We start from the raw sequence: 144,179 nt of genomic DNA, 5'->3' as shown, positions 1-144,179 counted from the left end.
GGAAAGGGTCCAGAGGAGGTTCACTAGAATGATTCCTGGAATGCAGAGCTTGTCATATGAGGAGCAGTTGAGGACTCTGGGTCTGTATTCATTGGAGTTTAGAAGGATGTGGGGGGATCTTATTGAACTTACAGGATACTGTGAGGCCTGGATAGAGTGGACATGGAGAGGATGTTTCCACTTGTAGGAAAAACTACAACCCGACGGGACAGCATCAGATTGAAGGGACGATTCTCTAAAACAGAGGTGAGGAGGAATTTCTTCAACCAGAGGGTGGTGTATCTGTGGAACTCTTTGTCGCAGAAGGCTGTGGGGGCCAAATCATTGAGTGTCTGTAAGACAGAGACAGATAGGTTCTTGATTACTAAGGGGATCAGGGGTTATGGGGGAGAGGCAGGGGAATTGGGGTGAGAAACATATCAGCCATGATTGAATGGCAGAGCAGACATAATGGGCTGAATGGCTTAATTCAACTCCTATGACTTATGGTCTTATGGTCTAAAATGCAAGTTCTGTAATTCTGTGACGATCTTTTTGGAACTTCTTTAAAGTACTGTTAACTGCGTGAAACCATTCTTGTGTTTAAGTGTAATTTGTTTTATTTTCTTTATTTTAATAAATGTTTACTTTGATATAAAATTATCAATTGGTCTGTGACATCATTTCCTAATTTCAGAAAAACTCCTCATAGTATACAAATTGCAAAAGTCATTTTGGCAACTGGTTCAGGTTTCCCTTTGGGATTTGGGCAACTCTGCATTTACCATCAGCTGTGCCTTAAGAGTAAGTACTGAGTGATCCCTTAAAAATTGAAGTCCTCGAAAATGACTTGTTTTCTCTGCTGCTGAATGCACCACATGAACTCTCTTGTCTTTTTTCATAGATTTTTTTCATAGAATTTACAGTGCAGAAGGAGGCCATTCGGCCCATCGAGTCTGCACCGGCTCTTGGAAAGAGCACCCTACCCAAGGCCAACACCTCCACCCTATCCCCATAACCCAGTAACCCCACCCAACTCTAAGGGCAATTTTGGACACTAAGGGCAATTTATCAACCCCAATCCACCTAACCTGCACATATTTGGACTGTGGGAGGAAACCGGAGCACCCGGAGGAAACCCACGCACACGTGGGGAGGATGTGCAGACTCCGCACAGACAGTGACCCAAGCCGGAATCGAACCTGGGACCCTGGAGCTGTGAAGCAATTGTGCTATCCACAATACTACCGTGCTGCCCTTTATCGATCCCACTACCTCTTACATGCAAAGTAAGCGCTCTCCCATTTGAGCTAATTCCCCAGACTTTTTCGAAGAGTCAGCTGTGCTTTTAGTGGCTGAGCAGCATTCAGACCTTAGTTCCACTGGATCTACCATTTATCCCCATTGCCCATGCACATCCACAAAGTTCCACAGAGAATGCCTTGCCTGAGTCCAGGTCGGAGACCATAGAGAATCACCCTGCTAAAAAACTGGAGGATGAAAGTCAATGGGCATCCATACTTCAGTTCCGACTGAAAGTCTTCTTCCCTTCAGAGCTGGAGGTCAGCATAGAAACTATGGTAGAATTTCTGATGCTACAGAATCTTCAACAACAATCTAGTCCCTGAGTTGATTGTCCACAGGAAATTCCTCTCATTACGGAAGATGAGGTAGCCTTGTTTCCATATTCTCCGGGATTCTTCGCATTGCCCATAGTGGAGCAACCTCAGACAGAGAGAATGTGGTTCTCTTACCACTGCCTACTGAATATAAATGGTTCTCCAAGGGAATTGCTAGGAAATCTCCTCTTCCTCCTTTGCTGATATTCTTACAACATGTTCGTCAAATTCTCCTTTGTTATTTAAGTTCCCTTCAATACCTTTTCATTCTTTGATGCAGCAGTGGAGGATACAGCTGTGACAGTCTTCCCTGGAGTTGAAGCTTGTTATAACCCATACGAAACCTACTGGGTTGGAGCAATCAGTCTCCCTGTGAGTCGCACCGAATACGAGCTCCCTCGCTAAGGGGCCGGGGTGCCTGAGGGCATTCATGATTGAGATGTGTATAAAGTCGGCCGGGTGTGGATCCGACAGAACAGACCCAGCTGGGATCTGATGCACATTGTAAATATAATTGCTTTGCAATAAACCTAGTTTCCTTTTTACCAACTAGATTTGGACTCGTTTGTGCCGACAAATCTGCCACCGAGAATAAAACTGGATTACTGTTGACCCTGCTGCACCATCAGACAAATAACCACCTCCTTTCCACTGCTGGACTAAGGTTGGAGTGATTTTTTTTAATTGGAAAAATGTCTTTGTTTGGAAGGTTGGATGTGTTTGACACGAGCATTGAGGATTGGACACTATGCAAACTCTATCACAGGTGATGATCGACAGAAAGTGATATTGCTGACTGCCTGTGGAGCACATACTTATCGAGTAATAAAAAGCTTTATATATCCCACAGCTCTGGACAGTAAGACTTTTGAAGAATTGGTAACCCTAGTGGAGCAACACTTCAACCCTAAACCATTCGTTACAGTGCAGGGATACCGTTTAACGTGGCAGAAAGGACCCCAGGAGAGTCCCTAATAGAGTAACTGAAGAGGCTACAAAAATGAGTCGAATATTGTGAATATGGAACTACTCTGTCCGAAATGCTGCACAACAGCTTAGTCTGCGGCATAAATAGTATGGCTAATCAAAGGAAGTTGTTAGCTGAACCGTTCCTAAACCAGCAGCAGGCCGTTCAAATTTTGCTTTCCCGCAAAAGCACTGAGAGAGGAGTGCACGAGATCTAGGGGATGGAGGTAAATACCCGAAGACTCATCCACTCCCATAGAGCATACCTCCCCCGCAATATGGAAACTCCTCTCTTTGATTGTCTTCAGTTTTTTCTTTTCGTTCAAAAGTCTTTGTTGCCCTTGCAGTTCAGTCGCCTGAAACCTAAACTCAGCTTCCCAGCAATGCTGACAGCAATGCTAATGTTGTCCTATTCTGCAGATGATGATGTCCTACAAGATTCAGAAGAAAGCTCTTAGGTCACCAAGACCTTTTCCCTAAGGGATGACAATAATATGGAAGGTCGAATCCCTCAGGAAGGGAAGAGGAGGAGTTGGAGTTGGGGAGAATCTGTAGCTGTAGAAATGTAGGTAGTTAAAGCCATATGCTGTTAAAAAGTAGGATAATTTACTTGGGAATGGTGGAAGCATAAACAGCTAACAGATAAGATATGCTAATGTATGACAAAGATGATAATGTATCAGAACATCACTCAGTCAGTGGCCAAGGTACAAGAGAAAGAAAGAAAGGTTAGCATCATGTCCAGGAGCATTGTGCCGACTCTGTGCAGATGTTGTACGAATAAACAATGTTAAGCAGATAGCAGAGTATGTCTACAGCCTGTCCAAGAACAATGTCCCACACCAAGGGTCCAAGATAGAAGAACACATCTCAGAACATCGGAGATCTCTGCACAAGAGGGGGGAGAGAAGATAGAGAAGAGCCTCTTCACATTGTTTCTGCATCATTTGAGAATAGGTGGTTTTGAGAATTGGGTAGCATTGAGCTCTGCCACCTGCCACCTAACCTTTTGTGGAGTTTGTAGATTGAGGAGACAGGAAAGAATAAAATGGGGAAGCATATATGCGATAAAAGAAAAGCGAATGACCTATATTCCCCTCTCAATTGCTGCCCATATGTAGGTGTAGAGAAGGAAAATTGAAGGGAAGTGTAATCACCAGCACGGGACATACGGTGTGGTGATGGTTGTTTCTGTGCTGCTCGGGGAGTACGAGCTCCCCCGCTAGGGGTGAGGTAGCTTATCCGTACCTCTATTTGAGGGGCACGATAGCACAGTGGTTAGCACTGTTGCTTCACAGGGGAAGGGTCCCAGGTTCGATTCCCAGCTTCGGTAACTGTCTGTGCGGAGTCTGCACGTCCTCCCCGTGTCTGCGTGGGTTTCTTCCGGGCGCACGGGTTTCCTCCCACAAGTCCCGAAAGACGTGTTTGTTAGGTGAATTGGACATCCTGAATTCTCCCTCGGTATACCCGAACTGGCGCCGGAGTGTGGTGACTAGGGGATTTTCATAGTAACTTCATTGCAGTATTGATGTAAGCCTACTTGTGACAATAATAAAGATTATTATTATAAAAGATCGGCCAGTGTGGAAGAAACCATCAAGAGACCGAGTATCCAGTGAGGTTGACCAGGCCGCATGTATCAACTGTTGTAAAACAGATGTCTTTATTTTTAAACTCGCTGTGGCCTCCCCGTGCCTTGTTAAAGGAAGATCTAATGTCATTTCCCCATATGTAGAAAAACTGCATCGGAATTATTAGGTGATGCTTTAGATGTACAGGGTGACTTCCGGGTGCGGCGATGACCAGCTGAGTCGCACGTTTCGGCAGCTCCCGGTGAAACGGACTTTTGGGCTCTTGATAGGAGCCCAACGGCAATTTTGACGGCAAAAAAAACACTGTGCGGTAAACCAGAAGGGAATCCCCCCTGGATACGGATGAAAAAAGGAGGAGAAAGTGGCCGGATTGCAGTGGATCCTTTAGAACAGCGGCAAGGAAGGCAAGCAAAAACCAAGATGGCGTCGGAAGGTGGCAGTTTAACATGGGGCCCTGAACAACAAGAGTTCTTGAAATGCTGTGTGGAAGAGCTCAAAAAGGAAATGAAGAAAGAGCTGTTGGCCCCGATACTACAGGCGATCGAAGGGCTAAAGGAGGAACAAAAGACCCAGGAGCGGGAGCTTCGGGTCGTGAAGGCAAAGGCAGCCGAGAATGAGGACGACATACAGGGCCTGGTGGTGAAGACGGAGACGCATGAGGCACATCAGAAACGATGTGTGGAAAGGTTGGAGGCACTGGAGAACAACGCAAGGAGGAACAACCTGAGGATTCTTGGTCTTCCTGAAGGTGCGGAGGGAGCGGACGTCGGGGCATATGTGAGCACGATGCTGCACTCGTTAATGGGAGCGGAGGCCCCGGCGGGTCCGTTGGAGGTGGAGGGAGCATACCGAGTGATGGCGCGAGGACCGAGAGCAGGAGAAATTCCCAGAGCCATAGTGGTGAGATTCTTCCGTTTTAAGGATAGAGAAATGGTCCTTAGATGGGCAATTTGAGACGGCGGATGAAGCGTGGACTTTTATTGTGGAAGAAAAACTGGAATCAGCGGGTTATTAAAAAGAACGTTTGAACAAAGTGGTGGGGCGAATGTGGGGGGCGAAGAGGGGGGTTAAAAAGGGGGGAAAGAGGAGTTTTATGTACTAATCCTGCGATGTGGTAACTTTTCTCTCTTCCACAGGTGGTGATGGGGGGAGGAGGGGAGGTGGAGGAGATGGGGTGTTGGCCATTGGGGGCGGGGCCAAGGGAGAAGCCTGGGCTTGGTTCCCGCGCTATGATAATCATGGCGGGAATAGAGAAGCAGGAAGGAGGGGGCGTTGCACGGTGCGAGCCGAGGTCACGGGGGGAAGCCGAGGTCGGCCAGAGTTTGCTAACTTCTGGGAGCAACATGGGGGGAGTAATTACGCTAGCGGGGGATCTAGCGGGGGGGGGGGGGGTGGGAGACGGGAATTACTGGGTTGCTGCTGCTGGGGAGAGGGGGGAGCTGGTATGGGAGGGGATGGGCGGGGGGGCACCGCCTGGGGGAGATACAGCTGCTGTGGGAACCGGGTGAGGAGCTGGAAAAAGGGGATGGCTAATCGACAAGGTGGGGGGGGGGGGTAGGAAGCCCCCCAACCCGGCTGATCACGTGGAACGTGAGAGGGCTGAACGGGCCGATAAAGAGGGCACGGGTACTCGCACACCTTAAGAAACTTAAGGCAGATGTGGTTATGTTACAGGAAACGCACCTGAAACTGATAGACCAGGTTAGGCTACGCAAAGGATGGGTGGGGCAGGTGTTCCATTCAGGGCTAGATGCGAAAAACAGGGGGGTGGCTATATTAGTGGGGAAGCGGGTAATGTTCGAGGCAAAGACTATAGTGGCGGATAACGGGGGCAGATACGTGATGGTGAGTGGCAAACTACAGGGGGAGACGGTGGTTTTGGTAAACGTATATGCCCCGAACTGGGATGATGCCAATTTTATGAGGCGGATGCTAGGACGCATTCCGGACCTAGAGATGGGAAAGCTGATAATGGGGGGTGATTTTAATACGGTGTTGGAACCAGGGCTGGATAGGTCGAAGTCCAGGACTGGAAGGAGGCCGGCAGCAGCCAAGGTACTTAAAGATTTTATGGAGCAGATGGGAGGTGTAGACCCGTGGAGATTTAGCAGACCTAGGAGTAAGGACAGTACGAAGTCTTACAACACCAGGTTAAAGTCCAACAGGTTTGTTTCGATGTCACTAGCTTTCGGAGCGCTGCTCCTTCCTCAGGTGAGGAAGGAGCAGTGCTCCGAAAGCTAGTGACATCGAAACAAAGCTGTTGGGCTTTAACCTGGTGTTGCAAGACTTCGTACTGTGCTCACCCCAGTCCAACGCCGGCATCTCCACATCATTAGGAGTAAGGAGTTCTCGTTTTTCTCCTATGTCCATAAAGTCTACTCGCGAATAGACTTTTTTGTGCTGGGAAGGGCGTTGATCCCGAAGGTGAGGGGAACGGAGTATACGGCTATAGCCATTTCGGATCACGCTCCCCACTGGGTAGACTTGGAGATAGGGGAGGAAACAGGAGGGCGCCCACCCTGGAGAATGGACATGGGACTAATGGCAGATGAGGGGGTGTGTCTAAGGGTGAGGGGGTGCATTGAAAAGTACTTGGAACTCAATGATAATGGGGAGGTCCAGGTGGGAGTGATCTGGGAGGCGTTGAAGGCGGTGGTTAGAGGGGAGCTGATATCAATAAGGGCAACATAAAGGGAAGCAGGAGAGTAAGGAACGGGAGCGGTTGTTGCATGAACTTTTGAGGGTGGACAGACAATATGCGGAAGCACCGGAGGAGGGACTGTACAGGGAAAGGCAAAGGCTACATGTAGAATTTGACTTGCTGACTACGGGCACTGCAGAGGCACAATGGAGGAAGTCACAGGGTGTACAGTACGAATATGGAGAGAAGGCGAGCAGGTTGCTGGCACACCAATTGAGGAAAAGGGGAGCAGCGAGGGAAATAGGGGGAGTGAGGGATGAGGAAGGAGAGATGGAGCGGGGAGCGGAGAGAGTGAATGGAGTGTTCAAGACATTTTATAAAAAATTGTATGAAGCTCAACCCCCGGATGGGAGGGAGAGAATGATGGGCTTCTTGGATCGGCTGGAATTTCCCAAGGTGGAAGAGCAGGAAAGGGTGGGACTGGGAGCACAGATCGAGGTAGAAGAAGTGGTGAAAGGAATTAGGAGCATGCAGGCGGGAAAGGCCCCGGGACCGGATGGATTCCCAGTCGAATTCTATAGAAAACATGTGGACTTGCTCGCCCCGGTATTGACGAGGACCTTTAATGAGGCAAAGGAAAGGGGACAACTGCCCCCGACTATGTCTGAAGCAACGATATCGCTTCTCTTAAAGAAGGAAAAGGACCCGCTACAATGCGGGTCCTATAGACCTATTTCCCTCCTAAATGTAGATGCCAAGATCCTGGCCAAGGTAATGGCAATGAGAATAGAGGAATGTGTCCCGGGGGTGGTCCACGAGGACCAAACTGGGTTTGTGAAGGGGAGACAGCTGAACACGAATATACGGAGGCTGTTAGGGGTAATGATGATGGCCCCACCAGAGGGGGAAACGGAGATAGTAGTGGCGATGGATGCCGAGAAAGCATTTGATAGAGTGGAGTGGGATTATTTGTGGGAGGTGTTGAGGAGATTTGGTTTTGGAGAGGGGTATGTTAGATGGGTGCAGCTGTTGTATAGGGCCCCGATGGCGCATGCCCACTGAGGCAGCCTGGCGAGTGGTTGCTGCTTGGTCTGACCTGGCACCAGTCTCTTAACTTTCCAGCTGTAGTGCAGAGTAACTTCCCTTGAAGCTGCAGAGTGCAGGCAGCACCATTAGTCTGTTCTAACAACTTGTGTATGTCTCTGGGCTTGTACACTCTCTGCAAGCAGCTTCCTCACATTGTTAGCTCCAGGTTCAGACCATAGAAACAGCATTGTTCAGCTTTATTTATTATTTTCATCATTTTTATTGTTGGATAAAAATGTGTGTGAAAAATAAAGTTCCAGTTAATGGGCAAAAAAAAAAAGATGTACAGGGTTGCAGGCTGAGAGCTTGGATGCAAATTTGATTCCATTTTCCTGAGATGTTTGCTTCTTCATTTCTCTCTCCTGCCAGCATCATTTTCAATAGTTGAAACTTTACAGTGTATATTTCCCTTTTTCAATTTTGTGGAAGGTTTATTCCAGGGGCTGTGTTTATTTTTGTTCACAAATCCAGTCACCACCAGGAAAGATGAAGTGGGGGATAGGGAGGGGATGTAGGGAAGGTAGGGTAGAAGTAAGGAAGGAGAAGAGGGGGAGAGGAGAGTTGGGCACGGGATGATGTTTGGAAGAATGTTTGTGGGATGAGAGGAAAAAGAGAGGTTGAGGGGCAGGGGAAGAGGGAGAAGTGGGGAAGGGGGTAGAAGTGGGGAGCGGTCAAGTGTCGGCGAAATGGGATGGAGGGGGAACTGGAAGGGCACGGGGAGCGGGAAGCAAGAAGCAGGAAGGTCAGAGATGCGGTGGTGAGGGTAAGTTGGAGAGGATTCAGTTGTGTGGGAAAAGTGAACTTGAGGGGAGCTAAAGTGGGGAAGTGGAGGAGGGGGAACATGGGGGAGTCCAGGGAATAAGAGTTGGGGTAGGGAGTTTGGGGTGGGATGGTCATAAAAATGCAAAGCATGCTCCCTCCCTTGTTCTTAATCTAGGACAAAAGTTTGGCACAACATCGTGGGCCGAAGGGTCTGTTCTATGCTGTATTTTTCTACGTTCTACAAGCAGCTTGCCACAAAGGCAAACCTAGGCCAAAATGTTTTGCGACCTTATGGCCATGATCATTCTAGCAGATCTGTGCGGTCCTTTTTTTTACTTCCTTTGCATTTTGGTACAAAATTCCTGTCCTTTGCTTTCTGCTGAATCTGGAATTTGCTTGTTTCTTTTCTCTTGATTGCTCTCTCTCGGTATGTATTCACTGTACAACATATATTACATAAATTAACATGGTTTGCAGAGGTGACTCCTGTTACGTTCTGGTGCTTGACAGGATGGAATTAGTGCACTAGAGAATGTCTAGTTCGTGACTAGTTAAATGTTTATTGTTATACAATGACATGGGTCAGATAACAGAATCTACTATATTACTATTATTAAATTATCTAAGAGCTACTACAAAATAATGCGACCATCCACTACGCCGACTATCTCCAGATTCCCCAAGGTAACAGTGTCACGTGGTTGTCCTTTATTTCCCCCTGCTGGTTGGAGGTCATATCTATTAATATTTACATGATTGCTTATGCATATCATCACAACTACTTATTAGCAGAACTTGTTTGATCATAATGTAGTGGCAACTGGAAACTTAAATAAAATGGTTATTTATGCTGGATACAGGGACGAGTCCCTGGGGAACGATCCTGGCCACAACCACTCAATTAGAATGATTGCCATTGATAACGACCCTGTGTTTACTGTTATCTAGCCAATTAACAGGACAATTTACAACTTTATCACGGCTCTCTTGGGCTTTTACTTAGCCATAAGTTTTCTTGGAGGATTACATCAAATGCTATTTGAAAATTAAATCTGGGAGACCAAGCTTTTCTGTGTGCTATCTGGGATTGTTTACTATCTTACTCTTACCCACAAATTCTGTTTGATTTTCTAAAAGAATTCCAGCATTAATCAGAGAGTTTTATGACCCATACCGCCCATTGCACTTACATTTCTGCTGCTTCTTGCTCTTCACTGGATTTCATCCGATTTCACTGCCCCTTTTAAGACAATTACCCATTTCCCTTTATAGCTTCAGTCTCAATAAACGTTTGTTAGAAATTGTTTCAGGTCCTGATAACTCTCTCTTGCTCCTCTCTCAGTTTTCTAGAAGTTATACATCTTGGATTAGATTGTACAGCTGTATCTGCGCCCCCCCCCCCCCCCCCCCCCGCCCCCCCGCCACACACACACACACAACTCCTACACCTTTAATAAAGGCAAGGGGAGTCCGACGAGTTCAAAGAAAGACGTTTATTTGCAACAGCATTATTCACGCAAGGCCCGGTTACACTTTACTGGGTCCTCTCTCCTTTTTATCCATCATCCAGGACAGGGCTGCCTGCTTGATTGGCACCTCATCCACCAGCTTCAATATCCACTCTCCTCACCACCCACACACAGTAGCAGCAGTGTGTACCATTCACAACATGGACTGAAGCAACCCACCAAGGCTCCTTTGGCAGAACCTTCCAAACCTGTGCCCTCTGCCACCTAGAAGAACAAGGGCAACAGATGCATGGGAACACCATCACCTGCAAGTTCCAGTCCAAACCATGCATCAGCCTGACCTGGGACTTCACTGTCGCTGGGCCAAAATGCTGGAACTCTTATGCTGACCGCACAGTAGGCGTACCGACACCACACAGACTGCAGTCGCTTAAGAAGGCAGCTCATCACCACCTTCTCAAGGGCAATTACGGATAAGAAGTAAATGCTGGCCTATCCAATGATGCCCACATCCTGTGAAATTGACTGGGATATTATGCTGCCCGTGCCATAATATGGTTGGCATAGGTGGGGGAGGGAGTGGGCATCACGTTTTTAAGATTTTTTTCCAATTTTGCATTGTCAATTCACCTACCCTGCAAATCTTTGGGTTGTGGGGGTGAGGCCCACACAGACTCAGGGAGAATGTGCAAACTGCACATGGACAGTGACCTATGGCCGTGATCGAACCCAGGTTCTCACCGCTGTGATGCAGCAATGCTAATCACTGCGCCACCATGACGATGTTTTCAGGTCAGATGTTTTCAGGGGGTGTTCTATGAGTATCCGAGTCCACCCGCAGAGCTCCCTCACCCCCCTCCTAAATTGTCAGCCCCACCTGGTTCCTTGTCACATGTTCTGGAACCTGACACCCTCGCCCCCTCCGCCCGCAGCCTGGACTTTCTGATGCCTCCTTTCCCTAAAAGCCTGTGAATGACCTGTCTGCGGCAGCCATTGCCTTTCTTCTTTCTCCTCCTCGCAGTCCTGGCAGTGCCCATTACTGTGCTCTGGGCTGCTGGGATTTTAAGGCTACAACCCAATCAGATCAGATTGGCCAACTGCTCTCGAGGCAGGACTGAGGGTGGAAATCCCACTCTACCTGGCTTAGCTCACAGGCAGCATGGTATGGCGTGGGGCGGGCTTCTTTCTGCAGCATTAGCTACTGGCTAATGACTTTCATTCCGGGGTGAGTGAGGGTGGGGTCAGGTGGGGGGGGGTTTGGGGGGTGGTGGTGAGCATTCTCCCCCCCCCCCCCACTTCCCGTGAGATCCAGTGCCTTTTTTTCTAATTCATTCCTCCATTGTAAAACGGTTACTACTATATACCCTCTCAGAACATTCCAGAATTTTGAAAGCCTCTTTAGATCACCCTCACTCTTCTCTGCTCCAGTGAAAACAGCTTAATTTTGAAATGAAAGCAAAATACTGCAGATGCCGGAAATCTGAAACAAGACCAGGAAATGGTGGATAAGCTCAGCAGGCGTGGCCACGAGTGTTTCCCTCTCCACAGGTGCTGCCAGACCCGCTGGGTTTACCCAGCACTTTCTGTTTTTCTTTCATTTCTAAATTCTTTGTTCAGAACAACTACTTCTTAACCCTGCCAAAATTCGAATCAGGTTTTTCAGAGATTACTCACCTTGCATACAGAAATAAATAGAATTTGAAGAACAAAATGGGTTGTAAAATACACTGATTACAAACTGAAATGTGTTCTCAAAATCCAGTCCAACAAAACGAATTGTGTGAAGTGCTAAATGTCCAATTGTTGTGGGTGCGTGGGGAAAATCGTGAATTTCACAAAGCATAAAATCAAAGCCACTGGTCAAAGCGAGCTCAGTAGTCGGAGATAAAAATGCAGCTCCTTAGCTGACAAACACTAGTTGTCCTGTTGGAGACAGAGAAGTTAAGTAAGCGAATAATCATCTGGTTTGTCTGGATCCCGAGGTTAGTAGCGTCCAGCCTGACAGGAGGACAGTATCGAGGATATCTGAAATGATGACACCAATAGAAGTGCTGAGTTCAGGCGTTTGTATCACTCCGATTAAGTGAATTGGATGGAAAACGTTTTTTTAAATTTAAGAGAGATGAGAAGGTGCTTTGCATTCTTTCAACAAGCTTTCTCTATTTCCACTTGATGCATATTCTCTCAGACCTCTCTGGATTTAAAGTTTCTCTTTGTCTTCAGCAGCCTATAAGTGACACCATACAGCCAAAATGGAGGTGATTAGTTAATCACCCAACAATCATGCCTGGAGATTGCCTTGTACTGTTATTGATATTACACACATCATTTGCACGGTATAACTATCCTCCACTCACTGCATTGTGGTTTTATCAGGAGATTTTTTGCTGCAAGATAGACCACTTGCTGTAATTTGCAGAATGCCTCCAACTCATTGACCGACACAGTGCAATTCAATGGCTGACAAAGGTATCAATACTCATTTCGATACTCTTTACTCAGCAAAAATAGAAGGTTTTTACATGAGGTAAAACATGAAAGAAGTCAAATTGAATGGCTATGTCATCCACTTAACAGGCAGAAACCTCACCCAGTCATGTAGGTTTATTAGCAAGGAAGATCATATTAAACCAACTAATCTAGATAGGACTGCCTGAGGAGGATTTAGCCAGGAGGCCCAGGATCCAGGAAGAATGACTAACACCTCTACAGAAAGAGGCTCATCAGCCCAACATTCCAGAAGGCAACAGACAGAGCAGGGCAATTCGTTCAAACACAAACCTATATATACTTTAAAATTATTACTAATGACTGGCATGTAAACTCCAATCTAGACATTGGCTGGCTATCTAGTGCTGTTGATTTATCAGTTATCTATGGAGTTAATCTTAACTTAATCTCATCAATTATGTCAAAGTCAGTCGCTGATCTCAATTATCATTTAATAATCATCAATCCAGCTAATAATGTATTACAGTCATCCACTGCCTTTAAAACTTTTATTACTGACTTTGTTACCATCTATTAATTATTCAAAGTGATAGATAACTTTATCATAGAATCAGAAAATCCTTATAGTGCAAAAGGAGGCCATTTGGCACATTTACATCTGTTTATAACAATTGATGCTGCACTGAATATTTACCTTCATGTGTGACCTTGTAGTCAATAAATAGTCAGCATAAGGGTTGTTGTCTGACCTCTTTGATGTTTTAGCAGTAAAGATTAATTAATTCACTTAATAACCTGTGTTTATCCTAACTAGTGATTAGGAACGTAAACTGAACAGGGTGGCATAAGATAGTTTGGTGGACCAGTTTAGGCATCTTTAACTCTTATCCCTAAGATGGGATGTAAATGCCAGATGGTTTCTTAGTAAGCACTGTAGTTAAAAATGGGGCTTAATGATTTGTCTGGACCCTTCGTCGTCATTGGGACAGAAATGTTGGTTTATGTAAAATCCGATACGATTTCACCAAGACTCCAACATTAGTCCTCTCTAAACTGCAGCTTCTACCATTTTGAGATGGGAAACAAATGGTGGCATTGCCAGCGATACTCACATCCCATGACCGAATCAAAGTGAAATGCCGCACACTTACAAACCTGTATGGTGATTTTGTTGGATTCCAGTGCATTAAGCAGCAACTCAGAGACGGGTTATTCAAGTAGATTGGGTCTGTCCTCAAGCCTCTCTATCCTTACTAACTACCCCTCCGATTTCCCCCCCCCCCCCCCTTGCATCTGTCTACATCTCCCCGCCCCCCTCCCCGTCCTGTGCCCCTGTGGGCACCTCCCTCCCCCCCCCCACCTTGTCCTTTTTCCCCTTGCCTAGCTTCCCCCCCCCCCCTCCTTCTGCCAGGCATTTCCTTCCTGTCGGGAGCTGTGCCGCGGCCCACCCCCTCACCTGTACTCCCCTGTGCTGGCTTGGCCGCTGGTGCGGTGCCCCCCCACCCTCGGAGCAATCCTTAGCCACTTCCGTCCATTGTGTTCTTCTTCCCACCACTCCTCGCCCATCACTGCACCTTATCACTCTTGCCCCCTCTTTCCAGGGAGTCAAAGTTAGGTTGAAAGCAAGGTAGTTTTCTCCCGCACAATTGTCCTTTTCTGTTCTTTATACAGAATTTGTATTTGCTGTTGCCACTGTTGTTGCTGCCTTCCCAAGCGCGTGTCTGTGCACGAACCTGTCCACCATGGCCAGTGCGGTGAAGTAGTATTCCTTCCACTGGAAGGTTACCCACAGTTTCGCCGGGTACAGCTTTCCAAATCGCCCCCCACTCTTGTAAATGGCCGCCTTGGCTGTGTTAAATTCAGCGTGGCGCTTGGCCAGGTCTGCCTCAATGACCTGGTGCACTTGGATCGAGTGGCCTTCTCACTGGCAGGACCGTGTGTACCTTGCCCAGTTCGGAATCTTCTCCCGATCCTAGTACCGGTGATGTATTGCTATGGCAAACCTTGGTTGTTCTCCCGCTTTAGGCTTTGGCCTGAGTGACCTGTGGGCTCTGTGTGTCTCTGGGGGTTTCGGAAAACTCTCCCTCCTGACCAGCTTACCCAGCATCTGGGCCACACATTCCGTGGGGTTCCTATCCTTGATATCCTCCGGCAGGCCTACAATGTGGAGGTGTTGGCGACGTAACTGGTTCTCATGGTCCTCGACCTTCCCCTTCAGTGTCCCTTGCGTCACCACCAACCTTGCCATTTCAGTCTCCAAGGAGACGATTTGGTCACGCTGGTCGGTCGCCGCTTTCTCCAGGTCTCTGATTGTCACCTCTTGTGCCTCCAGCTGCTGCTCCGTCTTTTCTAGCGTCACCTTGAAGGAGGCCAGGATGTCCACGCCTGCTGTCTTCACCCTTGCCATCATTTTGAGTTTGATGACATACCTGTGTTTTAATAGCTCCTGAGTAATGAGGTCCAAGCACTCACTTATCGGTGGGTAATCCGGTGTGAGCCCCGGCGACCCAGCCTGCTCGGGTATGGTTGGCTCCGACTCCTCCAGCCTGCTCCCTGCCGTCCCGTTCTTCCTCTCCAGGCTTTGACTAATTCTACCATCTTTTCAGGTCCTAGAGTTACACCCGGGCAATTCTCGGTAGTTGTGATGGTCTTGGTGGGCGGGGTGGCCAACAGATTTAGTGGCCTATTTTTTGAGATCCTGGAGGGGAACCACCTTTCTAGCAGCCACTCGGCACATCCCCATCATTAGAAGTCACCATGGAAACAGACATAGCCACATGATTTGTCTGTCTCATGTGCCACTAGTTATGGGAGAGAACCAAGGAAGGAATATGTATGATTAACAAATAATTTTTAAAAATGTTGCTCTTTGTAAGATCTAAAAGAACATTCTCCTTTTATGTGGAAACACTGGACTGGATTCTTCGTCTGGGTTGCTGGCAGAGCTGAATCGCCTTTGATTTGGGCTTCGCTGGGAGCAGGAATCCAGAGCCGGTTCCCTATCCTTTGCCATGCAAATTTATTCATGGCGGGGATTGCGAGGGATTCCCTCATAAATTCTGCTATTGGGCCGCAATTTTGAGCGGGCGACCCTATACCGAGGTCAGTTGTGAAACATCTAACTACGATTGATAGCTCTTGGACCACATCAAAAGCAGTTAAGTACTCTCACTTCCTCTTTTTCTCTGTCCCCAACAGAGCCCCCATTAGAGCCCCCTACAGAGCCCCCCATGAGACCCCCCCACCAGTTACCCCCATAAGACAATGCCAACCAAGAGATCACCCCTGACAGAACCCACCCCACCAGAGCCCCCATTACAGAGGACTCCCCACCATTAGAACCCCCCCCATTAAGGTAAGGGCGTTCTGCAGAGAAAAAGAGGAAGTGAGAGCACTTAACTGCTTTTGATGTGGTCCAAGAGCTATCAATCATAGCTAGATGTTTTGCAGCTGGGTGCTTGAGATCCATTCAAGCGTAAAGGGAAATTAAATGAAGCTGTCAATAACAGCCTGGTAAAACAAATTTCCCATTGATGTGAATGAAAGCCTTGTAGATGAAAGATCTGAGGGGGTTTAAACCTAGCTGACATGGTTTTGCTTTCCAGGAATTTACAGCTGCTGCTTTCTTTCCTGAGCCAGCAGGTGGATGGCACAGGTGAGTTTTAAAGCAGGGATTTTTTTTCACTGTCTCTGTCTGCGCTGCTGTCTAGTTTCCAGGAGGGGGGGTCTCTATAATTTTGGGAGGGGGGGCGTATCATCTCTAGTGGGCATTGCTGTAATTGGGAAGGCTATGGTTCGGAATCTCTGTAATGGGAGGGTCTCTTGTGGGGGCCTCTGTAATGGAGCAGTTATGTTGGGAATCTATGAAATGGGAGGGTCTCTGATGGGGGCCTCTGTAATGGGGAGGTCATGGTGGGGTTCTCTGTAATCGGGGGATTTCTGGTGGGGGTCTCTCTTAAGGGGCGTCTCTGCTGGGGTACCTCTTATTGGGGTCTCTGGTGGGGGGGTCTCTGTAATGGGGGGTTTCTGACAAGGGTCTCTCTTCTGTGAGGTCTGTGGTGGGACCCTCTGGTGGGGGGGTTTGGTGGGGAGCCTTGGTGGGGAGCCTGGTGGGAGTGGGATGAGCAGGATTTGCATTATGAGGGGGCCCTACAATGAATTTTTTGGGGCAATTCCCTTAAAGAATTACCCCCTTGGCCCACCATGAGCTTCACTGTGCCAGTGCCACGCTGGCAAATACCTGCACCAATTCTGTCCCATGTGACTCCTGGCCCAGAGGACCGGAGAATCATGCAGGCTTGGGGAATCTGGTGCTCAGCCTGTTAAGAGAATGTAAATAGGTCATTTTAACCCATTCTGCTGACGCGGGACGTGAACTTCGATACTGCCGCCAATGAGGGACCAGAGCATTAGATTGCCAATCCCATTTTTTTGCCAATGCTGTAGTCTCTGCCACTTGTGGAACCCTTCTACTGCAGGTGGGCGGCGGAGAATGCAGCCCACTGTAAAATGAACAAATGGCGGGGCGGCATGTGGCGCAGTGGTTAGCACTGCTGCCTACAGCGCTGAGGACCAGGGTTCAAATCTCGGCACTGGGTCACTGTCCATGTGGAGTTTGCACATTCTCCCCGTGTCTGCACCCACACAACCCAAAGATGTGCAGGATAGATGGATTGGCCACGCTAAATTGCCCCTTAATTGGAAAACAAATAATTGGGTACTCTACATTTATTTATTTTTAAATGAGCAAGTGCCATTAATCTACACACGTTCACCTCTCAATGTGGGTTACCAATTATAATTTCAAATTGAATTGATCACAGTAATACAGGGCTTGTGTAATGTATATGGTGGAGTTTGGAGTGTGTTCTATTTTATTGAAGCCTCCATTCTCAATTGTTGCTTACCACATTCAGGTGATACCACAATAATACTTTCTTAAAGGCAGGAGCAAGGTGATCTTTTGTCCTCAACATGTGATTGTGGTTGTTACTGTGTTCAACACGTAAAGCTGATCCTATGTCTCCTTTCGCGGTTTGGCATGCCACATTCACAGCCAGGTGTTCTTGTGGTAGAGACCACATTGCCAGCTGGTATCAAATGTTGTACTGTGGCTCTGTGCTGGTGCAACACTAATAGTGTTGCACCAGCACTAACACTATCATTCATATTGTATTATCTACTTTTAAGAAGGAAGCTTGCATCTTCCTTGTGAAGGACCATTGCTCATTCTTTGGATCAGTTTGCATTTAATTTCTTAGCTGAACTTTTCACTGCAATTTTCACTCAATTTTAACAGGTCCTAAACAGATGGAGGATGATTATCAGATTTTCTTTTCTCCCTCCTTTGATGTTGCTGCAGTGGAAAGATTTGGCCCAGTTGAAAGGCAATTAGTCAGCTACTATGCAGTGTTCATTGCGCAAAAGATTTATGTTGTTATTAAAATTTATGTTATGGTTTAATGCGCCTACTCGCTAATTATCTGAATCTTCAAATATGGTACACTTCAATTTTAGTGTGGAGTTATTGATGGTGGTTCACTGGTACGCATCAACTGTAGCTGCTGTGCTTAGAATCCTTGATGGTCCAGACTGATCTGTAGAGACATAAAATGAAGTCCTTGGGAATTATGTATTGAACTAACTGTTAGTCTCTGCAACAGAACAATTTAACTCTAATGGCTGTTGTGTTGAGGTCTATTGAATGAATAATTTTGCTTACACGTCCCTTCTGGATGTTTGCCGAGCAACTGCGCACACTGTCAGCAACGTAGCAATCATTTTTGTGAAGAAGACTTCGAAAAAGTGCACCACACAGCAGGAAACCAGAAAGAGTCTGTCTGATTGACTGGGCAGACGATCGGCACGGTATCACAGTGGTTAACACTGTTGCTTCACAGCGCCAGGAATCCGGGTTCGATTCATGGCTTGGGTCACTGTCTTTGTGGAGTCTGCACGTTCTCCCCGTGTCTGGGTGGGTTTCCTCCGGGTGCTCTGGTTTCCTCCCACAAGTCCCGAAAGACGTGCTTGTCAGGTGAATTGGACATTCTGAATTCTCCCTCAGTGTAACTGAACAGGCGCCGGAGTGTGGCGACTAGGGGCTTTTCACAGTAACTTCATTGCAGTGTTAATGTAAGCCTACTTGTGACACTAATAAAGATTATTATTATTAATAGTGAGAGGGGAAAAGAAACCTGGAAAGGAGAAATGAGTAAGGGAAAGTCTGATGGCGGGAGGTGATATTTCAGGTACTGAATAAAGCAAAAGAGGGGAAAGGCAAGAAAGAGAGAGACGGGAAGAAAGGCATGGGGCAGGAAAGGGAATTGCCGCCAGAATAGTAATGGCTGGTCTTTTCACACTCCTAGTGAGGAAGCATTAAGTCTATGGGTATTTGGGTATTGTTGAACAAAGGTGGATGTATTCTGCTGGTTACTAGCTGTAGCAACATGAAGGTTGCATTCAAAGTTTGATCATTGCTGAGAAAATAACCAGAGGAAGGTTTCATCAGCACATTTATGCTATTGTTACGTTTAGCAAGCACTGCTACATTTGGAAATCATGGCGTCTAACCCCTGCCCCAACACATGATATAATTTGGTGATCTGTATAGAGAAATCAATCACAGATGTAATTACAGCATTATAATCACTGAATTCCTCACCATTAACATCCTGGGTGGTTATCATTGATGAAAAACTTAACTGGAACAGACAAGAGTAGGTCAGAGACTGAGAAATATGTGACAGGTAAATCACTTCCTGACACCCGAGGTCTATCTACTATCTAGGTACACGTCAGGAGAGTAATGGAATACTCTGCAGTTGCCCGGACGAGTGTAGCTCTGACAAGACTCAAGAGACTCCATGTCATCCACGATTTGATTGGCATCCCATCCACCAACTTAAACATTCACTTCATCCACCATAAGGGCACAGTGGCAGCAGTGTGTACCATCTACAAGATGAACTGCAGCCACTCGGCAAGACGACTTCCAAACCCATGACCTCTATCACCTGGAAGGGAAAGAAGAGAAAGCACATGGAAGTTCTATCACCACCAAGTTCCCTTCTGAGTCACCCACCATTCTCACTCGGAAGCATATATCGCCATTCGTTCTCTGTCATTGGGTCAGAATCATGGACCTCCCTCACACTATTATTATGAACAGCGTTGTGAGTGTACCTACACCACATGGACGGCAGCAATTCAAGGAGGCAGCTCACCACCATCTTCTCAAGGGCCATTAGGGATGGGCAATAAATGCTGGCCTAGCCAGCAATACTGATGCCTCATCAGTGAATGTCGTTAGGGCGGCATGGTGGTGCAGTGGTTGGCACTGCTGCCTCACGGCACTGAGGATCCGGATTCGATTTCGGCCCCACGTCACTATCATAGAATTATAGAATTTACAGTGCAGAAGGAGGCCATTCGGCCCATCGAGTCTGCACCGGCTCTTGGAAAGAGCACCGTACCCAAGGTCAACACCTCCACCCTATCCCCATAACCCAGTAACCCCACCCAACACTAAGGGCAATTTTGGACACTAAGGGCAATTTATCATGGCCAATCCACCTAATCTGCACATCTTTGGACTGTGGGAGGAAACCGGAGCACCTGGAGGAAACCCACGCACACATGGGGAGGATGTGCAGACTCCGCACAGACAGTGACCCAAGCCGGAATCGAACCTGGGACCCTGGAGCTGTGAAGCACATTCACCAGTGTCAGTGTGGGTCTCATTCCCACAACCCAAAGATGTGCAGGGTAGGTGAATTGGCCACGCTAAATTGCTCCTTCATTGAGTTTTTAAAAAGTTAATGAATGTCGACAATAAAAAGTTTCTGCCAACTGTCAGGTTGCATGGTGGAGATTATGCGTTGAGTGAATAGAGTGCAACACACTGACAAGAAGAGAGATAATCAAAATATCAGAAGTATTTAGGATAAACAGTGTTGTGTTATGCTTCTTCATGTGGCATAAGCTGCTTCCTTGATGGAAACTCTGACAAAGGAAGGTTCAGACTTGGAGATAGGTTGAACAAATTTAATTGAACAGTTAACAATTCTCCTACTTGAGTTCGACTCTCCTGCTGATCTTGCTGCAGTAACTCAATCGAACTAACCAGTCTGCTCTAATCCATGCGGTGGGTGTGATGCTTCCTGATCTGCCCTTGTCTCTCTGTGTGTCACCTATTGAAGGAGAAAAAGCATGTGTGCCCTGTCCTTTTATATGGGTAGCCCCCTTGTGGTATTGTCACCTCTGGTTTGCTTGTTTGTAGTGGAGCAAACTTGAATCGGTGAGATTTGCTGTCATGCCATGATATGTCTGTACTCTTGCCAGTGTTAGGAGCTGTGCTGTTACATTGTCCTGCATTTGCAGAGTTGTACCATGTCGTACCAGTCGTTGTTCCAGTGTTGCTGCTTTCGTCATGCTTGTTGTTGACGTTGGTGCCTTTGGTATGCTTCTTGATGTTGTCTTTGTTGTTATTTTTGTAGGTTTTGTTGTTGTGTTTGTTGCGCTCAATGACCACACCGAGTGGAGAATTCGAGTCCTTCACAAAATTACTTGTGTCAGTGTTTGTTGTGGCATCTGCTGTTTCATTGAGCCTGCTGCTCTGATTCCTCGGCACTCCCCGTCTGGATTCATGTCCGGTTCACTAGAATCATCTTCGGCTTGTCGATACTCCCCGTCCGGAGTAATTTCTGGTTCACCTGAATAAGCTTTGATTTCTTGACACTCCCCGTCCGGAGTCATTTCAGGTTCACTTGAATCCTCTGAGGTGTCTTGACGCTCCCCGTCCGGAGTCAAAACGTTCAGGAATGCATGTTCTTGCGGAGAGGCTCGAGTGGATGAGGTTTGAATTAACGTGGTGTCACTGGAGTCACTGGTAACCTCACTTTGATTGTCAAGTGCCTCTGTACATACTAGCGGAGGTCTGTCAGTCTCGCTGTCATGTTGCACATCCTGTATGGGAATTGCGATGCCTTCATCACTTGTCGCACATGCAGTGGGTATACCTGCAGTGTCTTCTTGTCGGTTAATTGAGCTGTGTAGACTGTCAGAGTCTTCTTCTGGTGGCTTAAATAATCTGGGTGGACTGTCATAGTCTTTTTGTTGTTCACGTGAGCGTGGTAGACTGTCATAGTCGCCATGCTGTGCACTTGAGCATGGTAGACTTGCATCGTCTGCTGCTGGTTGCTCAGTTAAGGTTGCTAGACCTTCATGGTCTTGTTCATGCAAGGACTGCGTTGCTTCCCTCATGGATTCTGTCCACGAGCTCGCTGCGGAGGCTTGTGTCACTCTCTCTGTGGAGTCTTGCAGCGTTCCCTGTGCGGAATCAAGCATTGGTCTCGCTGTGGAGACTGTCATCTCTTTCTGTGTGGAGGCTGGGACCCTTCGTGGTGCGTGGACCACTCTCTGTATGGAGTCGGGGACTCTTCGCGGTGCGTGGACCACTCTCTGTGTGGAGTCGGGGACTCTTCGTGGTGCGTGAGCCACTCTGTGTGAAGTCGGGCCGCTCTCTGTGGGCTTGGACCTCTCTCTGTCTCTTGGTGTCAGGCCGCAGCAGAATCCTGTACTTCTGGGTTAGGATGTCGTCAGTGCTGGGCTGAGGATCCTCAAATCCAAATAACTTGTCCATATCTGTGTTGGATTCTTCACTATACAACACATCTCGTTGCGGTTCGGATTTGGTACTGAGGTCGCCACATCCAATGATGAAATCATCTTCCGAGTCGTAGTCTTCAAGGATCAAATCATTTCTTTGGGCGGTGCTAACTGCTTGTTGCAGGGTTCTGCGGAGGTTACTTTCAGCTACTGGTTGAAGTTCAGGCATTGTGCTGTCGTTCCAGGTGAAAGAATTGTGTTTTCCAGTTAAAAAAATTTTTTTCACGCCATGCCACTGGTGACGTGGAGCGTAGGAATGGATTGCGCATGCGCAGATCATTTTTCCTTTAGTTTGCGCTCTTTGCGCAACTGCGCATGCGCGGCTTCTCGTGCACATGCAAAACACTTTTGCCGGTTCTCGTCTTCTGGGGAACTGCGCATGTACAGCTCCTTTCTCAAGATGGCTGCCAATCAAAACTGCCGTTTTCTACATTTGCAGGCCTACCTTCGCCTCATGGTGAGTATTGGCACCTCTTTTACCATTCTCTTTTGTGTGTTCCTTGCAGTATTCTTGAAACTTGTCCAGGATGGTCTGGAAGTCTCTCTTGTCTTGCCCTTTGGAGTACTTGAAGGTCTTGAAGATTTCTGCTGCACTTTCACCCGCAATGGTGAGCAGAAGCTTTATTTTCTCTGCATCCGCCACACCACCTAGGTCGGACGCTACCAGATAGATCTCAAATCTCTGCCTGAACGCACGCCAGTTTGCACTGAGATTGCCGTGGTACCTGAGCTGCTGTGGAACCGGAATCTCAAACATCTTGCCTGGGTGCTGTTGCTGGTAGTCACGGATCTTGAGTTGAACTATATAGATTCACCAGGCCACTACTGGTACCATGTTGTGTTATGCTTCTTCATGTAGAATAAGCTGCTTCCTTGATGTGTACTCTGACAAAGGAAGGTTCAGACTTGGAGATAGGTTTAACACATTTATTGAATAGTTAACAATTCTCCTACTTGAGTTCGACTCTCCTGCTGATCTTGCTATAGTAACTCAATCTAACTAACCAGTCTGCTCTAATCCATGCAGTGGGTGTGATGCTTCCTGATCTGCCCCTGTCTCTCTGAGTGTCGCCTATGGAAAGAGAAAGAACATGTGTGCCCTGTCCTTTTATATGGGTAGCCCCCTTGTGGTAGTGTCACCTCTGGGTGTGTCTTGACTGCCCATTGGTCATGTCCGATCTTACTGACCTATTGGTTGAATGTCTGTCTGCCATGATGTATCTGGTGCTCCCTCTAGTGTTTATTTAGTCTTAGTATATTTGCATTAACCCCTTGTGTATTTACAGTGATGCATATCACCACAAAGAATAAAAACAATAGCCGGAATTCTCTGGTCGCTGTGATTTTTTGCTGGCAGCGCACACCTGGTTTGCGGCCTTCCCAGCGGTGCAGGGTGGTTACAATGGGAAATCCCATTGGCAAAGGATGGGAAGATAGAATCTCGCCACCAGCGAATGACGTGCAGGGGCGAGATTCTCCGACCCCCCGCCGGGTCGGAGAATCACCAGGGGCTGCCGTGAATCCCGCCCCCGCCAGTTGCCGAAGTCTCCGGCACCGGATATTCGGCGGGGACGGGAATCGCGTCGCGCCGGTTGGTGGGCCCCCCGGCGCGATTCTCCAGCCCGCATGGGCCGAAGTCCCGCCGCTAAAATGCCTGTCCCGCCGGCATACATTAAACCACCTACCTTACCAGCGGGACAAGGCGGCACGGGCGGGCTCCGGGGTCCTGGGGGGGGTGCGGAGCGATCTGGCCCCGGGGGGTGCCCCCACGGTGGCCTGGCCCGCGATCAGGGCCCACCGATCCGCGGGCGGGCCTGTGCCGTGGGGGCACTCTTTCCCTTCCGCCTCCGCCACGGTCTCCACCATGGCGGAGGCAGAAGAGACTCCCTCCACTGCGCATGCGCGGAAATGCCGTCAGCGGCCGCTGACGCTCCTGCGCATGCGCCGCCCGAAGATGTCATTTCCGCGCCAGCTGGCGGGGCACCAAAGGCCTTTTCCGCCAGCTGGCGGGGCGGAAATTCATCCGGCGCCGACCTAGCCCCTTAAGGTTGGGGCTCGGCCCCCAAAGATGCAGAGCATTCCGCACCTTTGGAGCGGCGCGATGCCCGTCTGATTTGCGCCGTTTTGGGCGCCAGTCGGCAGTCATCGCGCCGTTTCCGGAGAATTTCGCCCCAGATGAGAAATCCGCAGCGGGGGGACCGGAGAATCTCGCCCAATATAACCGTGTAACAAACTGGTTGGAGGACACCAATCTTTGCACAACTTATTTTGAGGTCTAATTCTGGAAATATTAAGTGCCATTTTTGAAGTAATTTAACATTCGAAGCTTGACTTTGCTATTGGAAGCTGAATTTTGTATCCTTGAACCGATTCACAAGCTATTTCATTATTCACACCCACACATACTCGTTTGTACTAGCTTCCTGACTAAATTGATTTATTTGGCTTTGGCCCTGTTTCAGCTACTCAATAATAACTGAAATACTAAAGAGGTGATTGGACCAGTTAATGCTGGGGAGCGATGTGCTGTGGGAATGCAGGCAAGTGATCGCAACACACCTTGCACAGCCTTACTTCAGAAAGCGATAAATATTTGACCTCAATCAGTTTTTCAGCTTAAATGGCTTCAAATATTTCTATTAAGCCAGCATTACTCGGCATGTCTTTATGTCCCACTCTCTAGTAGCAGCTGAATAATTTAAGCCAGTAGTCCTTTGGCAGCTGAAATGCTATATTCAAACCCATAGGGCCAGAAGGCCACTCAAACAATGGAAGCAATTATTTTTCATTGCAATCTATTTGGCAAATAAGCTGTCAGTTGTTGTCTATCGCATAGTTGGCTGCAACACACTGGGTGTGCTTTTAGTTCACTGATGAATTAAAAACGAACCATGGAGGTCCCGGGTTGCTTAATAATTCCATCCCTCAATATCAGTTTTTGTTTTGAAGATATTATAGTTCAACAGGATGACACCTTTCATTTGCACGGCGGTCTGAGAGACTGCAATAGAGGTAGGAAGATTTCCCTTGGCACCAGCTTTGTCCCTGCCAGTTTGTAAATATTGCTATGGGATCTTTATCATCCACAGATAGACAGGCAGGCAGTCAGGGTCTTGATTTAATAGCTTGCGAAAGAAATGAAGTCTTCAATGTATGGTCCCAAAACAATACCGCATTGACGAGTTTCTGCCCTTCCCCCTTTCTGGACGAGAACAGATGCACAGCTTAGGTTTTCCAATCATGACGCTGCTAGTAACCACTTCATTTTCATTTTTAGTAGTGTGTTGGGAAAACGTAAGTCACAGTGTTCGTGAGCTAGGATGTTATGTATTGAATTGGCTCATGACATGGAAGTAATCGCCTGCTTTAGGTTGCCTTCCCTTTTTTTTATTCGTTTGCCTGCCCTGATCATGCATTATTCCCTGGAATCATGACATTGTACCGCACAGAAGGAGTTTGCTCAGCCCATCCTTTAGTTAAAAGAAATTGGGACAAATGGTGAGATGTCAGGACGAGAATCCTCTCGAGGTTGTTTTTCTCTGTGTCCCCAGCATTGACAGGATGGCCTACTGGTTTTAGTGGAGGTTTTAGATGCTAAGGAATTAATGCAGAAATCATAAGGGGCTGTAGAACAAATATATATCAGACCCTTTCCAACTTTCCTGAAGCAAATAGTGACTGTTTCAAATGGCCGATGCCTGATGCTTGTTTGGAAGTGGATGAGACAAGATGGCACTGGAGATCCTAATGTCAATTGACCCCAATTCAATATTCAATATTTTGCCCTCGCCTATTACCAGCAGGAATGTTGGCCCCTGAAAGTGAAATTGGTCTGAAAATTGGAACAACCGAACCTCCAGCTGCGAGTTGCCAGATGGACTCAAAACATTAAATCTGCTTCTCTCTCCACAGATGCTGCCAGACAAAGAACAAAGACCATTACAGCACAGGAACAGGTCCTTCCGCCCACCAAGCCTGCGCCAATCCAGGTCCCTTATTTAGATTTGCTACTGATTGCCCAAATGGTCTGTATCCCTCCGTCCCCTGCCCGTTCATGTGTCTATCAAGATACATCTTAAACGTTGCTACCGTGCTTGCCTCCACCCCCCCCCCCCCCCCAATGACCACGCGATCCAGGCACCCACCACCCTCTGTGTGAAACTTGTCATGTGAATGTCCCTTTAAGAAAAGTATGCTTTATCAAATGGCTGTAGTGATGTCATTGTGTAGGTGGAACTGAAAGCTCTTTTTGGCTCTGTGTTTAATTTCACTTTCGGTTGGAGAGCTGTGTTCAAAGCAAGCAGATGTGTGTATTGATCTCTCTCCCTACAATCTAAATGTCTCCAGATCACTTGATGATTTCAAAGTAATACCTGTTTCTGTAAGGAATGCAAACCTACTGTCTTTGTTAAAAAGGGTTTTTTGACTTATGGATGTTGTTTGGAAAGTTACTCAGGGTTACCTATAGAGTACTGTATCTTTTTGGGGAGGTTATCAGTGTTGATAGTTGGTAAGATGTTTACTGTGGGTTTATAAAATGTTAACTGGATTCATAGAATTAACATTGTTTTTGTTTAAAAATACTTTTAGTTCTCTGTTGCATCACACCTGTAACGTGGGCCCTTGTGCTCCCCATAACCAAAATGTATTAAATGTTGTGGATCAGGTGAACTCCATGATATACTTTGGTGTTCTCTAAACCCTGGCCCATAATAAAATCTTTCCCCGCACAACTCCCCTAAACTTCCCCCTCTCACCTTGAACCTGTTGCCCCTTGTAATTGAGACTTCCACCCCGGGAAAAAGCTTCTGACTATTCACCCAGTCAATACCTCTTGTAATTTTGTAGACCTCAATCAGATCTACCCTCAGCCTCCGCATGTCCAGCGAAAATAATCTGTGTTTATTCAAGCTCTCTGAACTGTGAGTCATCCGACATTTTCTGTTTTTTATTTGCTCTTTTCTTTTTTTTTTATCACTGCTGCCCTATTACAAATCTGTGTTAGTCACCACTAACTGTATTAGATGTAAATTAGATGTAGTACGGTAAGACTCCTGTACTAGAAGTACATGGGTAAATCCCTGCCTGCTGGCTCCGCCCAGTAGGCGGCGTATAAATGTGTGCGCTCGCCGGTGCTGCTCCCATTCTGGGAGAAGCTACAGGAGGCCACACATCTTTGCTCAATAAAGCCTCGATTATTCACTACTCTCGTCTTTGTAGTAATTGATAATGCATCAATTTATCAAGCAAAGATTGTAAAACGATGGAACTTCGAATCAAGCCTGATCGCCTACAGCTGAGCCCTCAAGCAGCCAACGCTACGTCTGCTTTTGACCGCTGGCTAGCCTGCTTCGAAAGCTACCTCCGAACATCCGCTGAAGAACCCTCGGATGCAGAGAAGCTCCAGGTCCTTTATTCACGGGTGAGCCCTGACATTTTCCCTCTCATCCGGGATGCGCCCACTTACTCTGAAGCAATGGAGCTCCTGAAAGGACATTACGTTCGGCCTGTCAACAAACTATACGCCAGGCACCTCCTGTCCAAGAGACAACAACTCCCCGGTGAGTCCCTAGGCGATTTCTGGCATGCCTTGCACATTCTGGCGAGGAACAGTGACTGCCAGCCAGTTTCGGCAGTCGAGCATACAGAACTTTTAATTAGAGACGCTTTTGTTACGGACATGAGGGGCGTCATTCTCCGACCCCCCGCCGGGTCGGAGAATGGCCGTTGGCCGCCGTGAATCCCGCCCCCGCCGAAGTCTCCGCTCCCGGAGATTGGGCGGGGGCGGGAATCTGGCCGCGCCGGTTGGCGGGACCCCCCGCTGGATTCTCCGGCCCGGATGGGCCGAAGTCCCGCCCAGGAATTGCCTGTCCCGCCGACGTAAATCAAACCTGGTATTTACCGGCGGGACCAGGCAGCGTGGGCGGGCTCCGGGGTCCTGGGGGGGGGCGCGGGGCGATCTGACCCTGGGGGGTGCCCCCACGGTGGCCTGGCCCGCGATCGGGGCCCACCGATTCGCGGGCGGGCCTGTGCCGTGGGGGCACTCTTTCCCTTCTGCCTCCGCTACAGCCTCCACCATGGCGGAGGCGGAAGAGACTCTCCCCACTGCGCATGCGCGGGAAACTGACAGCGGCCGCTGACGCTCCCGCGCATGCGCTGGGAAACTGACAGCGGCCGCTGACGCTCCCGCGCATGCGCCGCATTTCCGCACCAGCTGGCGGGGCAACAAACGCCATTTCCGCCAGCTGGCGGGGCGGAAATCCCTCCGGCGTCGGCCTAGCCCCTCAATGTTGGGGCTAGGCCGCCAAAGATGCGGAGACTTCCGCACCTTTGGGCCGGCGCGATGCCCGTCTGATTGGCGCCGGCTTTGGCGCCAGTCGGCGGGCATCCCGCCGTTGGGGGAGAATTTCGCCCGAGATCTGCGTACGTCCGTCAGCGCCTATTGGAAGGGGCTACGCTTGATCTAGCGGGAACCAGGCAGCTCGCGAACTCGTTAACAGTAGCCTCCCGTAACATCCAGTCGTACGCCCTGGCTGCACGGCACCCTCATGGGCATCGTGGGCCCCACCAGCTACCAACCCCAGCTCACCGCAAGCCTGCGCCGCGTGGCAGCCAGCCAACCCCGGGGGACCCAAATGCTACTTCTGCAGGTATAACAAACACCCCCGGCTGTGCTGCCCGGCGCGGAGCGCAACCTGCAATGGCTGTGGAAAGAAGGGACATTTTGCTGCTGTGTGCCAGGCCCGCTCGGTCGCCGCTGTTTCTAGGCCCAGCTTTCCTACACCCCTCACGTGCGGCCCGTGGGAGCCGCCATCTTCTTCTCCGCAGGCCACATGCGGACCGTGGGCGCTGCCATTCTCTTCTCCGCAGGCCACATGCGGCCCGTGGGCGCCGCCATCTTCTTCTCCGCAGGCCACGTGCGGCCCGTGGGCGGCGCCATTTTTAATGCCACCCGCCATGTGCGCCCCGTGGGCACCGCCATCTTCGGGGCCATTTTGGACGGCGCTCAGGACGCCTGCCCGTCGGGAAGCTCGTCTGGCCGCTCATCGCCTGCCACCACCGCCGACCAGCCCGGGGCCTCCCAGCATCAGCCGCAACTCGCCTCGATCACCCTCGACCAGTCCCCACCCCACAACCTCGCCACCGCAACGACAACGGTGAAAACCGATGGGCACCACCAGCTAGCGACTCCAGCCCACCGCAAGCCTGTGCCGCGCTGTAGCCAGCCAACCCCAGGGGGCCCAAATGCTACTTCTGTGGGCAGAACAAACACCCCCGGCAGCGCTGCCCGGCACGGAGCGCAACCTGCAACGGCTGCGGAAAGAAGGGACATTTTGCTGCTGTGTGCCAGGCCCGGTCGGTCGCCGCTGTTTCTAGGCCCAGCGTTCCTACGCCCCCCACGTGCGGCCCGTGGGAGCCGCCATCTTCTTCTCCGCAGGCCACGTGCGGCCCGTGGGCGCCGCCATCTTCTTCTCCGCAGACTACGTGCGGCCTGTCGGCGCTGCCATCTTTAATGCCACCTGCCATCAGCACCCCGTGGGCGCGGCCATCTTCCCCGCCATTTTGGACGGCGACTCAGGACCGCTGCCCGTCGGGAAGCTCGGCTGGCCGCTCATCGCCTGCCACCACCGCTCACCAGCCCGGGGCCTCCCAGCATCAGCTGCAGCTCGCCTCGATCACCCTCGACCAGTCCCCACCCCACAACCTCGCCACCGCAACGACAACGGTGAAAATCGATGGGCACAAGACTCCCTGCCTTTTTGACTCCGGGAGCACGGAAAGCTTCATCCACCCCACTACAGTAAGTCGCTGCTCTCTCGCGGTACCACCCGTTACTCAGAAAATCTCCCTGGCCTCCGGATCCCATTCCGTGGAAATCCGGGGGTACTGCATCGCGACCTGCACCGTCCAGGGCGTAGTGTTTAGCAACTTCCGGCTCTACGTCCTCCCCCACCGCTGCGCTGCCCTGTTACTCGGCCTGGACTTCCAGTGCCACCTCCAAAGCTTTAAAATTCGGCGGACCCCTATCCCCCCTCACCGTATGCGGCCTCACGAACCTTAAGGTTGACCCAACTTCCTTGTTTGCAAACCTCACCCCGGATTGCAAACCCGTCGCCACTAGGAGCAGACTGTACAGTGACCAGGACGGGACCTTCATCAGGTCGGAGGTCCAGCGGCTTCTGCGGGAAGGCATCATTGAGGCCAGCAACAGCACCTGGAGAGCCCAAGTGGTAGTAGTAAAGACTGGGGAGAAACATAGGATGGTCACTGACTACAGTCAGACCATCAATCGATACACGCAGCTCGACGCGTACCCCCTCCCACGCATATCTGATATGGTCAATCAGATTGCACAGTACCGGGTCTTTTCCACAGTGGACATGAAGTCCGCCTACCACCAGCTCCCCATCCATAAGGAAGACCACCAATCCACTGCCTTCGAAGCAGGTGGCCGCCTGTATCACTTCCTTAGGGTTCTCTTCAGCGTCACGAATGGGGTCTCGGTCTTCCAACGTGAGATGGACTGAATGATTGACCGGTACGGACTGCGGGCCAACTTCCCATACCTAGACAACGTCACCATCTGCGGCCACGATCAGCAGGACCATGACGCTAACCTTCTCAAATTTCTGCACACTGCCAAACTCCTTAATCTCACGTACAATAAGGAGAAGTGCGTGTTCCGCACCAACCGCTTTGCCATCCTTGGCTATGTTGTGGAAAATGGAGTTCAAGGGCCCGACCCCGACTGCATGCACCCCCTCACAGAACTCCCCCTCCCCCACTGCCCAAGGCCCTGAAACGATGCCTGGGGTTCTTCTCCTAATATGCCCAGTGGGTCACTAACTATGCGGACAAGGCCTGCCCACTCATTCAGTCCACAGTCTTTCCCCTTACGGCTGAGGCCTGCCAGGCCTTTAACCGCATCAAGGCAGACATCGCCAAGGCCACGATGCACGCGGTCGACGAGTCCCTCCCCTTTCAGGTCAAGAGCGATGCATCGGACGTAGTTCTTGCCGCCACCCTCAACCAGGCAGGTAGGCCCGTGGCATTCTTTTCCCGCACCCTCCATGCCGCCGAAATTCAGCACTCCTCTGTCGAAAAGGAGGCCCAGGCCATTGTGGCAGCTGTGCGACATTGGAGGCATTACCTGGCCGGCAGGAGATTCACTCTCCTCACTGACCAACAGTTGGTTGCCTTCATGTTCAATAATACACAGCGGGGCAAGATCAAAAACGATAAGATCTTGAGGTGGAGGATCGAGCTCTCCACCTATATGAGATTTTGTATCGCCCCGGGCAGCTCAACGAGCCCCCCGATGCCCTATCCCGAGGTGCATGTGTCAGCGCACAAGTGGACCGACTCCGGGCTCTACACGATGGCCTCTGTCACCCGGGGGGTCACCCGGTTCTTCTACTTCATCAAGGCCCGCAACCTGCTCTACTTCATTGAGGAGGTCAGGACTGTCAGAGAGACTGCCTGGTCTGCGCAGAGTGCAAACCGCACCTCTACCGGCCAGATCGAGCGTACCTGGTGAAGGCCTCCCGCCCCTTTGAGCACCTCAGCATGGACTTCAAAGGGCCCCTCCCCTCCACCGACGAAACACATACTTTCTGAACATGGTCGACGAGTACTCCCCGTTTCCCTTCGCCATCCCATGCCCCGATATGACTTCTGCCACAGTCATTAAAGCACTCCACAGCATCTTTGCCCTGTTCGGTTTCCCCGCTTACATCCACAGCGATCAGGGATCCTCCTTTATGAGCGATGAGCTGCGTCAGTTCCTGCTCAGCAAGGGCATTGCCTCGAGCAGGACGACCAGCTACAACCTCCGGGGAAACGGGCAGGTGGAGAGGAAGAACAGGATGGTCGGGAAGGCCGTCCTGCTGGCCCTACGGTCTAAGAATCTCCTGGTCTCCCACTGACGGGATGTCCTCCCCGACACGCTCCACTCCATCCGATTGCTCCTCTGCCCTGCAACTAACGGAACTCCCCCTGGACCTCTCTTTGCCTTCCCTAGGAAGTCCACCTCCGGGTTCTCACTCCCAACTTGGCTGGCAGCTCTTGGACCCGTCCTCCTTCGCAAACACGTGTGGACCCATAAGTCGGACCCGTTGGTCGAAAGAGTCCAACTACGTATTCTCTTTACGCAAAGAGTAGTGAGGCCGTGGAATGCCCTACCTGCTACAGTAGTGAACTCGCCAACATTGAGGGCATTTAAAAGTTTATTGGATAAACATATGGATGATAATGGCATAGTGTAGGTTAGATGGCTTTTGTTTCGGTGCAACATCGTGGGCCGAAGGGCCTGTACTGCGCTGTATTGTTCTATGTTCTATGTTCTACTGCGCACAAACCCGCAGTACGCCTACGTGGTGCACCCCGACGGGCGCCAGGACACAGTCTCCCTCCGGGACCTGGCACCCGCTGGATCCCCACCCACGGCCCACCACCTGACACCCCCCCCCCCCCTCCGGTTGCCCCTGCGCCACTCCCCCTCCCCCCAGCGCACCTCACCGCAGCCCCCGCCCCAGGAAGATCCGTCCTCCCACTGGTTCCACTCGGGGGCTATGAAGACAAGGACAACACACTCCCGGAGTCACAGGTGACCAAGTTGGCACTCGCATCAGCACCAGGACCGAGGCGATCACAGCGGAGGATCAAGGCCCCCGACAGACTGAACTTGTAAATTTTTCCACCCCCCCCCCCCCCCCCGCCAGACTCTTTTTTTAACAGGGGGTGAATGTGGTAATCACCACGATCTGCATTAGGTGTATATTAGATGTCGTACTGTCAGACTCCTGTACTAGAGGTACTTGGGTAAATCCCTGCCTGCTGGCTCCACCCAGTAGGCGGCGTATAAATGTGTGTGCTCACCGGTGCTGCTCCCATTCTGGTAGCAGCTACAGGAGGCCACACATCTTTGCTCAATAAAGCCTCGATTATTCACTACTTTCGTCTTTGTAGTAATTGATAGTGCATCAAAATGTAAGCGGGGTGAAATTTCCAAACCTTATATCTGAGAGGTGAGGTTACTTCACGGGTAACTCTGTGGTGGCTAGGCATCGCTTTGATAAAACCTTCAGAATATATGTTGTCTTTTTCACATGGTCATGTATTGCTGACAGTAAATTAAACTATCCAGTAGAATGTAGCATAATAATGCAAATTAAAGTCCTTAATAACACAAATGACCCACTTGACATTTGTTAATGGATGTGACAAAACCATGGCTCATGGTAAATGTAGAGAATAGTGTGCAACATTATATTAACATTCGAGCCATGTTTCAACTTCGTAGCTCACTGGGAACATTGAGTTATTAAAAGGTGAAATTACAGATTCAAGAACCAAAGAAATTAGAGCACAAAGGGGAGACTCTTTGGCCCACTATGTCTACGGTGCAGACTCCTTAATAGGATTTATCTCCTCGAATCCAATTTTACTCTTTTTCTCATACTTTCTTCTTGTTAAAATACTTACAAAATCCCTTTTAAATGACATAATTGTTTCTAACTCAACTGTGGCATGTGGGAAAGTTTCCTAATTTTTGAAAAATCTTTTCTGTGGCAAGTACCTCAAATCGCTCCCTTCTTCTGTTGGTGTCAGGCTCTGACTGAAAACCGTCCGTGTATCGCTTGGCATTGCGAGTTTTCACACCAGATCTTGAGCCACTCTTGACAAAGAAATTTGGGGCTGGTGAGGGAGGTGGGGGTGTGGGTTGGGTGGTGGAGTGTGGTAGCCTGGCAGCAACGAGGTGGAGCCTCTTCATATCAACAAACAGAGTATATTGATAACAAGGAACAACGGCACAGAGGCGCCTGGCCTCGCTGCCCTGGAGTAGCATGGAGCTGCTGGTCCAGTCTTTACAACTTTACTTCATGGCTCCTTGATACATTCTGCCTGAGAAAGGACTCAACCCTCTGGGGTGATCACACGCTCGCGGCCCCCATTGGTTCCCGGAGCCAGGTGACCCTCCTCTGCTTTCCTGTCTTAAAGAGATAGGCCCCTCAATCTACCACAGTGTGGTTTATGTCATCAGTCTGGCAGGGCAGGGCCTGCTCCACAGAGACCGCGGTGGCTGCCATCGTTAAAGAGTGCTCTGATCAGAACTGAGGTGAAACTCCCACCAGAAATCCCCCCCACCATCACAAAGTTATCAGGAGCTCTCATCCCCCACGGCAAAATTATCGTGGTTCTCCGCCCTCACCCTCATGGGGAGAATGTACAAATGCCACACGGACAGCAACCTGGGGACGGGACCGAATGAGAATCTAATTTTCCAACTCTCATTGTATTTTGCACCCGTTTTGCCATTCTTGCTGATAGCGAATGAGGCATGACAATCACCCCCATAACCATTTCTTCCAGATTTGCCAACTAGTACTGGTTTTTATAAAACATTTTGTTACATATTCACCAGTTTGTTGTATATTTCACATATTTTATTCACCTCCGAACAATGCAGAGATGACATTTGTTCTAAATCTACAACATATTTGTTTACAATGCTTTCAATGTCTCTTCAATGACAAGATGTCTCCACATATTTTCACAAGTCAGGCTCCTCAGGTCTTTCTTAAAGCCTCTGTTTGATTCCACTCTCAGAGTTTGGAACCAGGCTTAATCAATCAATCAAGCAGTGAACGATGATCAGTCAACAGACTAATATAGTCAAACACAGATCAATCAAACACAGATTAATTCATCCAATTGAATCAGGAACTACACCTTTCACAGGAAAGGCATCAATGAGGGTTTCACTAGTGAACATGTTGAAGCAGGGCAGGAGTAAGCTTTTGTTATGGAGGGTTTTTATCTTAAATCCATAATCCTTGGATGTTCCTAGCCACATTTCATTAGATTCCCTTGACAATCAGCTTGATAGGAATTTGGAATGGCCTCAGAGACCAAAGTGCCACATCATGAGTCTGATCCTGCGAAGAACAGTCATCACACTGTTCCATCTCAGCTTTGTTGATTTGGGGAGCTGTGGGGTTATCTGCTCATATTTTTCCTTAAAAATAAGCTTCATATTGAAGGCTTGCTGCACAAAAAATTGTTTCATCGTATCTCTGTTTTTATAAATTATTGATGGGTGTGGGTATGGATGTGAGGCCAGCATTTATTGTCTAGCCCTAATTGGCCTCACGTGGGTGGTGGTGATCTGTTTTTTGAACCACTGTAGTCTGCGTGGTGTAGGCACTCCCACAGTGCAATTAGGGAGTGAGTCCCACAGTTTTGATCCAGTGGCAATGAGACAACAGTGATATATTGCCACGTTGATATGATGTCTGCCTTGGAGGGGTAATACAAATGGTAATGAACCCACGTGTCTGCTGTCCTCATTCTTCTAGGTGATCGAGATCGCAAGCTTTGAAGATGTTGCTTGAAGAAGCTGTGGCGAGTTGCTGCTGTGCATCTTGGCAATGGTCTGACCTTATTTCTTTGGATCTGAGAAACCTGCTACATTAAAACATGGTATTACTTTCATGTTGAAAAGTCTTGAATGGAAAAGCACCCTGTCATTCCAATGCTGCATTTTATGTCCCTTTTATCATGTGATTCCTCTTCTGTTGAATATATGCATGTATCTTATGCAGGCTAATTCACTAAAATTGTTCGATGGGCACAATTTTCATTTGGAACAAATTTGTCTCTGTCCCTTCAAATTAACTGTGTAATATAGTCTAATTATTGCACGTAGTTTATGAAAGTCATAAATTGCTTGGAGATTTTAAAATTCCTCAAATTGCACCCTAAGTCATTCTGCTGAATCTTAACAGTTGCATAAATTACATTATTTTTGAATGTAGCAGAATAATATGTATGACAGATTTGTGACCAAACATTTATCTAAAAGCCTAAATGGTATTAGGCTCTACTTAAAATATTCTTTAAAGTGCACAAATAAATTATGATGAAAGATTGGCTTAGTTTAGTCAGGTCCACAATTTAATAATTATTTTAATTAATGCTTTAGTCGCTGTGTATTAGGTCCATGTTTTTAAAGCATTTTTCTCCTCTCAGTAAATAATGCAGCAACACGGCCCGTTGTTAACTCCTGTATCTTATCCATGTGGCCATTTTTCATCGCTGAGCCTGGGCAAAATATTAGTCGACTAGACGTGACCACTGCTGACAAAAGACATCAGCTTTATTCTGTCTTCAACCAGTGTGAAACACACACACGCTTTCACATGGCGTCACTGGAGCAGACACGTTTGTCCTCATTTCTCTTTCCAGGAGTAGCAATCGATCAGAAGGCCAGATTTAATTCATTGAAGCATGTCCAAGCTTCGGTAAAGAAAGAAGGAACTTATACTTATATTGGGACTTTCATGCTCCCAGGACATTGCAAAGGGTTTTTACAGCCAATGGAGTACTTTTGAAGTCTCGTCACTGTTGTACTGGAGGAAACACTGCGGCACACAACAAGGTATCTCACATAGCAATGAAATAATAATCAGATGATCGGTTTTGTTTCCTGTGATATTTGGCTGAGGCACCTGGAGGAGGGCTACTGACTTCAAATAGTACCTTATCTACATCCAGCATGAGTTGGCAGACAGGCCCTCGTTGCATCTGAAGGGAAGCAGCTCTAAAAATGTTGCACTCCTTTACTGCTGCACTGAACTGTCAGCCTAGATGATATGGTCAAACCTCCACAGTGTGGCGTGATTGGCTCAGGAGACGGAAGCACTATCACCATACTGTTTCCACAATATCTTGGCAATTCAAGATCAATTCTGGCACGTTAATTATTGGAGTACTCTGATATTCTCTCAGTGTTCACCACACTATTATTCTTGAATGGGAAAATTAAGAAAAATAATAGTTCAAAAGCCTCAGATATTGGCACTTTGAGCAGTATTCCTGTTCCATTCTTCTTCTTCTTTGGCCTAAACCTACCAACCATCAACAAGGGTTGGTGAAACTATAATGTGCATGCTTTGTTTGACGATAAGACTATTTTGAGACAATGCTCACTTGGAGGCTCTGAGGTAAATGTCTGACCTCGATCACTGCTGCTCACAGACTGCCTAGAAATCATTGGATTGACACATCACTTCCTGTTGAGGTAATAATGATTGACATCAGTGGAGGATATGTTGTTAAAAGGTATATGCACATCATATCACTTCATCCGCTTTTTTCTAACTTAAGGTTTACCTTTAATGAATCAAGCTATTTAGATGACAGCAAAGGAAAATAACATCATGTCTGAATATATTTTAACACAGAAAAATAAATTTACAAGTCTCTGAAACATATCAGTGGTTTGCTTATCGGCGCAGCTTTGCTGGAGGCTGCCATATGCTTTCAGAATGCTGGTTAGAAGTATTTTGTTTATTTTGTGTCTCAGACCATGTTCTATTTACAATATAATTGTTCGATGTGTCAGGATATGGTATTGTTCTGACATGGTACCTGTTGTGTTGCACTGTCATGCCATTAGGTGTCCATACCTGATGCAACCTTGAGTCTAGGCATATGCTGACGATTTCTGCTGGATTCCAGGGATCATCCATTGGGTATTGTATTTGGACTATTGGCCCAGTGTTCAGGCAGGATAATTCATTACCCACGTGCCAGTCGTTGGCATCTTTAATTTCCCCCTGTTTTTAGAATAATGCATCACGTACTCCTGAGAGTATCGACCAGTAATGCCTGCAGAGGTTTGTCTGCACTTGTCAGTTGAATAGTAATTCCATGTTGGTTCTGCAGTATGAGATTTGCATGTATTCGGAAAGGTATGCATTTTTAGTTCAACAGTGTTGTGTAGCCTATTGGCTGATGCAGAGTTAGGTGACCTTCCAGTGTAAGCACTGCATTTCCATTGGTGCTGCTTGTGATCTGTAGTTTACATTATGGTGTTGATCATACCATAGATGGTGATCAAGGACTCTGGTCCTTGCACTCTGGTAGGCCTGTGATCACTATTGTGTGTCCAAAATACAAAATATCTGGGGTGACTAGGGTGAGGATAATGGATCCCAGGGATCGGATCTTTGTGTCATTGTGTGCAGTGCTTTTGGAATTGGTTGGCCGAATCATCATGTGCCACTTCTGTGGTTATATACTTCTTAGTGCAAAGTGGAACGTTGTTTGCATATGCACCTGCATCCACTCTTGCATGTAAATTATCTTGACCTCACATATGTGTACATATAATCTGGACAATGGCAAAGGCTTTTGTTGATACTACTGTGCCATTATATTCTTTGATGTTCACTGCTAATATCAGCTAGCTTTGTCTAGCCATGTGACGGTCATCCTCATCACCTGGTTATGTAGCTTGCTGAGCTACTTCATGGGCCTTGTCTTTATGCTGTTGTTAAGCACACGTGATTGATTGAAATGCTGTACCTATCTGGCCTCTGCTTCTGGCTCCTTGTGACATCAAACCACTTGCTTCAACCTTTGCTTTCACATTTGAGCTTTCTCTGGTGCCATACGTGTTGTACACTGCATTAAAAGTTGGGCATTTTCAGGGTCTATCTATGTGGTTGCAGTGCCCACATTGCTTACCATGCGTGCCGACATTGGCTATTAGTGGATGAATTACAGATAGCCTGTACACTCTGGCTTTGTACTTGAGTCTTCTTTGCAGTGTTGGCTTCCATGGTGTAACATTTGGCTTGGTTTATAATGTGTTTTTGGAATGCTTCCATTGTAGTAAACACAAGCTTGATTGTTCTGTCAGCTAACTCCGCTGCCATGAAGTTGCAATTGCATCCTTTGTCTCTGCATCTGCTTCTGAATTAGTCATCGGTCTCTGTTGGTTGTTGCCTGAATTCCAAATATATATATTTTTTTTATAATTTAGATTACCCAATTCATTTTTTCCAATTAAGGGGCAATTTAGCATGGCCAATCCACCTACCCTGCTCATCTTTTGGGTTGTGGGGGCGAAACCCACGCAGACACAGGGAGAATGTGCAAACTCCACACGGACAGTGACCCAGAGCCGGGATTGAACCTGGGACCTCGGCGCCGTGAGGCTGCAGGGCGAACCCACTGCACCACCGTGCTGCCCCGAATTCCAAATATTGAGCTTCATTTGTAATTGATCTTAGAGCGTTCACCATATTTTTCTGGATTTCTAAGATAGTTGTCAGACAGACCTGACATGTTCGGTCTATGGAAGCCTACATGGCCTATAGCAAATTTAATTTTAATGGCTTGTTTATCTGGTTTGGAAATATTGAGATACAGAACAAAGAACAATACAGCACAGGAACAGGCCCTTCGGCCCTCCAAGTCTGCGCTGATCACGTGTCCTATCTAGACCAACCACTTGTATCATTCTATACCCCATCTGTTCATGTGCATAGCCAGATAAGTCTTAAAGGTCGCTAACGTATCTGCCTCAACCACCTCACTTGGCAGTGCATTCCAGGCCACCACCACTCTCTGTGTAAATTCTTCCCCCACACATCTCCACTGAACCTTTCCCCCCTCACCTTGAACTTGTGCCCCCTTGTAATTGTCATTTCCACCCTGGGAAAACGCCTCCAACTGTTCATCCTATCTATACCCCTAATCATTTTATAAACTTCTAACAGGTCGCCCCTCAGCCTCCGTCTCTCTAGGGAGAACAATCCCAGTTTATTCAATCTCTCCTCATAGCTAATACCCCCCATACCAGGCAACGTCCTGGTAATCTTTTCTGTACTCTCTCCAAAGCCTCCACGTCCTTCTGGTAGTGCGGTGACCAGAATTGGACACAGTATTCCAAATGTGGCCTAACCATTGTTCTATATAATTGTAACATAATCTTTGAGCTTTTATACTCGATACCCCGTCCAATGAAGGCAAGTCTGCCATATGCTTTCTTTCACCACCATTTCCACCTGTGCTGCCACTTTTCAGGATCTGTGGACCTGCAAGCCCAGATCTCTCTGTGTCTCTATGCTCCTGATGGTTCTGCCTGAATTGGATCTACCAAACTGACAAGCCAAGAAAAGACAATGATATGTTGGGTGCTCTGGATCCATGGAACACATACAGGCCACCAACACTTAAAATAGTGCAACACTATTTTATTAAGTTAGAAACTGTCGAACATACTTTCACTGTGGGTTAACACGATGTGAGATTAAACGAAAGACCTATGCCTGTCTGAACTGGTTTATGCACTCAGCACATAGTGAGCACCTGTGCTGTAAGCTGTAAGCTCTGTCCTTGTAGGAGGCTGCATCCCGAATCAGCGGGAACTCTGATCCCCCGTCTTTATAGTGAGTGTGCTCTAACTGGTGATTGGCTGCGGTATTATGTGTGTTGATTGGTCTTGCTGTGTGTCCATCAGTGTGTGTGTCTGCACCATGATATACTGGTGTATACCATGACATCCCCTCTTTTATAAAATAATGTATGTGTGTGGCAATAAATAATGTATGGTGAGAATGTTCCTAACTACGTGTGGGGTGCGAAGACATATTTACAGGACTATGTACATGAGAACTAAGCTTTTACATGGGAAGGTGCCTGGTGCAGAGAAGCAGTATGCAACAAGAATAACAAGATCAACACTATATACAAACCAGGGAAACGATCAAACAAAGCAACAAAACAATTCAGAGAGTCTATAAGTCCGCAAAGCTCATAAATTAAGTCTCTGAGGAGGGCGACGAATTCTGGTTGACCGCCTCAAGGGTGGGTCGAGAGCCGCTGGTTCAGGAGCGGGCTGGACTGCGTCAGAGTCAGGGCGAGGCAGAGTGACAGGGAGTTCTGCATAGTCCGTGGCAGGGTCAGCTGGAGGGCGAGGCGACAATGGAGGATCACGTGGCGAGCGTGGAACGAGACGAAGGGTGTGTCGATTGCGGCGCAGAATAGAGCCATCCGGTAGATGAACCAGGAACGAGCGGGGGGGGGTCACCTGCTGAAGGACAACAGCGGTCGCAGACCAGCCCCCATCCGGAAGATGGACACGAACGTTGTCATCTGGTGCCAGAGCAGGGAGATCAGCTGCACAGGAGTCATGAGCCGCCTTGTGCTGTGCATGAAACAGCTGCATCCGGCGAAGGACCGGAATGTGGTCGAGGTTCGGGACATGGATGGACGGCACCGTCGTCCTCAGGGTACGACCCATGAGTAACTGGGTTGGCGACAGGCCAGTGGACAGCGGGGCGGAGCGATAGGCCAGCAAGGCAAGGTGGAAATCGGACTCAGCATCGGCAGCCTTGCATAGGAGCCGTTTGACTATATGTACTCCCTTCTCTGCTTTGCCGTTGGATTGGGGGTACAGGGCACTGGAGTCACATGGGCAAAATTGCACCGCCTGGCAAAGTTGGACCATCCCTGGCTGGGGAAGCAGGGGCCATTGCCCGACATAACCGTGAGCGGGATGCCGTGTTGAGCAAATGTTTCTTTACATGCACGAATGACGGTAGACGAGGTGATGTCGTGCAACCTTATCACTTCCGGGTAATTCGAAAAGTAGTCCACGATCAGGACATAGTCTCTACCCAGCGCGTGGAACAGGTCGATTCCCACCTTGGTCCATGGTGACGTGACCAACTCATGGGGCTGCAGGGTCTCACGTGGTTGGGCCGGCTGGAAGCGTTGACAAGTGGGGCAGTTGAGCACTGTGTTGGCTATGTCCTCATTAATGCCGGGCCAGTACTCTGCCTCGCAGGCCCGTCGGCGGCACTTTTCCACGGCAAGATGGCCCTCGTGTAGTTGTTCCAGGACAAGTTGGCGCATGCTATGCGGGATGACAATGCGGTCCAGTTTTAGAAGAACCCCGTCTACTACCGCCAGATCATCTCTGATATTATAGAACTGAGGGCATTGGCCCTTGAACCACCCGTCCGTTAGGTGGCGCAGGACACGCTGTAGCTAGGGGTCAGCTGCCGTCTCGCGGCGAATTTGGACGAGGCGTTCATCCGTGGCAGGTAGATTGGAGGCCGCGAATGCCACATGGGCGTCAACCTGGCAGACAAATCCCGCTGGGTCACATGGAGTGTTGACTGCCCTGGAGAGAGCGTCAGCAATGATGAGGTCTTTGCCTGGGGTGTATACCAGCTGGAAGTCATATCGTCGGAGCCTGAGAAGAATACGCTGGAGGCGAGGCGTCATATCGTTCAAGTCTTTCTGCATTATATTTACCAGCGGGTGATGGTCGGTCTCGACGGTGAATTGAGGAAGTCCGTAGACATAATCGTGAAACTTAACCACGTCGGTCAGAAGGCCCAGGCACTTCTTTTCTATCTGCGCGTAGCGCTGCTCCGTAGGGGCCATCGCACGTGACGCATATGCAACGGGGGCCCATGATGAAGCCCCATCACATTGAAGGAGCACTGCCCCAATGCCGGATTGACTGGCATCGGTCGAAATTTTGGTCTCCTTTGCTGGATCAAAGAAAGCTAAGACCGGGGCTGTGGTCAGTTTTGTTTTGAGTTCTCTCCATTCGCGCTCGTGGGCAGGGAGCCATTGGAAGTTTGTCGTCTTCCTGACCAGGTTCCTGACCGCCGTGGTATGAGAGGCGAGGTTAGGGATAAATTTCCCTAAAAAATTGACCGTGCCCAGAAATCGGATGACCGCCTTCTTGTCCTCTGGTATTTTCATAGCTGTGATGGGAGCTACCTTGTCCGCATCCGGCTGCACACCCAATTGGGAGATGTGGTCCCCGAGGAACTTGTGTTCCGTCTGATCAAAAGAGCATTTGGCCCTGGTGAGGAGGAGGCCATGCTCATGTATACATCTGAATATGAGTTGGAGATGACTAACATGCTCCTGCGGGGTGGTGGACCAAATGATTATGTCATCGACATAGATGCGAACACCTTCGATGCCTTGGTTAGCAGTTTCAAATTCCTAGGGGTGCACATCTCCAAAAATCTGTCCTGGTCCACCCAGGTCGACACTACCACCAAGAAAGCACAACAGCGCCTATACTTCCTCAGGAAACTAAGGAAATTCGGCATGTCCACATTGACTCTTACCAACTTTTACAGATGCACCATAGAAAGCATCCTATCGGGCTGCATCACAGCCTGGTATGGCAACTGCTCGGCCCAGGACCGCAAGAAACTTCAGAGAGTCGTGAACACCGCCCAGTCCATCACACGAACCTGCCTCCCATCCATTGACTCCATCTACACCTCCCGCTGCCTGGGGAAAGCGGGCAGTATAATCAAAGATCCCTCTCACCCGGCTTACTCACTCTTCCAACTTCTTCCATCGGGCAGGAGATACAGAAGTCTGAGAACACGCACGAACAGACTCAAAAACAGCTTCTTCCCCACTGTCACCAGACTCCTAAATGACCCTCTTATGGACTGAAACACTACACCCTGTATGCTTCATCCGATGCCAGTGCTTACGTTGTTACATTGTATATGTTGTGTTGCCCTATTCTGTATTTTCTTTTATTCCCTTTACTTCTCATGTACTTAATGATCTGTTGAGCTGCTCGCAGAAAAATACTTTTCACTGTACCTTGGTACATGTGACAATGAACCAATCCAATCCAATCCATCATTTGTTCCATAATCCTATGGAACACTTCTGATTCAGATGTGATCCCGAACGGCATCCTGTTGTAACAATATCTGCCAAAGTGGGTATTAAATGTGCAAAGTTTCCTGCTGGATTTATCGAGCTGGATTTGCCAGAATCCTTTTGAGGTGTCGGGTTTGGTGACGAGCTTGGCGAGAGCCATCTCAGGTGAGCTCTTTGCGCTTGGGAATTGGATAATGCTCCCTCATGGTATTGCGATTTAGATCCTTGGAATCAATGCAAATTCTCAATTCGCCGGAAGGCATTTTTACACATACCATGGAACTGACCCAGTCGGTCGGTTCCGTGACTTTAGAAATAACTCCTTGGTTCTGGAGGTCCTGCAGCTGCTGCTAGAGGCGGTCCTTAAGGGGTGCTGGGACCCTGCGAGGTGTGCACCACAGGCGTGGCATTCGGTTTTAATAAAATCTTGTAGGTGTACGGGAGCGTGCCCATGCGCTCGAAGACTTCGTGGTACTGGTTGATAATGGCGTTGAGCTGCGCCCTGAAGTCGGTGTCCTGAAAGGCAGATGCGTCAGCAGGAGAGAGAGAGTGAACTCTCTGAACTAGGTTCAACAGCTTGCATGCCTGCGCGCCAAGCAGGGAGGCTTTCAAGGAGCCCACGATTTCAAAGGGAAGGATGGCTTTGCGTGACTTGTGCGTCACTTCGAGCTTACACGAGCCGCTGGCAGCAATGGCATTGCCATTATAATCTAATAGCTGGCAGGCTGATGGGAGGATGGCTGGTTTGACACAAAGGCTTTGGAAGTCAGATTTGGAAGTCAGATCAGAAATGAGATTGGCGGAGGCACCAGTGTCCAGGCAGAATCGTATTTGGGACCGGTTGACCGTAGGGGTGGCACATCGTTTGGATACGGACCCAGGAAGTGTAGAAGATTGTAGTTTAGTCGGGCAGCATGGTCGGCACGGGCTTGGAGGGCCGAAGGGCCTGTTCCTGTGCTGTACATTTCTTTGTTCTTTGTTTGATGCTGTCTACCGATAGAGGCTGGATTCTTTGCTATGGGGACACCCTGTTTTTTGTGACGATACCGATTCGAAAAGGTGTCTTCGGGTCCTCGGTGTCAATATCGGGTAGTAGGTCCGCATCAGACTCGGCAACCGTGGGTTGAATGGCCCGGACATTCCTGCGAGTCTGGCTGGAGCGATATGAATTGGCAGGCCGAGCTGATCCGCATAAAGCAGCATAGTGTCCAAGTTTGCCACATCTCAGGCATTGTCGGGATTTGGCAGGGCATTGCCGCTTTAAGTGGGCGGGGCCACAGTTGCCGCGCGTTGTAGCGTCAGTGCATTCACTACACCACCGCGCATGTGCGGTGGGGCCGTACATGGTGCGCGCCTGAGCAGTATGTTCGTCGACGCCGCCGTCCCCTCGTCCGGTGCGCACTAGCGCGCAAGTCCTCGGAAAGCGTGCGAAATGGCCGCCCTCATCCAGGCTGAGGCACTGGAGTTGCTCGATAGCTTGGACCCGTTCTGCCTCGTGGGGACCTTGCCGCGCAGTTTCAGCCGCTTGGATGTGGGAATACCGACTAGTGGCGTGTTCATGTAGCACACAGGACTCGCTGGCGTTCGTTAGGGTGAGCTGCTTTACCTTGAGCAGGGGGCACACACATAGAGGGTCCGACTGAACACTGAAAACAATCTGGTCGCGTATCATGGAGTCAGAGGTGGGCCCGTAATTACAGTACTGCGCAAGGATGCGAAGGTGGGTGAGAAAGGACTGGAAAGGTTCATCCTTACCCTGCAAACGCTGTTGGAATACATAGCGCTCAAAACTTTTATTCACCTCTATGTTGCAGTGAGTGCCAAACTTGAGGAGGACCGTCTTGAATTTTGATTTATCTTCATCATCAGCAAAGGTGAGAGAATTGAAAATGTGGATGGCATGTTCCCCGGCCGTGGATAGGAAGAGACCGATCTTCCTGGTGTCTAAGGCATCTTCCCGGTCTGTGGCTTCCAGGTAGAGCTGGAAGCGTTGTTTGAATATCTTCCAGTTGGCCCCCAGGTTACCGGTGATGCGGAGCGGCGGCGGCGGGCGGACGCTGTCCATGTTGCAGGATGATGGAATGCTGGCGGAAGGCAGATCACTTGCAGGTAGGTCTAAGAAGTTCTAATATCCCTCAACTCCTGGTATCATGATGTGTTGGGTGCTCTGGATCCGTGGAACACATACAGGCCACCAACACTTAAAATAGTGCAACACTATTTTATTAAGTTAGAAACTGTTGAACATACTTTCACTGTGGGTTAACACAATGTTAGATTAAACTAAAGACCTATGCCTGTCCGAACCAGTCTATGCACTCAGCACATGGTGAGGACCTGTGCTGTAAGCTGTAAGCTCTGTCCATGTAGGAGGCTGCATCCCGAATGAGCGGGAACTCTGATGCCCCCTGTCTTTATAGTGAGTGTGCTTTAACTGGTGATTGGCTGCGGTGTTGTGTGTGTTGATTGATCGTGCTGTGTGTCCATCGGTGTGTGTGTATCTGCACCATGATATACTGGTGTATATCATGACAGACAGCTCGATGCATTGTTGGAACAGGGTAAACTCAATAGGAGATCCGTTGTCTTCCAGTTATGTGTTGGAATTATTGTGGATATTGTCATAATATACACCAGTATATCATGGTGCAGACACACACACTGATGTACACACAGTGGGACCAATCAACACACACAACACCGCAGCCAATCACCAGTTAGAGCACACGCACTATAAAGACAGGGGGCATCAGAGTTCCCGCTCATTCGAGTTGCAGCTAGCTAGGAGGACAGAGCTCACAGCCTGCAGCACAGACATTCACCATGTGCTGAGTGCATCGACTGGTTAGGACAAGGCAAAGGTCTTTAGTTAAAGCTAGTATTGTGTTAACCCACAGTCTGAGTATGTTAAATAGTTAATGATTCAATAAAATAGTGTAACTTCATTTGAAGCCTACTTGTGACAATAAGCGATTTTTACATTTTTAAATTTTATTTTACACTGTCCACTGGCCTGTCGCCAGCCCAGCTGCTCATGGGTCGTACCCTGAGGACGACGGTGCCGTCCATTCATGTCCCAGACCTCGACCACGTTCCGGTCCTTCGACGGATGCAGTTGTCTCGTGCACAGCACAAGGCGGCTCATGACTCCCGTGCAGCTGATCTTCCTGCTCTGGCTCCAGATGACAACGTCCGCATCCATCGTCCGGATGGTGGCTGGTCTGCAACCGCTGTGGTCCTTCGGCAGGTGGCCCCCTGCTCTTTCCTGGTTCGTCGCCCGGATGGCTCCATTCTGCGCCTCAATCGTCGTCTCGTTCCGCGCTCGCTACGTGATCCTCCACTGTTGCCTCGCCCTCCTGCTGACCCTGACCTGGACTATGCAGAGATTCCGGTCACTCTGCATCCTGCTCACTCTGACGCAGTCCAGCCCACTCCTCAGCCGGCGGCTCCTGACCCACCCTTGAGGCGGTCAACCAGAATTCGTCGCCCACCTCAGAGACTTGATTTGTGAACTTTGTGGACATGGACTTTCTGATTTGTTCTGTTCATCCGTTCAATCGTTTACGTGGTTTGTATATAGTGTTCATCTCGTTATTCTTATGACACACTGTTTTTCTGCACCAGGCACCTTCCCATGTAAATAGCTTAGTTCTCATGTACTTAGTCCTGTAAATATTTCGCAAACACGTAGTCAGGGACATTCAACATACATTATTTATTGCCATGCAGGTACATTTGTTTTATAAAAGGGGGGATGTCATAATATACACCAGTATATCATGGTGCAGACACACACTGATGGACACACAGTGGGACTAATCAACACACACAACACCGCAGCCAATCACCAGTTAGAGCACACGCACTATAAAGACAGGGGGCATCAGAGTTCCCGCTCATTCGAGTTGCAGCTAGCTTGGAGGACAGAGCTCACAGCCTGCAACGCAGACATTCACCATGTGCTGAGTGCATCGACTGGTTAGGACAAGGCAAAAGTCTTTAGTTAAAGCTAGTATCGTGTTAACCCACAGTCTGAGTATGTTAAACAGTTAATGATTCAATAAAATAGTGTTGCACTATTTCAAGTGTTGGTGACCTGCATGTGATCCACGGATCCAGAACACCCAACACATCAGACATTTTGTAGCTTTTGTCAGGATTTTCGGGTGGGATTCTGTAATAACAGGCGATGTCCCCACGCTGGCGTGAAAACCGGCACCAACGACTCCGGCATCAACGACCCCCGAAAGTGAGATATTCTCACCTTTCTAGAGGGCTAGGTTGCCGCCGGAGTCGTCACCACAGCTCCACCTAGCGCGGAACGGCTGGCGCAAATTCACACATGCGCCAGAACGGACGCTGTATTTCCATGCATGCACAGAACGGCCGGCGTATTTTTGCACATGCGCGAAACGGCCAGCGTGATTCGGCGCACGCACGGGGGTTTCCTTCTCCGCGCCGGCCCCCGGGCAATATGGCAAAGCCCTACAGGGGCCCGGCGCGGAGGAAAGTACGCCCCCACGGAACCAACCCACCTGACGATCAGTAGGTACCGATTGCAGGCCAGGCCACCGTGGGGTCGAATCCCCTCGCCCCCCCCCCTCCTCCAGGTCGGCCCCCACACACTCACCGTCCAGGTCCCGCCGTGTGGGAGGTGAGTAATCCACGGTGGCGGGACCTGGCCAAACTCGTAGGCCACTCGGCCCATCGGGCCCGGAGAATCGCCGGGGGGGGCCGCTGTCAATGGCCCCCGACCAGCATGGCGGCAATCCCGCCCGCGCCCAAAAAACGGCCAGAGAATGGGGAAGCCATTATCACCCCCCCCCCCCCCCCCCCCCCCCCCCCCCCCCCCCCCCCCCCCCCCCCCCCGGGATTCGCTGAGTCGGCGCCAGGTCGGAGAATCCCGGCCTTCAATCCGATCTGGAGTGTTTGACAGTTATGTTTGTTTTTCAGTAGTAATTAATTTGCATCTGTTCTCCTTAAAGTAAAACCTCCTGCAGTCTGCTGTTTAATTTCAGTTCCTGTTTAAACTTTGTAGCACTTAAACATCTGCTATTTAAGCTCTTCCAAACTTGAAAAATCTTACTGAAGCTCAATGCCCGCTGTTAGAGTGAGGTGTGATCCCAGAATAGAGTGACACGGTGCAGAGTGTGTACAGTGCTGCAGAATCCTGGTCAGGTTTGACAGCGTGGAGGTATGCATTAGGGGCATTATGGTACCCTGTGATGCCGAGAGGCTATTGGTGGATAGACGCCGGGTCTCGATTGGATCAGCCGCGTACTGGCTCCACCCAGTAAGGCGGAGTATAGGAGCCCGGGTTCTCCCAGCAGCTGCATTCTGTAACTGTGCTGCTGGGGAACAAGTCTGCGTAATAAAGCCATCGATTGACTCCTTCTCATCTCATCTCGTCTCGTGAGTGATTGATTGTGCTGCAATTTATTACGCAGACTTTAAAAGAACATGGAGCTCCGAATCATTCCGGCGTGTCTGTGAATCAGCCCCCACGCGGCAAACTCAGTGGCCACTTTTAAACACTGGTTAGCGTGTTTTGATGGATACCTCCGAATGGCCACTGGCATACCTCCAGAAGACCAGAAAATGCAGGTCGTGCATTCCAGGGTGAGCCCGGAAATCTACACTCTCACAGAGGACGCGGAAGATTTCCAGTCGGCGCTCACCATGCTGATAGGAATCTACGTTCGGCCCGTCAACCAGGTCTACGCACGCCACCAGCTCACGATGAGACGGCAAATCCCCGGGGAATCGCTGGACGAATTCTACAGTGCGCTGCTAATACTGGGGAGAAATTGCAACTGCCCACCGGATTCGGCTAATGAACATACGGAGCTACTGATTCGGGATGCTTTCGTGGCAGGTATGCTTTCGTCCCAAATTCACCAGCGATTGCTGGAAAGAGACCCACTAGGCCTCAAGGAGGCACTGGCCCTCGCTGCCTCGCTCGATGTAGCATCACAGAACGCCCTAGCCTACGCACCCGACCGCGCGGCAGCCCCTTGGGCACCGTGGACCCCCGCCGCGACCGAACCCCCGGCACCCCCCGCCCCCCCAGCAGGCCTGTGCTGCCAGAGCGACAGATCACCCGGGGGGGGGCCCCACTGCTACCTTTGTGGACAAGCGAAACACCCCCGACTGCGCCTGCCCGGCCCGCTCAGCCCTCTGTAAAGGGTGCCGGCAAAAAGGGGCACTTTGTAGCAGTGTGCCAGACCAGGGGGTCGCCGCAATCTCCGGGGGAGAACCAGGACCCCAAACTCAACCCCCCACAACGATCCATGTGCGGCCAACAGGCGCTGCCACCTTGGGTCCCGGACTCCATGCGAGAAGGATGGGCGCTGCCATTTTGTTCTCCTACGACCACGTGCGATCAATGGGCGGCGCCATCTTGTCCACCCCCGACCGTGTGCGACCCGTGGATGCCGGCATCTTGGCTGACGGCTAAGGACCCCGGGATGGACGGCCCCACGGGGCCTGAGGAAAACGCCCCGATGCAGCAACAGCGACTGGCTTCGGTGACCTTGGACCAGTCGCGTCCCCGAACGCTCCAAATGGCAACAACGACGGTATTTATAAACGGGTACGAGACGCCCTGCCTGATCGACTCTGGGAGCACGGAGCGTTTTATACACCCCGATACGGTAAGACGCTGTTCCCTTCCGATCCACCCGAGTAATCAAAAGATTTTCCTGGCGGCAGGGTCCCATTCTGTAGAGATCAAAGGGTTCTGCATCGCGAACCCCACGGTGCAGGGGAGGGAGTTCAAGAACTACCGGCTTTACGTCCTTCCCCACCTCTGCGCTGCCACACTCCTGGGGTTGGATTTTCAGTGCAACCTCCAGAGTTTAACGTTTCAATTCGGCGGCCCTATACCCCCACTCACTATCTGCGGCCTCGCGACCCTCAAGGTCGATCCGCCTTCCCTGTTTGCGAACCTCACTCCGGATTGCAAACCCGTCGCCACTAGGAGCAGACGGTACAGCGCCCAGGACCAAACCTTTATCTGGTCAGAAGTCCAACGGCTGCTGAGAGAAGGCATAATCCACGCCAGGACTAGTCCCTGGAGAGCCCAGGTGGTAGTTGTAAAGACCGGGAGAAGCAGAGGATGGTCGTAGACTATAGTCAAACCATCAATAGGTACACGCAGCTGGATGCGTACCCACTCCCCCGCATATCCGACATGGTCAATCGGATTGCACAGTACAAGGTCTTTTCCACGGTGGACCTTAAGTCCGCCTATCAGCAGCTCCCCATCCGCCCGAGCGACTGCAAATACACTGCTTTTGAAGCAGATGGGTGGCTCTACCACTTTTTAACGGTTCCATTCGGCGTCACTAATGGAGTCTCGGTCTTCCAACGGGAGATGGACCGAATGGTTGACCGGTACGGTTTGCGGGCCATGTTTCCGTACCTCGATAACGTCACCATCTGCGGCCACGATCAGCAGGACCACAACGCCAACCTCCGCAAATTCCTCCAGACCGCAAACGCCCTGAATCTTACATACAACAGGGAGAAATGCGTGTTTAGCACCGACCGTCTAGCCATCCTCGGCTACGTAGTGCAAAATGGAGTTATAGGCCCAGACCTGTAATGCATGCGCCCCCTTATGGAGTTCCCCCCTCCCCCACTGCTCCAAGGCCCTGAAACGCTGCCTGGGCTTTTTCTCTTATTGCCCAATGGGTCCCCAACTACGCGGACAAGGTCCGTCCGCTAATTCAGTCCACTGTCTTTCCCCTGTCGACAGAGGCCCGCCAGGCCTTCAGCCGCATCAAAGCGGATATCGCAAAGGCCATGATGCACGCGATCGACGAGTCCCTCCCCTTCCAAGTTGAGAGTGACGCGTCCGACGTAGCTCAGGCGGCCACCCTCAACCAAGCGGGCAGGCACGTGGCCTTTTTCTCACGCACCCTCCACACCTCAGAAATCCGCCACTCCTCAGTGGAAAAGGAGGCCCAGGCCATAGTGGAAGCTGTGCGATATTGGAGGCATGATCTGGCCGGCAGGAGATTCACTCTCCTCACTGACCAACGGTCGGTTGCCTTCATGTTCGATAATGCACAGCGGGGCAAGATCAAGAACAACAAGATCTTGCGGTGGAGGATCGAACTCTCCACCTATAACTTTGAGATCTTGTATCGTCCTGGAAAGCTGAACGAGCCTTCCTATGCCCTATCCCGCGGCACATGTGCCAACGCACAAGTGGACCTTCTCCGAACCCTCCACGAGGACCTCTGCCACCCGAGGGTCACTCGGTTCTATCACTTCGTGAAGACCCGCATCCTGCCCTACTCCATCGAGGAGGTCAGAACAGCCACCAGGAACTGCCAAATCTGCGCAGACTGCAAACCGCACTTCTACAGGCCAGATAAAGCGCACCTGATAAAGGCTTCCCGTCCCTTTGAGCGCCTCAGTCTGGCCTTCAAAGGCCCCCTCCCCTCCACCGACCGCAACACGTACTTCCTGAACGTGGTTGACGAGTACTCCCGTTTCCCATTCGCCATCGGTCTGGAAGACCGTCCTGCTGGCCCTGCGGTTCAGAAATCTCCCAGTCACCCGCTGGCAGGAAGTCCTCCCGGACGCCCTCCACTCCATCCGGTCGCTGCTTTGTACCACAACAAATCAAACACCTCACAAATGCCTTCTTGCCTTCCCTAGGAAGTCCTCATCCGGAACGTCACTCCCGACCTGGCTGGCTGCCCCGGGACCCATCCTGCTCCGAAAGAATGTGCGGGTGCACAAATCGGACCCGTTGGTCGAGAGGGTTCATCTCCTCCACGCGAACCCTCAGTACGCCTACGTGGCGCACCCCGACGGCCGACAAGACACGGTCTCCCTGCGGGACCTTGCGCCCGCCGGAACTACACACATCCCCCCCAACACCAATCACCCCCTCCCTCCCACCGGCGCACCCCACAGCCGCCCCCCTCCCGGGTGGATCGGTCCTTCCCCCGGCCCCGCCTAGAGGTAGTGAAGCAGGAAAAGACATCGCTATGCTCCCAGAGACGACGGTGCCCGAGCCAGCGTCAAATCCCGTGCTGCGGGTCCCACTACAGCAGGGCCCGAAAATCCCAGCCATTGATTGTATTCAGTAACAATGCAAAATCAATGTGCCTTTCCCTAAGACTGAGATTCGGTGTGAAGATTAATAGGGAGAAGCCAATATCCTCTCTCTTTGTGAAACAGCTCAATGGTGCTTTGATCCAGGGTTCATATTTACAATGTTGCCTGAGCCCCTCTGTTGTGTCTCCCTCACTCTGAGGTCTAAAATGATGAAAAGCGCGGAAGCAGACATACAGCAACCTTTTACCATTCCAGCACATCAGCTGTTATCAGCAGCAGTTTTAGTGCTTAGCAAGCAGGGAGATCCTCTTCGAGAAAATCATTAGCAGGCTGAGAAAACAAGAAATTTATTGGTCATGAATTCATTTTAATGGTTGAAATATAAAATTTAATTGGCTCAAATAAAATGTGCCAACATTAACTGTTATTTTATGCTCTGCAGATTCTTCACATTCTCAGCAATCCTTATACTCCTCCTTCCGCCTGTTGCGGTTTTTTTAACGGCTGTTTGCTTTGTGCCCAGCGTTGGAAGAATTCCCACCCTCCCGGGCCCATTTTCTGAGCGGGAGTCCAAGAAACACAACCTCATCGATGCTCACACCACCATTCAAAGATTTGCGCATTATCCAATTGCACACAGCTAATGATCTAATTCTGCAGCTTTCTAACTTCAAAAATATCAGGTACCTGAGAGTGATCAAAGAACTCAGATTATTTATTTATAGATGGAATGAAGGAAACCAGACTATTGTGGAGGAACATGGGAACGGGAGTTGACTGTTCAGCTCCTCAAACCTGTTACACGATTCAATGGCTTATCTACATTTGCCCTTAGATTAACAAAAGTCTATCAATCCAAGATTCAAATTAACAATTGATCTCACATTAATTGCTGTTTGCAGAAGAGGGCTCCAATTTTCGACCCCCCTTTGCATGTAGAAGTGCTTCCTAATTGCACTCCCAAAAGGCCCCAAGTCCTAGATTCCACAACCAGTGGAAATAGAACATAGAACATACAGTGCAGAAGGAGGCCATTCGGCCCATCGACTCATCACTGACCCACTTAAGCCCTCACCTCCACCCTATCCCCGTAACCCAATAACCCCTCCGAACCTTCTTGGTCACTAAGGGCAATTTATCATTGCCAATCCACCTAACCTGTACGTCTTTGGACTGCAGGAGGAAACCGGAGCACCCGGAGGAAACCCACGCAGACACGGGGAGAACGTGCAGACTCCGCACAGACAGTGAGCTAGCGGGGAGTGGAACCTGCGACCCTGGCGCTGTGAAGCCACAGTGATCCACTTGTGCTACCGTGCTGGTAGCACAAGTGATATAGTTCCTCCCAATCTACCATATCAGTTCCCCTTGATATCGTGAAAACTTCACAGAATCATTACAGTACAGAAGGAGGCCATTCAGCCCATCGAATCTGCAATGGCTCTCTGAAAGTATATTCTACCTAGTTCCACACTGCCGCCTTTCCCCATAACATTGCACACTCTTTCTTTTCAGGTCACAATCCAATTTATTTTTGAATACCTTGATCGAACCTGCCTCCATCACCCTCTCAGGAAGGCAATTGGAGAATCCAGAGTGTAAAACTGACAGAACCATCCGAAGTGAGTGATTTAAATCATTTTGAGGGATGGTTCCCAGCACAATTGTCCAGGGGAAGTTAGCCCTTTTGGACAATTGCTGGATAAACTCTTACCTAGGAACATTTGAAAGGGTTTCTCCAGGCCATACTTGGGTACCCCGCCAAATCCGATGCTGGGGAGCCAGGAGTTTAGGGGCAATAGAAAATTTGATAGAATGCGTGGTCGAAGTGAAAATTTCTTTTTTCCTCTTGAAGGCGGGGAGAGAGATGGAGAGGCAAAGAATTTTGCCAAGGAGATCCCGGAGCTGAGGGCCTAGAAGGCTGCGAATGAAGGGGTGAAATAAATTGGGGATGCACGAGAGAGCAGAATTGCAGGAACACAGAGCGGCTGATTGTAGGGCTGGAGGAGGTCTATCGGATAAGGAAGATTGAGGCTTTGGGGTGACGTGGTTGGGAATTGTAATTTGAGATATTGCTGAACCGGGGCCAATGAAGGTCAGTGAGTTTTCTTGCTATGGTGTTTGTTCACTTTATGGGCCTATCTGCACAAAGGGTCATGTGGCCCAGCTAACCAATCGGGGACCAGAGTGGGGGATCACACCAGCAAGGGCGGGTGTGTGTATCAGTTTGATCCTGGAAGCTGATTCACAGCCATGAGGCTATACACCTTTGCATTGTAGTTGTATGTAAATAAACATTGCAGTTGTTGGCCGGAATTCACTGGCCGTTTGCCGGCGACAGGATTGTCTGGTCTTGTCGGCAGCACACCCCCGCCTGTGGGTTTCCCGGTGGGGTGGAGTGGCATCAATAGGAATTCCCATTGACAGAGGTCAGAGCAGAGGATCCCGCGCCAGTGAACGATGTGTGGCTCCCGCCGCTAAGAAACATGCAGCTGGGAGACCGGAGAATCCTGCCCGTTACCTACATAACTGGTGAATGGGGAATATTACACTTGCCCATTCAAATTGTGGAATCAATTTGAACTTTGTAGAGGCAGAAATAACTCAACAAAGGCCTGGGCCATTTCAAGTTCCATGATTTATTAAATATTCCTGCACTATCTCCCACCCAAGATCAGTGGGAGCAATGCCAGGGCTTGCTGGTGGGAGCAGAAATCTGACCTGGGACACATGGGAAAGGGTCATGAAATGAAGTCTATGTTCTGGATGAAGTTTCCAGTGCTGGAAAAGAAAGGCAAAACAAGGACTGGCCCAACCCATGGGCTCTTGAACCCTGAAATGAGGTTTTGAAATCAATCTTGGTTGTCTTTTCTTTTATAATAAATCTGGTGTATTTAATACTCGGGTTTTGCTCAGTTCTAGGTTAGTCTGAATAGAAACAATGAGTTTGTTTTGTTCTTTTCTGGGACGTGGCAGAGCTGGTATTTATTGCCCTTCAGAATGTTGTGTTAAGCTGCCATTGGGGAGTTCCAAGATTTTGACCCAGTGACAGAGAAGGCATCACAATTTGTTTGAGGGTGTGTGGCGTGGAGGGGAATTTGCAGGTGGTGGCTTTCCAATGCACCTGCTACCCTTTTCCCTCCAGATTGTATAGATTGCAGGTTTTGTGCTATCGAAGAAGCCTTGGCGAGCCACTGAAGTGCGTCTTATGGATGGTAAACAGGCAGCCACAGTTGTCAGTGGTGGAAGGAGTGAATGTTGGATGATGGATGATGTTGTTGGATGATGTTCCACACAAGTGGGTTGCTTTGTCCTAGATAGCGTTGAGCTTGTTGAATATTTCTGGACTTCAATTTTGTTCAGTCTATTTGATACCACACTTACTCCAATGTCACTTTGATGTAAAAGACAGTCACGTCGCCTCACCTCTAGAATTCAGTTCTTTTGTCCATATTTGGATCAAGACTGTATTGTGGGTCTGTGGCCTGGCAGAACCCAAACTGAGCATTCCAAGCAAGTTATTGGTGAATAATTGCCAGTGGACTATACTGTTGATGCCTCTTTCCATCACTTTCTGATGATTTAGGGTAGTTTGATGAAGTGATATTTGGCTGGGATGAATTTGTCCTGTTTTTGTATGCAGGAAATAGCTGGGCAATTTTCCGCTTTGACAACCGGATATCCGTATTGTAGTTTTACTGGGACAGTCTGGTTAGAGGCATAGCTCGTTCTGGAGCACAATCTATAGTAGCACAGCTGGAATGTTGTTAGGACCTATAGTGCTGGATTCTCCACCCCGCCGCGCCACATTTCTGTTTCATCCCGCCGGCGGGATGTTCCGTTACGCCGGCTAGCCAATAGGATTTCCCATTGTGGGGCAGCCCCATGCTGTCGGGAAACCCCCGGGCTGCCAGCAAAATGGAGCATCCCGCCGGCGGAGAATCCAGCCCATAGTCTTTGCTTTTCCAATGTGGTTCGTCCATCTCTTTATATCACATGGATTGAATCACATTAGCGAAATAGTGTCTTCTGTGCTGGTGAGGGATTCAGGACGAGATCGAGATGGATCACTCACTCAGCACTTCTGGCTAATGAAGTTCGGCCTTGTCTCAAGCGCAGGGCTCCGCCATAATTAAGGATGGGGATATTCATGGAACCTACTAATTCTGTGAGTTGTCTAATTGCCCACCACCATCCACAATTGGATATGGCATGACTACTAAACTTTGAACTAATATATTGATTATAGGATCACTTATCTCTGTTTACAACATGCCACTTGCACTGTTCAATGTGCATGCACATCTGTATTGCAGCTTCAGCAGGTTGAGGCTTCATTTCTAAGTATGCCTGGGGCTGTTCTTCTACACTCTTCATTGATTGGTGTCGGTCCCCTGGCTTGATGGCAATGGTAGAATGAGACATGTCAGGCTATGAAGTTACAAATTGTGGTAGAGTGGAGTTCGCCCACTGTGGTGGCCAAGTTTTAAGCCTCTATACCTTTCCTCAGTCTATCCCATTTAGCACGGTGGTAGTGCCATACAACATGATGGAGGGTGAAGACAGAACCCTGTCTTGTCATGGCTTATCATGGGGTGTGATGATATTCCGTTCAATAACAATTGTTACTTCATTGTTACTGCACGTTCAGCAAGAAATAATTTGAAGTTCACTATCAGAAAAATAATGCAATTAGCATTTTGATTAGATAAACCATAAGAATGGGAAATCCTTGTATAACCAACAAAATGTACAGGCTTAGTTCCTACTTCAGATTCCTAATCAGCTTTCCATGTGGACTGGGATTGGAAAAGAAAATCACTTATAAATTGAATGCATTTTGTTTAGAGTTCAGCCTCAAAGTGCACATCTTTATGGAAATTATTCTCATAAGCATTAGCAGAGCTACAAGTAATTACAAGCAAATGGATGCTATTAAGATACTGCAGCGACTCTTGGGATGCTTTGTGCAATTCGCAGCCAGAGAGTATTATTTAGTAAGAATTTTATGGAAACAATAAATGTATTATGATCTAGCCTTTTAAACAGCAGAAAAGTATTCTGTGTATCTGACCTGTTTCAAATGGAAATAAAGAGCTCCTAATGAAAGAGCTCAAACTCGACTGTCTTTTCTTTTCAGATGCTGACTGATTTGCTATATATTTCCTAGATGTGCTGTTCACATGAATTCATTCCGCATTAACTTTGAGGATGTAAGAAACGGGGTGGATATTGGGGAACAGGTAGATGTGGTGTATTTGGATTTTCAAAGGACATTCAACAAAGTGCCACATAAAAGCTCACTGCACAAGCTAAGAGCACATGGTGTTGAGGGTAATATGTTAGCATGGATGGAATATTAGTTAACAATCAGGCAACAAGGAATTGGGATAAATTGGTCATTTTCATGTTGGCAAATTAACCAGTGGCAAGCCCAGTGATCAATGCTGGGGCCTCAACTATCAATTGGTGACATCTATATTAGATGTAACTAATGGGCTGGTTCAGCACAGGGCTAAATCGCTGGCTTTGAAAGCAGACCACGGCATGCCAGCAGCACGGTTCAATTCCCGTACCAGCCTCCCCGAACAGGCGCCGGAATGTGGCGACTAAGGGCTTTTCACAGTAACTTCATTTGAAGCCTACTTGTGACAATAAGCGATTTTCATTTCATTTCATTTATATTAATAATTTGGATGAAGGGATTAAGTGCACAGTTGCCAAATTTAATGATGATTAAATGGTAAATAGGAAAAACAAGTTTGACGTGGCAGAAAGATTCTGCAAATGGATATAGGTAGGTTAAGTGAGCAGACAAAAAAAATGAGAGATGGTGTATAATGTGGGAAAATGTGAGGTCATCGAATAGGAAATAGAAAATATTATGGAGAAAGATTTCAGAAGGATCTTGATGTCCTCGTACATGAAAAATAAAAAGTTAGCATACAGGTACAGCAAATAATTAGGAAGGCAAATTGGATGTTGATCTTTATTCCAAGGGACATCAGGTATAAAAGTAAGAAATTAATACTACAACAATATTCCCTTTCCGTGGTGACCCCTGTAGGGTGGAGTAGGATAGTTCTTGCTCTTTTTAGGTGAAGTCCTCAAAGAATCTGCAGAGTAAAAGCTGCTCGAATGTTGATGAAGTCTTGACTCAGGAAGGTTCAGATGCCCTTTTCATAACTCCAACAACAATTGAACATGAAATGGTGCTATATTTTTAAGTAAGACACAAAATACGAAATCAAACCATGCACTTCCAAACAGCTGGACACTGTTAGGAGAGAATATTAGTTGAAGCGCTAGCCATAAAAATAATATTCAGCTTCCTTAATGAGCATTAGGAGGCATTTTAAGTGAGAACCAGGGATCTCTGTATGGCCATTTTTAGTGTAGACTTCAACAATTTTATCAAGGTGGTATCTTTAGTTCAATGCAGGCATTTCAGCTCAACGTGCCATCTTGGCCACCTTGGGCACTGGGTAGCTCCTGAAGCAGCGTCATAAAATCACCCCCAGCTGGTAGGATGTGGCAAGTGTTGATCTGCAGGAAAATCTGTACTGAGCTGGTAACGGAGCCAGAAATTCTGAAACTGGGTCCCGGTCACCTGTCTCCCCAACTCCACGGAAATCCAGCCCAATGTTTCAGTTCACTGGCCTTTCATGATGAAAGATTAGCGATCTGAAATGTTGGGGGGGATTTAACTAAATGGAAACAAAGTCCATTACCAAACGCGTTAAGCCGCGTGTTTACCGGCACTCACAGCGTCGAGTAACACAATGCTATAAAACGGCACTGGGTTAGATAGGGGGCCTCAGCGGGGAACACGAGGCCAAGGCCACACAGCCCCATTTTGTGCACTGAGGAGAGGAGCTCCGTTCGCCGGAACTCCTCAGTGTAGCGTGAGATCAGGATGCCATTAAATGGCGTCCTGATCTCTGGACCCCCAAAGTGATCCCTGCCCCCCCCCTCCTCAAGCACCAATGCATATGGAAGGGTCCCTGCCTCCCACCCCAGTTCACCCAACCCCAGCACTGGCAAAGGGCAGCCCGGCCGGATTGCCAAAGCGCAAGAAATGCCACCTTGGCAGTGACAATGGACGGGATTTACATTGCAGCATCTTGCAGGATCACGTTAGACCTCGCACGGCATTGCGAGCCAGGTAGATCGGAGCCTCCTGGTTTCTATTGGCCACGCTGCACCATGGCGAGTTGTTTTTTGGGTGCAGCGTGGCCATTCAATCGCACCCATTACCTCTGTTTCCCTTCCCACAGAAGCTGCCTGGCCTGCTAAGTACTTTCAGCATTTTCTGCTTTTATTATTCCAGTTTTGGGTTTGTTATTTTTCTTACTCGACCATAAAGGAGCAATGTTTACAGATTCATATGGGAACCAAATTGTCAATTTGTCTTTGTGATTCTTGATGTCTGTGACTATGAATGAGTTGTTAATCATTAAGAATGGGTTTTCTCAATTTCCAAGTCCTCCTTATAGGTATATCATGCAGACGTGAGATTACCCAACTATTTTCCATTCTGTGCTATTATTTTGCTTAGCTTTCATGGGACGGCACGGTGGCACAGTGGTTAGCATTGATGCCTCACAGCTCCAGAGACACGGGTTCAATTCCAGCCTTGGGTGACTGTCTGTGTGGGGTTTGCACTTTCGCCCCATGTCCACGTGGGTTTCCTCTGGGTGCTCCGGTTTCCTCCCACAGTCCAAAGAGATGCAGGTGAGGTGAACTGGCCATGCTAAATTGTCCCTTAGTGTCCAAAAACTTTAGGTTGGGCTACCGGGTTATGGGAATAGGGCGGAGGAGTGGGCTTAAGTAAGGTGCTCTTCCTAAGGGCTGATGCAGACCCGAAGGGCCGAATGGCCTCCTTCTACACTGTAAATTGTATGATTCATGATCCGAGCACTTCAGGAACCATTGGAGATTAAACAGAATTCAGTAACCCCTGTCTGAATTTATTCTTAGAAAGAAGAATAGGACTGAGGATTATACCAGATACAGTAATTGACAAACATGTTTTTGTCTAAAATACCTTTTGTTGGATTGGAGAATTTGATGACCTGCATATCAATTTGAATTTCTATGTGCTAAGAACTCTACATGGCATTTAGTAAATAGGGTTTTTCAAAGAAGCAAGCACTCAACAAATGAAGAAGTCTGAGCACTTTAGCTTGTTTTATGATTAGGTCTATCTGAGTGCAAATGGTCTGGATTCAAGAGCAAAAAACATGGAAACACAAGCAGTGCAGTGGATAAATCAATGTAACTTGGGTGCTTAAACAGGGTCTGGCTTATGTGAATAGTACTTGAGTAAATTAACACTGCCTTGGCAAATGAACATTAGCAAGTCCACTCTCCATCACTTTTCAAAATTAAACGAATTTGGAATAAACCACCCTGAAGCAATTTAGGTACATATGGAGCCTAAGGGAATTCAGCAGAGCACTTTGCAGTAGTTTAGTTTTTGAGATGCAAGTTTGCATAGAATCAATGTAGCATGGAATTGAATTTCGTACAGTAATACACTTTACATTGATTCTATCTTGCCAATACATTATGCAATTGTCCATTGATATTCATTGAGAAGTCTAGTCATTTTCAATGGTAATTAAAATGAGAAAGTAAGATTTGTTCGTGCATTTAGCTTAACTACACAAGGAATCAGTGTTGGTATATATTCTAATTCTTCTTAAGCAGGATGCCTGAAACCTAAAGAAAATTGTTTGAATTTCATTTCTACTTTCCAACACCTAAACTTATTTTATTCTCTGAACATTACCAGAAATTTGTTCACGTGCTTCATATTTAACAATGTTTAATCACTCAGTAATCTCAATGTGGGTATGCTTTCCTCAACCTTACTATTTTGATTTCAGTTTCCACGAGTTGTATGCTCCTCATTACAGTGGGTTAATAATGATTAAAAACCATGTTTAATCTGAGATGAGAGAAGCCATTTTGATTTTGTGTGAGAGTGTGAAGCAGGTGATAACTAATCGGCCACCCATTTTACACCGCTCCTGATATTTATTTCCAATAACTTCAAGGGATGTCCAATTTGCTATTGTTCATTTTACACAATTACTCAATGTATAACTGAGTCCCTGAAGTGTGTTATTTGCAAGTATACATCCTGTAAACTGTCAGTAATGGTGGCAGAATATCATCATTGACTGTCATAAAAAAACATCTGGTTCGTTAATGCCCCATAGGAAGGAAATCTTCTGTCGTGACCTGGTCTGGCCTACACATGACTCCGGGTCCACAGCGATGTGACTGAGTCATAACCGCCCTCTGAAATGGCCTAGCAAGCCACTCAGTTGTGCCAACTGCTACAGTTAACAGATGAGTCATTCAAGAGACTGGCTTACCACCTTCTCAAGAGCAATCAGGAATGGGCAACAAATGCTGGCCTTTGCCAATGTCACCCCCGCATTCCATGAAATCATTTTTAAAAACATAAGCAATGGACCATGCCTCCAATTCTAGGCACCTCACTCATCTGAGTAGCCAAGAGTCCCAATCACCCTTATCCTATAACCCTCTCGTCACTGTTAAGGGATTTAACACCTTACGTGCACCTGAATCCCCGTTTGCGAGCCTCCCTGACTGCAAATCCACTTTTGGGGCCTCCTAAAATTCTGTCCATTGGTTCTGTTTTTCTCTCCAGAGATGCTGCCCCACCTGCTGATTAATTTCAGCAATTTTAGTTCATATTTCATGTTTCCAAGGCAGCATGGTGGTGCAGTGGTTAGCACTGCTGTCTCACGGCGCCGAGGTCCCAGGTTTGATCGCGGCTGTGGGTCACTGTCCGTGTGAACTTTGCACATTCTCCCTCTGTTTGCTTGGGTTTTGCCCCCACAACCCAAAGATGTGCAGGGTAGGTGGATTGGTCACGTTAAATTGCCCCTTAATTGGAAAAAATGAATTGGGTACTCTAAATTTATATCAAGAAATATTTCATACTTCCAGCATTCATAAGGTGTGCTCATAGTTTCTTTTTTAACATCAGTATAGCCAGTGAGCTTTATGATTTTGAATGCACAGTGTTTCTGTATGTCATTAGAAAGCTATTGACACATTTAGGGTGCGCGCCTTTACCTCTCGAAATCTTCACTGCATGCTTGACCGGTTGTACGAAATTTTCAACTAAGCCATTTGTAGCTGTATGTTGGGGGGGCAGATTTTATACGCCGGATGCCACACCCCTTCAGGTAGTCCTTGAATTTGGTTCATGTGAACTGAGCACTGCTGTCGCCCTCGAGTTTTTCAGATCGCCCAAATCTTGCAAATACCTTGCAATGTAATGGTATATGATTTGCTTTACGCAGAACTCTACCACTCCTTGTAGTAAGTTTATTCTTTGTGATGTTGAACTGGGAATTTTCCATAGTTTTTAGTTCTGGCTCACTATCTTGCTGATGACTGGCCAATAGCTTTTCTTCCACTGTACTCTGTCGTAACTGATGTGTATGAACTGTAAACTGTTGAAGTAAACCATAAGACCATACCAACCATAAGACGTAAGAGCACAAGTAGGCCATTTGGTCCATCGAGTCTGCTCTACCATTCAATGAGATCATGACTGATCGAATATGATAATTATCAACTCCACTTTTTCAATTCATCCCCGTAACCCTTGATACCAGACGTGATCCTGGGATGGCAGGACGGATGTATGAGGAAAGATTGAGTCAATTAGGATTGTATTCACTGAATTTCAGAAGAATAAGGGAGGTCTTATCGAAACCTATAAAATTCTAGCAGGACTAGACAGGGTAGATGCAAGAAGACTGGCCCTGATGCTGGGGGTGTCCAGAATCAGGGGTCACAGTCTGAGGATATGGGGTAGGCCATTTAGGACAGAGATGCAGAGATTTCTTCACCCAGGCAGTAGTTGAGGCCAAAACATTGTATGATTTCAAGAAGCAGTTAGATATAGCACTTAGGGCAACGGGGACCAAAGGATATGGGGGGAAGGCAGGAATAAGCTATTGAGTTGTTGATCAGCCATGATCATAATGAATGGCGGAGCAGTCTAGAAGGGTTGAATGGCCTCCTCCTGTTCATATTTTCTATGTTTCTATGATTTGATTAAAAATGTGTCTGTCTCAGCCTTGAGCACACTCAGCAACACAGCCTCTGCAGCTCTTGGCAAGGTATTTGCAAGATTTGGGCGATCTGAAAAACTCGAGGGTGACCGCAGTGCTCAGTTCACATGAACCAAATTCAAGGACTACCTGAAGGGGTGTGGCATCCGGCATATAAGATCTGCCCCCCCAACATGCAGCTACAAATGGCTTAGTTGAACATTTCGTACAACCGGTCAAGCATGCAGTGAAGATTTCGAGAGGTAAAGGCACGCTCCCTAAATGTGCCAATAGCTTTCTAATGACATACAGAAACACTGTGCATTCAATATCATAAAGCTCACTGGCTATACTGATGTTAAAAAAGAAACTATGAGCACAGTTCAACCTTTTGACGCCCTCTGAACTTCCGAGTTGTTCAGGCAACAACATCAGATGCAAGTGGCTGGAAGGGAACAACATTCCAAAAGCAGAGTCTTTGACAAGAAATTACACCTCAGGACAAAACTGGACTCCAGCATTTGTATTCGTCAAAATGGGTCCGATTTCATTCACTATACAATGTGACAATCATCAAATTTGGAGTTGGCATGCTGACCAATTATTGTCTTTGATGCGACCATCAATTCACACGAGACGATTAGTAGAAGTGAGCAGTGGTTTTAATAAGCTAGATCTGTGCCTGCCTGTGACTGCTCTGTATTGAGTGCCGCCTGCAGGCTGCAGATCTATATACCTCCACCGAGGGGCGGGGCCACAGGCAGAGCCCACAAGAGCATCAACATAATACAATACAATACAGTGGTGAATTGTAGCAGCAATACGTTCACCACATTCACCCTCTGTTAAAAAATTGAAGTCCAGCAGGGGTGAAGTGGGCTCACAGATCGAGTCTGTCCGGGGCCTTGATCGTTCTCCGTGATCGCCTCAGCTCCGGCTTCACTGCGGGTACGGGTGTTGGGCTCGTTGACTCCGGGAGAGTGTCATATGGAGCTTCATCACGGTGGGCCGGCGATGGGGGGAGGGGGGGTGCGGTGTTCGGTGCGGGGGGGGGGGGGCGTAGGTGATGATCGCCGGGGAACCGGCGGATGCCAGATCCCGGAGGGAGACTGTATCTTGTCGGCCGCCGCGGTGCGCCACGTAGGCATACTGAGGGTTGGCATGTAGGAGCTGGACCCTCTCGACCAGGGGGTCGGACTTATGGCTCCTCACGTGCTTCCGGAGGAGGACAGGCCCCGGTGTTGTCAGCCAGGACGGAAGCGAGACCCCGGAGGTGGATTTTCTGGGGAAGACAAATAGACGGTCGTGAGGGGTCTCGTTCGTGGCTGTGCAGAGGAGCGCCCGAATGTAGTGGAGCGCTTCAGGGAGAACCTCCTGCCAGTGGGAAACCGGGAGACTTCTAGACCGTAGGGCCAGATGGACGGCCTTCCATACCGTCGCGTTCTCCCTCTCCACCTGTCCGTTTCCCCGGGGGTTGTAGCTGGTAGTCCTGCTCGAGGCAATGCCCTTACCGAGCAGATACTGACGCAGCTCATCGCTCATAAATGAGGAGCCCCGGTCACTGTGGACGTAAGTGGGGAAACCAAACAGGGTGAAGATGCTGTGCCGGGCCTTAATAACAGTGGCCGTGGTCATGTCGGAGCAAGGGATTGCAAAGGGGTAACGGGAGTGCTCGTCAACGACGTTGAGAAAATACACGTTGCAGTCAGTGGAGGGAGGGGCCCTTTGAAATCGACGCTGAGGCGCTCAAAGGGACGGGATGCCTTCACCAGTTGGGCCTTGTCTGGCCGATAGAAGTGCGGCTTGCACTCCGCACAGACTTGGCAGTCCCTGGTCATGGCCCTGACCTCCTCGGTGGAGTAGGGCAGATTGCGGGCCTTGATGAAGTGGAGAAGCCGGGTGACCCCCGGGTGACAGAGGTCATTGTGGATGGCCCAAAGTCAATCATCTTGCACGCTGGCGCATGTGCCACGGGACAGGGCATCTGGGGGCTCATTGAGCTTCCTAGGACGATACACGATATCGTAATTATAGGTGGAGAGTTCGATTCTCCACCTCAAGATTTTATCATTCTTGATCTTGCCCCGCTGTGTGTTGTTGAACATAAAGGCTACCGATCGTTGGTCGGTGACGAGGGTGAACCTCCTACCAGCCAGGTAGTGCCTCCAATCCGCACAGCTTCCACAATGGCTTGAGCTTCCTTTTCGACAGAGGAGTGTTGAATCTTGCAGGTGTTGAGGATACGGCAAAAGAAGGCCACGGGCCTGGGCTTTGTCCACAAAGTTGGGGACCCACTGGGCATAATATGAAAAGAACCCCAGGCATCTTTTCAGGGCCTTGGGGCAGTGGGGGAGGGGGAGTTGCAGGAGGGGGCGCATGCGGTCGGGGTCGGGCCCTAGGACTCCATTTTCCACGACATAGCCGAGGATGGCTAGTCGGGTTGTGCGGGAAACACATTTCTCCTTGTTGTAGGTGAGATTGAGAGCTTGGGCGGTTTGGAGGAACCTCTGAAGGTTAGCGTCGTGGTCCTGCTGATCATGGCCGCAGATGGTGACGTTATCCAAGTACGGGAACGTGGCCCGCAGCCCGTACTGGTCAACCATTCGGTCCATCGGTCTTTAGAATACCGACACCCCAATGGCGACGCAAAAGGGAACCCTGAGGAAGTGGAAGAGGCGGCCGTCTGCCTCAAAGGCAGTGTAGTGGTGGTCTTCCGGGCGGATCGGAAGCTGGTGGTATGCGGACTTCAGATCTACCGTGGAGAAAACCCGGTAGTGTGCAATCTGATTAATCATGTCCGCTATGCGGGGAAGGGGGTACGCATCGAGTTGCGTGTAACGATTTATGGTCTGGCTGTAGTCTACAACCATCCGGTTCTTTTACCCGGTCCCGACGACCACCACTTGGGCTCTCCTGGGGCTATTACTGGCCTCGATAATCCCCTCCCTCAAGAGCCGCTGGACCTCCGATTTGATAAAAGTCCTGTCCTGGGCACTGTACCGCCTGCTCCTGGTGGCGATGGGTTTATAGTCGGAGGTGAGGTTCGCGAAGAGCGAGGGAGGAGCAACCGTAAGGGTCGCGAGGCTACATACGGTGAGAGGGGGTAGGGGTACGCCGAACTTCAGGGTCAGGCTTCTGAGGTTGCACTGGAAATCCAGTCCTAACAAGAGAGGAGCGCAGAGATGGGGGAGGACATAGAGTTTAAAATCGGCGTACTCGGTGCCCTGTATCGCGAGGTTCGCGACACAGTACCCCCGGATCTGCACTGAATGTGATCCGGATGCAAGGGAGATTGTTTGGGATGCGGGAATATCTGGAGGGAACAGTGCCTTACCGTGTCCGGATGGATGAAGCTCTCCGTGCTCCCAGAGTCAAACAGACAGGGCGTTTTGTGCCCATTGACCCGGACGGTTATCATGGAGTTCTAGAGGTGCTTGGGCCGTGACTGGTCGAGAGTGACAACACCAAGCTGTGGGTAGCCGGCGTGGTCGGTGGTAGCGGGTGGTCCCAAGATGGTGGTCCCAAGATGGTGGTCCCAAGATGGCGGCCCCCATTGGTCGCACGTGTCGGGCGGCGTTGAACATGGCGGCTAAGATGGCGGCCTCCATGAGTCACACGTGTCAGGTCGGGTTAAAGATGGCGGCCCCCACGGATAGCACGAGGCGCATGACACGTCAGAAGGGGGCGTTACCGGCAGGCACGCAGCCACATTGCGGGTTATGCGGGCCTGTGAGTCGGGCCTGCAATTTTGGAACTTTGGGTCGGGCCAAGCAGACTTTGGCAAAATGTCCTTTCTTGCCGCAGTCGCTGCAGGTCGTGTTCCGAGCTGGGCAACGCTGCCTGGGGTGCTGGTTCTGACCGCAGAAATAGCAAGGCGGCCCCCCGGGTTGGGCGGGCAGCCGCGCAGCACAGGCCTGGGACACCCTCGGGTCGGGTGATGGTCGCGCCTCCGGTGCCCACGAGGAATTCGTGTAGTCGGAGGGGAAAGCATTTAGGCTCTGGAAAGCTACCTCTAATGAGGTGGATAGTTTTACTGTCCCTTCTAGGTCGAGGGTGCCCTTTTCGAGCAGGCGCTGTCTGACATAGTTGGACCGGACTCCAGCCACATAGGTGTCCCGTATGGCGAGTTCCATGTGCTGCGAGGCCGTGACGTCCTTGTAGTTGTAATTTCGAGTGAGTACCCTCAGGTCGGGTAGATATTCCTCCAGCGTTTCCCCGGGGCGTTGACGACGTGTGGTGAGGAGATGCCACGCGAACACTTTGTTCACCGGCCTCACGGAATGTCTTTTCAGGATCGCGACCGCGTCTGCGTACCTGGTCACGTCTTCGATTAGTAAAGAGATTCTGTGGCTCACCCGGGCATGGAGGAGACTCAGCTTCTGTGCCTCGGTGACGGCAGGCGAGGAGGAGGCGGCGAGGTAGGCCTCAAAGCAGCGGAGCCAGTATGAAAAGATTCCTTTTGCTTCAGCTGCCTGTGGGTTGAGTTCCAGTCGATCAGGTTTGAGGGTGGCTTCCATTGCGATATCTTAGCTTATTAAATTGATGCGACCATCAATTCACACGAGGCGATTAGTAGAAGGGAACAGTGGTTTTAATAAGCTAGATCTGTGCCTGCCTGCGACTGCTCGGTACTGAGTGCCGCCTACAGGCTGCAGATCTATATACCACCCCCGAGGGGGCTGAGCCACAGGCGGAGCCCACAAGGGCATCAACATAATACAATACAATACAGTGGTGAATTGTAGCAGCAATACGTTCACCACAGTCTTCATGTAGTGAGAGTACAGAATCTGAGCCTGATGTTTTCACCACTGAGAGTATGGACAATGATATGCCCAACTTGCAACTGCCGTAATTACAGAAACTGTCACAGCAAAATCATTCCACAGAGACAGTTCCTGAGTTGATTTCAACAGATGTTACACCGACCAGTGTACAAGAAGTACTCCTGAGAGCCAAGTTCCTGAAAGTCATGTTCTGCCAAAACAAGACAGATGCCCACCTAAGAGACGATGTTACTAATGTACCTGATTATCCATATGTTAAATATGGCAAAATGTATGTTGGATCTGTGTTAAAGTAATTGATTAAGTAAGAATGTATTTGCTTTGTTTGGCCCTTTATTCCGCACTGTAACCAATCACTGTTTGTCGATGTACCATTTGTCAATGCACTCTGTTGATTATTGTTTTTGTCTACTATGTACGTAATGTGTATGTTACCTCGGCTGCAGAAAAATACTTTTTACTGTAGTTCGGTACATGTGACAATAAATCAAATCAAATCAAAGAATGATGGGGACACTAAAGGAGCAAAGAGGGAGGGGTGTTATGTATCAGAGTAACACCATTGGCTGGTGTAATGTCACCTATCACACAATAACATCATCGGAGTGTTATGGGTTTTTTTGTGGCGTACACCATTGTACCCTATCTGAGCAGCATCTTGTAAATAAACCCCTTGCTCGATGTTATACGGACTCGATATGTGCTACTTCTGATTCTTCCTCTTTGCGGCTACAACAAAGACAACATATACTTAATGAGCATTCATTTATGGCAATGCATACAAAGCTTTCCCCAAAATGGATCAGCGGGAAACCCGACTGCCGCCTGCTCACCAAGAAAGTGCGAGGGGAAAATTCCAAACTGTTTTCCTGTCAGCGGGAATCCGATTTTTGGCCGCTCTCTAAATTTCCCGCTCCCGTCCGCCACAAAATCAGCCACAAGCAGAAGGGGAAATTTCCATCTTAAGCGTGGCCAAGTGTGCATCAAAATGCACTTCTGCATCCACATGAAAATCTGGCCCTTGATATTAACTTGCCATTTTGCTTTTGCCATCGCCTGCCTCTCAATCGGCTGAGTTGTAGCAACTTGACTGCCGAGCAAGACCTATCCTGCTGTTTAAATTCCATCACGGTAAGTAATAAAGCTGTAATCAGTAAATCTGATCATTTGTGGCTTGGCAACAGGCAAGAAAATTACCAATAAAACTGTTGGGTCAGTAGTGTCCTTCAAGAAGGAAATGCAGCCGTCCATACGTGCTGGATCCTGCTAGCTCGGAAAAAAAGCTTGGAATTTGACCCCTGTGAACGGAGTAGATTATCCGAGATGATGGAGCCTAGCAGACCATGAGTTGCAAATATGCGATGTAAGGCATCGCACATCGCTGACGAGATTGTGCACTCCATCTCCTGAACCAATAATTACTTAGAGTTGACGTCGACCAGGACTAAAAACGTTCGGCCCAGACAAGGTCCTGTGTTGTCGACATGCACCTTGGTCCAGGGAAGACCTGGCCATTCCCAGGGGTGGATGTTGGCAGATGAGGGTAATGACTGCTAGGTCTGACATAGTGTGCACTGCTGCACTAAGTCCTCTATCACCTTATTTATGCGAGGCCATAGGCCAGCATCTTCATCTTAGATTGCCCCGGGTGGGCGCAGCGTAGCTCCTGAAAGAGGAGCTCCCTGGCCGGGGGCTGAAAAATCACTCATGACCCCCACAAAATCACCCTGTCTTCACAAATGAGTTTGTCATGGCGTGTAAAATAATGCCTCACATTCTCAGCTTTGTCGTGATGCCAGCCAGCCTGGATCATCCATTGCATATTGGACAGGATCGGATCCCGACAGGTCCAGTTTCAAATGTGATTGGATGAAATGTGTCCAATTGTCCAAATATTTCACGGGCAGTACAATTTCTTGAGGGACCGTTGGAGGTGAAGAACTCTTTTGAAAAGCCTGTTCAAAGAATCTGCCCTGGCACTCTGGGTGCCGGCCTCTGTTGAAACGTGTAGTGATTGCCCGCAAGCAGCAAGGCCCAATGCTGTACCCATGCTGAGGCTATCGGAGTGATAGTCCTGTCTCCTCTCAGTAACCCTAGAAGAGGCTTGTGGTCTGTTATTTTAAAATCGGCGGCTATCGACATGTTGGTGGAATTTCTTCACACCGTACATCGCCATCAAACATTTCTTCTCTATCTGGGCATAATTTCATTCCACCTCAGAAGCAAAGGTGACAGGGCGCTCGGAACCATCGTCCACTTTGTGTGACAAAACCGGCCCAATACCGTACAGCGAAGCATCACACGTCAAGACAACAGGCCTCCCGGGATCAAAATGGACCAAGCAGTCGAAAACTGCACAGCTCACTGCACCGCTTCAAACTAATTTCATGTTGCTCCCTCCACTGCCACCGTTGGTTTTCCTTAAAAGGTGATGCTGTGGAACAAATGTTGTGGCCCGATTAGGGATGAATCTCCCAGAAAAGTGGATCCCACCAAGAAAAGACTTTAGCTCTGAGGCATATTTTGAGCTGGAACTTCACAAATGGACTAAACCTTCTCTTCGAGGGGGTGTAACCCTGTTGCATTCACTCTGAAGCCCAAATAGGTTTCCTCCCTGGTCTGGAAGATACATTTATGTTTCTTAAGCTGGAGGCCCCCATCACCAAAGCGCTTCAACACTTCTTCCAGACTTGTCATTTGTTCCTCCGGGGTGGTCCCTGTAACCAGCACATCCATGAGGTGTACCATTATTTCCGGGATCCCCTGGAGGAGGTTTTCCATTCTGCGCTGGAAAATAGCGCAGGCTGATGTGACCCCGAATGTCAATTTTGTATATTGATACAACCCTTTGTGGGTGTTTATTGTGGTGTATTTTTGTGCCTCCTCGTCCAACTCCAGCTGGAGGTAGGCGTGGGTAAGGTTCTTCGAATAAGTAAGGCCTCCTGACAGTTTTGCATAGAAGCCTTCGATCCTGCGGATGGGGTACCTGTCGACTTGGGCAACCTGGTTTATCGTCATCTTATAGTCCTCACAAATTATCTGTTGGTCTGTTTTGACGACAGGGACTATGGGAGCAGCCAACTCCAAGAATTGGACTGGCCTTATGATGCCGAACTCCTCGGGGCATTTTAACTCAGTTTCAATCTTCTGGTGCAGGGGGTATGGAACAGGCCTGGCTCTAAAGAAACTGGCCGCTGCTTCTAGGTTTACATAAAACTTTGCTTTCGCACCTTTGATACAGCCCAGTTCACTGTCATTGTAATGGTGTCGAACACCTTTAAGCATGCTGTTGGAAATTTAAAACATTTCCAGCCAGTTGAGCCTGATATTTTGCAACCAGCCCTTTTCCAGGAGACTGGGCCTGTCCCCTTCAATGACAATCAAAGGTGGAGTAGCTTCTTGCCCCTTGTAAGCCACTGAATTTTCCACAGTACCGAGCATCATAAGGATCTCCCCCGTCAATGTTGATAGCTTTGTCTTGATGCTGCTTAGCTGCAGGACCCAGGTTCCCACCCGGATATAGTCAAAAGTTTGCTCACCCACGACAGTCACCAAAGCCCTGGTTTCAACCTCCATCTTTAAGGGTTTGCCATTCATGTTCAAGATAACCTCAATAGCATGTGTAGTTTTCACTTTGACATTTAATCGATGCTTGATGTGCTCCTCCTTAGAGCTCCTCTCCACTTGATACAGTTGCTGTGTGGATGTTGCTTCGGCTGATCCTTCTTTTTTGCATCGCATGCCCTTTTGTGCCCGACAGTGTGCCTCAATGCAGCCTTGGCAATTGCACCTGATGCACATGAACTTATGGCAAGACAATTCTCCTAAGGATGGTCCCCTCCGCAACAATTGCAGTCTTTTTCCACTTGGGATTGATGACCTAACCAGCCCCCTATACTCTGAGTTCGGTCCCATGCCCTGGACCGGGTATGGTTTCCGCCAGGCCTGTTGCTCCTGCCGCTCATCTCACAGCCATACCACCCCAAAGTACCTCTCCTTCAACCACATTCTGGAGTTCATTGGCACCCTTTTCGATGCAATCCATCACCTGCGTGATCGCAATAACCTTCTCCAGAATTACCATGATCTCAACCAAAAGCCTGGATCCCACAAACCAACCGGTCATGAAGCATGTCGTTAAGAACTCACAATGCCCAGCGAGCTGTCGAAGTCTGGCAATGAAGACCGAGATGGACTCCTCAGGGTCCCAGACCGCAGTGTTAAATTTGTAATGCTGAAGAATGATTGAGGCCCTCGGGTTAAAATGCTCATTCACCAGTTTGACCAGATGGCCGAAAGACTTTGAGTCGGTGCCTCAGGGGACATCAGGCTCCTAATCAAGTTGGAGGTTTGAGGCCATCAGACTTTCAGGCAGAGCGCATTTTCGTTGGCGCACTTTGGTAAACCCATGTTTCGGTTAACGAAAAAGTTGGTTACTGAAGTCCTACCCAGGGCGAAATCTCTAGCTTAGCTACACTTCTGCTACAATCCTTCACCTTCTGTTCATCTTCACCAGTGATCTCATTTGCAGTGAAGGAGTAACGGAGATGTTCTATGTACTGGCCCCCATCCTCAGCCCCCTGGTCAAACGGTTCCAATTTACCTATGATAGGCATTTTGACTCACTTTTTCTTTGATGAATTGCTGGCTCCCGACATTTTAACAAAGTTTTCCAGGACTCTTCCCCCCTCCCCTCAATCTTGCGGATGAAGTTTTAATTTTGTTGCCAATGTGATGGCTTGAGATATACATGCTGGAGGCCTATGGTGTGAAACAAAAAGGGTTTATTGAGGAAGATGAAAGGAAAGCACAATATTGCCATGGAGTAACAATGTACAGATGTTCACTCCACAGCTCCGTGGTTTTCCCTGCCCAGCCCCTCCACGCACCAGCCCCGTGCTGGTGCACTATTGGCTGGGGTATGTGCACTCCCATGTAATTGGCTCAGACCCAGTCACATGGGTCTGCGAGCCCACCCCTCAAAGGAGCCATGTTACCAAAGCCATTTCAGTAGCATTTAAGTGTCAACCACATCGCATCACATGTAGGCCAGACCAGGTAAGGACGGCAAATTTCCTCCCCTAAAAGGGCATTAGTGAACCCGATGGATTTTTATTGCAACGGTCATCATTGGACTTTTAACTTCAGATTTAAAAAATAACAATTGAACTCAAATTTTGCTATCTTCTGTGGTGGGATTTGAGCCTGGTCCCCCAGAGCATTCCCCTGGGTCTCTGGATTACTAGTTCTGTGACAATACCACTACACCGCCCCCAATTTCCACTTTTTTTCCAGGGATAATCTTAAATTCTTACAGGGCTTGAGCAAACTCTGACCTTTATCTCATCCCTCACATACTGCGGCATATCTGTCTTTGAATATCAATTGGGGCTGGTTTAGCACAGTGGGCTAAACAGCTGGCTTGTAATGCAGAACAAGGCCAGCAGCGTGGGTTCAATTCCTGTACCGTCCTCCCCGAACAGGCGCCGGAATGTGGCGACTAGGGGCTTTTCATTGAAGCCTACTTGTGACAAGCTATTATTATTATTATTAATAATGTGGGAAGCCATCTTCAGCATGTCTTCAATTTGATCAGGGTTTACTTTAGACCTATATCTTCAGGGAGGCAGTGACCCAAACATTTCATTTTTCCATCCTTCAAATTTGTTCTTATCCTTGTTTAATTGGCATCACTTAATCAGGGAATATAGTCTATGAGTGCGTTCCCGTTCAATTATGCCATAAAGCAAGATATCATCTTTCACGCTCGTACCTTTTCCTTTAAAAACACTTACCTTCACAGGAGCAGGCCTTTGGATTTCGGCGGAAGCGGTGCGCAAGTGATTTCTGGGAGGTAAGTTTTTCCTTTAAAAACACTTACCTAGTCCCATTTCTGTTCTTATTTTCTGTTTTATTTTTTTTTAAATATAAGGCGGGAACCGGAAGTTCGACTTCTGGGAAGGCCCCCCCCCAACCAATAAATTCTGGTGGAGAGGAAACCCGAGACACTACACGTGTAGTGTCTCCCACCCACCCTCCTCCTCTAACCTAATAATAAGATCCATTGGTGTGAGGTAAGTGCCATATTATATTATTATTATTAGCATTATTATATTATATTATTAGCATTGCGCAGGTCAAGGAGACACAGCCTGAGTGAGAGAGATACAGACAGTGAGAATTTGGTAGTTTGGTGCAGTGAGGTAACCAGGAAAGGTAAGTGGTTAATCTAATTGTGCTGTTTTTCAGTTAAAAGTGCAGTGTAGATTAGTGTCTGATTGGCTGAAGCTGCCCCCACCATAAACTTAAATTAAACTAATTAATTAATTAGTGATGGCTGGTCAGGTGGTGTGCTTGAGCTGCTTGATGTGGGAGCTGGCAGATCCCATTGCGAGCTGCAGCGACCACATCTGCAGTAAGTGTTGGCTGCTCGAAGAGCTCCGGCTCAGAGTTGATGAGCTGGAGTCTGAGCTTCAAACACTGAGGCACATCCGGGAGGGGGAGACTTACCTGGACACTGTGTTTCAGGAGGCAGTCACACATGCCAGAGTAAGTAGTTTACATCCTGCCAGTGGCCAGGGACAGCAGGGTGTGACTGCAAGTCAGGCAGGTAAAGGGAACCAGCAGTCAGCAACTCAGGAGCCTCAGCCCTTGACTCTGTCCAACAGGTATGAGGCACTTGCTCCCTGTGTGGATGGCGAACAGGGTTGCAGGAAGGATGAGTCAGCTGACCAAGGCACCATGGTTCAGCAGGCCATTCAAGGGGAGGGAGTAAATAGGCAAGTTGTAGGGGATTCTATTATCAGGGGGATAGATAGTATCCTTTGTCAGCAGGATAAAGAGTCCAGCATGGTATGTTGCCTGCCCGGTGCTAGGGTGCAGGACATCTCTGACCGGCTTGAAATGATACTGGAGAGGGAGGGGGAGGATCCAGTTGTTGTGGTCCATGTCGGTACCAACAACATAGGCAAGTCTAGGAAAGAGGACCTGTTTAGAGATGAGAAAAGGGCTAGGATTCAAATTAAAAAACAGGTCCTCAAGGGTCATAATCTCCGGATTACTGCCCGAGCCACGTGCAAATTGGCAAAGGGAGGCAAGAATAAGGGAGGTTAACACGTGGCTGAAAGAGTGGTGTGGGAATGAGAGGTTCCTTTTCATGGGACACTGGCATCAGTTTTGGGACAGGGGGGACCTATACCGTTGGGATGGTCTCCACCTGAACCAAGCTGGGACCAGTGTTCTGGCGAAAAGAGTAAATAGGGTGGTCAATAGGACTTTAAACTAAAGATTGGGGGGGAAGGGAAAGTCAGGGAACCAAGAGGTGAAGTAATCAGCGGGGAGCGTAGCTGCTTAGGAATACAAAAAAACACAAAAACTCAAGAGTGGTTACGATTGTCCCCATCCCACAAAATATGACACAGTGTATGGAAAGGCTCAGTAAACCAAGGTCCACCACACTAAGAAAACAAAAAGGGACGGTCAATAGAGAATTAAAGGTGCTATATTTAAATGCGCGCAGTGGAGGAACAAGGTAGATGAGCTTGTGGCCCAGATTGTGACTGGCAGGTATGATGTGGTAGGCATCACAGAGACATGGTTGCAGGGGGTTCAGGACTGGCATTTAAACATCCAGGGATTCACAGCCTATCGAAAAGTCAGAGAGGTGGGCAGAGGGGGCGGGGTTGCCTTGTTAATTAGGAATGAAATTAAATCAATAACACTAAACGACATAGGGTCAGATGATGTGGAGTCTGTGTGGGTAGAGTTGAGGAACCACAAAGGCAAAAAAACCATAATGGGAGTTATGTACAGGCCTCCTAACAGTGGTCAGGACCGGGGGCACAAAATGCACCACAAAATAGAAAGTGCATGTATGTCAGAAAGGCAAGGTCACAGTGATCATGGGGGACTTCAATATGCAGGTGGACTGGGTAAATAATGCTGCCAGTGGACCCAAGGAAAGGGAATTCATTGAATGTTTACAGGAGGGCTTTTTGGAACAGCTTGTGATGGAGCCCACGAGGGAACAGGCCATTCTGGACTTTGTGTTATGTAATGAGCCAGACTTGATTAAAGATCTTAAAGTAAAGGAGCACTTAGGAGGCAGTGATCATAATATGGTCGAATTCAATCTCCAATTTTAAAGAAAGAAGGTAGAATCAGATGTAAAGGTGTTACAGTTAAATAAAGGTAACTACAGGGGCATGAGGGAGGAACTGACGAAAATTGACTGGGAGCAGAGCCTAGTGGGAAAGACAGTAGAACAGCAATGGCAGGAGTTTCTGGGAGTAATTGAGGACACAGTACAGAGGTTCATCCCAAAGAAAAGAAAGGTTATCAGAGGGGGGATTAGGCAGCCATGGCTGACAAAGGAAGTTAGGGAATGCATCAAAGCAAAAGAGAAAGCCTATAATGTGGCAAAGAGTAGTGGGAAGTCAGAAGATTGGGAAGACTACAAAAACAAACAGAAGATAACAAAGAGAGAAATAAGGAAAGAGAGGATCAAATTTGAAGGTAGGCTAGCCAGTAACATTAGGAATGATAGTAAAAGTTTCTTTAAATACATTAAAAACAAACGGGAGGCAAAAGTTGACACTGGGCCGCTCCAAAATGATGCTGGTAATTTTGTGATGGGAGACAAGGAAATAGCTGAGGAACTGAATAAGTACTTTGCGTCAGTCTTCACAGTAGAAGACATGAGTAATAGCCCAACAATTCCGGAGAGTCAGGGGGCAGAGTTGAATATGGTAGCCATCACAAAGGAGAAAGTGCTAGAGAAACTAAGAGGTCTAAAAATTGATAAATCCCCGGGCCCAGATGGGCTACATCCTAGAGTTCTAAAGGAGATAGCTGAAGAAATAGTGGAGGCGTTAGTTATGATCTTTCAAAAGTCACTGGAGTCAGGGAAAGTCCCAGAGGATTGGAAAATCGCTGTTGTAACCCCCCTGTTCAAGAAGGGAACAAGGAAAAAGATGGAAAATTATAGGCCAATTAGCCTAACCTCGGTTGTTGGCAAGATTCTAGAATCCATTGTTAAGGATGAGATTTCTAAATTCTTGGAAGTGCAGGGTCGGATTAGGACAAGTCAGCATGGATTTAGTAAGGGGAGGTCATGCCTGACAAACCTGTTAGAGTTCTTTGAAGAGATAACAAATAGGTTAGACCAAGGAGAGCCAATGGATGTTATCTATCTTGACTTCCAAAAGGCCTTTGATAAGGTGCCTCACGGGAGACTGCTGAGTAAAATAAGGGCCCATGGTATTCGAGGCAAGGTACTAACATGGATTGACGATTGGCTGTCAGGCAGAAGGCAAAGAGTTGGGATAAAAGGTTCTTTTTCGGAATGGCAACCGGTGACGAGTGGTGTCCCGCAGGGTTCAGTGTTGGGGCCACAGCTGTTCTCTTTATATATTAACGATCTAGATGACGGGACTGGGGGCATTCTGACTAAGTTTGCCGATGATACAAAGATAGGTGGAGGGGCAGGTCGTATGGAGGAGGTGGGGAGGCTGCAGAAAGATTTAGACAGTTTAGGAGAGTGGTCCAAGAAATGGCTGATGAAATTCAACGTGGGCAAGTGCGAGGTCTTGCACTTTGGAAAAAAGAATAGAGGCATGGACTATTTTCTAAACGGTGACAAAATTCATAATGCTGAAGTGCAAAGGGACTTGGGAGTCCTAGTCCAGGATTCTCTAAAGGTAAACTTGCAAGTTGAGTCCGTAATTAAGAAAGCAAATGCAATGTTGTCATTCATCTCAAGAGGCTTGGAATATAAAAGCAGGGATGTACTTCTGAAGCTTTATAAAGCATTAGTTAGGCCCCATTTAGAATACTGTGAGTAATTTTGGGCCCCACACCTCAGGAAGGACATACTGGCACTGGAGCGGGTCCAGCGGAGATTCACACGGATGATCCCAGTAATGGTAGGCCTAACATACGATGAGCGTCTGAGGATCCTGGGATTATATTCATTGGAGTTTAGGAGGTTGAGGGGAGATCTAATAGAAACTTACAAGATAATGAATGGCTTAGATAGGGTGGATGTAGGGAAGTTGTTTCCATTAGCAGGGGAGACTAGGACCCGGGGGCACAGCCTTAGAATAAAAGGGAGTCACTTTAGAACAGAGATGAGGAGAAATTTCTTCAGCCAGGGAGTGGTGGGTCTGTGGAATTCATTGCCACAGAGGGCGGTGGAGGCCAGGATGTTGAGTGTCCTTCCGACAGAAGTTGATAAATTCTTGATTTCTCAAGGAATTAAGGGCTATGGAGAGAGAGCGGATAAATGGAGTTGAAATCAGCCATGATTGAATGGTGGAGTGGACTCGATGGGCCGAATGGCCTTACGTCCACTCCTATGTCTTATGGTCTTACCTCCCTCCAGACTTTCAAGGGCCTTTGGAATTCCTTAGTAGTGGGAGAATTCTGAAGGGGATGTACAAGAAATCATATTTTCTAAGTAATAATGTTGTAAATATAGTCAGCAGATCTGTTTCTTCCTCTAATTGCACATGCCAGTCCCTGTTTGCATCTAAAATAGTGATAGACTTGATTTAGCTAGTTGAGGTGGGACATCTTTTATGGTCTGTGTTGATCTTGCTGATGGAAATTCCACGGCAGTTCTTCACTTGTTCATCAGATATAGGAGCAGAATTGGGCCATTCGGCCCATCGAGTCTGCTCCGCCATTCTATCATGGCTGACATGTTCCTCATCTGCTACCTCCAATGTTACAGACCAAGAGCTGGATTGCGAAATCAGCCAGAGCACCTCCTCCCTAGAACACACGACCTAGGAGTGGAAGTCGGCAATTTAACCTCCCGAGCCTAACACCCTCAATGTGATCATGGCTGATCCCACCCTGGCCTCAACTCCACCGTCCTGCCCATTCTCCAGAACCCTTCAACCCATTACCAATTACAAATCTGTCTAACCCCTCCTTAAATTTACTCACTGTACCAGCATCCACCGCATTCTGGGGTAGCGAACTCCACTGATTCACAACCCTTTGGGGGAAGTCTCTCCTCAACTCAGTTTGAAATTTACTACCTCATATTGGGAGACTATGACTGGCCGGACCAAGTCATCACATGGGCGAACAAACAACATTATTATTTGTGGACTTCACCAAGCCCAAATCAAGCTCTCGGCCGCTGGCCAACGCAGGACATGATATCGAATTAGGGGCATTGTAATGCCATTGTGGCTCAGGTTCCGCCCTAGACGGAGCATTTACCGATTGCGCCCTTTGGATATATTTCTGATTATAAAAACAGGTTAAAGGGATTTGGGCAACAGGTGGGGAGGTGGATTTGAGACCAGGAAGAGATGAGGCATGATCTGATTGAATTATTTAAAAAACATTTTTAGGGTACCCAATTATTTTATTCCAATTAAGGGGCAATTAGCGTGGCCAATCCACCTGGCCTGCACATCTTTTGGGTTGTGGGGGCGGGGCCCACGCGGACGCGGGGAGAGTGTGCGGGCTCCGCACGGGCAGTGGCCCAGGGCCGGGATTCGAACCCGGGTCCTCGGCGCTGTAGTCCCAGGGCTGGCCACTGCGCCACCATGTTGCCCAGAAAAAAAAGAATTATAAAATCATAGAATCATAGAATTTACAGTGCAGAAGGAGGCCATTTGGCCCATCAAGTCTGCACCGGCCCTCAGAAAGAGCACCCTACTTAAGTCCACACCTCCACCCTATCCCCGTAACCCCACCAAATCCTTTTGGACACTAAGGGTAATTTAATACGGTCAATCTACCGCACATCTTTGGACCGGATAGACCGGGGTTGTTTTCCTGGGTGCACAGAAGGCCGAGGGGGACCTGAGTGAGGTGTATAAAATTATGAGGGGCGTAGATAGGGTGGCCAGGAAGGAACTTTCCTCCTTAGCGGAGGGATCGATAACCAGGGGGCATAGATTTAATGTGCAGGAGGTTTCTCGGAAATGTGAGGGAAAGTCTTTTCACCCGAAGGGTGGTTGTAATCTGGAACACAGAGCCTGACAAGGTGGCAGAGCTGGGAACTGAAGAAGGATTTAGATGACCACGTGAAATACCATAGCACAATATGGACCAAGTGCTGGAACATGGGGTTGGAGAAGATAGATGCTTGATGGCCAGTGCGGACAGGATGGGCAGAAGGGCCTTTGTCCATTCTGTAAAAGCTCTATGACTCTTCGCCGTAAGTTTGTTCAAAGAGGTAGGTTTCAAGAAATGTCTTCAAGAAGGAAAGAGGTTGAGGGATTTAGGGGTGGAATCCCCAGGGGGCCTTCCAAAGAGCCTCAGAGCCAATGAAGGCATGAGGTTTCAAAGAACAAAGAACAATACAGCACAGGAACAGGCCCTTTGGCCTTCCAAGCCTGCACCGATCACGTGTCCTATCGAGACCAACCGCCTGGGTTCTTCTATACCCCGTCTGTTCATGTACCTATACAGAGAAGTCTTAAGGGTCATTAACGTATCTGCTTCAGCCGCCTCACTTGGCAGAGCGTTCCGGGCCACCACCACCCTCTGTGTGAAAGCTTCCCCCGCACGCCTCCGCTGAACCTTTCCCCCTTCGCCTTGAACTTGTGCCCCCTTGTGGTTGTCATTTCCGCCCTGGGAAGGGGCCTCCGGCTGTTCACCCTATCTCTACCCCTAGTGATTTTGTAAACTTCTATTGGGTCGCCCCTCAGCCTCCGTCTCTCTAGGGAGAACAATCCCAGTTTATTCAATCTCTCCTCGTGGCTAATGCCCTCCATACCGGGCGACAGCCTGGTGGACCTTTTCTGGGCTCTCTCCGGAGCCTCCACGTCCTTCTGGTAATGCGGTGACCAGTTAATTCAAACTTGTGAAGTTTCTCAACTTTTAGAGGCAGCCACCCACCTCCGTGTCGGAATCGGTGACCAGTGGTGTCCCACAAGGATCTGTTCTGGGACCTCTGCTCTTTGTGGTTTTTATAAATGACTTGGATAAGGAAATGGAAGGGTGGGTTAGTAAGTTTGCCGATGACACAAAGGTTGGGGGAGTTGAAGATAGTGTTGAGGGTTGTTGCAGGTTACAGCAGGACATTGACAGGATGCAGAGCTGGGCTGAGAAGTGGCAGATGGAGTTCAACCTAGATAAATGTGAAGTGACTCATTTTGGAAGGTCGAATTTGAATGCTGAATACAGGGTTAAAGGCAGGATTCTTGGAATTGTGGAGGAACAGAGGGATCTTGTTAAGAAGGCGTATGGTGTGTTGGCTTTCATTAACAGGGGGATTGAGTTTAAGAGCCGTGAGGTTTTGCTGCAGCTTTATAAAACTCTAGTTAGACCACACTTGGAATATTGTGTCCAGTTCTGGTCGCCTCATTATAGAAGGGATGTGGATGCTTTGGAGGGGGTGCAGGGGAGATTTGCCAGAATGCTGCCTGGACTGGAGGACATGTCTTATGAGGAAAGGTTGAGGGAGCTGGGGCTTTTCTCACTGGAGCGAAGAAGGAAGAGAGGTGACTTGATAGAGGTGTATGGGGTGATGAGAGGCATGGATGGAGTGGATAGCCGGAGATTTTTCCCCAGGGCGGATATGGCTGTCGCGAGGGGACATAATTTTAGGGTGATTGGGGGAAGGTGTAGGGGAGATGTCGGAGGTCGGTTCTTTGCACAGAGAGTGGTGGGTGCATGGAGTGCACTGCCAGCAGAGGTGGTAGAGTCAGAGACATTAGGGACATTGAAGTGACTCTTGGACAGGCACACGGACAGCAGTAAATTGAAGGGGTGTAGGTTAGGTTGATCTCAGATTAGGATAAATGGTCGGCACAACATCGTGGGCCGAAGGGCCTGTCCTGTGCTGTACTGTTCTATGTTCTATGAGTGTTATGCCACTTTCACTCCCTTCATCACCAACATTACTGAAGAGGCTCACTGAATCATAAAACAAACTCGTGCAAGAATTTTCATATCTTTAAGCTTATTAATGTGCTTCTTGACCAGATCCACTGGAGGTAACTGTTTTGGTAGCACTTGAGAATCAGCTTGAAGGCACACAGTATCTTCTAATTTCTTCTCTCCTTGACAAGGGCTCTTGACACTTGACGATTAGGTTCTAGCTGTGTGAGTTTTGATGGACAAATAACTCATTATCATAGAGTTTCAGCATTTTTGTCACAATGTATGCATCTTGAATATCCCAAATTCTGAAAATGGCCTAATCCACTTGACACTACTTGTAACACAGCACAGGGCTGTGTAACACTAAATTTCATGAATTGGTTTAATTCTGCTTTGCTGAATGTGAGCAGTGAAATGCTAGAATCCTGTAGCTCTCTACCACCTGGATCATCAGAGGGGGTGGAGTTTCCTGCTCCTTGCCCCTGAGAATGCCCATGTCCCTGGGCACTGTAATGATATGTATATAGTCCGTATAGTGAAGTGTTAATAATTGTATCTATGTGCAAATCAAACACTAGAGGGCGTTACTAATTCACTGTATATAAGACAGCCTCTCTAGGAATTCTGGGAGAAGCTGAAGAGAACATGGAGAGAGCAGAGTGAAAGTTGAATAGAGATATATAGCACGAGGTCAAGTCATAATGTAGTTTAGTAGTTAGATAGAATATTGAATACTGTAGTACAGATTCAATATCATTTGTTTATTATCGATAACTCAGTAGAGTGTGCGAACTTTATTTAATTAGTTTTAATTCAATCGTTTGATTGGTATATTATTTGTCAACACTACATCGGGCTATCCTGGAGGAAAAGGCAAAGAATGCAACATATTACCAGTCGTGGTAATATAACAGGTAATATAACAGGCACAAGGTCAAGGATGAATCATCAGAGGCCTTTTTTGAGGGCTTTCAACTACTGGGACTCTTCTGGGACAGACATGGATCATTTTTTTTAAATCCACGGGAGTAAGGGATCACCGGCATTGCCAGCATATATTGCCCATCCTGGATTGCCTCTGCGAAGGTGGTGATGAGTCGCCACCTTAAAGGACTGATGTCCATACGGTGATGGTACTTTAAACCAATGTCTTTCAAAGTGGGGGCTGCGGCCACTGGGTGGGTCAAGGGATCGTGTAAAATGGATCGTCAAAAAACGATCCCCAAAGATTGCCTATTTTTCCTGTTTTCTCTCTGGGTAAATTCTCGCTGCAGTACAGGGTATGGCCACACAAGGCCGTGCCATGGACTTTCTTGCCTCCCTGGGTCACTGTTACAGTCACCGGCACTGACACCGCCTCCAGCAGCGAGTCCCGTTTCTGCAGCAGCTGATTGGCCAGGTTAGTCAGCACCTGCAACTAAAACCGAAGAGTTTAAAAGAAAAATCAATTCTCTTTCAATTTCTTTCCTGAAAATGCTCCTCCTGTGCAGAGTAATTTCCCTTAGAGCTTTGAACTCTTTTTTTCCCCAGGCCTGCATCTCCCACCCAAAACCAAATGACTGTTTACTGCGATATATTTCCACAAGTACCCCAATCAGCAACTCGTAGCCGGAGGACTCCCACTTACAGGTAGTTCCTGTGTGTACTGTGTGGACCTCCCGCGTTTCAATTGGTCCATTGTTACGAAGCTGATTCCTCTTTGCCCCATTCTGAACTTGGCTCTGGGGTGGGGCGGGTGTGGGTTTGGAAACTCCATCCATCCCAGGCAGGGGGGAAAATGCATCTGTTCAGCGATTTTGATTACAAGTTCTTTAGATCTCCAAACAATAACCAAAAATAGAAAATATATTTTTTATTTACGATTTGTACATGTAATAATACAGAAGTGCCAACAATGAATGTGACATTTTAAAAAGTAACTGTGGAGAATCTATTGTGAACGTGGCATAGGTCATGAGAGTTGGTAATTTTGTAAAAATGTGTAGGTGGAAAAAAGTTTGAAAAACGCTGCTTTAAACAGTGCTATTAGGTAGGGAGTCACAGTGTCACACAGCACAGAAACAGACTTTTATAGACCTCGAAGGAGTTCACACCGAGCTGTTGAAAAGAAAACAAAGTATTTATTTTTATGACTATTATTAACACAGCACGAAAAATCCCAGCCAGCCATCTCCCATCGGTACCCAAACTGGCCGTCATTATACAGAAGATAAAGGGGGCTCCTCGCCCCCTTTAACATGGGAGCTTGTATTTGGTGAGGCTCACAGGGTGTTTAACCATTGCCACATCGCATGTCCCATGTGGGTTATGACATGGTCTCTTTGCCCCTCTATGTCTATGCTGACCATCAAATATCAATCTGTATTAATCCCATTTACCAGCACTTGGTCCAGAGCCTAACCGATTTAAGTGCTCGTCCAAATGTTTCTTAAATGTTGCGAGAGTACCTTCCTCCGCCACTCTCTCAGGCAGCGCGTTCCGTATTGCTATCATCCTCTGGGTGAAAAAAATCTTTTCTCACGTCTCCTCTCAACCACTCACTCCTCCCCTTACACCTATGCCCTCTGAACTTGCCTTTTCTCCGCTGTCTGACTTTATGACTCTATGACACAATGATCTTGGCCATGGGGAAATGATGCTTATGATCTACTCCAACTGCACCTCTCATAATTGTGTATACCTATCAGATCTCCCCTCAGCCTCCTCTGCTCCAGGCAAAACAAACCCAGCCTATCCAGTCTCTCCTCATAGCTGAAACTTCCCATCCCAGGCAACATCCTGGTGAATCTCCTCTGTACCCCCTCCAGTGCAATTGTGTCCTTCCGAGGGTGTGGCGACCAGAGCTGCACACAATATTCCATCTGTGGCCTAACCAATGTATTATAAAGTTGTACCAAGACCTCTCTGTTCCTATATTTTATGCCCGGCTAATGAAGGCAAGCATTCCGTATGCCTTCTTCACCAACCTATCCATTTGTGCTGCCACCTTCAGGGATCTATGGGCTTGTACACCAAGGTCCCTTTGTTCCTCAATTATTTCTAGTGACCTACTGTTCATTGTCTATATCCTACCCTTACTAGACCTCCCAGAGTCCATCACCTCACACTTATCAGGATTAAATTCCATCTGCCATTGCTCTGCCCAATTTACCAGCTGCTCAATATCAGTCTGTAGCCTTAGACTATCCTCCTCACCACCAATTTTTGTATCATCCGAAAACATACTAATTATACCTTCCACATTTACATCCAAGCCGTTAATGTATATAACAAACAGCAAGGGTCCCAGCAGTGATCACTGAGGGACACCGCTTGTCACAGTCTCCCAATCACAAAAGCAATCCTCTACCACCACCCCTTTGCCTCCTATTAACAAGCTAATGTTGGATCCAATTTGCCAACTTGCCTTGAATCCCATGGGCTCTCACCTTTTGGACCAGCCTTCCATGCGGGGCCTTGTCAAAGGCCTTACTGAAGTCCATGTAAACTATATCAACTGTGCTACCCTCATCAATATATTTGGTCGTAGGATTGCAGTTATAATGAGGTGGGTTGGATTTCTGGGTTTTCCACCTCATTAAATCCTGGAGATCTATTGTCTTGTGCCACTGCTTTGTATATCAATAACTATTCTATCTTTGAGTAACTTTCATTTGAAGTGCCTGAACTATATATTCTAATTATGGTGTGGAGGCTCGCATCATACAATTCTATTGTTTCATCAATGCCTTGGTCCCAATTGTAAGTTTAGTGTTCAAATATGTCATTAGTTGCCACAACACAGGATTGTTCCATCTTGGTAAAAGCCTCATCAGTGTCAGCCCTGTCTTCATTTATCTCGAACTAAAATCCATCACGTATTCTCAGCGCCGTGCTGCCAATACGTACTGCAGTTTTGATATCTCTTGGCTGCTTAACGAGACACGATTCAATCTCATACCTCTTTATATACTCTTCTGAAGCTTTTCCAACTGTTTGCCAGATTATTTGTTATGTACAGTGATGCCAAAAGCAGCATATTTTGAACGCTGGGCTCAGAGACGTGAACAATGATAAATTTCCCCGATTAAGTGACTCGACACAAGCACAGTAAGGCAAAGGAGGTTCGAGTTCAAAAATGTCAAAATCACAACCGAATTCATCACCTTACACAGAATCTGTCAGTTTAGTCGAAATGCACTAGGGCTGCACAGGCAGCCGGTTTCAAATTTTGCATTGTGGCTGCAGCAATTAAAAACATTTATTTGGATATAACCTTCATGAAATGCGCACCTTATCAGAATAGTGCCGTGTGAAAACAGATCATATAGTAAAGGTGACATGAATGCACAGACGCAAGATACACATTGCACCTTAAGATGTTGAAGGGTCATTTGCAATGAAAAGACTGGTTTTCAATTCTTCATAGATTCGTAGAATTTACAGTGCAGAAGGAGGACATTCGGCCCATTGAGTCTGCACCAGCCCTTGGAAAGAGCACCCTACTTAAGTCCACACCTCCACCCTATCTCCTTAACCCAGTCACCTGACCTAACCTTTTGGACACCAAGGGGCAATTTAGCATGGCCAATCCACCTAACCTGCATATCTTTGGACTGTGGGAGGAAACTGGAACACCCGGAGGAAATCCATGCAGACACGGGGAGAAAGGGGAAACTCACCCAGACAGTCACCCGAAGGCTGGAATTGAACCTGGGACCCTGGAGCTGTGTGGCAGCAGTGCTAACCACTGTGCCACCGTGCCGCCCTTCAGTACACTATTGTGTTAAAATTGTCAGGTCCATTCTGGTCAATGAGTAAATGCAACTTGAGATTTGGAGCTCAGCAACGAGAGTTTCAGATTTGGTCCCTGGTCGATGGTCCGTCAGCTGGTCATAGCTGGGAAGGGTTGAGCGTTTAGCTAGGATTGAATTCAGTGACAGTGGGCTCGGGAGGGGCGTTGGCACCCGGAGCATCCACTCATAATTGCTGTGCAGCAGCGGGTTTCACACTTGCCTGCGCTAGAAAAACAAATGCTGGCACATTTTTCAGGGAAACCCCTCCCAGCACTTCCCCGTGGCCCCCCTGCACCAAATTCTGAGGACTACCTGGGGAGAAGCAATTCTGTCACTGCACGAGACATTTGTTAATAAACAGCAACATAGAGAGCATATTCATAAATTAGAATCATAGAATGCCCATAGTGCATTTGGAGGCCATTCAGCCCATCGAGTCTGCACCAACCACCCCAAATGCCATTCTACTTAGGCCCACTCCCTCGCCCTATCCTCATAACTCCATCTCACCTGCACATCCTTGGACACTCAGGGCAATTTAGCATGGCCAACCAGTTAACCTGCACATTTTTTGACTGTGGGAGGCAACCGGAACACCCGGAGGTAACCCACGCAGACATGAGAATGTGCAAAATCCACGCAGTCACCCAAGGCCGGAATTGAACCCGGGTCCCTGGCGCTGTGAGGCAGCAATGCTAACCATTCTGCCACCGGGCCGCCCTCAGGTGACAGAAAATGCCAGCCTCCTATGTTCCCATCCCGAGTCTGCTAATCCCACTTTTGGATTCTGTGATTCTTGGCTGGGAATTGATTTTTGACAGATATCAAGATTGGGCTCCACGGCAGCACGGTGGCTCAGTGGTTAGCATTGCAGTCTCATGGCGCCGAGGCCCCAGGTTCGATCCCGGCTCTGGGTCACTGTCTGTGTGGAGTTTGCACATTCTCCCCGTGTTTGCGTGTGTTTTGCCCCCACAACACAAAAATGTGCAGGGAGGTGGATTGAACACGCTAAATTGCCCCTTAATTGGAAAAAATGAATTGGGTACATTCAATTTATATTAAAAAAAAGATTGGGCTCCACTATGACCACTCCACTCTCCCCGCAGATTGATAGCTTGTCAATATTCAGGCAAAGCTTGAACGTAAGGCCCCGAGTGTTGGCTCTGAGTGCAGGCTCTGAGAGTCATCCCTACCTTCAGGTAAAGCAGGAAGAAAATATTAATCCCATAATGGTGCACTACAGATTTCTTAGCCTGTAGAGTTGTGCTGGGTTGTGCCATGAGTTTTAAGAGGGCAGAGACATTTGTTAAAATATGTATGATGTGACTTCACGTTACAAATCCCCCACCTAATTTAAACAAGTGGACAAAATGGCTCCTGAAATTTAAGGAAAAGCTACATCATAAAATTAATTAGCAATCTCAAAACAAACAATTCTACAAAATTGAACAAATATTTCCCCAGCTTAATGGAAACATTTTTTAATCAACAGTGAACGATGAGGAGGAATTCCTTCTCTCTGCGGGTCACAGTCTTTGGAATTCTCTTTATAAGAGAGAAACTGGGTCAGTAAAGATATTCAAGGCTGAGTGAAACAATTTTTGATCAGCAAGGGAGTCAAGAGTTATAGGGGACAGGCAGGAAAGTGGAGTTAAGGCCACAATATAGTCAGCCATGATCACATTGGGTGGCAGCTCAAATGTCCTGCTCCTCTTTCTTACGACCTTGTGAAATCGGAACTAGAAATGGAACGTGCCAGAGAAAATCAGATGACCAGGCACCACCTGTGGAGGGAGAGAGAAACACAGTGTGATTACATAAAAGTGATGATCGGTCATGGCAAAAGGAGATGATAATGAGGTAAGTATACAAAAAGAAAATTGGGCCCACAGGAGGTGCAAATGGTTACAGCAGAATAGCAGAGATGGAGGGAAGCATGGAAAATCTGATGGTCAATAAATGCTAGCCTTTAGCCAGTGACTCCCATATCCTGTAAATGAGTAAAACGAGGTGCATACTCTTCTCTCCGGGGAACATAGAATCATAGAATTTACAGTGCGGAAGGAGGCCATTTGGCCCATCTAGTCTGCACAGGCCTTCAGGAAAGAGCACCCCACTTAAGCCCACACCTCCACCCTATTGCCGTAACCCAGCAAACCCACCCAAGCTTTTTGGACACTATGGGCAATTGATCATTGCCAATCCACCTAACCTGCACATCTTTGCACTGTGGGAGGAAACCGGGGCACCCGGCGGAAACCCACGCACATACGGGGAGAACGTGCAGACTCCGCGCAGACAGTGATCCAAGCCGGGAATTAAACCTGGGACCCTGGAGCTGTGAAGCCACAGTGCTAACCACTGTGCTACCGTGCCGCCCTATGTCTTCACTGCTGCTGACTGAGCTGGGTATTTTCAGAATTCTCTGGTGTGAAACGCAATTTGCTTTCCTCTGCAGCCTCAGAATACTTAAAATATTCTTTTCGTATCACAGTAAATTACTTCCATTTTTGACATCCTGTAGCATTTCGTCTTACATTCCCATTGACGCAACTCCCTTAATTCGACAATGCAGCAGTCTGTCATATCAGCAACCTCCAGAACAAATGGAGCAATCTGGAAACCTGCTTTACATCAGTACTATCGGGCTTCACAGTAACACCAACACAGTTACAATTACCTTTCCTATGTACATGTAAGGTTATTTAAAATGTTTAAGTTTTGTATCTAAAATCAGCTACATGATTTTTCACTGCAGGTTCAAGTGAAAAATCCTTCTATTTTTGCTCAAAATTGCTGTTGAACTCCCACTTCAGAACCATACCAGCTATCGCATCAATCTGACATTTCCAGTGCTTAACAGCATTTGCAGGTAAGGAAGAAAAATATCTGTGAAAAGCATTTTTTACGCAGTGATCGATAGAGACAGAACACAAATTATATGGGTTTGACTTTTGTTGCCATCAGATTGAGGAATGGTTGTTATGGATATTGGAATTCTTTTCCACTTCAGGCACCCAGCTACACCAGAAAACCTGCAGGTCTGGTGTGAAATAGTTAGGTTGTGCTGCACTCCTTAAGATTAGGGTGGAATCTTTCTGTTGTGTTATGCGGCTTCGGATAACACAGGCTGCTACTTGATGCAGTCTTAACTAAAGGATGCTTCAGATCTGAAATGAGTTCAACGTGTTTATTCAACTATTAACACAGTTCTCAAATGAGTTTGACTCTCTGCTAATCTAACTAGTAACTTAGTCTGACTGTACCAGCTTGCTCCAAGCCACGTGCTGGGGTGTGATGCTGCTGATCAACCCTGTCTAACTCTCTAGATGTCTGTCTGTGGAAAGAGGCAGGGTGTGAGTGCTTCATCCCTTTTATAGTGTTTATGTCATGCCCCCTTGTGGTGATGCCACCTCTGAGTGTCCTGACTGCCCATTGGTTGTGTCCTATTCTGAGTGTTCATTGGATGCATGTTTGCATATCATGACACTTTCGTCTGTGAGAGGTGTCTCACCACTGCCTGAAAAAGCAGCGAGACACCTGCCTTTTAGAAGGAAGGACTGCTATATCTGCTGCCCATCTGGCAGTTGAGTGGACAAAGGCTTCATGACTGAGGACCCCAGAATATGATGTGCCAACGCCAAGGGCTGCCGGCCGAATAGCAACCCTGGAGGCCCAAGATTGTGGAGTGACCCAGGAAATTGGTAAGTTCTGTTTGGGGACGGGGTCAGGGTCATGAGTTGAAGTGGGACGCTGGTGTCAGCAGCAAAGGCTGGGGGGGTGAGCGGTCAATAGCCATCTCCCTGCCCCATGTTCACGCACTCAAGCAGGCATGGATTAATGCAGATCGAGGGGCCTCCCCAGTCAGCTGACATGCACCCTGCACAGTTTAACCCGTCATACAGACCACATTTTGGCAGGCCCGTCTGGAGCTGTGAAGCTTGCAATGGAAGTGTGAAGAGGCCCTTAAGTGGTTGTTAATTGAGCACTTAAAGGCCTCAAGTGGAGGTAGGGCAGGAAGGTCGACTGTGGGCCTTCCTGCCCAGAACTCCAGTGGAGACAGAAAGGCATTTAGATAATGGTCCTGGAAACAACCCACCAAATTTTCCGTCCCTCCATCTTTGCCTCCTTTACCAATCAATCCCAAAATTGCTATTTTGTACTGTGAATGCACAAGTCAAAGACATAACTAAAATTAACTAAAAATTGTACAGCAGAATTTTAGAATATGAGATGTCTATGGCATATTGAGTGTTCCAATGCACCATGTGACACATTTCTTCTTTTGCTCCCCTATGAGCTTTCTATCAATCCCACTCTATTGACAGTGCCACCGCTGAAAAGCCAGTCAATTTATTTTCAGATCACTGCCACAGATCACAGCTTAATAACCAATCACTAGGAGGTATACTCAAGTGGGAACCAAGTTACTCAGGCGTCCATACCTGGGCGAAACTGTCAAACATCTTGTACATTATGCTTGGATTTAGTGAGGCTTTGCCCTTCAATTAAAGATTTTTAAAAATATGTCGATCATCATTTCATGCCGCTTGTTGAGCAGGCCAGTTGAGAATGGGACTTGATTGTCTGAATAAACATCCAGAAATAGTGACAACTGTGAAACAACACAGGGGTACAAATATAACTATGTGAAGCATCACACTGGAATTGTGATGCCACTCTGAAATGACACATTGTGGGTTGTAATGTCACATTAAAATGGCACACAATGATACCCTGGCTGATACGCTGCATATTGAGCAACAGCGGATTGCCTGCGAGTGAAAAAATTAATGTTTGTTCATTCTTTTCAAACAAAGTTTACAAGCTGGTGTGCAATAGTCTTCTATGCTTTCTAACCAAATGCTTGCTTCGTAAAGTGTGCAGTATGCTAATCACATCTGGATCCACTCTAATTGTCTCTGTCTGACAGGGCACTGTTGCACTGAATAAATTAATCACTTAATTAGTCATTATCAGAATGAACAGATGGCCATTTGAACAGATGAAGAGTTGGGCTTATGCTTTGAGTGTAAGGTGAGCCTACAGCACTGTGTAAAGAAAAAAAGCCTTGTGCATTAGGTCTGGGCACTGTTGTGGCTTTTTGATGCAATTCAGAATAGCTTTTTAATATTGATCCGCAATGCATACAATCCCTGGGAGTGATGGAGTTATGTTTTAATTGATGTAATTGCCTGCCGAGAATTATCATTTGACCAAGATAGTTATTGCAAAAATGAATATCTCAGCAGACTGTTGTCTCTAGAGGATATTAAGATGTCACTATTCCGGTTTCACATTGGGTAGAATGCTTTGTTTTTAAATATCTTTACTTTGGTAATTTAGTCCTTTTAGGCATTTTTTTTCATGGTTTGTCACCCACCTTGAAGGCTCACTGGGCCATTTCAGAGTCAACCACTGTGGGTGTGGAATCACATGGAGGCCAGACCAGATAAGGTTGGCAGATTTCCTTCCCTCAGTGGCTTTTTAACAATCAATGAGAGTTTCACAGACTGACATTCAGTTCCAGAAAATGCAGTATTCCCTCTTCTGGTGGATGCTAGTTTGTATCATACGTTGAAGATTTGGGGCAGACTCTTCCTCTGGGCTCAGGAAAATCTGACCAGTGCACTTCTGCAGCTTGTAAGCTGCACTCGCAAACAGTGTGTGATTTCATACGCCAATTTTATCCTGTCCCATTGGGATCGGCTTTGCAGTACAGTTTGTGAGCCATGCTGGAGTGCGTGAAGAATGTGGGTGTCGGAGGCAGGTTCACGGCACAATAACACAGTGGTTAGCACTGTTGCTTCACAGCGCTAGGGCCCCGGGCTCGATTCTTGGCTTGGGTCACTTTCTGTGCAGAGTCTGCACCTTCTCCCTGTGTCTATATGGGTGCTCCGGTTTCCTCCCACAGTCCCAAAAGACGTGTTTGTTAGTTGAATTGGACATTCTGAATTCTCCTTCTGTGTACCTGAATAGGCGCCAGAGTGTGGCGACTAGGGGATTTTTACAGTAATTTCATTGCAGTGTTAATGTAAGCCTACCTGTGACAATAATAAAGATTATCATTAGAAGCATGTGCAAAGCTACAAGGAAAAGATGGAGGGTGTGACACTCGGTGAATTGCTCCTTCAAAGAGCCAGTAAAGAAATGAAAGACCAAATGGCCTCTTTCTGTGCTCCTTCTATTATGTGATACTGTTTAAGAAGAGGATTCACGGCCATCCTCTGAACGGAAATTGAGTGTTGAGCCTACTAATGACATCCATATCCTGAGGATGAATTTTTAAAATGGTGTCAACTTAATTTTGGCTCACAAAAGGGAATAGATGTGTGTGGCTTTAGGTGTACCTTTGGGTACCAACACAAGTTTACTTTACAACAATGTGGCCATGGATGTCCAGATGTAGAAAGCTGCGGCTCTCTGGAGACCTTTGCGATCATTGTGCAGCGGAGAGTTTATTCTATTCAACTAGCTTTGCAGAATCAAGATACGTTAGCTGGCCATTCCTTTTGCACCATGTCCTGAGAAAGTGTTAATCGTCTCAGCTCGACTGCAATCGTGACTCCGTCTGTACTTTAATAATCCTTTAATTGTAATGTGGGTGTTTGCTAAACCTGTAGTAATTTAACTTAACCTGAGATTATAACATCACTGTTGGCTGAAGATTTATTTTTACACCCGAAAGGACTCAGCAGTTACAGTATTCAAAATATACAAATACACAGCGAGAGAAGTGAGTATATCAACAAAACCAAAATTCCAATGATAATTAAGCTCAGTGGAATTAATTTTAATGTTAAAGGAGGATCTCATTGAACTATAAAAATTCTTGTCTGCCACTTGAAAAGCTGGGGTATCGTTTTAGATTAAAGCAGGAAATCATGCCTGGAAGACATTCTGTAAATTAGTGAAAACTAGTGCCAAAAGTGGCATTAGGATGAACTTTATCAGTTAAGAGTGATAACTATTTGGAATGATTGCCAGTCAAGGGAGTAGAAATGAAAGATTAGAAACATGAATTTGAGCATTATCATAGAAAAGGTAGGTATTAAAATAATGGGCTCCAATGGGTCAAATGATCCTTTATATTTCATCTGTTCATTTGGTGTTTAATTTATTGGCCTTCCTTACTCAGGCAGGTGGTGCCATACTGGATTGTCACTGGACTAGTAATCCGGAGACCCAAGGTAACGCTCTGGGGACCCAGGTTCCAATCTCACAATTGTAGACAGCGAAATATGAGTTCAGTAAAAATCTGGGGAAGCCACGTTCAGTTGTCAAAATCCATCTGGTTCACTCGTACCCTTTGGGAAATCTGTCTCCATGTGACTCCAGACCCACAGCAACCTGGTTGATTCTTTTTTTTCTTCATATAAATTTAGAGGACCCACTTTTTTTTTTCCAATTAAGGGACAACTGAGCTTGGCCAATCCACCTATCCTGCACATCTTTGGTTTGTGGGGGTGAAACCCACGCAAACACGGGGAGAATGTGCAAACTCCACACGGACAGTGACCCTGGGCCAGGATCAAACCTGGGTTCTTATCACCGTAGGCAGCAATGCTAGCCACTGGACCACTATGTCGCCCTGCAATCTGGTTGATTCTTATCTGTCCTGTGAAATGGCGGAGGTGCAATTAGGGATGGGCAACAAATGCTGGCTCAGCCAGTGACACCCACATCCTATGGAAGAATGTTTTGAAAAATTGTCTTTAACTCAAGATTTGACCCAAACTGTAAATAGCAAAACATAAGCTGACTCTTTACTAAAGACATGGATAACTATATTTCAGCCAGTGAGGTATAAATAGTATGTCTTCCAACATTTTATTTTTCCCAGAACTTCACCAAGTGATTTTTAAAAACAAATTTTAGAGTGCCCCATTCATTTTTTCCAATTACAGGGCAATTTAGCGTAGCCAATCCACCTAGCCTGTGGGGGCGAAACCCAAGCAAACACGGGGAGAATATGCAAACTCCACACAGACAGTGACCCAGAGCCGGGATCGAACCTGGGACCTCGGCGCAGTGAGACAACAGGGCTAATCCACTGCGCCACCGTGCTGCCGACCAAGTGATTTTTAACACTCAATGGAGGAAGAAACTTTGTGAGTTCAGATTTATGCTCAGCAAATGCCATGTGCATCAGGTTGTAATGATGGTTACAATTTTTATTCAAGAACTACAGCTCCATCAATTTCACACTTTCCTGTTTGCTTCACACAAGCTAGAATGCTTGGCGATACCTTAAATTGTTCCCCATAATGCATTTCCCTCAGTGAGTTGGGCATTGTGCTACATTTAAAGAACTCATTACTAGATGCTCAGTGGAACACCACGTTTCCAGTTCTGTTGGGACCGTGAAAATGTCATCTGTAGAAATCAACTGGTCAAGGTTGAGTAATGTAAATTGTAACATTAGATTGATATCTTGGAGTTTTTGCTTGATTACCTTTGAGCGCCGGGGAGAAATTTTACCTGTGGCTATTCTCCTCCCATGAGAGATTACGTTGGGAAGAATCCATGATAGTGTAAATTGTACATGATCTGTCACAAGGATCAGGCTCGATAAGTTGAATTAGATTTTCCACCTGCAAAATTCCTTGCATTTTCTGCACTGCTGCATCTTTACAGTGTGGAATAGCTGCAGACATGAGACAGACTTTTTACAGCCACTTTCTTAGTCTAGTGAACCCCACCAAATTTAATTATGTCCTTCTTTGCTTTAAGCTAAACTCACAGCACGCGACATTAAATGGAACCGCTGTTTTAACAAAGTTTGAATAGATTTAATGGATTTTTTACACAACGGTTGCTTTAATGAATCTCATTAAATTAAAATAAAATGTATCACATATGAGTGGGATGGGAACTTTACTGCGCAATGTGATAATACGGTCACTGTTCCTGACAACTGCTGCCAATTTGCTCCGTTCTTGCTTTTTTGACAGTGCTCTTAGGGCCTGTGTTAAGAAAGCAACGCCTTTCTTCTAAGATCAGGATACTTTAAATGTTTGATTTTCCGCAGGGTCATGGAACTTATTATTCAGACAACGCCTTGATTAATTGGCATAAATTTACGAAAAAATATCCTGCCTTTTATCCAGTAATTTAACGTGCCTTCAGAAATTTTATAGAATAAATAAGGAGAAAGTTTCCATTGGCAAATCGATCAGTAGCCAGAGGACATAGACTTAGGGTAATTGGCAAAAAGTGGAAGAGGAAGATGAGGATCATTTGTTTTTGAATGAAGCAAGTTGTTATGATCTAGAATGCTTTGCATGAACGGACGGTAGAAGCAAAAGGGAACTGGATCAGAGAGATATATATATGTATATTTTGCAAAACAACATACCTGAGAAAGAAAGGTTTGCAAGGCTATGAAAAAATAGGGACTAATTGGAGCAGGCACAAATCCAGTCGGCCGAATGGCCTGCCTTTGGGAGTACCATTCTCTCACTTCATAAATGGGGTTAGGTTTTCTGACTCGGCTTCTGGTCTGTTAGTTGGAGTGGTAAAGTTGATCATTATTGCCACGGCAATGCCAGTCCTATGGTGCTTGTCAGTTGTAGGTATCCTTTCTGCAGTTTGCACGGCACCACCTTTGCTGTTCTGGGGCTTGTATAACTAGTTCCCTAAAGGAATTACTGGGTTGATACATTGTTGCCTGTGAGGGGTACTAGTAGGTTGGAACATCTGCGACTTGCATAACCCAGACCTATCCTGCAACTCTCCATTGCTCTGTATCTTCTTTCTCCCAGAAAAAGTGAGGTAAGCGATGGGATTCATATTGATACACAGATGAAAACAAAAGGGTACTCCGAGAACATTGATATAGGGGCTGGTTTAGCACAGCGGTCTAAATAGCTGGCTTGCAATGCAGAACAATGCCAGCAGCGCGGGTTCAATTCCCGTACCGGCCTCCCCGAACAGGCGCCGGAATGTGGAGACTAGGGGCTTTTCAGAGTAACTTCATTGACGCCTACTTGTGACAATAAGTGATTATTATTATATAAAGCATCTTTGGTAGCTAAATGATGACAGGATTAAAGGAAAAAGGCTGAAGGAATAGGCTTAAGAATCTTGCTGCACACCTTGCAAAGGGATGTTTAACTCAACAAACGACACATTCCTACTGTCCTGGAGTTCCAATTATTTGAATGAGTAGATGACTCAGCGAAAAACAGGCTGATGTTTAAATAACGTCATCAAGCCTAAATTCAAAACAATTACAAGTCTGTCTGTTATAATGTTATATTATTTGGAAGAGTTAGGAACTATATTGTTATATGCATGGATAAGTTTCCAGCAGTCAGGTACCAAGGTAGCAATGCGTTAGTCCACTAGACACATGGAAAGCTGTAATACTTGTAAAGCATGATTGGAAAATTAAACAGCGTACTGATTGCAAAAAAATAAATGTATCTATGCTCATTTTTCTGATTGATAAATTTAATTGTGTGTAATCAGATAGTCGACTCCATTCTGGATTATTTTTGAAGTGGAGTCACTATTGCATGTTCAATGTATGATCCTACAAATGGAAAATGAGACAAGCAGCTAATTTGGTTTATTGGAGGCATTGCTTGCTGGAAGAACGGAGCAGGGGAAGCACGGTAGCACAGTGGTTAGCACAGTTGTTTCACAGCTCCAGGGTCCCAGGTTCGATTCCTGGCTTGGGTCACTGGCAGTGCGAAGCCTGCAAGTTCTCGCCATGTCTGCCTGGGTTTGCTCCGGGTGTTCTGGTTTCCTCCCACAGTCCAAAGATGTGCAGGTTAGGTGGATTGGCCATGATAAATTGCCCTTAGTGTCCAAAAAGGTTAGGTGGGGTTACTGGGTTATGGAGATAGGGTGGAGGCATGGGCTTAAGTAGGGTGCTCTTCCAAAGGGCCGGTGCAGACTCGCTGGGCCGAATGGCCTCCTACTGCACTGTAAATTCTATGATTGTATGAACTCCCTGCTTAATTTTGAACAGTGTCGTGAAATCATCTCCCTCCATTTGATGGAGCCGTGATTCAATGTCTTATCCAAAAGGTAACGGGTGGGATTCTCCATCGCGCCGCATCCTTTTTCTGGTGCGGCGTGTCCATGCCGGCACGGGATCCTCCGCTCTGCCGGTTTCCCATTATGGGCACCCCCATGCCGCCGAGAAATCCCCGGGCGGGTGTGCACTGCCGGTGAAACGGAGGATCCCGCCGACGGAGAATCCAGCCCAATATCGCCAAGACAACAGAATGCAATTCGTGGTGCACTGAAGCACCCCAGTTATATTATTTGTTCATCTCCTGGAGCAGAATTTAAACCCATGACATGCCGACTGTGGCCGAAGAGTGTTACCAACTGAACCAGATTGACGCTTGAAATGACTGGACAAAATTGGAGGAATAACAAATTAAATTTATATCACTATGATTAACCAAATGGTCTCATCATGGTCTATCACCCATTCCCCTTTGTAACATCATTAAATTCGATTGACTATTATTATTATTTTTTTGCTCATTTACTTTCTCCTATCACCACCATCATTATTTGCCATCTACTGCATATGCGAAAGAAAAAATGTTTAATGTATTCATCTTGACTGTAACATTGTCATTATCAACTACAGATGGCACCTACACACAATTCTGTGAAAGCAGAGAAGTAGTGTGATGGTAGCTTCTCAGATAATGCCCCTAATTATTACTGGGTGATCTATCCAAACCATTACTGCCATGATACAAACATTAAATTGCAATTTTTCCAGTTTGGGTTGATTAGTCAGCTGATGTCCAGCAGTTCTAATTCAGTAGGGGGAAATGGTGATATAGTGGCATTGCCACTGGACTATTATTGCAGAGGTCCAGGCTAATGCTTTGGGGCACAGGTTCAAACCCCACCATGGTAGCTGGTGAAATTTGAATTCAGCTGATAAAATCTGGAATACAAAGCTGGTCTTTGTAATGGTGACGATGACAACTATCATCGATTGTTGTAAAAGCCCATCTGGTTCACTCATGTTCTTTAGGGAACAAAATCTGCTGCTTTACCTGGTAGATGTACAAGTGACTCCAGATCCATGGCAACGTGGTTGATTCTTATGATCCCTCTGAAATGGCCCAGCAATCACTCAGTTCAAGGGTAATTAGGGATGGGCAACAATTGCTGTCCTTGCCAGCTATGCCCACATCACATGAAAAAGACAATCAAGTTAAATTGTTTCACAGCTCCAGGGTCCCAGGTTCGATTCCGGCTTAGGTCACTGTCTGTGCGGAGTCTCCCCGTGTCTGCGTGGGTTTCCTCTGGGTGATCCGGTTTCCTCCCACAGTCCAAAGATATGCAGGTGAGGTGGATTGGTCATGCTAAATTGCCCTTAGTGTCCAAACAGGTTAAGTGAGGTTACTGGGTTGCGGGGATAGGGTGGAGGCGTATGCTTGGGTGGGGTGATCTTTCCAAGAGCCAGTGCAGACTTGATGGGCCAAATGGCCTCCTTCTGCACTGTAAATTCTATGAAATGAAACAATGGGGATAACATGCTGTTATGGACCAGTGGAGATTAATTCCAGCAGCCCTGATTTCTCCTCCCGGTACCTGTCCGTAAACATAAAGTAGTTTTTGATTTCCCCTTCATAAGTGGTGACGTGCTTTCCCCAACCCTTCAGTTTGGAGTGATCCGATCCTCTATTAACTCCACAGCAAACTTGTGATAAGGTAATACAAAAGGGTTGGTTTATTTTACACACACATAAAACGTGGGAATGGGTTTCACAATGTTCACTCTTTTTGCACTCATTCAATAAAAGAAGGATTAGGGAAAGAAAGAGGTACAGTGATAGATCACGATAAAAATAATTCATTGTGAGTCTAGATTCCAGAATCAAAGTCCAATGGTATATTCCTTCAGAGATTAGCTGGTTGAAACATTGCAGGGCGAACTGTCTTTCCAGAAGCGAGGACTTACACAATGGAAAAAAGCATGTAGGAATGAATTTGTCTTATAGGCACCAATACAGGAGTTCCCACGTTCAAGTCGTACACAGGGTGGGACAATACTCATATTCCTTTGTCACCTAAGCACATAAAGCCAGTCAAGTGGACAAGGTTATCACACATATTTGTTTTGGGTTGAGTATCACAACTTTTCCACATACAGTAGAAGACCCACCAGCAGATCCTCTGACCTGCGCACTGGGTAACCACAACTGACCACCATAAAAAACAAAAATTGAGGAGCAGCCCCATTGAAAAAGAGACTGCAGCTTCAGGGTTTGCATGAATGATAGGCGATGCTGTTCTCATTTTGGTTGCAGAGGGTGTTCAACCCTCTTTACCAGAAATGGAGAGAGGAAGTAAAATTGTCACAGAATGTGACATTGGGCGGGATTCTCTGGCCGCATTCGCCCGGCGACCAGAGAATCCTGCCCGAGGTCGATGGATTTTTCTATTGTCGGCGTCTCGCCCGTGGCGTTATTTCGGCGGGCAGGGTGGAAGAATCCAGCCCTTTGTTTCAAAGCAATCTAATCTGGTAGGAATGCACTGCTCTCGTCTTGTCCTTTCTATCTAACATGAGTGTAATATACAAATAACTGCTTTGTAAAGAAAACCATTCAAGCAAAATTAGAGTGTTACCTTAAATCTTGTTACCATAATGCCAACAGACACAAGGTATAATTAGAATTCACATAAAGTCTAGAAAAACAAACTCCTGATTAGAGAATATTGTATGCATGGGGAAAGAATGAAACACGCTGATAATGAAGAGGAAGTTGTCCTGGTGGATTTATTCTAGGTAATGAGTAAAATAAGAAGTGAAAATAAAAGAAAGACTAATTTATGTCACCTTCCTGTCTTTCAACATCTCCAACACAATGAAGTGAAGAACGTGAGAACTCAGGAACGAGGAGCCAGAGTAGCCCCTTTGGGCCTTTGAGCGTGTCCGACCATTCAGCCATGACCTTCTACATCACCACTACCTTCCCACGTCAACCTCTGGGGCTGGATTCTCCGTTCGGCCGGGCCACATTTCTGCCCCAACCCCGCTGGTGGGATTCTCCATCATGCGGGCCGGTCAATGGGGTTTCCCATTCTGGGGCAGCCCCGCGCCGTCGGGAAACCCCCGGGCGCCGGCAAAACAGAGAATCCCGCCGGCGGAGAATCCCATATCTTTTGTTTCCCTGTATATTGAAGGGAAATCTATCACCCTCTGTCTTGAAGTTACTCAATTTGCAATGTAGAAACTGTTATATGCCAGCATCTATTCTAATGGGGCAGCATGGTAGCATTGTGGATAGCACAATTGGTTCACAGCTCCAGGGTCCCAGGTTCGATTCCCGGCTTGGGTCACTGTCTGTGCGGAGTCTGCACATCCTCCCCGTGTGTGCGTGGGTTTCCTCCGGGTGCTCCGGTTTCCTCCCACAGTCCAAAGATGTGCAGGTTAGGTGGATTGGCCATGATAAATTGCTCTTTAGTGTCCAAAATTGCCCTGAGTGTTGGGTGGCGTTACTGGGTTATGGGAATAGGGTGGAGGTCTGGGCTTGGGTAGGGTGCTCTTTCCAAGAGCCGGTGCAGACTCGATGGGCCGAATGGCCTCCTTCTGCACTGTAAATTCTATAAATTCTATAATGACATTGGAGATCAAATTTGTTTGAATTTCAAATGAATTAATGGTTTAAAAATTCTATTCCTTATTTCCCAGACAATGGGTATCACTAATCACCACCTCTCAACTAAAACATTAGAATGGATTTCATTTGGTCAACACGGCAGGAATCCTAGATAAATCTCATGGCTTGTCCCGCCCCATATTGAGGGGAAAGTGGGATTCAGGTGACAGCTGTGATTTGGCAGCTGATGAGCCAGCCTTCAACACAGTAACTAGAGGGGAGGTCTTGGGTGAAATGTTAGGGTCCCCCTTTCTGTGTGAAAAGGACAGTCCTTGCAAGGTTTGGGGTCTGGAAGAGAAGTCTTATTTTAACTTAGTTCCAATCAGTCAGTAATAATGGCTTCTGTATTTACTGACAGGTAAGGGGTGAGCAGAGTATGTATGCATCATAACACACAGGAAATCCAGAAATATGGGTAGTCAGATTATTAACACAGTGCCTCATTTGTATTTTTACTTCATTTATCAGCCAGCTGGAATGGAATTCTTATAGTGCAGAAGGAGGCCATTCGGCCCATCGGGTCTGCACTGATCGTCGGAAAGAGCATCCTCCCTAGGCCCTAGGCCCACTGCCCCGCCCTATCCCTGTAACCTCATAACCCCAGCTAACCTACACATGAGGGTGGCTGCCATGCAGGAAGGCCTGCAGTGCCAAGCCACAGCTGGGGAACAGACAGGATAGAGAAATGGAGGGAGGGGCGGTAAGGAGTTTAGGAGTGAGATCAGGTGGAGGATTGGAGAGCCAGGGTATGGAGATTGGTAAATAGGTGAGAACAGCAGCTGAGGGAGAGAGTCATAAAATCATGGGTGGGATTTTTTGTCGGCCAACGCCGGAATCGGGGAATGCGATTGGGTAGAGAATCGGTTCCGACACCGAAGTCACGGCGGGCACCGATTTCACATCAAATCCCAGTTCTCCATCGCATCGATTCCGATGTCAATTTGTTCCAGAACGCACGCACAGTCAACACTGTTGGCATACCATACGCGGGCCCAACCGGTATTCTCCGGGGCCTCTGCGATTCTCCGCCTCAGATGGGCCATAATCCCGAAGGCGACGTTCACTTGTGCTTTTAAGAATCGTGAAACCGGTGTCTTGGCTGATGAAGGAGAGAGAGGAGGTTGTACACGGAGAAGCGGACACTGGCTGTGCTGGTTGCGGGGGAGGGGAGGACACACCCTGTCAGAGCCAGGGGGGTGGGGAATGGGGGGGGGGGGGGGTGGATAGGTGACGGGGGAACGGGCCATGTGGCCCGGTTGACCCCCCGTGGGTCTGGGGTAGCGCTCATTGCCGCGGCCTGCAAGGCAGCCATCTTGCTGCGCACCCCACTGACCACACATCTTAGCCCCTGGTTCCGCAGAGTGACATTGGCCGTATGGGTGCCCCCACCTCCCCTCCCCCGTACCCCAGCCTCCACCCCACCACCCCCACCCCCCATTCGATGCCACCCGCAGGAGGGGCATGACATGGGCCACCTCCAGCAGCGCCAGGATACGGAGGATACTGCTGGGATGGGCAGTGCCAGCCAACGGTACCCTTGGCAGCAGAGATTGGCGCCAGGGCCAGAGGCTCCCTTGTTTATGGGCACCAATGGGGTCAGGGGTGTGGGGATGGGGGAGGGGGGCATGCAGAGTCCACAGTGCCATCGAATCCCTGGGGTGACAGTGGTGGGGATTGTCGAGGGTGGGAGGGTGTGGAGCCGACAACGTCCGCCCATCTACCCCACCCAATGTCCCCTCTCTGGCCAGTCCAGACTAGCCCACTCCTCACATCCATCTGACAGAGCACCGAGGCAGGTTGTAACAGTGTGACATCATATATACAGACACATGCCCTAGCCCCTAAACTGTGCCCTGCACCCGTGCCAACTTAACTGGTATCCTTCTGGACGCCCGGGCCCTAACACTACGCCTAGGTGGATTGCCAGATGGTACTTCAGGAGAGGAGGCAGCCTACTGAGATTCCCGTCCTGTGACCTGGGCCCCCATTGGCGGCCATCTTCTGGGGCGACTGGGCCTGGATGGCCCGGCTGCTGCTCGGTGTCCCAGGTGGTCTGGTGCTGCCCTGTTCTGCCCACTCTCCAGATGCGGCAGGGACAGGAAGGGGGAGCCCGGGGTAGTGTGTTTTTCCGGCACCTGCACTGCGGGAGTCACCGGCACGGGCCCCAACACTCCCTCCGCCCTCGGGGTGCCCGGTCATCCCAGGGCTCCTCCATGGGACCGGGGTATGAGCGGAGCTATCCCCTGGGGCTCCCCCGCCACTTGGTGCTGCCAGTCCTGGAAGACCGCCCTTGTCTCGGCTAGAATCTGCATGCCCTCGGCCACGGAGCACAAGGAGTGGGCCATCTCCGTCCGGGACATCACACTGCAACCTTCTGGGTTTGTGACACATCAGCCAGTGTCTGCGCCATCTCCCTCTGGGACTAGGCCACCTCCCTTTGTGTCTGTGCCACATAGGCCAGCACCTGGGCAATGTCGCCGACATTCCCAGCCATGGCCTGCTGTGACTGGGCCAAGCTCAGGAGAGCCGTGGCTCTGGTACATGGTTGCCTGTGAGGGGGCAGCCCTGTCGTGGGCGTTGGCCAGCGCCTGCACAGAATACCCCAGGCCTTGGACATGCTGATCCATAGCCAAAATCGACGCCCAAAATTCTTCCACCGCGGACGCTACCCGTATGGTGTTGCCCTGATGCACACATGGTCGGCACCACCACCTGCTCCTGCACAAAGTTGGACTCCTCCAACTGCACCTGCAGGTGTTGGATGCTCGATGACAACCCCTTCTGTCATCCCTGGGTGTGCAACTGCATCTCCATTATAGGTGGGACTGTCTGCTCCAGACGGCCAATACCTGTCTGGATGGCAGCTAGTCTCTGGGGTCGGCCCGTCCTCCGAACGCCCGCCCCCTCGGGTGTTCCTAACTCCACCTGATGTGCTGGTGCAGCTGTATGGGCGCACCAGGGGGTGTCCCAGGAGCTTCTTTACGAAAGTGCCCAAACGTAGTGAGTGTCTCTGGGATGGTGGAGGATTTGGGAGACAGCTGTGATGGGAAATCAGTGTCATCCCCGGACTTGAACTCCAGGGAGTCTTGGGTCTCGCGTCGAGGGCTTCTGTCCGTGTTGCTGTCCTCGTCGCTGGTTGGCACTTGGGGAAGCTCAGGCTGTGGCACTGGCTGGGGTCGGGGGACACTAGATGGACATGCCCATCACCAGCAGATGCTGCAAGACACATGACAAGACACATGACACGGGCCGGGGGAGTGGAGGGGGGGGTGCGTAAGAATGGTATGGAGGACGGTGGTGAGGCTGGTGCGGGAATGGTGTTGGGAGGTGGGTTGACACAATTGTCACAGGGAACCACAACTAAGCAGGGTCTCACTTCCTCGCCTGTGGCCAAGCTCCACACCAGCGACTTCCCTTTCCTCTCGGCTGTCGACCACATCCAGGGCATTCTGCTCAGCCACGGTGAGGGGCCGCAGGTCCGGCGGTCCCCCTCCAGTTTTCTCCCGCTACTGGCATTTATGGGCGGACTTCTCCTGGGGGCGTTGGGGCGTGGAACTGAGAACACACAGAGTTAGACAGTCCGACGCATTCAACCCAGGAGGCAGGTAGCTGGTGGCCTCAGTGGCCAGGGCACCCAGCCATGGCGGCCTGTATGGGTTTTCAGCAGCCACGCTCTGGGTGTGGGCCGGGGGGAGGGGAGGTAACATAAGAACATAAGAACTAGGAGCAGGAGTAGGCCGTCTGGCCCCTCGAGCCTGCTCCGCCATTCAATGAGATCATGGCTGATCTTTTGTGGACTCAGCTCCACTTTCTGGCCCGAACACCATAACCCTTAATCCCTTTATTCTTCAAAAAACGATCGATCTTTATCTTAAAAACATTTAATGAAGGAGCCTCTACTGCTTCACTGGGCAAGGAATTCCATAGATTCACAACCCTTTGGGTGAAGAAGTTCCTCCTAAACTCAGTCCTAAATCTACTTCCCCTTATTTTGAGGCTATGCCCCCTAGTTCTGCTTTCACCCGCCAGTGGAAACAACCTGCCTGCATCTATCCTATCTAGTCCCTTCATAATCTTATATGTTTCTATAAGATCCCCCCTCATCCTTCTAAATTCCAACGAGTACAGTCCCAGTCTACTCAACCTCTCCTCGTAATCCAACCCCTTCAGCTCTGGGATTAACCTAGTGAATCTCCTCTGCACACCCTCCAGTGCCAGTACGTCCTTTCTCAAGTAAGGAGACCAAAACTGAACACAATACTCCAGGTGTGGCCTCACTAACACCTTATACAATTGCAGCATAACCGCCCTAGTCTTAAACTCCATCCCTCTAGCAATGAAGGGCAAAATTCCATTTGCCTTCTTAATCACCTGTTGCGCCTGAAAACCAACTTTCTGCGACTCATGCACTAGCACACCCAGGTCTCTCTGCACAGCAGCATGTTTTAATTTTTTATCATTTAAATAATAATTCCTTTTGCTGTTATTCTTACCAAAATGGATAACCTCACATTTGTCAACATTGTATTCCATCTGCCAGACCCTAGCCCATTCACTTAGCCTGTCCAAATCCCTCTGCAGACTTCCAGTATCCTCTGCACTTTTTGCTTTACCACTTATCTTAGTGTCGTCTGCAAACTTGGACACATTGCCCTTGGTCCCCAACTGCAAATCATCTATGTAAATTGTGAACAGTTGTGGGCCCAACACTGATCCCTGAGGGACACCACTAGCTACTGATTGCCAACCAGAGAAACACCCATTAATCCCCACTCTTTGCTTTCTATTAATTAACCAATCCTCTATCCATGCTCCTACTTTCCCCTTAATGCCATGCATCTTTATCTTATGCAACAACCTTTTGTGTGGCACCTTGTCAAAGGCTTTCTGGAAATCCAGATATACCACATCCATTGGCTCCCCGTTATCTACCGCACTGTTAATGTCCTCAAAAAATTCCACTAAATTAGTTAGGCACGACCTGCCCTTTATGAACCCATGCTGCGTCTGTCCAATGGGACAATTTCCATCCAGATGCCTCGCTATTTCTTCCTTGATGATAGATTCCAGCATCTTCCCCACTACCGAAGTTAAGCTCACTGGCCTATAATTACCCACTTTCTGCCTACCTCCTTTTTTAAACAGTGGTGTCACGTTTGCTAATTTCCAATCCGCCGGGACCACCCCAGAGTCTAGTGAATTTTGGTAAATTATCACTAGTGCATTTGCAATTTCCCTAGCCATCTCTTTTAGCACTCTGGGATGCATTCCATCAGGGCCAGGAGACTTGTCTACCTTTAGCCCCATTAGCTTGCCCATCACTACCTCCTTGGTGATATCAATCCTCTCAAGGTCCTCACCTGTCATAGCCTCATTTCCATCAGTCACTGGCATGTTATTTGTGTCTTCCACTGTGAAGACTGATCCAAAAAACCTGTTCAGTTCCTCAGCCATTTCCTCATCTCCCATTATTAAATCTCCCTTCTCATCCTCTAAAGGACCAATATTTACCTTGGCCACTCTTTTTTGTTTTATGTATTTGTAGAAACTTTTACTATCTGTTTTTATATTCTGAGCAAGTTTACTCTCATAATCTATCTTACTCTTCTTTATAGCTTTTTTAGTAGCTTTCTGTTGCCCCCTAAAGATGTCCCAGTCCTCTAGTCTCCCACTGATCTTTGCTACTTTGTATGTTTTTTCCTTCAATTTGATACTCTCCCTTATTTCCTTAGATATCCACGGTCGATTTTCCCTCTTTTTACCGTCCTTCCTTTTTGTTGGTATAAACCTTTGCTGGGCACTGTGAAAAATCACTTGGAAGGTTCTCCACTGTTCCTCAACTGTTTCACCATAAAGTCTTTGCTCCCAGTCTACCTTAGCTAGTTCTTCTCTCATCCCATTGTAATCTCCTTTGTTTAAGCACAAAACACTAGTGCTTGATTTTACTTTCTCACCCTCCATCTGTATTTTAAATTCCACCATATTGTGATCGCTCCTTCTGAGAGGATCCCTAACTATGAGATCCTGAATCAATCCTGTCTCATTACACAGGACCAGATCTAGGACCGCTTGTTCCCTCGTAGGTTCCATTACATACTGTTCGAGGAAACTATCGCGGATACATTATATAAACTCCTCCTCAAGACTGCCTTGACCGACCTGGTTAAACCAATCAACATGTAGATTAAAATCCCCCATGATAACTGCTGTACCATTTCTACATGCATCTGTTATTTCTTTGTTTATTGCCTGCCCCACCATAATGTTACTATTTGGTGGCCTATAGATTACTCCTATCAGTGACTTTTCCGCCTTACTATTCCTGATTTCCACCCAAATGGATTCAACCTTATCCTCCATAGCACCGATGTCATCCCTTACTGTTGCCCGGATGTCATCCTTAAATAACAGAGCTACACCACCTCCCTTACCATCCACTCTGTCCTTCCGAAAAGTTTGATACCCTCGGATATTTAACTCCCAGTCGTGACCATCCTTTAACCATGTTTCAGTAATGGCCACTAAATCATAGTCATTCACGATGATTTGTGCCATCAACTCATTTACCTTATTCCGAATACTACGAGCATTCAGGTAAAGTACACTTATGTTGGCTTTTTTACCTCTGTTCTGAATCTTAACACCTCGATCAGTAACCTCTCCTAAGTTATATTTCCTCTTAACCTTTCTCCTAATTTTCCTTGTCGTCGAACCCACATCTTCCTGTAACAACCTGCTGCATCGCTTACCATTAATGTTTTCACTTCCCGTTTTATTTCTTTTAGTATTCCTGGTCCTATTCACTGAGCTCCCCTCAGTCACTGTACCTTGTACTGTCGCCCTTTTTGATTTTTGACTATGGCTTCTCTGCCTTACACTTTCCCCCTTACTGCCTTTTATTTCTGTCCCTGTTTTACTACCTTCCAACTTCCTGCATCGGTTCCCACCCCCCTGCCACATTAGTTTAAACTCTCCCCAACAGCTCTAGCAAACACCCCCCCTAGGACATCAGTTCCAGTCCTGCCCAGGTGCAGACCGTCCGGTTTGTACTGGTCCCACCTCCCCCAGAATCAGTTCCAATGTCCCAGGAATTTGAATCCCTCCCTCTTGCACCATCTCTCGAGCCACGTATTCATCCTCTCTATCCTGACATTCCTACTCTGACTAGCTCGTGGCACTGGTAGCAATCCTGAGATTACTACCTTTGAGGTCCTACTTTTTAGTTTAACTCCTAGCTCCCTAAACTCAGCTTGTAGGACCTCGTCCCGTTTTTTTACCTATATCGTTGGTGCCTATGTGCACCACGACAGCTGGCTGTTCACCCTCCCTCCCCAGAATGTCTTGCAGCCGCTCCGAGACATCCTTGACCCTTGCACCAGGGAGGCAACATACCATCCTGGAGTCTCGATTTCGTCCGCAGAACCGCCTGTCTATTCCCCTTACAATTGAGTCCCCTATCACTATAGCCCTGCCATTCTTCTTCCTGCCCAGCTGCGCAGCAGAGCCAGCCACGGTGCCATGAACCTGGCTGCTGCCGCCTTCCCCTGGTGAGCCATCTCCCTCAACAGTATCCAAAGCGGTAAATCTGTTTTGCAGGGAGATGACTGCAGAGGACACCTGCACTGCCTTCCTACTCTTGCTCTGTCTTTTGGTCACCCATTTACTATCTCCCTCAGTACCTTTCACCTGCGGTGTGGCCAACTCGCTAAACGTGCTATCCACGACGTCCTCAGCATCGCGGGCGCTCCAAAGTGAGTCCATCCGCAGCTCCAGAGCCGTCAAGCGGTCTAACAGGAGCTGCAACTGGACACACTTCATGCACATGAAGGAGCCAGGGACAGTGGACGTGTCCCTGAGCTCCCACATCGCACACGAGGAGCATGACACGGGTATGAGATCTCCTGCCATGTCTTAAACCTTCGGTTAACTTCAACAATTTCAATTTCCCCCCCAAAAAATTTAAATAAACAAATAAACAATGAAGAAAGAAAAAATATATATACCAATGAAAAGAAACAGAAAAACAGAAACACTACTTACCAGTCACTTACCAGGGATAAAAAGCACCTCCTCCCCACCCAGCTTCGAATTCCCACCTCGATTCAAATTCCCAAACTCACTCTTAGCTGTGTCTCATTCTGGCTGTGACTTCTCTGGCTCACTGGGAGAACTCACTGGGAGTGAGTTTACAAGTTGCTCTTTTTAAACTGTCCTGAATTGACTCCCCTCCCCCACCTGCTTTTAGATCAAGGTAGATTTAAGTGACTGACACTTAACGGCCAACCAGTTATGTGAGTGTGTGGGGCAGCCCTTGTTAACCTACACTGCACAATTCTAGCTTAATTTTATTAATTTAAACTCCTGAAACTTAAAAGGAGCTGCCTTACTGATTTAATTCAATTCCCACCTCGATTCAAATTCCCAAACTCACTCTTTGCTGTGTCTCACTCCTGGCTGTCTTTCGGGTTACTGAGGTAGGGTTACAAGGATTGGGACGAGGAAGGTGCCAGGGGCACAGTGTTCCCTACTCACCCTGGCAGCCCTGAGGAGTTCATTCAGTTTCGTCCGGCACTGCTGGCCGGTCCGGATGGTGTTGCCTACGGCGTTCACCGCCTCAGCCACCTGAACCCAGGCCCGGTGAACGATGGCAGCTGGCAGCCTCCTTCCTGGTCCGGGGTACAAGGTCAACCACCTCTGCTCCACCGTGTCCAGGAGGGTCTCCAGCTTGGCGTCCGTGAAACGGGGTGCTGCTCTCCTCGCTGCCATCTTGATAGCTCTGATGGTGTGTGTGGGGTCTGAAGTGCGCCTATGCGGCTGCAGCTTGTCAGCCTCCTGAGCGTCAATCTCGGAAGGCAAATCTGGCAATCGATTGTGTTCCACATGATGCAGGTGTTTGCACCTTAACAGTAGCTGAATCGGTCCAGTTGCGATGCCAGTTTTGTTGACGTGGAACTCCACGGATTCTGCTCCGGCGTTAGTCTGAGGAGCGGAAAATTCCGCCAGAGGTATGTAACCACATTATCATATCGCGATTATGGATCCACCCACTACGCCCCATCCAGTCTTCCTTAAAAGACGAGGAAAGAAAGTTGGAAGTGTGCTGGGGTCTGTTCCTAATTTTAAAAAAAATTCTTTGTTTCACTCCTATTATCAGTGAATGAGAGATTTTTCACACTTGGAGAATTGCGGTCTTTGCCTTTGAACAATCAGAAGGAAATGGAACAGGCACAGATTAAAATTCCAGGCTACTGCTGTTGAACCAGGGCCACGCAGCAGTGGGATTTGTGATATAGATGCACACTATATGGGCTGCATACTAACAGCAATTTAAGTTGCCATTAAACACGAGTGGGTTTGGAATCACTGAAAGAAGCAGTATCCATGTGTAGTTGACTAATTACTGCACAGCATTTTTTGGAAAGATAGCGCTCACTGTGCTGACAGCATAGTAAGTAGTAACTCACCAATTATATTATCCTTCTGATCCCTTCCTGGCTGAAATGTACAGGCTGATTGTGGTGTTTTGCTATGTAACTAATTTAGAATTTCTCTCTTCTCCCTGTTGTCTTTGCTCTTCAAATAATTACCTTGAACGTGTAATGCTTTAATCCTGCTCATTTCAAAGAACAAGGCGCTTGCATGTAAACTTTACAGCTCCAGTCCCAATTAGAAACCGTTGGACCTTTCATTTTTTTTTACATCTGCCATAACTGATGTGCGTTTTCTTTTCCCCCTTTCTAAATTGAGTGGGTGATTTGCACCAAAGACAACCGGCCTCTGTACTTCGACTTGCATTGTGGAAAGTCCAGATCCTAAAGGCTAAGATGCTAGTTAAATATTGTTTGCTCATTTATGATTCATGCCATATTTATCTACTTTTATGTCAGAAAGCATGTAGAGATTTCTTGCTAGTGTTTACAACAAATGTACACACTCTTGAATGGCTCCAGGCTCTGCCGCGTCCAAACAAGCTCAGTATCCATACAAATCCTTTGACTGACTCAGCATTCAAGAGAGTGTGGTATGCTCAATATTGTATTGATTTCAGATAGTTCTGGGCTGGCTCTCTCTTTGATAGATTCTTTGCTCTGTCTTCTATAGCCTCATCGTGCATTGTGTAGAATTTAGGTATTTGGTAGCTCTTACATTCTTTTACCTTTCATACGTTCCTGGCTAGCTTGGCTCCATAGTTTCTTCGATGGATGGACATTCTTCACATTTAGAGCTGCCACGTATGTTCACAGGATTCATGAAGAGCTTCCCATATGAAATGAAATGAAAATCGCTTATTGTCACAAATAGGCTTCAAATAAAGTTACTGTGAAAAGCCCCTAGTCGCCATATTCCGGCGCCTGTTCGGTGAGGCTGGTACAGGAATTGAGCCGTGCTGCTGGCCTCATTATGAGCTAACGAAAATGGCTGCCGCCACTGGATCCCGCACAGGGATTTTGATGTGTGAGGCAAGTGTTTTACACAGAGGGTGGTGAATATATGGAACGCGCTGCCTGGGGTGGTGGTGGGAGTAGATGCGATAGCGGCATTTAAGGGGCATCTGGACAAATATATGAATAGGGCGGTAATGGAAGGATACAGACTCTGTAAGTGCAGACGGTTTTAGTTTAGGCAGGTACCATGGTCGGCACAGGCTTGGAGGGCCGAAGGACCTGTTCCAGTGCTGTATTGTTCTTTGTTCTAGGTGTGAGCCCTGACAACACCCTGGCAGCAGTGCTGAAGATTTGTGAATAGGGACCAGCAGGTTTGGAATCATGGTTACATTTTAATTTCATAGAATATTTTCATAGAATTTACAGTGCAGAAGGAGGCCATTCGGCCCGTCGAGTCTGCACCGGCTCTTGGAAAGAGCACCCTACCCAAGGTCAACACCTCCACCCTATCCCCATTACCCAGTAACCCCACCCAACACTAAGGGCAATTTTGGACACAAAGGGCAATTTATCATGGCCAATCCACCTAACCTGCACATCTTTGGACTGTGGGAGGAAACCGGAGCACCCGTAGGAAACCCACGCACACACGGGGAGGATGTGCAGACTCCGCACAGACAGTGACCCAAGCCGGAATTGAACCTGGGACCCTGGAGCTGTTAAGCAATTGTGCTATCCACAATGCCACCGTGCTGCCCCTTTGTTTCGCACCAGGAAATTTCACCGAAACTTCCGGTAACATTTGAAACTAATTATGCTCAAGATGAAAATCGATGTAAATGGAACTCATTCTCGGTATATCTGATTCACACTTTCAAATGATTTATACAAACAATGGTCTACCTGCTCCAGAATTAGACGCTTGGTGAAGCAACTCTTACAAGCTCTCCACAAACCGTTTTTATACCTGAGATTTATGGCTAGTTTCCTGTTCCCTGCAATCAGCCCAATTTTTATTTCAGTCATGATATTATTTCTGCCAGTTGGCATTTCAGTCAAATTTATTGCCTAGTAATTGTGTCATAAACATTAAAAGCAAATAGGTTGCATTATTTACACATTATTTCAACATTTTTTTTAAAGGAAGGAATCACTTCACATGGAGAATTTAATATGGAGCAAATTAGCATTTAAAGGAACCTTCAGAGGTTTTAAACTCCGTTTGAAAGATTGTTCTGCTCGGGATTTCATCCCTGATTTCAACCTTTCCTATTCCTCCAGTGTTTTTCAAGCTCTATCGGCAAAGCATGTGGGGAGTTTTTTCCATCAAAGTCAACAAGGGTCAGGAAGAATACTTTGTTTTTTAAGTCAGGGCTAGCTTATTTTCTAATATGTTTTTGAAACAGTTTGATCGATATGGGACAATTATGGAAATATTGGGATGTTTACAAACTAACCTGCGATTGCTGGGTTCCTGCCCCTGTAATTGAGGTTAAACCTACAATGTAAAGAAAATGTGCGAGACCTTAAGCTGGAGCATTGTGTCCAGTTCTCAACACAATGGGCTGAAAGGCCTTCTGTACCGTAGGGATTATATGCCAAGGTGTTGGTGAGGGTGCAGAAGAGACTTACGAAAAGGGAGGAGAGTTTTCAGCTATCTAGAAAGTGGAGGGAAGTTGTTCCCCTTAGAACAGTGAAGGTTAATGGGAGATTTAATAGAGGTGTTTCAAATTATGGTAGAGTAGATCAGGAGAAACTGCTTCCACTGGCAGGAGGAGTGGTAACCAGATTGAAAATAATAGTCAGAAATGTCAGCAAGTTCTGATGATCTGGAATACAGTGCCTGAAAGAATGTTGGAAGCGGATTCAGTAGTGACTATCAAGAGAAAATTGGATCTCTACTTAAAAAGGAAAACATTGCAACTTAGGGGGAAAGCACAGGGCAGCAGAACTAATTGGATGCCTCTTTCGTGAGCTGATACAGGCATGAGAGGCGAAATGGCCATATTTGTGCTGTGTAATATGCTTGGGGAATAATTTACCAATTCACATTAACAAATAAAGAGACTTACTGGTCACTGTATTTGTCTGCCGTGTCCTTGGCAAATAAAATGCTCCCAGCCTTTGATGAATTGTTTCGCAGAACCCACTGATTGCCTTGCAGACTTTTGACACATGCAAGTTATCGCTTAATTATAGATCTCGGTCCAATTTGCTGCCCGATTGTAAAATGTCGAATCATGTGTTGGGATTTCATGGCTGATCTAAGAGTTTCGATAAGAAAGGTACATTACAGATTAACAAGAATAGCAATCCCTTTGTTAATACCTTGTTTTATGGTTAGTTCCTTATTTAATTCTTCAGCTGTTATTTGGGCAGAATAAAGTACAATCTGTGAAATACATAGGGTGGTTTCCTCACCCTCTCGAATGTTTAGCTATCGTGATCCTCTCATTATTTTTCTCCATCCAGACTTCACCCACCCTGTGGATGTGGTTGGGAAGTCAATGTGGCCCCAGGCTTCTGTTACCCAGTGTCGGCCTAATGAGACAGCAGCCCACAGTGACAATGGCTCACTTGGAATTATACTGTTACCTTCATTTGCCATCTACCCACATTTTGTAGCTATAATGAGCATATTGCTGTGTTGTATTTCTGAGGGAATAACCTTGCCCCGCGCTGGCATAACATATAGGTTAATGAGTTTCTCAACCTCACAGCACCTGAAATGGGGTGGTTTCCTCACCCTCTCTAGTGTTGAGTTACCTTGCTCCTCTCGTACAATTGAAGTTCTTATCCATCCGTATCCTTGACCCTCTCTATCCCTCCTCCAGCCCCACAACCCTCCAAGGTATGTGAGCCCATTTAATTCTAGCATCTTGAGCAGCCCTTATTAACCATTGTTCATGGCCATGAGATCTGGAGTAACCTCCCTAAACACCAGTTTGCTGCCTCTCCTTTAAGACACTCTTAAATCCTATTTCTTTGACCAAACTTTTGGCAATTTTCCATAACCTTATGCGGCTTGCTCGAAACATAGAATCATAGAATCCCTACAAGGCAGAAGGAGGCTATTTGGCCCATCGAAACTGCACTGACCCTCTGAAAGACCAGCCTAACAAGCCCACTCCCCCACCATCCCCTTAACCCTACCTAACCTACGCATCTGGACACTAAGGAGCAATTTATAGTATGGCCAATCCACCTAACCTGAACATCTTTGGAGTGTGTGAAGAAACTCCACTAACTATCTGTGTGATTCTGATGTTTCCCTGTTCGCAGCACACGAGAGAGAGAGAGACAGAGACCCCATGTGGCTGCCCTTTATACCCCTGTTGGTCCAGCCCTCTGGTGATCATGTGGTGCTGCTATCTACCCATTAACCCCTTGTGTGCATGCACCTACAGAGATCACCACATCTCCCCCTTTTTAATGTGCCACAGGTTTTCTGTATGGTGTAACGAAAACTAAACAAACATAATGAATTAAGTCAACTGGGAACAGATAAAACAAGTAACGCTGTGTACAGAATGGGATGGTATTAATGACTGTACAAAGTCAATCAACGTTTAAAAAGTCCAATTCTAACGAAAAACTTTGTGAGTCCAGACTGTATGCATTTGATCAGGTGGGTTGATCCTTTCGCCTGTCGTTGAGGTGGCAGTGTTGATGTCGCCATGTCGTTGTGACCGTCAGTGTTTATGTGTGTCCGTGAGGACATCATGAGACATCATGAGACAATGGTCGAAGTAAGTTGACGTTAGTAGCGGACTTTCTTTTGAGCTTGCAGGGTTGACCCTGTATGTCACCCTTTTTGCAAGCTGGGTTGGGTGATTGCTGCGGCGCAGACACAAAATCCCGAGATCTGTTGTTGTTGTTGTTGTGGTTTTGTTCACTGCTTTGATCAACAGTGGGTAGACATTTAATGTCTGCTGCTGGCTGCTCATACAAGGCAGATAGCCCGGCATAGTCTTCCTTGTTCACGGCTGTCGCTCCGGAGTCATCGCTTGTGACCATTCAGGAGCCTGTCAACGAGCTCGCTATGGAGGCCGGTATCACTCCCTCAGTGGAGTCAATCTGTGTTTTCTGCGTGGCGTCGCCTTCTGCTGGGATATATGACATGTGGTTGTCATCCATTTTGTCAACGAGCTGCCATGTTGTCATGGTACTGGATTCTCCCACCATGAGACTCGTATGGGACTTGGCACCCATGTTGCTGCGGCAATGACCACCAGATCTGGAAAACTGATCCATGGCGGAGTGGCATTCGTCAGCGAGCAAATCATCACTTCTTGTCAAGGATATGTCATGGTGCTCTATTTGTCCAGTGAGGAACTCATCCCCTGAGTAATCATCGTCAATGAACAAACCTTTTGCTACGGATTTGTCATTGTGCTCTTCTCTTTGGGTGTTGCAAACGGTATGTTTCAGGGTGCTGCGGCAGTGATCTTTAACTGTAAGTGGAGGCTCGAGCTTCGTTCTGTTGCTGGGGAAAATAATTCTTTGTTTCGAGACTTTAAACCCCTTTTTGTTCACTTTCGGGCATTTTGGATGAGGCGTGGTGATGTAAAGTTCCTCTGCGATTGTGACCGTGGCCACACGGTAGGAGTCATCATAGGCAAGGTCATCGTTTTCGGACAGGCACTGAATATTGATTGGCGGTCTATAGATGCCACGTTCCAAACATCGCAAGGTCTTAGTTGTTGTCCCATGGAAGTAATCTGTAGCACAGCTCGACATTTGAAGGCATAGTGGTTGTACTTTCCACACCTCAGGCACTGTTTGCCATATGCTGGACATTGCCCTTTTAAGTGGGCGCGTCAGCAGTTATGACACGTCATGACGCCATCCTGGCACGTTCGCGCATGTGCAGTAGCATTCTCAGCTGGTTCCAGTCTCCGTGCGAACTGCGCATGTGTGTGGGCCACTTCAGATTCGCGCGCGTGCGATTGCCGGTGGAGGAGCGCCTTTGAGAAGCCTGGGTCACTAATTTGACTGCTCCAACCTCGTGGTGGAGGCCTTGATCCTGGCAAGTAAATTGTTGATATTGTGCTTCAGTGATTTCATGAGCAGAAACATAGTTGTGTAGCCATTTCAAGATCAAGATTTTTGTGCTTAAGGAGAGATTTTCTGAGTCCCTCATCAGAGATGCCAGTGACAATCTGGTCTCTGATGAGGGAGTCACGGAGGGTCTCATAATTACAGGATTGGGCCAGCAGCTTTAAGTCAGTGAGAAAGCTGCTGAATGATTCTCCTGATCTTTCCTGGTATATGCCTGGTGAACTTGAAGCGTTCAAGTGTTTCATTCACCTCCGATTTGCAGTGGGTATCGAATTTCTTTATAATTGTGTCCCATTTATTCTTGTCCTCCCCTTCAGCATAGGTAAATGAGTTATATATCTCCATGGCCGGTTTCCCTGCCACAGCTAAGAGGTATTCAATTTTTAAAAAAATCTGGTGCAGTGGTCATGTCCTTAATTCCCAGAAACAAATTAAATTGTTGCAGGAAAATCTTCCAATATCACTGGAGATTACCAGAGGTTCTGAGGTGTTCTGGAAGTGATTCCATCTTACCGGTTTGTGCCCGAGAGATCCGAGTGTAGCGATGCCTTCCTTGGCCGAATATCTTATCTGAGTTTTTTTTCTATTTTTTTGTTTTCTCTTGTCTGTCGAACCTAAGCTAGCTAGTTTCTATTTTTGTTGTTAAGGCCAACACACTCCGTAGTACCATGTAGTGTTACCTGCATGGTCGATAACACGTGTTACTCAATCCTTGGCTGCTGGTGAGGTCCTCTGAATCTTGCTGAAGAAGTCTCGAACTCGTCCAGTAACAACAAAGGTTTATTGAGTAACTATAACTATTAATGCGTGAGTTCTTTACCTTAACATGGGAACTAGGAATTGGATAACAAGATTTAACAATTGTAACTAAATGTAACTCCACTATCTATGTGATTCTGATGTTTCCCTGTTCACAGCACACGAAAGAGAGAGACAGAGACCCCGTGTGGCTGCCCTTTCCACCCCTGTTGGTCCAGCCCTCTGGTGATCATGTGGTGCTGCTATCTACCCATTAACCCCTTGTGTGCATGCACCTACAGAGATCACCACAGGGGGAGGACAGGCATTCATGCCTATCTAAATGAACTGGCTTTGAATGCAGATCCCTTCTTTCAAGTGGCCAGACTGTAAGTAGCAGAAAAGGATTAAGGTCAGATTTAGTGCTTGTCTCTCTGATCAAGCGCGCCCAGTAAAGTTTGATTGCATTTATATGAGATCAAACGGGGATTATATTTTGGTAAATGCGCCCTTGGTTAATTTAGTTACAGCTTACTCTGAATTTTATTTATTAACCAATATTACCTGCATTCCATCCAAAGAAACTAACTCATTCACATAAACAGGAAGTCTTAGATATCCCTCTGGCTGTGCATTCTTCTACAGTGTAGATGTAAAGAGCCAAAACAAAGTCAATATTTTCTGACTTGGAAGACTGTGTACCAATATAGAGCAGTGAGTAGATGTTATCACAAAACAGCCTGTTAAACAAATTTATGGTTCAATTTACTTTCCAGTCGTTAAGAAAGTGTATATTCAACAGTACCTGCATAAATATTATTATAATGTGTGCTTAATCCTTGGGGAAGAAGGGATTCCCGGGAGAACAATAGCTACAATAATTTAAGTCTCTTTGGACAATGGAGAATTTGTAAAGGCTACACTTGCAGTATAACACTAGATGCTGTTGGTATGTGTCGTATTTGTTTAATTCTTTCCTTTTATTTTCTTGGATGTTTAGCTAAGTTCCCATTTTTTTAATACTTCCATTTCCTATTCACAGTTTATGGTAGGGCTCGAGGCTTTTACACTATAGCTAAGGTCAAACACCCGGCATGACCCACAGAGAGCAAGGCGGCACAATAGCACAGTGGTTAGCACTGCTGTCTATGGCTCTGAGGACCCGGTTTCGATCCCGGCCCCAGGTCACTGTCCGTGTGGAGTTTGCACATTCTCCCTGTGTCTGTGTGGATATCATCCTCACAACCCAAAGATATGCCAGTTAGGGGGATTGGCCACGCTAAATTGCCCCTTAATTGGGGGAAAAAATAATTGGGTATTCTGATTTTTAAAAAAAAATGATCCACAGACAGCAAGTTCATTGTGCAATTAGAATAAAAATGAGGACAAACTGTGCTTGTGCAGGCGCAACTCTTATTGTGTTGTCGCCATTGCTTTGAAACCTACACATAGTTCCATGTTCCACAGCACCTGCAAACAGCATGTCTGTTTCCATTTGATATAGTGTAAACTCATCCTCCATTTTGGGTGACTGTTGCCACTTTAATCCAATGTGCTATTTTGTACATTTTCTTTCATAGCCATATCCAGTCAGTTCCCAGCAATATAGCAAATGGCCTTAAAAGCTCGTTTATAGATTGCCGAAGTGTTGGAACCAGTCATTCAATACTGAACCTTACTGTTTCATACATGAGCATACAGTATCACGTGTGAGTGAGTTGTTCCAGTTTACACAATATGTAAATAAAAACTGTCATTGAAGCATCCACTTACTGGGCAGCGGTGAACAACGTATTTTTATACAGACAGGACAAGGGTTAACATTTAGTCAGAAGTAGTCCATAAAGTGCCGGATGAATTGCACCTTTCTTTTGGTGCGTAACAGCTTCACAGCATAACCCATGTTTTACTGGCTAAAGTACAGAATGGTCATTAAAAGAAACAGAGGGTCATGTGGTAAATTTAACCCTCTCTTCCACCCTATCCCCATAACCCCATCTAACCTTTTTGGTCACTAAGGGCAATTTATCATGGCCTAACCTGCACATCTTTGGACTGTGGGAGGAAACTGGAGCACCCGGAGGAAACCCACGCACACACGGGGAGAACATGCAGACTCCGCACAGACAATGACCCAGCAGGGAATCAAACCTGGGTCCCTGGCGCTGTGAAGCCACAGTGTTATCCACTTGTGCTACCGTACTGCCCACATAATGGATTAACACAACAAAGATATGCTGGATGTGCTTAGATTCCTGCCTTCTCCTTTTTATTGCAATGAGTAGGGGATAAAATGCTTTTGATCTCTGTCCTTAAAGTTTGTGTAACAAACTCACTGATATCAAAATTCCTTCTACTCAGTTTCGGCCATGGCATGTCTGTTTGCATGAATTTGAAAGTTCTTATGCGTAAATAATTACTTATATGCCAAAGTAAATAATTAAGTACATTTAAACAAAAACTGCTGTGGGTTGCATGGTGTTCATTCATTTGTGACTTAGTGTAACCTGCCAACTGAACCTGTTAACTGTGAAAACTGTCCTACAACTCAACATCCATCCATCTACCCCAGCATACATCAGTTAGTCATCTTGAGTGTGAATCCTGCTCAGGTCCAAATAGCCTTCGATCCTCTTGAGATGCCTAAAATGAACAACTGTCAGCGTGATGCACTATCAATTACTACAAAGACGAGAGCAGTGAATACTCAAGGCTTTATTGAGCAAAGATGTGTGGCCTCCTGTAGCTGCTACCAGAATGGGAGCAGCACCGGCGAGCGCACACATTTATACGCCGCCTACTGGGCGGAGCCAGCAGGCAGGGATTTACCCATGTACCTCTAGTACAGGAGTCTTACCGTACTACATCTAACATACATCCAATACAGTTAGTGGTGACTACCACACAGTGTAAAAGGTAAGCAAGAGGGTAGTCCCCTTGAGGCCTGAGAAATGAGTAGCATCAAGTGAGTGTGATTAACAAGAGAGACCGACGGTTTAGAGTCTGTAAAACTACTCTACCAAATGTAGGAGTTAAGCAAAGTGTTCATCCTCCAGAGGTTGATAAATAGAGAACGTCAATGTTGGAGGGCAAGGGAGTTTGCAGAGCACTTGACATATTAGGAGAGAAATTTGCCAAATGTCATTTCTGGCCCAAGGCCAAAAGGATTGGGAACAGAGTGCTGTACCAAGCAGTTAATGTGCTGAGGAATCTAATGTAGCTGGAATATTCATCCATTCACTGCTTTAGTAACAAGCAGAAAATGCTAATAAAATTCAACTCAATGTGTCTGAAGACATGTCATTAAAAATAACCATTATGCACAAAACAGTACATTTGCTTTGTCTCAATGTTTTCTTCCAAGCTGTGTCTCTCTACAATAAGTTACATTTTTATATTGTACAACTGATTTTGGGATAACCCACCTAAAGATCTGCAACAGCCCCTCCACCTCCATACCCCCATCCTTAACAAAAATCTCCCTGTTAATAATAATCGCTTATTGTCACAAGTAGGCTTCAATTAAGTTACTGTGAAAAGCCCCTAGTCGCCACATTCCGGCACCTGTTTGGGAAGGCTGGTACGGGAATTGAACCCATGCTGCTGGCCTTGTTCTGCATTACAAGCCAGCTGTTTAGCCCACTGTGCTAAATCGGTTAATATTGGGGCCTGAGCATCTAACCTATGACTGTCTCGTTTTTCTTTTAAACTCCCTTGCCTGTGCCAATATACGAATGATTGCCTCTGTTCCTTTCAATGCTGTCATCATCTCTTCCTTCATCAAAAAGCTCAGCCAATTCTCTAAATTCCTCTGCTTGTTGAAAACCTGAATGTGTTATTATCCCCCTGCAGCATGTTTATCTATCTGACAGCTCTCTGTCTTTCAGCTTGTTCTCAACACTGAGAGTGCCCTGATTAAAGTCACTGAAAATATTTTTTATTAATGTAACTGCGGCACTTTATTCGTCCTTGTCCGTCTTACCTATCTCTGCAGTATTCAACACAATTGATCACTTTCATCACCTCTGCCATCACTCACGCTGTGTTTGGTTTTGTTTTCTCTGCCTCGGTGCGAGCAATGGATCGCCAACATTGTCTTCTCCTCCACCTAATCCATAATCACCCCTGGAGTTCCCAGGACTCTGTTCTTGACAGGTTTGCATCCACACCTTTGTGCTTTTCTCCAGTGATTTACTTTATAGCCGTTGGGTCAACAACATCACAATCAGTCAGTGAGAACAGGAATAATGGATGAATGGGACTTGGTGCAGAATAGGATAAGCAGCTGAGCTTCTAATGAGCTATCTTTAAGACAGAGAAAGGTAGGTTCTTGATTAATAAGGGAATCGGGGGTTATGGGGAGAAGGCAGGAGAATGGGGATGAGAAAAATATCAGGCATGATTGAATGACGGAGCAGACTCAATGGGCCGAGTGGCCTAATTCTGCTCCTATGTCTTATGGTCTTACGGTCTAATGAGCTGAAGTTTATGGGAAAAGGAGAATGGGAGTCCAGCCAAAAGAATATTAGAATAGATGAGCGTGGAGCTTTTAAAGGGGTTTTGGAAATAGATGGGATAAAGCAGTAATGGAGACAGGTGATGTTATGGAGGTGGTAGTAGGTGATCTTTGTGATGGTGAGGATATCGGTCTCAGACACTGCACTTCAGATCAAGCAGGAGTTTAGGAGAGTAGTTCAACCAGAGACTGTGGCTGGGAGGGGGATAGAACTGGTGGCAAGCATACAGAGTCCGTGGTGGTGGTGAAGACAACAGAATTAGTCTTTCCAATCTTTAATTGAAGAAATTTAAGGTTAATCAAGGTCTGGATTTGAACATGCAGGAAGGGCTAAGAAAAATAGAGCAAGGTAGAGTTGGGTATTGCTAACTTTCACATGACACTTCACCAATGTTTTTGAATGATGTTGCAGACAGTATACGGGGGGTGGGGGGGGTAGGGGTACCGTGCAGGGGTAGGAAGGGAAGTAATTGCTGAGGATCCCAAGGCTACGATTAAAGAGGTAGATGTAACTGAGTGAGCACTGTACCCCACTCGAGTCAGACCACCATGAACAGGCACAGAGATAAATTGTGTCAAAGCTGCAGAGAGGATGATGAGGGGTAATTGATCAAGGTCATAGCCACAGCGCTTATTTGTGATCATCAATAGAAGATGTTCAAAACTGTAGATGAGTGGAAACCAGATTGGAGAGTCCCAAACATACAATAAATTAACTAATAACCTGTCTGAAACCAGCAGTAGTTGTGTCCCATGGTTGGAACTTTGCATTTCAAATCTGCGTCCACCTCAACAGAAAGCAGAGGAAGCCTTAAGCTCTAGTGAACTGTTTTATTGGCTGTCCCTTTCATCAGTATTTGCTCATGTTCCCTCATGCTCGGTAATTGACAGTGGCAAGCACGACAATGAAGCCCAGGTTGCCTTCATTCAGCACCGACATATTAACAATTTCCTGACAGAAATCTCTGGATCGTAATCAAGAGTGAGAACCCTGGCTGATTTTTATTTTCATTAGTTCTGTAACATCTGGATGTTGCAAGCATTGTCTGACCAAAACTCCATCCATTTATATTATTTCTTAAGTACTAAATATAATATTGTTTGAATTAACATTAATTAAAGTAAGGATGCTGGAGTCAATGAATTAAAATGTCATATGATTGAGAAAGCGTCATTGATCATCAATGTACAAAATTAATGGGCAGGAAAAAGTTAGTTAGCAGGTCTATCAAACGTGGCCGGCACCATGACAGTTGGAACCTCAGGACAAAACTCACATCCTGACCTGATCAAAGCAGCTGTTAATATCCCAGGGGAACCCAAAATAACACAGAGGAAAACCGGAGTCCAGAAGGGTTAAACACTCTGGAACTTCCGGCCAAAGCTTTTGGGGCCCGTTAGCCGGGGGCGCAAATCCCATTGTGGTCGCTAACCCTGGCGAGAGGCCAAAATCAGGATTCATGCTGGTGGGATCTCTGAACACGTTCTTCCCGAGCCTTTCCCGCTGATGTAATCAGGTTCGAGCCCAGAAAGGGTGAGAACCTGATTTGAGTGCATTTGAATCCATTTTAATCTCATTAGCAACATTAAAGTCAGATGTTCTGACCTCACTAAATCTTCCCACCAACCAACAGGATGTCACATGTGTGTCAATGACTAATGATGTTTTAAAACATGGAGCAGGTGCCATGGATTCTGAAAGGGAGTAAGGTGGTGAGTACCACTCACCACTTAGTCTCAGGGAACACAAGGGCAAAGTAACCGCTGGCCAGATATAGAGGTGGGGGGGGGTCTTTAAGGGAGATGGGGGTTGGGGACATTGTGCTGGGGTTGAGCGTGTCAGGTCGGGTGTCCCCCCCGGGATAGGGGTCATGGTTGGTCCATGCAGCCTTGAAGCCTGCTTTCTTTCAGGTGTAAAAACCCCTTAAAATCATTTAACCCTGACCAATGCCAGCTGCCTACATTCTTCAAGTTAAGGTGAGGGGTTGAATCCTTCAGTGTCATGGATTGAAGGTTGGGTGCAGGCCATTGAGAGGTATAGTGCAGCACCTCCGAGCTGTGTCCACCCAACAGTCCTGGTGGATCCAAGACCCATCAAGTTCACATGCCGGTCCATCTGTCACAACATCGGATAGACTCCACTGCTGCTGATGTGAAGGGAGGGAACAACCAGATGGGAGGCCATGGGTGACTATGAAGCGAGATGGGTAGTGACCATTGCCAGTGAAGCGATGATATGGGAAGGGCAGCAGATGATTGAGGTAGCACTGGTCACCAAAAATGGGGTACAGTTGTCCGTCTCCAGGATCATTGCCATCATTTAAAAAAAAAATTTAGAGTACCCAATTCATCTTTTCCAATTAGGGGGCAATTTAGCGTGGCCAATCCACCTAGCCTGCACATCTTTTGGGTTGTGGGGGCGAAACCCACGCAAACACAGGGAGAATGTGCAAACTCCACACGGACAGTTATCCAGAGCCGCGATCGAACCTGGGACCTCGGCGCCGTGAGGCAACAGGGCTAACCCACTGTGCCATCATGCTGCCCCAGCCTCCAGGATGATGAGCACAATAATAATAATCTTTATTAGTGTCACAAGTAGGCTTACATTAACACTGCAATGAAGTTACTGTGAAAATCTCCTAGTCGCCACATTATGGCGCCTGTTCGGGTACACTGAGGGAGAATTCAGAATGTCCAATTCGCCGAACACCACTTGTGGGAGGAAACCAGAGCACCTGAAGGAAACCTACGCAGACGGTAGCACAAGTGGATAGCATTGTGGCTTCACAGCACCAGGGTCCCAGGTTCGATTCCAGGCTGGGTCACTGTCTGTGCGGACTCTGCACGTTCTCCCCGTGTCTGCGTGGGTTTCCTCCGGGTGCTCCGGTTTTCTCCCACAGTCCAAAGACGTGCAGGTTGGGTGGATTGGCCATGATAAATTGACCTTAGTGACCAAAATGGTTGGGAGGGGTTACTGGGTTACGAGGAGAGGGTGGAAGTGAGGGCTTGAGTGGGTCGGTGCAGACTCCATGGGCCGAATGGCCTCCTTTTGCACTGTATGTTCTATGTTCTATTTCACGGGGAGAACGTGCAGACTCTGCACAGACAATGACCCAAGCCGGAAATCGAACCCGGGTCCCTGGTGCTGTAAAGTGACTGTGGTTCCGTGCCGCCCAAGGCATGTTGGCAGAGATTGAGCGTCGTGGAATGGATCACCTAATTGACTGTCACTCTCTCTCCTTATCTCATTCCTCCCAGATTACTGATTCGTCTCCGTACACAGTGAGTGGAAGTGGCTATAATTCTAATAACACACTGGAGGCGGACAGACAATGCCAAATCCGAGAAGCCCAACGCCAGGGAGGAGCCTGTGCCAGGAGAACAGGAAGCCATTGGTCAGGCTCAAGACCCAGCCATCAGTTTGATTGGGGGGGGGGGGGGGGTGTCCAAGAATGTCAGAGAAGGAGACCTCAGGTTTACAGGACCCGCATGTCATCCCTGGCGCTGTTGGACACAATGTGCCACCGAAAACTCCATCTGAACAAAGAGACAGTACAGCACCTGTGCCACGTCCTTGCAGACCGGGCACTACTTTATGAAGCACGGCGCCCGCTCCCTGTAGCCATGAACGTCACGTCAATCACAAACCTCTTTGCCACCGGGTCATTCCAGAGCTCTGGTGCCCTTCAGAACAGCCTCACAGAGGGTGTCCCACATTGTCGTCATCTCCTGTGCCATTCACAACCTGGCACAGTGAGGGAGTGACATGCTGGAAGAGGAGGAGGAAGAAGAGAGAGTGCAGAAGGAGCCCAGGAAGGACCCTGAAAAAGGAGGACAGGCGGCCGTCAGGATGCGTAAGGCCAGGAAGAGCTGGGATGTCCTCTTGGCCTCCATGTTCACTCATTCGGAAACTTGGTGTCGTCAGTTCCATAACAATCCCACCTCCCAACAAATATTCAAACCCCCTCCCCAAATCCTTCTATCGTAAAACCTCCCCCCCCAACCTCTCCAAACCTTCACAACCTCCCAAGCCCACCCCACCTCACCGCTTCCATTCTGCCTCCCACACTCTCCCAACAACAAAAAATGTTACACTGACATTTACACTGACACTGAATGGGAATACTCCCGCTTCCCATTCGCCATTCCCTGCTCTGACATGACCGCGGCCACAGTCATTAAAGCCCTGAACACCATCTTCACACTGTTCGGTTGCCCCGCATACGTCCACAGCGACAGGGGGTCCTCTTTCATGAGTGACGAGCTGCGCCAGTTCCTGCACAGCAAGGGCATAGCCTCGAGCAGGACGACCAGCTACAACCCCCGGGGGAACGGGCAAGTAGAGAGGGAGAACGGCACGGTCTGGAAGACCGTCCTACTGGCCCTACGGTCCAGGGACCTCCCAGTTTCACGGTGGCAGGAGGTCCTCCCGGACGCTCTCCACTCCATCCGGTCGCTATTATGTACGAGCACTAATCAAACGCCTCATGAGCGTCTCCTTGTCTTCCCTAGGAGGTCCTCCTCTGGAACGTCGCTGCCGACCTGGCTGGCGGCCCCAGGACCCATCTTGCTCCGAAAGCATGTGCGGGCACATAAGGCGGACCCGTTGGTCGAAAGGGTTCACCTCCTCCACGCGAACCCGCAGTACGCTTACGTGGAGTACCCCGACGGCCGACAGGACACGGTCTCCCTGCGGGATCTGGCGCCCGCCGGCAACACACACACCCCCCCCGACACCATTCACCCAACCCCCCCCCTTCCTGCCACCGCCGCACCCCGCGACCGCCCCCTTCCCAGGAGGATCGGTTCCCCTCCCCTCAGGCCCGACCAAGTATAAAGCCCAAGCGGAAACCGTAAGGCTCCCGGAGACGACAACACCGGTACAAGCACCACCACCACCACCACCGGGGCCGAGGCGATCGACACGGACGACCAGACCGCCCGACCGACTCGTGGCGTCGATCTAAATCAATATATGGACTTTTCACAAGAACATTTTGCTTTTCTCCCGATACCTTCTGTAAATAGTTGAAACAGGACAAAATTGTACAATACTGTATTGCCATGTGAATGTTTTTTCCTCCCAGGACCAGCCCTGTAAACGCTTACCACCATACGAAGCATCACCCCGCCGGGTTCATTTTTGACAAGGGGTGAATGTGGTAGTATGTATTAGGGGTCATGTGGGACCGGAAGCCCTAATGTCATTGGCTGACAGATCCCGGGTCCTGGTTGGCCGTTGACCTCTAGCTCCGCCCTGAAGGCGGAGTATAAGAAGCCGGAGTCCTCCCCCGCAGGCCATTCTACTATCGAGCTGCGGGGGAACAGGCACGCTTAATAAAGCCTCATCGACTTCACTCTATTCGTCTCACGGAGTCTTTGTGCGCTACAGGATGTTATCTATCTTGACTTCCAAAAGGCCTTTGATAAGGTGCCTCATGGGAGACTGCTGAGTAAAATAAGGGCCCATGGTATTCGAGGTAAGATACTAACATGGATTGCCGATTGGCTGTCAGGCAGAAGGCAGAGAGTTGGGATAAAAGGTTCTTTTTCGGAATGGCAACTAGTGACGAGTGGTGTCCCGCAGGGTTCAGTGTTGGGACCACAACTGTTCTCTTTATATATTAACGATCTAGATGACGGGACTGGGGGCATTCTGGCTAAGTTTGCCGATGATACAAAGATAGGTGGAGGGGCAGGTAGTACTGAGGAGGTGGGGAGACTGCAGAAAGATTTAGACAGTTTCGGAGAGTGGTCCAAGAAATGGCTGGTGAAATTCAACGTGGGCAAGTGCGAGGTCTTGCACTTTCGAAAAAAGTATAGAGGCATGGACTATTTTCTAATCGGTGACAAAATTCATAATGCTGAAGTGCAAAGGGACTTGGGAGTCCTAGTCCAGGATTTTCTAAAGGTAAACTTGCAGGTTGAGTCCGTAATTAAGAAAGCAAATGCAATGTTGTCATTTATCTCAAGAGGCTTGGACTATAAAAGCAGGGATGTACTTCTGAAGCTTTATAAAGCACTAGTTAGGCCCCATTTAGAATACTGTGAGCAATTTTCAGCCCCACACCTCAGGAAGGACATACGGGCACTGGAGTGGGTCCAGCGGAGATTCACACGGATGATCCCAGGAATGGTAGGCCTAACATACGATGAACATCTGAGGATCCTGGGATTATATTCATTGGTGTTTAGGAGGTTGAGGGGAGATCTAATAGAAACTTACAAGATAATGAATGGCTTAGATAGGGTGGACGTAGGGAAGTTGTTTCCATTAGCAGGGGAGACTAGGACCCGGGGGCACAGCCTTAGAATAAAAGGGAGTCACTTTAGAACAGAGATGAGGAGAAATTTCTTCAGCCAGAGAGTGGTGGGTCTGTGGAATTCATTGCCACAGAGGGCGGTGGAGGCCGGGACGTTGAGTGTCTTTAAGACAGAAGTTGATAAATTCTTGATTTCTCGAGGAATTAAGGGCTATGGAGAGAGAGCGGGTAAATGGAGTTGAAATCAGCCATGATTGAATGGTGGAGTGGACTCGATGGGCTGAATGGCCTTACTTCCGCTCCTATGTCTTATGGTCTTATGATCATGATGAATGGTGGAGCAGGCTCGAAGGGCCAAAAGGCCTCCTCCTGCTCCTATCTTCTATGTATCCATGTAAAGGCTTTGGGACTCCTCCATCAGCCTTCCAGCTGCAGGAATGTCGCTGACACCCTCACCTGGATTTCATGGCTCTGCTGTTTCATCTCCAGCAGCTCAGAGACGGATTTGTCCAGAGGCACGGCATCTGGCTTTGGGACATCTGTGTCTTGGGATCCAGCAGGCCTCTCACTGCCCTATCCTTGGGTTGGCCTGGTCTCCCCCTTCTGTACAAGAGCTGTGTGTTGCTCACTGAACAGTGACCCAGAGGCCTGTCTGCTAAGTGTGCCCACTGAGGTGTGTGTCTCTGCACTGCTGGATGGAGCAGCCGACAGATGTGACGCCTCTTCCGTGTCTTCCTTGGAGACCTCATGCGAGGTGCTGTCGATGATTGCAGTGGGGGCTCTGCCTCTGAGTGGCCTGGCCTCATCGGAGGGTGATTCTGCCAGACAAGGGACATGGTTTCAATAAATGGGAATTACAAGGGTGTGGGCAGTAAACAACTCACTTGAGACAGGTCACCTGGATGGAGGTGCAGTGTATACTCACTTTTCTGGCACAGGCCAACCTAGCGGTCAGTTACAGCTTGCTCCTGGCCCTCTCCTGCGAGCTCCATCGTCCTTTCTTCATAGGGGTGAAGAATCTTAACTCGGGGATTCCACCCCTCCCCCCCCCCCTCCCCCGGCCCACCCCCACCCCCACAAACCCCAGTATTCTCCCTCTCCCTTTCATTATGGGCTATCTTCTCCTGCAGGGACACAAAGAGGACTTTATGAGCCAAACACCTGGCGGGTCGGGGGTCTGTAGCGACTGGCAAATGTGGGTGCCACACCTAGGCAAGAAGAGGTTGTGTCAAGGAGTTCTGGGGTTCTGGAGAGGTCAGGTGTTGGGAGGCTGTGTGCGGCAGCGTGTGGATTAAAGGTGGCATGCCAGGGGTGACAGGCGGGGCTAATGCGAAGGGTGACAGACAAGGCTGATGCCAAGGGTATCGGGGATGGTGATGCCAGGGGGGCGGGGATAGGTGGGGCTAATGCCGAGGGTAACAGGTGGTCACTCACCTTTGCACCTCGTACGAGGTCATTCATCTTCTTGCAGCACTGGGCCCACGCCCTACTGGTCATGCTGCTGGCACTGACATCCACCCCAAACCTGGCAGGATCCTTTTTCAGCAGGTTTTAATGATATCACCTGAACCCAACTGTGATTTCTACCGGGACACCTGAGCCAGAAAAGGCAGCAAAGTTCCTGTCAAGCCAACCAAGCAGAGCGGTCGATTTCTCCTTTAGGCTGCACAAGGAAACCAGGCCTCTCCTGCCATGACCTCATCTCTCTACCTAGCCAAAATTAACCCACCAATAAACAGTCACCACCTAATCTGTACTGCCTCATTCAAATTTGTCTTACATTACATTGTTCTTGATTCTTCATCTTGTATTTTTTTAAATGAAAACACAGATCAAAGGTAACTTACATATTGAGTTAAAATGTGAATTGGTAATAGAGAAGAAAATGTGCAGCCTCAAGTATTTCAGAGGTATTGTCAAGCACTTCAATGCTCAGAGTGTGGAAAGTTCTAATACACGCTGAATAAATTATTACATTATAATAATTTATTACTTTATTATGATCATTACATTATAATTTATTACATGTTAATAATTTATTGCATTATAATAATTTATCGCATTAAATTAATCATTTATTTCATTATGATTTATTTGTTACTTATCTTGTCTCTTTAGACAGCCACACTGCCTGTTCAGCTACTATTACAATTAATGGGTACCTTGCCATTTATTCAATGGCTGACTGACCAAAGTGACTTCATTGGAGTCCTGGGTATATTGAATCCTTTGTAATGTTTTCTTGTGGTTCTTGGTGAAGAACTTTATGATGCTGTGACCTTTCAAATCGCTGCATTATGAACTCCATTGTTTTAAATTCTGAAATATATATTATTGTAATAACTCTCATGAGGCCCACGGAGATACTGTGATTGACTGCCCTGTGGAGTTCGTGGAATACAATCTTCCCCAGCGGAAGTCCACCCAGCTGGGGTACATACAAATGGAATGTAAAGGCCGGCCCAGACATGGACCGGCATGCCGGTTGTATAGCAGGACTGTGTTCTATGAATAACGCGCTGCCATGGCAGCTTTGAAATGACCTTGATTAAAATCTACGTTATTCCTACCTCTGGCTTCCTCGGTCTTAATAATTATAAAAATTGTTTTAAATCTTCCAGCCCAAGGCAGCCGCGGGAGAAACATTTCATTAATAGTGATACTACTTTCATTTACATGGTCCCTTATGAAATTGGACTATGTCAAATTACCTCACAAAATAACTTTTGAAGTGCAGTGGAAGCCCAAAGAGTAATTGTCAGATCTAAGTGTATTTCTGTGTAAGGGAACTGAAATAGAAACCATGGGCGTCATTCTCCGACCCCCCTGCCGGGATGGAGAATCGCCGGGGGCTGCCGTGAATCCCGGCCCCGCCGGTTGCCGAAGTCTCCGGTACCGGATATTCGGCGGGGGCGTGAATCGGGCCGCGCCGGTTGGCGGCCCCCCCCGCTCGATTCTCCGGCCCGGATGGGCCGAAGTCCCGCCGATAAATTGCCTGTCCCGCCGGCGTGGATTAAACCACCTTTTGAACGGCGGGACAAGGCGGCGTGGGCGGGCTCCGGGGTCCTGGGGGGGGCGCGGGGCGATCTGGCCCCGGGGGGGTGCCCCCACAGTGGCCTGGCCCGCGATCGGGGCCCACCGATCCGCGGGCGGGCCTGTGCCGTGGGGGCACTCTTTCCCTTCCGCCTCCGCCACGGTCTCCACCATGGCGGAGGCGGAAGAGACTCCCTCCACTGCGCATGCGCGGGGATGCCGTCAGCGGCCGCAAACGCTCCCGCGCATGCGCCGCCCGGGGATGTAATTTCCGCGCCAGCTGGCGGGGCAACAAAGGCCGTTTCCGCCAGCTGGCGGGGCGGAAATTCCTCCGGCGTCGGCCTAGCCCCTCAATGTTGGGGCTCGGCCCCCAAAGATGCGGAGCATTCCGCACCTTTGGGGCGGCTCAATGCCCGTCTGATTGGCGCCGTTTTGGGCGCCAGTCGGTGGACATCGCACCGTTTCGGGAGAATTTCGCCCCATATAATTTTTGGAAAAAATTGGGTTCCTTGCTGGGTGGTACTGAAGGGTTTTTCAGGGAACATAAGTTGGGAAGCCTTCAATAACCTTCCTCATTCAAATTTATATTGTGACAGTTAAGGAAATCACTTGGATTCCTCTGGTGCATCAAGACAGGATTCCTCTTTGCCTCACTTTCTTCTTTCCATAACATTTCTGTCAGGCAATCTCCATCTTGGCATTGCTGGAGAATAACCTGATCAAAATTCTCCGAGAAACCATGGGCGAGATTCTCTGAGCCCGCGCTGAGTTGACGGTGAGACGGCCCGCAATGCCGGTCCGACACCGGGATGCGATTCTCCGGTGACCGGAGATACGGCTCCAGTCGCACACGCACGCGTGGTCGAGGTGGCGCCAGTTGGGGGCCATTGAAAGAAGCCCCCGCGGCGATTCTCTGTGGTCGACCGGCCGAGTTCCCGCCGGCGTGGTTCACATATGGGGCGTCATTCTCCGACCCCCCAGAGGGTCGGAGAATGGTCGTTGGCCGCCGTGAATCCCGCCCCCGCCGGTTGCCGAAGTCTCCGAAGGGAGAAAAGTCGGCGGGGCGTTAATGGCGCCGCTGCCGCGGAGAATGTCACGGGTCTGCGCAAGGCAGTCGATTTTCGGCCTGCCGATATTCTCCCTTCCGGATGGGCTGAAGTCCCGTCGACGTGATGACCGTTCACGTCGACGTGAATCAAACCTCCTTTTCATCGGCGTGACCCGGTGCTCCAGGCTCACGCCGACCAGCGTGGAGGTGAGTGACGGCCTGGGGGGTTGGCTCTGGGCAGGCAATGGCGTGGCCGCAGTCTGATTGCGTAAGGAGAGGTGTGTCTCGGGTTGTGTGTGTGTGTGTGCGGCGGGGGGGGGGGGGGTGGTTAGAGTAGGCTGGGCTCCGGGGGAGTGCCGGGAGGGGGTCCGTGCCGGGGTGGAGGTTGGGGGGGGGTGGTCCGTGCCGGGGTGGAGGTTGGGGGTTTGGGGGGGTCCGTGCTGGGGTGGAGGTTGGGGGGGTCCGTGCCGTGCCGGGGTGGAGGTTGGGGGGGGGGGTCCGTGCCATGCCGGGTTGGGGGTTGGGGGCGGGTCCGTGCTGGGGTGGAGGTTGGGGGGGGGGTCCGTGCTGGGGTGGAGGTTGGGGGGGGTCCGTGCCATGCCGGGGTGGAGGTTGGGGGTTGGGGGGGGTCCGTGCTGGGGTGGAGGTTGGGGGGGGTCCGTGCTGGGGTGGAGGTTGGGGGGGGGGTCCATGCCGTGCCGGGGTGGAGGTTGGGGGGGGGTCCGTGCCATGCCGGGGTGGAGGTTGGGGGTTGGGGGGGGTCCGTGCTGGGGTGGAGTCCGTGCTGGGGTGGAGGTTGGGGGGGGGTCCGTGCCGTGCCGGGGTGGAGGTTGGGGGGGTCCGTGCTGGGGTGGAGGTTGGGGGGGGGTCCGTGCTGGGGTGGAGGTTGGGGGGGGGTCCGTGCCGTGCCGTGCCGGGATGGAGGTTGGGGGGGTCCGTGCCGTGCCGGGGTGGAGGTGGGGGGGGGTCCGTGCCGAGGAGGGGGATGGGAGGTCAAGTGAGTTGGTCCACCTGGCCAGGTGCCAGCCTCCAACAGTTGGACCCATGCGGTCCATGCCACCTGGCTGGGGGGAGGAGGGGATATGGGCAATGATGACATGTCGTCGTTCCCCACCCCCCCACCAGGCCGTCATGTTTTCAGATCATCCAGCGATGTTGGCCGCCGTGGTGGCAGCCGCTCATGTCTATGTTGCCCTGGATGAGGAGGAGGAGGAGGAGGAGGAGCGTGCCAGAGAGGCGGCGCAGGCTGCCGCAGAGGGGCAGGCGGCAGCCGCCCAGGCTGGAGGGACACCTGACCGACAGGACGAGGAGGGGGAGGAGGACGTCGCGGCCCCACGGCAACGGAGGCACCCGAGGGCGCCCCGTGTGTACCGGCCCCGGCAGTCATACCAGGACCTCACGGACCGGGAATGCAGGAGGAGACTCCGGATGAGCCGGGAAACCGTGGCACACATCTGCCACCTGCTGGCACACCTGTCACCGCGTGGCACTGGCAGGGGACACCCTCTCCCCGTGTCCGTCAAGGTTACGGTGGCCCTAAACTTTTATGCAACGGGGTCATTCCAGGCACCGAGTGGGGACCTGTCCGGCATATCGCAGACATCGGTGCACCGGTGCATCCGGGCAGTGACAGATGCCCTATATGCCATGGCGCACCGCTACATCCGCTTCCCCGTGGACCGGGCCAGCCAAGCTGCCCGGGCCGTGGGTTTCTCTGCCGTGGCCGGGTTCCCCATGGTCCAGGGCGCGATCGATGGGATGCACGTCGCCGTGCGGCCACCTGCAGATAACAGGGCCGTGTTCACTAATAGGAAGGGGACCTATTCGATGAACGTACAGGTGGTCTGCGACCACCGCATGATGATCCTGCATGTCTGCGCCCGTCACCCAGGCAGTGTACACGACTCATTCGTGTTGTCGCGGTCATCCATCCCCGGCATGTACGAGGGACGCCATCCCCGGCTGAGGGGCTGGTTGCTGGGCGACAGGGGCTACCCATTGCGATCGTGGCTGATGACGCCTATATGGAGGCCACGCAATGAGGCGGAGAACCGCTACAATGATGCCCATGTAGCGACAAGGGGAGTGATCGAGAGGTGCTTTGGCGTGCTGAAGATGCGTTTCAGGTGCCTGGACCTCTCTGGGGGCGCCCTCCAGTATCGGTCAGATAGGGTCGGCCGCATCATTGTGGTGTGCTGTGTCCTGCACAACATAGCCCAGCAGAGGGGCGATGTGCCGCAGGCAGAGGAGGGCGGAGTGGAGGAGCAGCAGGAAGAGGCCCAGTCCTCCCCAGATGAGGGGGATGGGGGCAATGGTCAGGGCAGACGGGGTAGACACAGGCGGGTGGCTGTCCACCGTTACCGGCTGGCCCAGCGGGCACGGGACAGACTAATAGACGCCCGCTTCACTGACTAGATTGGCGTGGGAATCGGGTAGTATGGCCACAGACCGCACACCATGGCAACAGCCGACCACCCACACCCCCCACCCATCCACCCACCCAGCACCCTCACCCCCTCCCCAACCCCACCTACCCCACCCGCATGCACCCCCACCCCCCCCCCACATTGCCGATCCACCTGCGGCACAACGGGCCGGGCTCACACAGTTGCGGGTGGACGCGTGTCTATCGCAGGCCATGGAGGATGATGACAACCCGCCCTGCGATGAGCTCCTGGCTCTACATCGTTGGACTATGTCTGACCCATGGCCACAGTACCACCATCCACCCGGACCATCCCTGCATGCGGCTGTGACACTGCAGCGCACGGTCCCGTCCTCTGCCCGGGGGATGTTGATGGCGGCCCAGGGGGAAGGGGGCAGACTCACCTGGGGCTGAGGTAAGACCACCCCTCACACACACACTTGCGCTCAACGTACATGACACCCCCGCACACTTTGGACAGAGCACAAAGGCAGCTTCGGTAGGTGTAACATTGACTTTAATAACCAATGGAGTTCATGCACGTGCCCTAGCCCCTAAAACTCATCTGTGCCCTGCACCCATGCCAATTTACTCAGTGTCTAATTGTTTGGCCTTACGGGCCCTTTGACTACGTCTACGTGGTTCCCCAGACGGTACAGCAGAACTGGAGGTGGACTCCTGTGATTCCTGCCCTCTGACACTGGATCCCTTTGGCGGCCGTTTCCTGGGGCGTCCTGGCCTAGATGGGCCAGGCTGCGGCCCGGGCGACTGGGATGGCGAGCTGCCAGCCTGTCCTGCCCGTTGCCCACCCGATGCACCTGGGACGGAAGGGGGGGAGTCCGAGGTGCCGCGGTGTACCGGGACCTCCCCTACAGAGGGAGCCGGGACGGACCACACCACCTCCTCCTCCCTCGGGGTGCCTGATGGCCCCCAGGCCTCTACATGGGTGGGGGATGCGAACGGACTGGCCATCCGACGCCCCCCCGACATCTGGCGCTGCCAGTCCTGGAGGCCCGTGCTGGTATCGACAGGGGTCTGCAGGTTTGCAGCCATGGAGCCCAGGGGGTTGGCAAACTGTGACAGTGCGACGCCGGCTCGCACATGGCCACTGGCGCCGATGCCCTCAGCGATGGCCTGCAGAGACTGGGCCATGGCCTGCTGAGACTGGGCCATGGCCTGCAGAGACTGGGCTATGGCGTTGAGCGCCTCTGCCATCTGGCGCTGGCACTGGCTCATGGCCTCCTGTGAGAGGGCAGCCATTTCCTGGGCCACAGACGTCGCCTGCACGGAAGGCCCCAGGCCTCGCAAACCGTTCCCCATGTCTGACACCGTCGCACCCATTGCCTCCACCGCGGACGCCACCCGTGCGGTGTCAGCCTGGGTGGCACGCATGACCGGCACCACTCCCAGCTCCTGGACGCGGGTGGACTCCTCCACCTGCGACCGCAGCCGCCGCAAGCCGCCCGTCACCCTCTTCGCTCGTCTCCGGGTCGGTGGTTGCATCGGATCTATGTGTGGGTGTGGTAACTGCAGGAACCCGGGATCCATCTGGGCGGCAGATGTTCGCTTGGGCTGGGCTGCCCTCCGACCGCCCGGTCCCTCTGCTGCTCCTACCTACACTTGCTGTACCGGGACGGCTGTGTTGTGCGCACCAGTGAGTGTACCAGACGCCTCATCACTAAAGTGCCCAACCGTGGTGAGTGTTTCTGCGATGGTGGAGGGTGTTGGTGACAGCAGTGGCGTTGTGTCGTGCTCTTCGTCCCACTCTGAGTCCATGACACTTTGGGGTGGGGGTTCGTCTCCACCCATCCACTTTGAGTCACTGTCCGGTATTTCGTCTTCCTGGGTAGTGCTGTCCCGGGTAGGGGTGTCCTGGGTAGTGCTGTCCCGGGTAGGGGTGTCCTGGGTAGTGGTGTCCTGGGTAGTGGTGTCCTGGGTAGTGGTGTCCTGGGTAGTGGTGTCCTGGCTCGGATGTGACGGGGGCCTGTGGCTGCCCCCCTCGTCGCTGGGTGGTCGCTCCCGCACGTGACGGGGGTGTCGTCTCCCTGTTGCTCCAGGTCTCTCCGTCTCCCGTGGTGTGCGAGGGGCATTCTGCGGGCGTCGCATGCTGGAGGGTCCGGGTCTCTCCGTCTCCCGTGGTCTCCGAGGGGCATCCTGCGGGCGTCGCAAGCTGGAGGTTCCGGGTCTCTCCGTCTCCTGTGGTCTCCGAGGGGCATCCTGCGGGCGTCGCATGCTGGAGGGTGCGGGTCTCTCCGTCTCCCGTGGTCTCCGAGGGGCATCCTGCGGGCGTCGCATGCTGGAGGGTGCGGGTCTCTCCGTCTCCTGTGGTCTCCGAGGGGCATCCTGCGGGCGTCGCATGCTGGAGGGTGCGGGTCTCTCCGTCTCCTGTGGTCTCCGAGGGGCATCCTGCGGGCGGTCTGCATCTGCGGGGATGGGTGCCTGGACGTTTGGTCCTGCAATACACAATGAAGCATGCATGGCTAGACATCAGGCAGTGATCAGGTGATACGGGGGAGGGGTATATAGGGGAGGGGGGATATGGGACTGGCTGTCGGTGGCTCACTCGCTAGTACGCCCCCGACCTCTGCATCAGCAACCTCCCGGTCCTCAGGTCCGCCAGCCAGTTCCAGGGCCCTTTCCTCGTGTACGGTCAGTGACCTCTCATCAGCGGGCCCTCCTCCAGTCCTCACATGCTCCCTATTGTTGTGTGCGCGCTTCTCCTGTGGGGGGGGGGGCGGGGGGGCAGGGGTAAAAGGCAACAGTGTTAGGCAGGTATATGAATGCACGCCATCGGTTGCGCGTGCATTGCAGAGGTTAAGGTTAGGGCTGGATTCACTTGGGGATATGGGGGATATGGGATATTTGGGGTGGGGGGGGATATGGGGGATAGGGGATATGGGGGAGGGGGGATATGGGGGAGGGGGGATATGGGGAGGGGGGATATGGGGGAGGGGGATATGGGGGAGGGGCGGATATGGGGGAGGGGGGATATGGTGGAGGGGGGGATATGGGGGATATGGGGAGGGGGGATATGGGGAGGGGGGATATGGGGAGGGGGGATATGGGGAGGGGGGATATGGGGAGGGGGATATGGGGGAGGGGGGATATGGGGGAGGGGGCATATGGGGAGGGGGGATATGGGGGAGGGGGGATATGGGGAGGGGGGATATGGGGGAGGGGGGAATATGGGGGAGGGGGGAATATGGGGGAGGGGGGAATATGGGGGAGGGGGGATATGGGGAGGGGGGATATGGGGGAGGGGGATATGGGGAGGGGGGATATGGGGGAGGGGGGATATGGGGAGGGGGGATATGGGGGAGGGGGGATATGGGGGAGGGGGATATGGGGGGATATGGGGGAGGGGGGGATATGGGGGAGGGGGGATATGGCGGAGGGGGGATATGGGGGAGGGGGGATATGGGGGAGGGGGGATATGGGGGAGGGGGGATATGGGGAGGGGGGATATGGGGGAGGGGGGATATGAGGGAGGGGGGATATGGGGGAGGGGGGATATGGGGGAGGGGGGATATGGGGAGGGGGGCTATGGGGAGGGGGGATATGGCGGAGGGGGGATATGGGGGATATGGGGAGGGGGGATATGGGGAGGCTCACCCTGCCTGCTCTGACGAGGTCGTTCACCTTCTTGTGGCACTGCGTGCCTGTCCGTGGTGTCAGGGCCACAGCGGTGACGGCCTCTGCCACTTCCCTCCACAGACGCCGGCTGTGGCGTGGGGCAACTCTGCGGCCGTGCCCGGGATACAGGGCGTCCCTCCTCTGCTCCACCACGTCCAGGAGCGCCTCCACATCGCGTGACTCGAACCTCGGGGCTGAGCGACGGCCAGCCATCCAGTCGGGTGTTGCGGTCGGGTGTTCCGGTCGGGTGGGGGGGAGCAGCGCGGCGTTATGAGCCGTCACGCCGTGCAGCGCGTATGACGCTGCACGGCGTGAACCACTGCGCAAGCGCGGATCCCGTTACGTCGCTGCTAGCCCATTTCGGGCCGGAGACGATCGACCCATTTTTCCGACGTGACGCAAGTCGGATTTGCGCCGTTTTTTGCGCCGATCGGCGGACTTTCCGCCGATAACGGAGAATTCCGCCCATGGTTCCGCCCGACGGGAGCTCGGCATCGCGGCTGCGGTGGCTGTCCTGGTGGGGAGGGGGGATCAGTCTCGGGGGTGGGGGGGGCCTCCACGACGGCCAGGCCCGCGATCGGGGCCACCAATCGGGGGCGCACACGATCCGGGAGGTGCCTACCTTCTTCCACGCCGGCCCACTGTGTGGCTCCCCCATGTTGCGCGGCACTGGCGCAGTGCAGGGCCGCGTACGGCAGCTGGAGCAGTGCTGTGCTGTCCTCCTGTGGGCAAAAGAATCGCTGGGCCAAGAGGCCTGTTGACGCCGGTGTGAAACACTCCGGTGTTTACCCTGCGGTCAACACTTAGCCGCGTTTTCAGAGAATCCCGGCCCATATGCTTCATCCAGTTCCACTTTGTGCTGTGCACGATCTATAACATAATTTCCCCATAATGCACAGGAGAGTGAATGGGAGTTCTAGTTATCAAGTTATCTCAGTACAACATTCTTTGGGCACAATCTAACGGAAAGTTTTCTAATTGCGGTAGTGAGTGGGACTTGCCAGGTGCTTCCCGGCAATTTGTGGCTGGCATGGTAACACAGTGGTTAGTACTGTTACTTCATAGCTCCAGGGTTCCAGGTTCAACTCCTGTCTTGGGCACTGTCTGTGCGGAGTCTGTACATTCTCCCCGTGACTGCGTGGGTTTCCTTTGGCTGCTCAGGTTTCCTCACTCAGTCCAAAGATGTGCCGGTTAGATGGATTGGCCATGAAAAATTGCACCTCAGTGTCCACAAAAGGTTAGGTGGGGTTACTGGGTTATGGAGACAGTGGGCTTAAGTAGGCTTAAATAGGGTGCTCTTTCCAAGGGCCGGTGCAGACTCGATACGTCGAATGGCCTCCTTCTGCACTGTAAATTCTATGATTCTATAATTCCCGATGGCCGACCCTGTGAGACCGCTGCCACTATCTAATGCTAATTAGGGCCAGTAATGATGCCCCACAGGCTTCACGTCGGAAATGACTGTCCTGCCAGCTGATTCATCTGGACCGCGCCTGGCAGCTCTCTGCTAGCGAGGGGGAGCAGCACTTAAACCGCTCCCACAGAGCAAACCCCAGACAGCACGCAACCATACCACCACTCAGACGAACCCCACGATTCGAAGGTGACAACCTGGTCAGATGGTTGAACATGGTGGGATCAGGACAGGATAACCTGTTCCCCGGTGAGTTAGAGGGTCAGCCACAGGGCAGCCAGTACTGCTTGGGAGGCAGTGGCAGCGGCCGTCAGTGCTGCGAGTGTCACAAGGAGGATCACTACCCAGTGCCGCAAGAGGCTCCATCAGACCGCACAGTGAGTTGGCATTGGCATCCTGGATCCGGTCCCGCCTGTCACACCCAGCTGCCCTTCCACTTCCTGTTGACCATGCGGTTGACACCCCCCCCCCAGCACAATACCGAGCCTATGCCGTAGCACACCCTCGCACCCACCGGCATACCCCATCCGTTATCAGCAATGATGCCCACACCTGTCCCCCCGCCTCTCCCCCACTTTTACCCCCACACCACCCTTCCATGATTAATGAATCGTGCAGCACTTAATGCCCTCTCTCTATTCCCACAGGAGAAGTTGGCCCATAACAGGTGAGAAAGGGCCCAGATGGGGGTGGTGGGGAGCTGGACAGCAGAGTCCTCACCCCCTATGAGGAATGGGCCCTGGAGGTTATGGGGTGGCCAAGGACCATCAACGTCAAGCTTGGCCTGCGCCGTAAGTGTGAGCATTTATTGCCCCCCCCCCAGATGACCTGTCACTTGTGAGTTATTCATGCCAGACATAATGATCCTTCCTTCTCACTGACCACATGTCGATTCTTCCGCAGGATCTCCATCAAATGGTGCTGGCTGTGGAAGGGAAATTAACATAAACCAACTTAGAAGCATGCTAGGAAATGCTTGACTGTAGTTCAACACTGCTTTTTAGCGAAAATAAGTAGGTCAGGTAACATAAACGAAATACTGCTTAATACTCTGGTCTCAGCCTTATTATGATAACACATTGTCCTCCGACAGATAACAAAATGTGTACTCGAGTTGTTTTTAGCCAAGGGCAAGAACATACGTACTACGTATTTCATCTTGCATATTTTCCAAGGTCTATTTCATATAAACATGCCGGTTTACGGCAAGCTGTTATTTCAGACTATAAAGATATGCATTCTTCAATTGAGTCTCAGGGTGCAGTGCACTGGCTTTGCAGCTGGACCACTCTCTCTCCGCAAATATATTTGTGTAAATAAATTTCCTCAAATCGAACCTCGAGGAATTTGTCTTTATTATGATTTCCACTACAAATTGGCGTAGTCATTGCAGTTTCCATAATTTAACAGGACGTGAACCCCAAAATGATTCTCTAAACAGGACTCTCTCAGCTGAAAGGGAGAGAGCCATAGCGCTACCCCAGCTGAAAGGGGGGTCTGTTGCTCAGCAGCCTTAATTATTGGCCAGTCTTTCATGCTAGGAGAGTTATCTTAATTAATAAATTAATGATAGCTGCATGAGAAGAAAAAAGGTGCCTTAGAGATTAAAATTTTTTTTAAAGGCTTCGAGGTTCGTGAAAGAATAAACACCGGTGTGCGCTCCCTGTAGTATTTGTAAATGATTTCCACGGTCGTTGTTATTGTTATATATATGTTCTAAAGTATTTTGCAGAAGGAACGATGAGCAATAAACACGATGCCTCCTCACAGGTCGTCCCGAAGCCTCGGTAAAGTCCTCCCAAGTGAGAAGAAAGGTGAACTCCTTAAAGAGGACAGATAAGGGAGTCAAAATGAGTAAGAAAATGAAAAGAAACAATCGTAAATCAACGGAATGAGGTGGGAAAACCTATATGACCCACATAGGAATCTATTGAAGCTGACCCCCTCTCGAAAAAAAACCAGGGGAGTAAAAGTAAATAGAAGATTAAGGTAAAAACTAACAGATGGGTTCCTGTAGAAAAAGGGAATTCTGTAGCCGTGCGATAAGGCCACCGGTTAACTGTGATATTTGTGAGCTGTGAGAGTCTGTGTGTTTTGTTTAACCAATTAATTTTAGTCAAAGCATGAAGTGCTAAGTGGGTTGTATTTTTTATCGTCTGTCATTGTGAGTCAGAGATTATGACTTAAATGATTTTTGTTGAGATTTCTCTAATGAACTGAAATATATGTAAATTAAAATGAGTTTAAAAGAAAGAAAGTGCCTTTACAAATAACAGTAATTGAATATGAATAAGTTTTTAGATTACGTGAAAAGACATAAATTCCAAGTTCTCCGCCCCTTAGGCTGCAGGAAACATTAACCATTTCAGCAGACAGTTGACATGTTCTGAATTGACAAAGAAAAATATACGTCTCCAAGAATAGCTAATGCCTATCAAATCAATCATTGGAAATTGACTTAAATGTGTGCTATTTATAGCCCCATCCGAGGAGATATTTTGCTGCTTCTAAAATAATCTTATGGTGCATCTTGGCCAGCTTTGAAGGATGGGATTGCAGTCCCACCCAGCATAAATGGGGGCTGGGTTCCCAATAATGATAATCATTTGAATGAAGGAAATGAGTCCCTTGAACACTGGTTAGCAAATAGAGGGAAAGAGGCTATCATGCAAGGGGCCAAGAAGCATTTGACCCCCAGGAAGGATGTACCGCAACTAGCAACACCTTCCCCTATTAGGCAGACAGACACTCTGCAAATTAGGAGCGGTAATACATTGCATTGATAATGGAATGTTTATAGAACTGTCTCAAATACGAGCTCACCAGCTGCAAAATTCAATAACTTCTGAGCCTGCTCCCGATCGCTTTGTGTCTGTGTTGTATGCTGGCAGCTGAATGTTAACCCTTACAGTACCACTGTTAAAATTAAAAAAAAACTGCAGGAAGTCGAACAAAAGATTAATGACCCTTGGGCACAGCTATTAAAACACCTGATAGAGTCCAGACAAGAGAATATAGTGATCCATGGCTTGGTATGCTCGTGAGGATGAGCACGCATACAATTTACAAACACAAAGTCACTTAGGAAAGCAGACCTCATTGCATATCACTCTTTTTTATTTTTTGATGTTGTGGGATTAGGAATGTTAGTACAGTTGACCCATAGTCAGAGGGACCTTTTTAGGATGGATTTAACTTCAGAACCCCATTTAACATTGGCCGTAAGACATCCCGCTAAGGCAAAGCAAATAGGAGAAGTGATCAAAGAGGTCAAAGGAAAAAAGTAATACATGGGATTTATATTGAAATGAACGGACAAAATTGCCTGATAGAATTTTATGGCAAACAGGAGGGCAAAGTGACCTGGAGAGAGGAGCAATGGCCTGCTACATTTGAATGAAAACAACCTCCCTGAGAGAGCCATTATTTACTCCCTTCAATCCTGGCCCAGGTACTGCCACATCTACGGGCCCAACATAAAGATCATGTTGGAAAAGTACATTCTGCCCCAGTGCATAGGGTGCAATTACAGAAGATCATTGCCCTGCCCTGCTTAAAACTAAACTGGTTGGCACCGGAAGCAGAAAAAGGGATAGAGGGAGTGATCAATGCACTATTATAGCAAAGGGTGCTGAAGAGAACACAAAGCCCCTGTAACACCACTATACTCCCCAATCC

This window comes from Scyliorhinus torazame, chromosome 7 (assembly GCF_047496885.1).
Source record: "Scyliorhinus torazame isolate Kashiwa2021f chromosome 7, sScyTor2.1, whole genome shotgun sequence".
Taxonomy (NCBI): Eukaryota; Metazoa; Chordata; class Chondrichthyes; order Carcharhiniformes; family Scyliorhinidae; genus Scyliorhinus; species Scyliorhinus torazame.
Note: the sequence above shows the minus strand (reverse complement) of the source record.